Here is a 144,179-nt window from a genome sequence, read left to right as displayed (position 1 = left end):
ATTTAATTTATAACTTTTATGTTTATAACTTATGAATTCTAGCGAAATTACGATTATTCTAAATTCAAATATTATTTTTAAAAGATTTAAACTATTCAAAGAAATATATTATCATATAAATCAATATTATTATATTATTATATATATTATTATATAAATCAAAATATTTATAAATACAAGTATATTTATATCTTATAAAATAAACTTTTTTTATTGAATTTGATTAGATATTATAAGTATATATCGATCCTATCATTATCCGAGATATATTTTCATTGAATTATTCAGGGAAACTCATCATTTGTAGTTATTTCTATTCCACAAATTCAACAATGAATAACATCAGAAAATATTTTCATAACATAACGGAAACTTAAATAATAACTATAGTATTTATATAATATAATAACCTTGTAAATAATGACTATTAGTACGGATATTTTCTACCATATATGTATAATTAAATAACATAAACGAGAGCAGTAAGAAATTCCAATTATTAAGCGCTTCTGATTTATAAAGATGTCACATAAATATAATAAGAAGAAATCTGAAATTTTAATTTCAAACTAAAATATCTTTAATGATTTCTCATTATGATACTTTCGTAAAGATTTAAATCCCAATTGTGATAAAAATATTAAAATTTAAAAAATTTTCTTACCTGATTGATACTCACTGTCCAAATCTCGTGTACTTTTCGCGCTTCTCAATTGATCATCTCGATATTCTTTATATCTGATCGTCACTTTGTCATAAGGACTCCACTGCTGTTCCTTGAATTTTTCTTGTTTTTCTCTTCCTTTGCTTTTATCTCTTTTTTATTAAACAATTGCTTTACTTTGCTTATCGTACCGCTTTTCTTTGCTGCCTTTTTCTCATATTTCTTATCCGCATCTAACAGTAATTTCGTGGTGATTTTAATATATCGTTCGAATATTTATCGTATTTTTGTTTCTCGGAAGGTTTAAAATTTAATATATCGTTTCTCATGTTTGATAAATTGTTTCGTAACAAAACCTTCGTCCTCCAATTTATTCCCTTCGATCGACTTCTTGCGAGTCACGCTTGTAATCATTTTCGATCCCGGAATCAGTTAAATGATCCTTCCGATTAGAATCATTAAATTAAGTCTCGCGATGTTTGTGTTCTTGTCTGTGTATGCATTTTGATATCTTGATGTGTTTTGATTTTATTATGATAAGTTTTTGATTTTGTTGGACTTTTGTCGAATGGTTCTAATCGTCCAATAATCGTTTTCACACGTCAACTTTCTCTGACATCCGAATCGAAATAATCCAATTGATTGCGGGATTTCCATAAAGATTTCTCTGAATCTTCGTCCAATTTTCGATGTTCTTTTCTTAATGTTCGTGAGATTTCGTCGTATCGTCGTATCGAGTTTCGCAATGAATCGAATGACCATAATATCAAAATCGTATCCATTTGAATTGTAACCTCCGCAATCGGTGCATATCCTTCGACGGAAAACTATCATAATCATCATGAATCGGATACTTGCTGTTCGTATATCATTGAGTGGTGCACGTTTCTTTGTAGTATTTTGATTCTAATTGGCTACTCGTCATTTGAGATATATTGGTAATTGTCATTCTGCTCCTCGCGTAAGCTATCGAAATATCTTTTCATAAACGGTGACTGTTCTTTTTGCCTATTTATAATGGGATTATCTAAAAGAGGTCGATGCACATTTCTAGTATTTATGTAATCTACATGATTGGTTAAATTCTCCTGCGATCTACTAGTCGTATATTTACTTTTGATTCGTGAATTCTGGATGAATTTCATCCAAACGTTGCGTGGATTTACTCATATCGGATCAATTCAAAATTCTTCTTCTTAGGAAGTGGTCTCTCGGTCAAATATCTCTATCCGAAAAATCATTACTTTTAAAGAATTTTCTTTCTATCATGGTGAATTTCTTTGCTTATATTATATACTTATATTATATACTTATATAATATATATTATATAAATATATATTATATAGGCGAAGAAAGAAAATTTTCCCTGGATTCGGTTTGAAAATGATGAGTAACGGTGATTTCTTCGGATCGCAAATTATATGACTTATAAGGATTAATTAAGATTGTAGATGGATAACGATCTTCTGGACTGTTTTATTCTTGTCATTAAGAAATAGTTTGGAATTATCCGCATAATCCTGCGTTCACGTCTCAACGATATATCTGTCTCTATATTTGTCCGTTTTCATTTCGACTGTATATTTTCGCGGTTTAGTATCGATGTATCCATCCGACAGAATTTTATTGGTAATCTTTTTTTCGTATCTGTACGACCGTTGTCTTCGTGGATCTTCTTTTCAAAAATATATTTCTTTCCATTGCTGTTGGTGCGTCTTTCCGTGATGTACGTATCCATGTAACATTTAAGCAAGGCAACGCAATTAGAAATGATCGGAGATAATCGGAACAATCGATCGATAATCTTGTGCTCAGATTTCTTCGGCATGTTCGTGCTGTTCTTCGCGGCTAACATTTTGTTCGCGAACCTCAACTTGAATTTAGATTCAAAAAAATTATGTCTCACGCTTAATTCGAATATCTTATTCGATATTTCCGTTTAGGATCTGTCTTGCAGAAAATTCGTTATTATTTTGTTGTCTAGCAATTGTACTATCGACTCTGATTGTCGACCGTGACCGGAAATATCTATGAATATGTGGATGTATACTTTTCAGGTTTGTCATATAGACGCCTTATCATTTAATTCGTGGCGTGATTTCGTGTCCATGTTTCTACTCGCGTAATCTCCCATTCCAACGTAATGATTGATAAATTTATGTTTTTCATATCTAGATTTGAACGTGTTGATTTCATTATTACATCACAGTTCATTGTTACAAGAGAAATCCATTTTATATATTCCTTCTTCTCGACTATTTTCACGCGACGAATCTTTTCTTTCAAGGCCAAGTCCCTCGTCCCTATCTGAATGACTTTGCATCTTTTTCTTGTTGACCTGCATTTAAGCGTAAATCACATTAGTTTGCGGGGATGGCATACCACACATTCGTTCGATCTAATGTAAAAAAATCGTTCGATTATTATTATGATCGAACCAGATGAGACTCTTATTTTGATCAATTACGATAATGGTGACCGATTGCTGGATAATCGATGAATCATCTTATCGTTGATTCTTCGGTAGATCGTTGTTGAAAATCGTATCAGTTTATGTGCAGCATGTTATTATATCGATTTTATCTACTTCCTCGAATTTAATGTCTTTTACGATTGGTAAAGGAGTTGTCTTTTCTTTTTCCTTCTGTTCTTTCTCCTCTTCTTTACTTTTCTCGTCCATCTCCAGTTGGTTAGGTATATGTCGATTCCCTTATTTTCTCTTCTTGATGATATTGGTTTTTCGATATTCACTTTTTCTATTCGATCTTTTCTCTCGATATATTCCATCACCTTTTCGGCATTCCTCTTGTTTCCTTCTTTAATTCCGGTTTAGTTCCGGTCTATTCTCACCGTTTTCGATTTTCAAACCGAAATGAAAAGGTTCTTGATCAATATAAGGCGATGTTTCGATAATAGGGGATAATTACTTCTTCACTCGATTATTCTCCAAATGTAATCCTTCGCTCTCATTATTATTGTTGACCGCGTCATTGACGCTACGACTAACCAACCGGTTTATGTTTCCTTTGTAACTTCAGAGAGAAGAACTTGGGTGGACTTCTTAGCTTTTTTATCTTATATTGAGCGATAGGGTTCCGGTCTTTTTTTTGTTACGATACGACAATATGCTGAAACAATCTAGCAATCATCTGTTATCGTGGACAACGTAATGAAGGCTGCCCTCTTATTTAAGCACCAGCGCCGCTTCCCGGACTAGAATCCTTCTTACTCCTTGACGTTATGCTCTCTTATTAGATTGAGGTGATGATCAATGTCTTTGCCTTCTCCTACTAGAGCCATCACGCGGGATGCTCTACGTCCTGAAACAATTTAATTAATAAGTAGTTTAATCGAAGATTTGTAATAAATATAAATTAATATGGGAAAATAAATAAAGTTTTAAAATCATGAATATAGTATAGTATCCTAAACTTTGTTATGATTCTGTAGAGTTCTATAGAAAAAGAGCACAACTATATTTTCCTCAATTATTGTTTCTCTTATTTTATATGTTATCCATTAGTTCTTATTCATTAAAATTTTATTAGTATAAAATAAAGAATTTTATAAACTTAAATAAAAAAATAAAATTATTAAATGTAATTAATTAATTTTTCAATTAATTTAACAATATTTGATAATTTAATAATACTTATTATTTTACATAATTTTATATCAACTTTATTTAATTAATATTTAACTGATCAATATGAAAAAAAGAAATCTAGAAATTGTTTCGATATTAGTATTAAATAAATTTTTTAGCTAAATTTCATTTTTTCTTAATATATTAAAAAAATTTGTAGTAAAAATAAAAGTTCGAAGGTTGTTTTCAATCGAATATTATATTATTTATAATATATATGTAAGATAATTAAATAATAGAATTAGAACTAGAATTAGATATATTATATATCTAAAATAATTAAATAAAGTTCAAATAACAAAATAAACTTTCTAATCACGTCTTGTTAAATTACTAAAATAAAATTTTCATGATTCTTACAAATTTAATTTTCTTAGCATTGTGCGAATTATTAAAAGGAATGTTTTTTATAGATTATTAAAAGCGAAAAACAATAAATTAACGATAATTTAAGTAACTAAAAAATTAATGCATTCATAGTTTCCTCTGTTAATCTAATAATTTTATTAGATTATTTGATTATCTATAGGTTAATATCTATAATCATTCAAATATTAATTGTCAAAATTAAAATTCTTATAAAAATGCGTCAATAATTTTCAAATCCAAATACTGATTGTATTATGATTATGTACTATTTCGTTAACAATCAAACGAACGTTATGTTATGTTTATTCCAACATAATCAATCTATTAATAATCTATAATGAAATTTAAACAACAAGTACATTTCAAATCATTATGATTGTTTTTCCATTAATATATAATTAACATTTATTCTTGTCAATTTAAATAAATTTTATTTTTGAACAATGAGTTCGAAAATTTATAAGATAATGAAATAAACATATTTATGTAAATAATCTAAAATTTCTTTCAAAATGTTAATTAATTTAAAAGTTTAAAATTATGAAAAAATTGAATAAAATAGATTCCAAGATACTGTAATATTTTTATAAAAAATTATAAATTAGCAAAACTAACAAAATATTATATTTATTATAATTCTTAGATAATTATTAGAATACAGAAAAAAAAAATTGGAATAAAATTTCTTCACGAGTTTTGCGAACAATCCAAATCTATCATCTATCAATCTATCAATCTATTTATGTAAAAAAAATCCGTTCAAATATAGGTTAGATTAGAAAAAAAATAAAAAAAAATTTCATTATTTAGAAATTATTATAAATCATCATAATAATAATTCAAATATGATGATTAATTTTCTTTTGTGTTTTTTTTTTTTTTATTTTTTCTTTGTCTCTAATAGATAAGATTAATCTTGGAAAAATCGTAACTTAACGAAAGAACTTTAAGTCATATAATTTAATTGGATGACAACGATTGATTGAAGATATGTTCATTAATAAACGGAGAAATAAAGTGGATTCTATTGATAATAATGGATTATTACACAAAATTTATTATTAGATTTATAAATTAGTGATTTATATTAAATAGAGTAGGCTAATTATTAATAATTAATTATTAAGTTTATTTAAATGATTATTATTAAAATAAGTCGGATATAAACTTTATAATAATTCATTATTCGATAAAATATTTATTTTTTTATTTATAAACCGATCGTTAAACCAAAATAAATATTGCACTACAACAAAAATTGCAATTCTATAATATGTAAAGAGTAATGATGAACTAAATATTTTTAAATAATAATATGTTTGCTTTTAATAATCTTGTTTTTTAAAAATATAATAATAGATCTTTTTATTTATTATTTCATAATTTAAAACAAATATATAACCTATATAAAAATCATTCAATGTCATTTTAAATCAATTAAAATAAAAATTTTTTTAAAGTATTCTTCGAATACATTTATATTTTTTTTCTTATTGTTTTCCTAATCGCTAAATTAGAACATAAATCTACAAAAGTTACATAAATAATAAACATAATAACAAACATAAATAATTTTAACATTCGATTATTGGATTAGAAAATAATAAATTTTCTCCAAATTTGACATCTCTTCTATTTCTAAATAATTTGTATAAGAACATATAAAAAAAAATTGTTCTATAATACATTTAAATAAAATTTATCATATAGTATTATCCATATAGTATTGTCTGTAATGTTTTAAATCACATATCATTAATTTGAATACTTTTATTAACAGTGGACATATATTAATGAATATTTATATATTTCATATTTCATATTTAAACTATCAAGGTATTGATTATATAGAATAACAATTTAAAACAAATTATTTGAATAGCTCGCTAGATGATTTCTGATGATAAAAAAAATAGTTTTTGATGATAAAAAAAAATAAATTTTTTGATGATAAAAAGATACCTTTAAGCAATACTATATTTCGTTTTAATTTTTAATTGATTTTAAATGTTTTTCATATTTTATTTGTTTTGAAACTGCATTTTATATATATATATATAGATAAAAAACTATATCAAAGAGAATTGATTTTTATATCTTCTTCATGCTTTTTATGAAAATAATGATATTAGATTTTCCCTTTCTCTCAAAACTGCAACTTTGATTTATTCAATTTATTTTTTTTTATCATTAAAAACTATTTTTTTTTTATCATCAAAAATCATCTAGCGAGTTATTCAAATAATTTGTTTCAAATTTTTATTCTATATAATCAATCGATTATTGTAATTGCAAGTTTTAATTGATAATTGAGAATCAATTATTAAAATCTAATAATGATGTTTATTTCCTCTCGTTCATTATATATTATAATATATTATATTATAATATAATATAATACAATATAATATAATATAATATAATATAAATGTAAAGCAATAAATTGCTATTGTAAAACATTAATTTAAATAATCATTTCATTCTGAATTAATTTTTCTGTTCAGATTTATTTAATTTTTATTTCTTATTTTTCTTCTTCCCTTTTTTTCATAATTTATTTAACATTAATTATAATTCATTTCGATTATCAATTATTTATATTTTACATTTTTCTAATTTTAATATTCATTTTAATATTCCTTTAATATTAATTATTAATTTTAATGTTTCGTATTTTATTTATGCGTTCTTAATATATTTAATTTTTGTTGCATTTAATTTTTTAAATGGATCTCGATGCGTAGTCATCTCGTGGTGAGATCTGGTAATTGATACCGATTTACATAGATTACTTTTTGTAAAATTTTTCGGAAGGAAATTTCGAAGGAAATTTTTCAAAGATAAATTTTTAAAAATCGATACCAAGCTAAGAACTACGCAGTCTGCGGTCCAATCTAGAAAATTGTGCCAATTTTCCTTTGGATATTTTGGTCGGCCAGACTGGACTGCAGATATCACTTTATTAAACCTCCATCGGGGGCATCATGGGATCGTCGCTGGATCATAGTGGGATCATCATGGGATGCGTGCGTCTTAGTTTTAAATTAAGTTAAGGTTATAAGATATATAGATTAAGTTTAATAATTTCGAACGGATTTTGTAAAACATACCCTTTAACTTCGAGCAAAATATAAAATTTTTTATAAAATTTCTTAATCTATTGATTTTATATAGCTAGTATTATTTTTATTATATTTTTTATTTATTAGTATTACTTTTTATTAATTATTCTCTAAATCTAATTCGAGTCACTGTCCATCAATCGTTGCGCAACGTTGCGCAAGAATTCATCGGGCTCGTGCTCTATATCTGATAGCCAATCGAAAGTTCGCGCTTTTATCTATTAGTACTTTTGGATATCAATTGATCTGAGGTAGATTCTGATACATCGAATGCGGTCTTCTGTAAATCGACCTTGATGGTTCTAGGATGACGTTCAGTTCCTTCTAGCGTATCGTTGGAACGATGTTTTGATAATCAAGCTTCGATGGTCTTGTAACAACTTCTAGTTCATTCCTGTGATCCTCATGCATTCGACTACAATGGTCGTGTCGTAATTTTCTACTGGTCAACATGAATATCATCCGTTTGGTGAGTCAATCGATTGATATAAGCCGTGACGAAGATGGTAATGACTCAAATTTGTTTTTTTATTCTTTCTATCATATTTATTCCTTAATATTTAAGTATAATGATAATTTCATTTAACTTTTTTCGTAAATAATATTTTTAATTATAAATAAATATTGCTTTTTCTATCTCAATTTACTTTAAACGTAAAGGAAGAACAAAAATAACAATGTTAGATTCTGTCTATTTTAATTTTGTAACAAAAGGAGAAAAATGAATATTTTAATCTGATGAATGTGGAAGTCCAAGCTTTATTATTTTTTTTATTATTTTTTTTATTATTTTTTATTGTCATTATATTTAGATACACATTGTACTGAAAGTCTAAAAGTTCCTATATCTAGTAACTAAATTTCTTATTTCGTTTCATTACTTACGTTTACGTTTAAAGATGATAGAATAGAATAGTATAAAAGTATATTGATATACACTGACAGGCACATTGGATGTTCTTTCTATTAAAAAAAAACTTCTTTCTATTAAAAAAAAAAAAAAAAAATATTGAAATATTATAATTTATAACATAAAAGTCATTGATGTTAATATTTGTCTTATTCCAATAATATATATAGAGTTTAATTTTTAATTTTAGAAAAATGATTTTAGGAAAATTTACACGACATTTAAGAACACTAATGTCAAAACTTCTTTCATCAGTTTCATAACAAAACACAATGCAATGGTCGATTCTAATGAAACGAATATTGTCATTTCATTACAAATTGTGGCATTTATTAATGGCCATTGAACAAATCCGAACGATATTACTTTGGACCTTTATCTTGACTTTATCTTTTACAGAAAAAACTTGAGCAATTGTGCACATAATAAGTTTACATATGCTTCTGCTGACAATTTTCTTTTTCCTCCAGGTTCTTTAAATATTGCATTGCAGTATTTGTAGATTTTTTAGAACAGAAATTATGAAATCCATAGAAGTTCCATATTTTGGAATTTACGAGTTTCACTTAATGTAGCTTTATCTAAGTTAGAGAATAACTTCTTTAAACGTTTCTTATAAGACATAGCTAAATAATATTATTTTTAATTAATAATATAGAAAATTAAATCTGGTTATGGAACAAAATTTATTTAAAATAGATTATTATTATTATGAATGTTTATTAAACTATTAACTATTAAACTATTTAATCATAAAACCTACTATGAGTTTAAATATTTTTATTATAATTATAGAATTATTATTACAATTCTTAATTATATCGTATAATTTAAAAAGAATAATGTTTAAAATAACAAAACTAAGAAAATTAATATGGATTGAAATTATATGTGAGATTTATATTTATTTATATTCAAAAATTCTATTGTTAAAGTCGGAAAGTGATGAACAATTTTGAATATTGCACAAATGGGATGTCTAAACTGATATTACTGCTCGAAGGACCATCTACTATCGTAAGATTGTATTCGTTTATATTATGATATATATATATATATATATATATATACATATATACACATATATATTATATACAGTAGTGAACTAATGATGATACTTTGACTCTTTGCAGTTATCTGCGATGATTCTAACTGTATTTTGATATACACTATATCGTCATCGAATTCTATCTATTCTCTTCTATATCAACTTTCTATTTCAATATCAACTTTATCGCAAGACAGTCGCGACTTGGTTTTTCTTCCAATTCTTGTCTTTTGGGAAAAATGCACATAGAAAGGGGATTGGAGAGGCCAATGGTCGCGCTGGAGGGTGGCCTCGAAGGACGGGCCCTCGTGGGGTCGCGTCACGTGGGCGTCAGGATCTGGTGTCGCGCTCGCTCCCACAGTGATCCATCGCATGGTATGCAAATATGATTTGAGAAGTGGCCATTGCTGTGATACTTTTGTTTAAATTAGAGATCTGGAAAATGTTAGGAAAATCAGACCCGCTCATAAATTATTGTCAGACTATTGACGGTTCTCGAAGTATTGAAAACACAGGCCAGGTTACCCGACCACTTCATAAATCCTTAACATTTATAATATAATATTTAAAAATACAATATAAAATATAAAATATAAATAAATTTTATGCATAATTTCAAAACATTACTATGAATAAATAATACATAACATTATTTATTATAACCTATATGAAAGTTTAAAATTTGATATTAAAAAAAAATAAAAAAATAACAATCGTTTAAAATAAATAAATATTATAATAAATGTTTAGTAAAGTGTTTTAGTTTTCTTATATTATTTTTTTAATTTGAAAGTATAAAAATGTAAATAATTTAATTATTTTTCTCTTCAGTATTTTTACAAATTTATATTATAAAATTAACAATTGTTTATAGAATAAAATTTTAGAACATAAATAAATATAAATCTCACATATAGTTTCAATCCATATTAATTTTCATAGTTTTGTTTTTTTGAAGATTATTCTTTTTAAAATTATACAATATAATTAGAAGAATTATATAATAATATAATGCAGAACTATTTAAATTCATAATAATTTTTGTGTTTAAATATATTGATAAACATTCGTAATAATGATAATCCATTTTAAATATATTTTGTTCCATAATAAGATTTAATTCTCTGTATTACTAATTAAGAATAATATTATTTAATTATATTACGTGGAAATCGACAATGTATAAATATTCGAATGTGTGAAATTTATAGTGGTCTAATCTTGTTTGTGTTGTAAAAACAGATATTGTGATTTTAAAGAACTTGATGGAAAAAGAAAATTGTCAACCGAAGCAAATGTAAACTTATTACGAGCACAACTGCTCAATTTTTTTCTGTAGAAGATAAAGTCGACATAAAAATCCAAGGTAATGTCGTATGGATTTGTTCAATTGCTCAATCATTAATAATTGCCACAATTTCTAATGAAATGACAATACTCATTTCATTAAAATCCACTATATTGTATTTTATCGTGAAAGATGTTTTGATACTACTGTTCTTAAATGTCATGTAAGTTTTCATAAAATCATAAAATTAAAAATTAAACTATATATTATTGGAATAAGATAAATATTAATATCAATGACTTTTATGTTATAAATATTTCAATATTTTTTTTTTTATAAGGAAAAAATTTATCCAATGTGTCTGTCGGTGTACATCAACATATATAGGAGCCCTTAAGATGTTATGCAGAAGCACAGCCATTAACTTTAAGACTATTTTATTTTATCATATTTTATTTTATCTTTAAATGTAAATAATAAAACGAAGAAATTTGGTTATTAGATATAGGAACTTCCATAGTTTTTCAATACTTCGTGTCCTTCAGTACAATTGTATCTAAAAATATAATGACAGTAAAATATAAACCTTGGATTAAATATTCATCAGGTTAAAATATTCATTTTTCTCCTTTTGTTACAATATTAAAAGAGACAGAATCGAACATCATTATTTTTGCTCTTCTTCTACGTTTAAAGTAAGCGTTGAGAAAAAAACAATATTTATTTATAATTAAAAATATTAGTCATATGTCAAAAATTAATTTAGAAAAATATAGGAAAAATAAGAGGATAATTCAAATATAGGACAAGTTTCTCAAAATAAACCTTGTGTACATTTTTATGATTTTTATGTATTTGTGCATTTGCCAGTGATATAAAATTATCAAAAGAATTTAGTTATTATTAATTTAGATCAAAATTATATAAGCATATCATTAATATTAACAGTTACGTAATGATGAAAAAAATAGAATGATAAGCATTGGTAAGAAGATTTGTAATTTTTTATGAAATATTCATTTTACAATAAAATTTTAGATCTTGTTAGAGTCTTACTACAGATAATAGAGATATATATCTTTCAAGATGATCTTTAACAGTTGAAAGTTTAAATGGAAATAGATTAGATTTGGATTCAATGACTCAATTTAGAATTTAGAATTTTATCAAATAGTATCGTTGAAAATATTGAAGTAGAATGTGATCGTACCGTCAAATTTACCGTCCTAAAAAATCGGTTTTTATCAAAATTGTAGCTCTTAGACACGAATATCGTTGTTAGATCCAAATAATGTTTCTAAAAGGTAATTTGCAATTATATTTTAATTTATAGAAAAATTAAGAAATTTGTATGCTTTTGTTTTACAGATAAATATGTTTTTATAATATATATATATAGTAATAAATCATGATTTCATTATTATGATTTATATTTTAATATTTTGTTAAATGAATGTTATTATTGAAAAATATGTATATAGATCAATATATTTATAACATAGCATTATTTATAATTAAATAACTTTAACATCATATTATATTGTACTATATATATATGTATATTATATATTACTATATTACTATATGTATATTATATATTACTATATTATATTGTACTATATATTGTATGTATATATATATAATGTTATATTATATTATATGATTTTAAATACATTAATGGCACAACAATATTTAAATTATGTTTTACATTAATTTGTATATTTATACGAGATTTTTATTAATAAAAAAAAATAGTAAATAAATAGTAATAAAATATTTTAGAATATTCATTTTATATTTGGTTTATAATTTAAATAAATAATAAAATTAAATAAAAGTAAAGTTTTATTTTACAGAGAATTCATTTACAAAAAATTAACCAAAAACATTAATTTTTTATAATAATTTTTAAATAAATAAACATTTTGAAAAATAGTTTTCATGGTCAAATTTGTTATTAAAAAACAAATAATTTTTTGTATAACTTTATAACTTAACTTTAACTTTAACTTTAATTATATAACTTTTTTATATAAATTTGTTATTACGAAAAATTTTCAAGATATTGAGAAAAATACATTTTTCCTCAATTTCGAGGGTTTTTCTAAATATAAATAATTGATGCTGATAATAAAAAATACATTTATTTTTTTGAAAATTATATCTTGGAAAATATTTCTTATTAATTAATTATAATTTTTTCTAATTAATTATTTGGGAAATTTTATTATCATAAATTTTTTAGTTTCTACAATTATTTGTATATATTTTTTGTTATATTAATTATTGTCAACTGATGATTACAATTCTTTTAGAAATTCAAAAGTTTGTTTTTCATTAAACAGGTTAAAGATTAAAAATTATTTATAATTTATTAATTGAAGAATTATATTGAATACTATCTGTAAATGTTGGTATTAGATGATGAAAATATTTTTTAAAAATTTGTTAAAATAATTTTTGATAATCAATCTTATAAATCTTGTTAACTATAAATCTAAATTAATCTAAATTATAAACTATAAACATTCATTGAAAAATTTATTTTATTTTTAACAATTAAAGGTTATTAAATTATATTATTTATTTTATAATAAGTTAACTACATTATACTGCATTCAGTATAAAAAATAAAATAAAAATTGAATATATTTTATTCTTATTAAATTTTAATATTCAATTACATTATTATTCATTACATTACATTATTCAATAAGTCATAAAAAAAAATAAATAAAAAGTAACTTAACATAAAAGTTGATATAATTCAAATACTAGATATAATCAAAGTGAATAAATAGAATTTTATAAAAATTAATTTTTTTCATAAGAAAAAATCACTTTAATTTTATGAAAAAAAATTAAATTAAAAAATTTTTTATTAAAAAGTTAAAATCATTTAATTATAATAAAAAATCAAAATAGAAGTAAATGCATGATCATCGCAGATTGTAACAATATTTTGTCGAAAAAAATAGTAATATTATCGTTTGGAATTAGCTACTATTTGAGATAAATTTGAATATAAAATAATGTAATTAGTTATTTATTAATTTAATAATAATTTAATATTTATTTAATAATAAATATCTTTATTTTGTTCTAGTATAATCGCATTTTCATAAATTGATAGATCTGTACATATATTTGTATGGAAATATATATTTCAGGCAATATTTGAAAAATGAAATATATTATTATTTATAAATGCAACAAAAAAATACATGCTACAATAAATATTAATATTGAAACGTTATGTCTTCAAAAAGACATGTAAAGCGCAAAAGCTTATTTTAGTGGATATATCAAATCTTATTTATTATAAAAAAATTGGTCCTCTTCGCTAATATTTTTAATATCGAAATAATTCAAGATTTTCAATTTATTAAATTATAAATGAATAAATGCAATGAAGTAATTGATAAAGAATAATAAATACGTTAATCCAACGATATATTATTTTTTAGTGATATTATATTTAATATTATATGTAAATCTATCAAGAATTAATTCATCAATATTAAGAAAAGATATCCAGAAGAAATTCAATGATATGTTTCAAAACTTCAATCAAATTTTCAATGTATGCCTGACTTTATCTATTTATTTGAATTGTTTTTTTAATATAGACTACTGTAGACTATAATTTATCATTTATTTTTTATATTTTAAATATGTATTATTATTATTATTTATTAAAAAAATTTTATATTCAATTTTTTGTATCACAATTTTATATTATTCATTTTGAATGACAAATAAATTCGATTCATTTATCCTAGGAATAATAATTAATTAATTTATTCATTATTTAAATATAATATAATTCGATATAATTTTTTTCGATAAAAAAATATTTATTAAACTTTTTCCGACATATGTTGCTTAGACTTATTTAACTGGCGATATGAACACTATTGTCGTGGCCTGACTAATTTATCATAATTGATAGTATTTTTTTTTAATAATTCGTTAATAAAGCTGTAACGAAAAGAAACAGTTGCTTGAAATTATCTCAAGAATGTCAAGTTAACTGGTATTTCCATTATTTCAAATATATTATATTAAAATTCTTCTTCAAATATCAATAAAGATATATAGACATATACATATATACATATTAAATATATATTTTTTTGATATAAATATATATTTGCACTTAACAAAGTCCTAAACTATTACTAATTCTGAAGAAATATATGTATTAACTACAAATTTACATGCTCTTTTTATTAAATTAGCATTTTTTAAAATCTAAATATTACAATTATTTAAATGTACTTAAATTAAATTTATATATTTAAAATTAAATCTAAAAACATTAGAAATATTTAATGATAAATAATTAAATATATTATAATAATTATAATAATTAAATTTTAAAGATCTATTTTCATTCTTTTCTCATCAATCCTGAAGTGGCTAATCATAAAAGATAAAAAAAAGAATAGATATAACCAAAGAAAACAAAATAGATATAATACATAATATATAAACATGCAGTGATAATGATGTATATATATTTCAAAGAGATATCGTGAATAAAAAAAATGAAAAAAATTTTATATAATTTTTTTCTTGCTTTTATGAAAATAGTAGTAATAGATTATTAAGCTTTATCTGATTAAAATCCAAATATGATTCAAATTGGATTAGTTTTTGTAGTAATCGAAACAAATTAATAATCATCAATAATAACTTAATTAGTAAAAATAACATGATTTGCATTTATTTCACTTTTGATTGCAAAAATCTCAACACTTCATTATTATCATATTACTTTTATAAAGATAAAAAGATGTAATAAGATATAATTTTTTCGTCACGTGATTATTTTTATCTTTTGCTTTTAAATAATTATTTACTGCTTTTTTATCATTTTTTTAATGAGATTTAAATTAATTAAAAAAAAAATATGAACAAAAATTCAAAAACTTATTCCCAAATTTTCAAAAATTTAGATTCTCATCTGATTGAAATTCTTTCATATTTAATATATATAATATAAGTATTTCTAATATTTTGAACATCCAGCTCGTGCTAATTTATCAGCCATTTCATTACCATAAATTCCAGCATGACCGTTAACATGATTCTGAAATATTAAAATATTAGTATATAAAATAGAAATTCAATATAAAATATTAATAAAATAATTATATATTACCCAGATCACATTTAGAAATTTTAAAGCATTTTCCATTTCTAATAATTCAATTTTATTTATTACAGGTTTATTATTAAAAGTTTTCCATCCATTACGTTTCCATTTTGGCATCCAATTATTTATGCAAGAAATAAGAAATTGTGAATCTGTATTAATTTTTAAATTTTTAATACCTGCTTTTTTTGCTTGTTTAGCTGCTACAGTTACAGCTTGAATTTCTGCCATATTGTTAGTTGCTCTTCCAACAACTGCTTTTGATATATTACTAATTGAAATTTATAAAATTTTAATAAATTTATAAATATTTATAAATAAATTTTTCATATTGAATTAAGTATTGAAAATAATTAAAAAATATAACATACAGAGGATGATTATCGCCAAACCAAACACCTATACCTGCTTGTGCATTTTTACACCCATTTAAACTACATGCACCATCTGTATATACATTGACATAACCATCGTTATCAATGTTAAAATCTCCACTTATTTCCTAAATGATTAATAAAAATATTATAAAATTAATTTCAAAATTTATATTTATATTATATAGATATTATAGATATTATATTAACTATATTATTAATGAAAAAGATATAAAAATCCATTTATATCTTTTCTTTATTTTTTTTGTATTTTCATAAATAAAAATATTTACCTTATTTTCAATATGTATAATCTTTGAATGTTCTTCTAAACTTATCTGTTTTCGTTTTTTCAATGATTTTTTATTATTACTTTCTTGATTATTTTGTAATCTAAATATATTTTTAAATTAAAATACAAATGTTTATCAATAAAATAAAAGATAAAAATTAAAAGTTTTTACCTTTTCCCAAGTATAAATGATAAATTTTTATTGTTTTCTTTTTTATTTATTTTTGTATATTGTTTAATAAAATCTTCAGCTTCTTCTATTGAATGAAATTTTCTAAATATGGGTCGAGGAAATTGGTCGACTTGTTGTTTACATTCAAGCCTTAATTTAATAAGAATACAAAAATTAAAATATTTTTTAATAAATATATATATATTTATAAAATTAATATTTATATATTTATATATTTTATAAAATTAAAAAATTAATATATTAATGCATTATATTATAAAAATTTATTAAAAAAATATATAAAATATATAAGATTTTATTTATAAAATTAAATATATAATATTTTTATCTATAAAAATAAAAATTATTACCAAGTATTGTAAATACCAGATGTACGACCTCTTGCTACTGCATAATATTTGGTAGACATATTTTCTAATATATTAAAAAAAATGTCAAATCGACTTATTATTATGTACATATATTAATTTTATAAATTAATCTGAAATAAATATTAATACATTATAAGTATACAATAAAATGTTATAAAAAGACATCAAAAATTAATAAAATTTAAATTTATTCCTGTTATTCCTAACCTATTAAGGTTATTACAAGATAAAATTAAAATTTAGTTCATAGAAATTATATAATTTAAATCAATATATACTAATTATAAAATCAATAAATCAACAAATCAATATTCATTTCCAGCTGCATTTTCTTAATCACATATAATATAATTTTATTAACATAGAAACTGCTTACATATGAAAATATAACCATAAATAAATTATAGGCAGACATGACATCTTATAAGATTTTTTGTTACCATAGATAAAATATAAATAGATGTAACATATAATATGATTTTTTCCATCAGGTAATAATCTGCATCTTAATTTCAAAACAAATATTGAAATTTTTAGAACTATAGAGATTCAAATTATTTTAAATATAAATCTAAAAGTAAATTATATCTATAATCTTGAAAAATTTAATTTTGATAAATTTAGGAATTTCAATAATATTTTTCATATTATAAAATTTTATAAATCGAACAAAATAAAACATTAAAACAAGTAAAAAAAACAGATATTCAAATATTGGAGCAATAAAAAAACAAATTGATGATATACATTGATATATTATATGTATGTAAATAATATAAATTTTTTTTGTTTGCTAAATGAAATTTTTATCAATATATTTGTAAATTTTTCTGATTAAAATAAAATCAAATATGATATAATTTCGAATATATTTAACTATTTCAGCGATAAGAATTTTTTTCTGGTCTATTAAATAAATAAATATATAGTAATTAAAATATATCGTATTTGATTTTCTTTTAATTAGAAAAATTTTACAAATATATTTATGAAAATTTCATTTCAAAAAAATTAAAAATAAAAAATTACATTCCCGATCCGTAACAGGAAGAGCGGGAGAGGAGAGAGGGGAGAAATACAAGTAGCAAAATAGTACAATAATAAGTAGCAAAAGGGGATAGTCACAAACCATTTATTATATATAAAATTTAAAATTGATTTACAGAGTTTTTATGTGATTTCGTTTATGGAAATATAAAGAAAAATAAATTCAAATTTTAAGATTAAACTATTATATATTATTCTTCGATATTTTTTTCTATTTTTAAATATAGAATTTTTAAATCTATATGTTTTAAATCTATATGTTTTGAAACAATTGACAATTATGTATTTTATTATATTTTTCCATGATTTATCAATAATTTTCATTATCTATAGTAATGTGATTGATAAAGATGTTTTTTTTTCTTTTTTGATATAAAATTTTTTACCAATTTTTTCTATATAAAATTTTAAAATTTTTAATAATTCTTTGATCTAAAAATTGCAATCTTGAAGTGTTTGATGAAAAAAATTGTATTGATAGTATTGTGTGCAATTATCTATAAATAATAATATAAATAAAAAATTTTTATTTTGTTATATATTTATTGATAAATTTAAAATTAAATTAGAAATCATATATGCAATATAATTTTTTTTTATTTGCAATATAATCTAATATAATAACAATTTACAATTTACAAAACAGCATGTTTTTATACTTTTCTGAAAACAATAAAAGTTATATATATTTTTTGAATTGAATAAAGATTTAAGTTTTTTTTATATTATCTGACATTTGCTGCTAGTAAAATTGAAATTTTTTGTATCTAACTATATTTGCTCATTTTTCATTTTTAAAAATCATAGTTTTATTTATAATAAGATATTTACAGAATAATATAATTCTTTTTACATTAAATATTTTAGACTTGATAATTTGTTATTTAGTTATATAAATTTGTTTTTCATTGGTTGGAAATTTTATTATTCATATTAGCACTGCACAATTTTCAAAAGATAATGTTACATTTTTCTCAAACATCAACTTCCAAGTTATTGTTTACTTTAAAGTTATTACAATCCAGAAATTTGGCAAAAATTTCAATTGTTTATTTTAATATTGATTCTCTAATATATTTTTTCTATCATTTAAATCTACATCATTTAAACCATTTTAATAAACAATTTTCAACATTAGAAAATTTGATACATCTTTTTTTCTTATAATTTAAATTATCTTCTGAGATCTTTTTTCTATTTCTTACGACTGTTGATAAAATGCTAATGGAAATTCAAATTCATTAGCAATATCTTATTTTTTTTAATCCACTTTTTATTGCTTTAATTAATTTAATTTTATTTTGTCAATTAATGTTAAAGTTTTAATTTATGTTTCAAATTGATTTTGTGAATATAAATTGATAAAAAAGAATAAGAAATGATACAACTAATTTTTAAAATTTACTCTTTTAAGCGAATTGTCTTTATGATTAAGATGTATGCACTATTTAATTCTATAATAAAATAAACAATTAATGATCCGCAAAACCATTGATTTTATTTCATATCTACTTTCCATATACATATACTTACTTTACATATCTGCATATTTTAAGTGTACATATATATATATATATTTTCGATATATTGATAAAAAGTTTTTAATTAATGTTAAATTCTGTTTATACAAACGTAATTAATTCAATTATTTTTTTTCAGTAACAATCGTAATAGCTAGATAATAATGTAAATAGATAATTTTTTATATTTATAATTAATTCATGTGCTCCATCTTGTTAATATATATTATTGTCATACAATAAGAATCATAATTATAATATATTTATGAATCATCTAACAGTTTATCATTTAATAAATTGATTCAAATTAACGAAATGAATATGCTACAACAAATGATATGTTATTTATATTTTTTTAAACATAAATATGTAAAAAGCATATGTAAAAATATATGTAAAAAATGCAAAATAAAAAATATATTTTTGGAGTATATAAATAATGTTACAAATTTTTATCCAACTTCTATTTTTATTTTTTTTTTTTTAAATTTTCATATAAATTCATAATCTATTAATAGTCTTAACATTTATAAAACTTCTATATAAGATTAACGACATAATGTGATATTGTTCTAGTAAAATAAATCATCTAAGAAAATATATATATATATATAAAATGTTGGAACATCCATAAATTGGAGATTTCTGAAATAATTTCAAGCAATATTTTTCTTTGTAAAAACTTTCATTATAACTTTGTTAATAACTTATTAATAAAATACATGAAATGCGTAGACTAATCAAATCACAATTAATTGTTTTTTTAATTATTATCACATGTAGAAGAAGAAAGTCTGAAGTATTAATGATATTTGAATTTGAATTTCAGATTATTAAATATGAATTAAACAATTTAGATTGGTTATTATTTTTTTCTGTATAAGAATAAGAAATATTGAGTACAATAAAAATAAAGATTTGAGTAAAATAAGAATAAAGATTTATTAGTGATTTGATAACTCATATTTAATAATTTGAAATTAAAATTAAAATTAAAATTAAAATTAAAATTGATTTCAGTATCATTAGTACTTCGGATTTTCTTGTACATGTGAAAATAATTAAAAAAACAATTGTGTATATAAAACATATTTATCCTCTCTAATTCGAAATCTTAGAAGTATGTTTTTTTCGTTCTATGATAAATACGGTAGGTTTAATGAAATACAATGATTCATTTATAATTTTAAATGAAATATTATGTAATCATCATACAACATTGAATATTGTAAAATTTGCTATAATATGTCCGAGATAAGTTTCTGTTAAATAATACATTATATAAATTTCAATTTGCATAATTAAAAATGATACATTTTCTTAAATAATATATAAATATTATATTACATACATTGTATTTTATATATATAATACAAGATATTTATAGGATTGGATTAATGATATAGTTTGATGTGAAAAAAAATAATCATTAAAACAACATATTAATACTGATTTATAAAAAAAATATCTTATTTAATGTAATTTAAATAAATCTACAAATTTAAAAAATATAAAAAACATTGAAAAAAAATGAATTCTATATAGATTTAAGCAATGATAGCTGTTAATATACTTTGATAATATGAATATTGGATAATGAAGTATAAAGAAATTTTTTTATTAAAACTAATCTATTATGGATGAATTAACTCTAAAAAAAATTTTATACAAGTGCTATTCAGTTATCCAAAATATAAAAAAAGCTACATGAGATGATTGTATATAAATTTTTTCAAATGAACAAACGAAATGGATCTCAATATATAGCAAATTTAATATAGTAAATAAAACGAATAATAATGAAATAATCAAATTTTATTTTATTGTAAACAATTAGAGAAGACTCAATTACATTTATTATTCAAAATTATTTTATAATTCGATACACTTGTAAGTATAAAAGATTCTTTTTCATATTGGTCCGTATAAGATTGGTCCGTACATGATTAAAGCAAGAAAAAATTGAAATTATTTTATACAAATATGATTCACATTATATTATTAAATGCATAATTTACATAAGATTGTGGGAGAAGTACAATTCTATTTTACATTAATAAATTAATGTCGTCCGTTAAGAACATTTTTTTAAAAATATTATATATAAAAAAAATAAGTACACATATACTAAATATCGGAATCGCAAAAAATTACTAAATATCTTTGTCATCAGAATCAATTTTGATAAGGTATAAAATATGGCTTAAAGATAATATTTTACACAGAAAACTTTGATAAAAATTAATATTATTTTCTTGATGATTATGAACATATAGAAAAATCATTAATTATTTATTTTCGTTTTTCATTTAATTTAATTTAATTTTTTCATTTAATGCAAATAAATTGTTGAAAATTTTAACAATAATGATAATGTTGCAATTATAAGTGCACAAAATATATTATAATACAAAAATTGCTCAAAATTTATCATTCATTAACGTATATTCTCAATTTCTTCCAACTATAATAAAGAAATCATCTTCCATTATTAAATTAAAAATATTCATAGATTATATCAAAAATTTACTTAATAGTTGTGAGGAACGAATTCAACGAAAAATTAATGTAATGATAAAAAAAAATCCGGATTTGTATAAAATATGTGTGAAATTGTTATATAAACTTATAAAGATATTAAATGATAAAATTATGTTAAGTAATGTACCATAGATATATTATTTATGCAAATATAAATTACATTCTGTGACAATCAGAACAATATTCTTTCTCAATGTATAATAATATTAACTGACAACATATAGATAATTAATAATTATTAATTATTAATATATTTATTAATATATTAATTATATTTATTTATATATTATTAATATATATTTATTAATATATTAATTATATTTATTTATATATTATTAATATATATTTATTAATATATTAATTATTAATTATAAATATTAATAATTTATAATAAATATTAATTATTATAATTAACAATAATTAATTAAATAATTAATATTTATTATTAATTATTATAATTAACAATGATTAATTATAATAATTAATAATAATTAATTAACTGACAATAATATAGATAAAAAAGTTATTAATAATTTATCATAATGTAAAATATAGTTTTTAGTTATAAAATGTAAAATATAAATTATTATTTAATTTTTTATTATATAATTATTGTTAAAATAAATAATATATTTATATATCAATAAAGTTTTACTAAAGCATAATTAATAAGTTTATTTGGATAAAATGCGATAAATTTATATTATATATTATTTACAAATTTGTATATTACATATTTTTTGTATATATTTACTTATTATACATATATAAACATCCGCAATCTAATAAACAATTAAAAACAAAAAGTTTCAATAAAACTTATAACATTTTTCCCAAAAATCAGATAATTTGCAATTGAAAATATGTAACTGTTGTTAATAATAATTTACCGTATGAAAGCTAAGAAATACATGAATACTCTACCTTACATGCATTTATATTTTCTTGTCTTTTATATGGTATACGGTATCTTTTATATTTTATAAAATTAAATTTAATAAAATTAGAGTTAGTTTTATAAAATTAGCGTTAAAATATATTTTAAATTAAAAATGTTTTGTTATAAATAAGTATTTTTTTATAGGAAATAAAAAGTTGCATTCAGTGTAAGTTAATATAAAAATGATTTTTAGAAATTAAGTTCTTCATATAATCTCTTTATATAATATGTCCATGCAAAAAAAAAAAAAAAAATAAATTATATCAGATAATTACTACTCCTTAAAATCATTCAACTTTTATTTAAAATATTTTTTTGTATTGTTAATAATTTGATATATTTGAGTGAATTAGTTTAAATGAGACTTATCATTTTCAAGCATTTTCAAGTTAATTAGATCAAATAATTTAATCAAAAATAATTTAGAAAATTTAATTAGAAAGAATAAAAATATCTAAAATTATTGTTAATATTTCATTTCCATATTCTATACAAAAAAATCATAGAAAAACTAATAAATGAAAATTTAAAATTTCTAATTATGTTAAATAAACGGGAAAAATTTTTTTTTCTATAATTATTAGATTTTTAACTTAAAAAGTAGTTAATTTTATATTTTAGATATTACATTCCATTAATTAAATTAATAAAATGTCTAGTTATATCTTTTAAATTTATAGCGTTTCAAAAATGTGAGAACATCCATTAACTAAAGATTCTTGACCTAATTTCAAACAATATTTTCCTTTGCAAAAACTTTGTTAATAAGTTATAATAAAATATATTATAAAAAATATTGGTTAATGTGCAGTCTAAACGGTAGCATTGACTATTTATCGCTGACCGAAGGAATAAACATTAATATTCAATATACTTTCTTTGACATACGTTGCTTGGATTTATGATGCTCATATAATATACCGACTAGATTACGTACTCAGTGATTGATCAGAATTTAATAATTCGTTAACAAAGTTGTAATGAAAGTTTTTACAAAAAAAAAAAATTTGCTTGAAATTATCTTAAGTATCTTCAATTAACAGATGTTCCCACATTTTTATATACAATACAAATGTATAAGATTACATATTCGATTTTTATAAAGAATTAGATAAAAATATTAAAAATAGCATTAGCACTTTTCCATAATATAATTAAATATATTCTAAAACTACTTGAATTTTAATATAAGAAGTTTTAATATTAAAAGTATTTAATTAATTTTTAATTAGTGCAAAAAGAGCTGTATTATAAGTTTTAAATTTATTTATTTTATTTATTTATTTTAAAAAGAATATTAATAAATCAATCAAACATTATAATCAAACATTCGTTAATTAGATTTACATCGATTAATTAGGTTTACACTAAAATGTTTGATTAAATATTTGATTGAGTATCGAAAAAAATATATTTATATTTTTATATTTTATATTTTATAGAAGATTTTCAATTAAATTGTTTAATGTAATCAATACATTATATATATTAGATTTATGATATTTATTTAGATAAAAAAAATTATTTACGTATTTTTATTTTATTTTTATTACGTACAAAAATATTTACGTATTTTAAATCAAATAGATATTTATATATAATCTAAATAATTTTGATCTAGATAGTCGCCAATGCATTTTTTGATTAAATCCCATCGTAATCAAATTAAGACGCATTAGTTAATAAAAAAAGAATAAATCAATCTCAAAAATGTGAATAAAATTTAAAAAAAAAATTAAATTAAATTAAATTAAAAATTAAATTCAAATTTAATACATTACATAAAGCTATTATATATATATATGTAGAAATTTCCATTATAATGAATAGTTTATAAAAAAAAAATAATCATTTTCCAAATAAAGATTCCAAATATGGATTTATTAGGCATCTTCTATTTGTTAATGACAAAACACTAAACAGATAGTATAGAATATGTTACGTGAGAACAATATCATTTTTGAAAAAAAATTTAGAGCATCTTTGGAATTTTATATTTTTTAGAAATATTTCGGCGTAGCTAAAATATGAATATAATCTTGGAATTTGAGACGACATTTTCAAACTATATTAATCTCAATCAACATCATACTATTTGAGAAAAATTATTACAAATACTTGTGGGTCAATTTCTTCCTGAGAACAATGCATGTTTGGCATAGTTTCTTAGCTTAACTCTAAGAATTTTTTCTAAGAATTTTTATTACTACATTGATCATTTAAATTAAAACTTGTTAACAGCGAACTTATAATAAATCAATTTTATTATTATATTATTATCATAGTTTCACGAACAGATTGAAACTAACAGTTAATGTAAATATATTTGTGAATAAACTTTTGACAATTGTTATTGAGAGCGATAATCATTAATGAAAAATAATTATTAAAAAATATTTACTAAAAATAACTTTTGAGTTTTATTTACAAATATATTCGCATCTTACATCAATTTTATATGCTTTCTTCAAATTTTTATTTTTATAATTATTTTTTTATAATCATAATCATTGATACATATTAGATTTAATTATTATTATGTATTTAAAACGTAAAAGTAAGTTTTAAAAGAAAATAATTTGTGTAAAAAATGCATTTTTAGTTCCTCTCTTGCGGACTTTGATTATTCAATAAATTTCAATTTAAGTTGTTTATTCCTTATTTAATTAATTTTTGTATATGTATATGTTAAATTTATATTTGTTCAAAATTAAAAAAAACATAAATAAATAAATTTATTGAAAGTTTTGTAATTAAAAATAAAATATAGATTTAAATTCAAAAATGAATGAAAATTTAAAGAATACATATATCTTAAGAATCAAAATATAAATGTGATAAAAAGAAAATGTAACATTTATTATAATTTTTTAATTATTTCTTTAGTATTTTTACTTCTTTATTAATTTTAGCATATTTTTACACATAAAAAAATTAAACAAAATAAGATTTATTAATTTTTCAGATGTGCTTTTTCTTTCCGTCTACTATTTCATTTTGAGGCTGAATATTTATTACTTATAAAAAAACAATAATATAACTAATTTTTCTCTATTTTAATTTATAAAATTATTAATGGCATGAAAAAATATATATTGAAAAGACATTAAATTTTTTAAAGATGGAAAATTTGTCCAGGATTATTTTTTTATTTTATAATGATATTCATACATATATATTTATATTCAATTTTGAATTATTTCAAGTATAGTAATAATACGCGATTAAATTTTTTTGATATCAAAACTAAATTTCTGATAGTTTTTCAAAATGTTTTAGGAAGTTATTACTACGAATTTCTTTTTTATTACAAACAAAAACAATATTTATTAAAAATAATAACATGAATTGTTTGGTATTTTTTATTTAATGTATTATATTAATTATTATTAGATTTTCTTTATTTATCAAATTATAAAAGAGACATCACTTTTATAATTATTTTTGCAAAATTTTAATCTGATTCTGAATTTATGAAATAAATTAGTGTAGTAAAAGAGATAGTATATAAAAGATAATGTAATAAAAGAGAATAATAACAATATTATTTCATTAATTATTATTTCTTTGAATATCAAATATCAGTATCAATATTTGATATGATATTTGATTGATATATATATCAATATCAGATATCAATATTGTCAATATTTCATCGTTATTAATTATAATGTTAAAGAATTAATATAATTCTTTCTTTTTAATAAGTTTTTGAATTATTCGGAATGGATTTTTAAAAATTTTTTTATTATATTTTTTATTATATTTTTTAAATATACAACATAGTGATATTGTATTTTTCCTGGATAGTAATTTGTAGCATGTATTTGTCGAAATTTTTAAATAATTTAAAATTAAATTTTAATAAAAATTTTCCTTTAAATAATTTAAAGGAAAAGATTCTTCATATATGATAAATATTTTTCTCTTATCAATTTTTTTCAGAAAAAAATAAAATAGTTTCTAAATTAACTTAGTTAACGTAGTTAAGTTTATTTAATAGATATAATTTAATTATATTAAAAGATTCTATAATTGATTTTATTAAATTTTTCTTCTATATTATTTTTGTATTATTCTATATATTATTTCCAATTTTTTAATATGTTTATTTATATTAATATAATTTTTTATATTATATTTGGATATATTATATTGGATATATTTATATTATATATATTATATTAGGAAATATATTCAAAAAAAGTTTTTTAATATACAATAAATTTATGATATTTAACGATAAATAATAAATAATTTATTTCATAAAATGATAAGTAAAATTATTTATTAGGAAGATATTAATTTATTAATTTAAATGAATACATTAATTTATTTTTTATATTAAATATTTTATGAAATTTAAAAATAAATTTTTTTCTAAATAATCTTAAAAAACAATTTTAAAATAATTTAAAAATTTTTTAAAAATAAGTGAGATCTACTTTTTAATTAAGTAATTTTACATCAACATAAAATAACAAGGATAAAATTCAAAAAATAATAATTATAAATGTATATTCGAATTAACAATAAAATAAAATGTTTTTTTAAATGAATATAAAATCAAATATACAATATAATATTACTTTTAATCTAAATAATATTAAAAATCAAGTTCTTTGAATTTCAGGTATAGCAATTCAAAACTAAATAAAATATTTCAGAATAAATAGTAATATAAAATATATAGTATATAAAATATATTTTATTATTTATTATTTATTATTATTTTATTTTATTTATTGTTATTTATTATTTTATTATTATTATTCAAATATGCACATTATTTTAAAAATGAAACATTTTATTTGATATAGTAAATTTTTAAAATAGTATTATATTATTATATAGTTATTTATATTATTAATATATTTGAAAAATATTAAGAATATTTGTTTTTTATATTGATATTTTGATTTTATTTATTTTAATTTATTTCTTTTTTTTTTTATTTAATAAGTTTAACATCACATCAACATCATAGGTTATTAGCGATTTATAAAAATTTGAAGTTATAATTTGATGAAAATCTCGATGCTCTCGCAGAATCTCATTAGGATATCCTGGTAATAATAGATGAAATAGCTTTATTGAGACTATTACCAATGTCCAACTTCCTCTTAACTTTAAATTAAAGTAGTCAAGGATGATGTGATTTGTGATAATTCATATGTTATATTTTTCGCATATTGATTGGCTTCTGTTGAGTAGATGTAGGTGAGAGAGCTTGTTATATATGCATTATTTCTGATTCACATTATTACCAATTGCTTCAGTTGAATTTTGAATTCATTTGTAGATCAAAGAAATTTCTGATTTATGAAGCGGACTTATTTTATATGTTTTTCTATGTTGCTATCCAGGATTGTTTTAATAATATGTGTTTGTTGATGTCCGAGTATGTATTGTAAATAGGTTGATTGTATGTTCGAAGAATAACTATTATTTTTGCTTCAATATCGGTCATTGCATTTCCGTAGATATCATTATGAGATGAAACTCATGCTAGAACTATTATTTTGCTATTTTTCTGATTATTTTGTTGAATAAGTCTATGTATATTTCTATCGACTATTTAGTTTTTTGAGTATAGAAGTGTCGCAAGGAAGTCAGAAAATATGATATACTTGAAGTGATCTAAAAAATCACTATTAATAAATTTGAGGGCTATGAGGAATGTAAATATTTCAGCCGAGCGGGCACTTAAAAGTGTTCAGATTATGCTTAACTGAAATGTTTTGAGAAAAGAAAATAACTTCGATTCCATATTCTTTATTTTTGGAGCCATCAGTGTATACGGGTAAAGATAGGATATTTAAGACAAATATTTAATATTTTTCCAATCTTCATTGGATAATTTTTGTGTTAATTTTTATATGTTACCAATGTTAAATCAATAGAGGATCTTAAGTATTCAGAGAAGAATTTTATGGATTTTGTGTTTTTCTATGGCAAAAGGATTGAAGTTAATTTCTTCTAAATATTTATTATTCTTTGATAGAGTATTTCTTGATTTGGATTTCGCTTAAATTCGATTATTTGAGTAAATGTTTGAAAATATAATAAAGTTGGAAGATGTTGCTGCCTTTATTGCGTATTTTAAATTTAGTTTTCTTCTGTATTATATATATTATATGTATTATATACGGATGGCTCTCCAGCTTCAATTAGTATGCTTCCAATTAGACTTGTGTAAAAGACTCTGTTGTTATTCTTAGCCTTGTATTATGAATTGGATCTAGTTTTTTTTTTAAATTTTTTAAAATTTTAAATTAAATTTTTTTTAAATGGTTTAGCAGAATTGCATAAATGCATAATTAATTTTAGTTCGAATAATCGTTTTATAGGTTTAATAGCTTTATCAGCTCTCAGTTATTATATATTAGAGATTTGATAATATTTAATCTTCGCTTGCAATTATCAGCCAAATTGCTAATATGTTTATTCCATGTAAGTCTATAATCAAAATATACTTTAAGGATTTTAGTGGATGCAACAAATTTATGTGCATTATTTCCAAGACCTAGTATGTACTTCATAATGTAATGAAAACATTTATGCATTCAGTAGTTTTTTAGTAGAATTTAAAGTCCGTCTTCAGATATCAGTTATACACTTATTAAGCATCAATTGAACACTTTGAGAGGTGATAATGTTTTTTTCTTTATGTAGAATTGTGATATCATTAGCAAATATCTTGAGATGATGGAGATTACAGAGATTTTACACACATCATTAATAGCTATTAAAAATGTAGTACTAATTACAGATCCTTATGGTATTCCATTTTCGATTTCTGTTTTCCTTGAAAGGGTAGCATTAACACGAACATGAATGTTTCTATTATAAATAAAAGTTTTAACGAAATGCCATAAGTTTTCAACAATTTCTAGAGTTTTCTGGAGTTTGGTTAAAATATGATGTTTCCAAACCATGTCATAGGCTTTTTCGATATCGAGACTAATGGCAAGGACATGCTATTTATTGTTAAATGTTTCTTGTATATAAGTTTCTAAACTAATTAAATGAGATGTACTAGAATGACTACTTCAAAATTCAAATTGGTTGTTAGTAATAATTATGTTATATTATATCTTATATTCGAGGAACCATTTAAATAGATAGTTCACAATTTTTTCTAATATTTTGCATAGATTATATGTGACAGCAATAGGTTTATAACTTTCAGATTTGGATAGGTGCTTGGATAGGTGCTTGCCAAACTTCAATATTGTCAACTATGGCTTCATTCCATTTTTTAGAAATTATTTTATTAATTTATATGCAATTACATAAGTCGAATGATATTTTGTGTCCAATAATTGTTAATTGTTTAATTAGTTCATTCGGAATATTGCCAACTCCTGAATTGAAGTAGTATTTCTTAGTACTTCCTCGAGTTCTCTTTCTGAAATTGTTAAATGACTGAAATCATTTTCAATAAAAATGAGTTTCAGTGATTATACTTGCTAAGTTATTTCTTTATATATTATATAAAAGTATGGTACAAATGACAGCGATGAGACGGTTTTTTTTTATCTATAAAAATATTTTTCCTAACTTATTTCCATCTTTATTTCTTTCAATATTTCAATGATAAAAATATTAAGTTTTAAAATATTAAGTTTAAGGTTAAAAAAAAATTGAAAAAACCATATTATTTGTAGAATAATCCAATATTTTAAGCAAGATTAAAATATTTTATTTTATGCCAGATTTTATTAAAATAAAATATTTAATTTTAGATTATAAAAATAAAATATTTTATTTTATAGTTCAGATTATTAAAGTGGAAATATGTTATTTATCAAAATTTTAAAATATTTCTTTAAAATATTTTATTTAAGCCAAATAAAAAATATTAAAATATTAAATATTTAAAATATTTATTTCGTCAAATATTATTATGAATCAGTGATCCAATTAATTTTATATATTTCATTTAATTATCATCTATATATATCATAATATATTATATTATATATATATAAGTATAATAAAGTGTATTATTTTTGTGTGTATATANTATATATATATATATATATATATATATATATATATCCAAATTATGTTTCATTAAATGCCATTTAAATTTGACAATATTTTTTTCTATTTTTAGGAAGATATTTAGGAAGATATATATAATTTATTTTAATTTAATTGTGAATTTTTTTATATAATTATAATGTAATATATTATATTGTATATTACATTGATTTCATTCTAAACGCATCTATTTAAACTTTATTTGTAATTAAATATAAAAATGAAAAACAGCATCGATTTTTATATAATATAATATTGTTATAATTCATTACATTAATTCAGTATGTAATTCATTATAAATCACTATGTATGATTGTATGTAGAATCCTTGATTAAAACACTAGTATGATTTTAAAAAGAAATAAAATATCAAATTAAAATAAAATCAAAATACTTGAAAACAAAATAATTCGACAATTCTTAATATTAATATACTTAATAAATATTAAAGTTCTTCTAAATTATAAAAAATAGAAAGAAATATAAGTTTTTTATATTTTATATTTTTTATATTTATAGTTTTATATATTTTTTAAATTCTAAATTCAATGTTTATTCATAATAATATTTTAATATAAATAATATTTCTAAAACTAAAAATAATTTTAGTTAATTTAATTTTTATTTGTGTTCAATAATGATTAAGAAAATATAATATTTAAATATTATAAAATAATAAATATTCAATTTTAAAATACATTTTTGAGAAATTATATTTTTAATAATAAATATTAGTTTTTTATATTATATATTTTAATCATAAATGATCTTTCTATGAATAATTAATATTTCTTTATGTTAAGAATTTTATATTAGAAAGCATTATATTACAAAAAAGGATTATCATTGAAATTAATTTTGATTCATATTGATATAATTAACTTTGATTGATTAATATATATAGTATTGATTAATATATATAATTAAACATAATAATAATAATAATAATTTATTATAATAATAAACTAAAATACTTATTGTTATAAATTTTTAATGTCAGAACTTGAAGAATTAAATTATTTATTTACAAGAAAAAAAGTTAGTATTAATTATTAATGTTTGAATTAATTATATTATTTAAAATTTTAAATAATATTTTAAAGCGATAATATTACAAAATTCTTTTAAAAACTTATAGATTTTCGAATATTATATTCATATTCAAATAAAGACTAACCCTCTTTTCTTGTAACAGGCCACTCAAATGACTTGTCCGGTTCCGTGAGGAAGTTCTCTGTATGTATTCTGTCCAAGACAGTGAAAAAAAGCAGATCAACGAAACATAGAGAGAGAAAGAGTGGGGCGAGATAAAGCTGGACTGTACACATTTTTCTGTGATTAGTATGCGTTGCTTACTCGATCAGTGAACTCGTGTCTGTATCTCATAACTCCGATTATTTGACTGAATTCTCAAACGAACAGTGTATTTGAGATTTAATTAATTATATTTTTATCAATGAAGGATTTTCTAAACATTGTAATTTTTGCAAGGTAAGAGAAAATATTTTTCAAATGTATATGAATTTTTAATTGAATCTTTAGGATTTAGATTATTTATATATTTATATTAGAGATTCTTTAGATTAATTTTTGAATTAATTTAAAACAAAAAAAAAATTTCTTAATGAATTTAAATTTTTATTTTTTTTTTTTTTTTGATATCGATTATGAAAACTTTGAATTTTCAGATAGTCTTTGAACTAATTTTTGATGATTTAAAATTTTTATTTTGAAATTTATAATTTTTTAAAGTTTCAATGTTGTTTCTAATGTTGTGAATAAGTTTTTGCTTAATTTGAATAAATTTTTGCTAATTATTATGAAATTTTTAAATTCTGAAATTCTTAATTGTAAAACTTTTAAATTTTTATATTTTGATCATATTTTTAAACAATTTTTTAAATTTTTATATTTATGAAGATAAAATTTTTAACGTATGAATAAAAATATTTTGGAGAAATTTTTAATTTGTTGTTTTACTTCTTTCTTGAAATAAATTAATATATTTATTTAGATTTATTTTGTGATATAATTCAATTTAAATTCATTTATAACTTCATATATAAGGAGATATATTATGTAGAATGAGATAATAGATAGAATTTATTAAACAATTTGATAGAATTAAAATTTTACAAAATTAATAGAAAAAAATGTAAAGAAATGCAATTATAAATTAAATATATTAAATAACATTTATTTTTTTTATAAGAGTTATTATTAATTTAATAAAAAAATAAAAATCTCATTAATAATAAATAATAGAATATTGTTATATATGAATATTCAACGCATTAATTATTAGATGTACAGATTTTTAAGCAAATACATATATTTCATATTTTATATGTATTTAATTTAAACATAAATTATATTATATTTTTCTTCTGATTTTTATTTGTTGTATAAATAATTTTAAATAAAATTTTGTTCTTGATATAATATGAATAAAATTAAAAATATTGTGAATAGTCTATATATAGAATGTCCTAAAAATATCAAATCTTGATTAATTGAATTCTTAAGTTAATTTTAAGTTCAATATTTTCTTGTGTAAAAATTTTCGTTTTGTTAATGAATTATCAACAAAGAATATCAAAAAAAATTTATTGCTATAGAGTGCGTAAATTTGTCGAATTGTGAAGCTAGATATTGATTCTATACATTTCAATGACATATTCAATTAACTGATGTTTCTATGTATGAGATGTTTAGAACATGTAGAATTTATATAGAATATATTAGTATATATTACATGACATATTTATTAGAAATTAAATAGAAAATTTATTTTCAATTTTTTCATATAAATAATAGCAATTTATCAAAAAATTGAGAAAAATAAATATATAATGTTATAATTTTAAATAAAATATAAAATAAAATATAAAATAATTTTAAATATAATATAAAATTTATTAAGTAAAATGTATAAATATATTTTAAATAATTAAAATTTATAATATTATTACATTTATAAATAATTAAAATTGATTTCTGTAAAAATATAATGTAATAATTTTACCTAAATATATACAATATACAATAATTATAAATATACAATATACAATAATTATATATAATATAATGATATATTTTGAATATTTTTTAGATTCATCAAAAATAAAATCCGCAATTTACTAAACTAATTTCTAATAAATAAATTAAAAATTTTCATTGAAAATATATGATGTTTTTCAAATTCACCATTTCATTTAATATTAATCTTTACATTTTAGTATTATAAAGATATTTAATACTATAAAAACTATTAAAAAATATCTAGTAAATTTTTATTTAATTAACTTTATAAAAAATATTTTACGTTTTTTTATTTTTAAATTTAAAATATAAATTTACATTTTAAATTAAAAATTTTCATTGAAAATATATGATGTTTTTCAAATTCACCATTTCATTTGATATTAATCTTTACATTTTAGTATTATAAAGATATTTAATACTATAAAAACTATTAAAAAATATCTAGTAAATTTTTATTTAATTAACTTTATAAAAAATATTTTGTTTCTTTATTTTTAAAAAAAATAAAATATTTTTGATAACTTTATTCATTTATTTATGAATATGAAAAGATATTTTTTAAATGAAATATTGAATATATATAATTATAATTATATATATAATTATAAAATAAATATTATGTATACATATATATTAAAACATTAAAATATTTTTTTATTGAATATTTATTATTTTTATAATGAAAACAATTATAAATAATTATATTTATTTTCTATTTGTTTAATTTTTTTAATGAATATATTATAATATTATAAACAAAAATTAAAAAATATTTATTCTCACATTTTTTCAAATAATCAATTTCAAATTTATTTTAGATATTCTCCAAATGGTGCATGAACAATTCGAAAAATCATTAAAAAACAGATCGTGACATCGATGAACTCATTTGGATCAAGTTTGCTTAACAAGATCAAGGTCACGTTCGTTAAAAAATTATCGAGATATCCAATACAAGTATTTTTATAATTATTGTAAGAAGAATATAATTTTAACTATTTCGACATTGATGTTGGAAAGCTTTTATTTTGCAACAAATGATTGGAACCAATGGACAGTTTAGTTATCGGTATTTGCGTCAATCAATTTTTTATCGTTGCTGTTGACTGAATATAGAATACAGAAAATAGAAGACACGAAAGAAAGAGTTCTTGTGCCTCTAGAAGAAACTTTTATTTTGTTTATTTTGATTTACGAGATTGAATTTTATGTATTTTTTTATTAACAAATTTATAAATAAGTATGTTTTAGTTTTTAATTATTTAATGAATTTTGAACATAATCTTTTATTCCAATTTTTATTTATTCAATTTATGTTTTTTTATATTTTTGCGTTTAAATCTTTTGTATTTTACTATCTTTAAATTTATATAGAGCATTTAATTTAAAAATTTTTATATTCTTAATTATGTTAATTAATTTATAATTAATTCTTGTTATGTTAATTTGATAATTTGTATATTTATACACTTTTCTGTATTTCAATATCATTTTTTCTTTTTAAATTTACAATTTTTCAAAACTCTTTTTAAATTTTTTTTCGAATATTTTAATTGTGTAAATTATTTATATTTAATATATTCTTTTATACTTGTTTAATTTTTTGAACAATGTAAATTTTATTTTTAAATCAAACATGCATGATTTATTTTTATTACAAAAAGTTTGATATTATTATAAATTTTTAAGTATTAATAAGATAAAAAAAATTATTCAATAAATTATTAAATTTTATTAATTGGAAATATATTATTAATTACGGATAATATGAAGAAAGAAGAAAAAAATAATATTTTGCAAAGTGTTCACTGACAATAAAGTGTTTCAATTTAAAGTTATATTAAACATTAACATACTTGAGAAAAAAACGAAATAGTTGAAATTGTGATTATTTAATTTATATTATGAATTATTGTGAATATTTTAAATATTATAAATTATTGTAGAAATTTTTGTGAAATGTTTGTGAATCAAACGATGTTGATACTTGCACATACTGCGCAAATAATGGCCACATTATCTTCAAAGGCAATTTCTGGCGTTCCTGAAAATAATAATATTCAGATCAATGTAACGACAACAACTTTGTCGCCAGAAGAAGAGGAAAATGTATTTGACTTCAATGATAGTAAGTAATTAAAAATATTTTAATAACAAAAAACTGTGGATTTTTATGTAAATTTATTTTTAAATTAAAAAAATTTATTTTTATATTAATATTTAATTTTTATAATAACATGTTTAATATTAAAAAATAAAAATAGAAATTTTTTCGTTCAAATTATAAGTATCTTATTTTTACATATTTTTATATATTATTATATATATTGTATATTGTGAATTTTTTAATTTTTTATAAAAGCATAAGTATCTGCAATTTAAAAATTATATTGAATATATACAATGTAATAAAAATGTTTATATCGTTCATACTAAATAAGATTTTTTGAAAAGTTAAAGAATAAATGAAATATTTTGTTATAAAATAAATTTGTTATTAAATTCTATTATAAATGATTAAAATTAATAGAAAAATATTAGAAAATTAATTTTTTATATTAAATTCTTTTAATAACAAAAATTATTTATTGTTATTAACAATTGAAATATAAAAAATATTAAATTAGAACTTTATATTTTAATATTACTTATATTTTAATATTATATATTTTAAAATTATTAGAACTTTTTATTAAATTTATACCATAAAATATAGCAAAATTTTCATTATTTCTTATTAATAAAATTAATTAACATTCACAACTGAATTCAAATTTTTATTAAATTTGTATTATAAATTATAATAAAATTTTTATTGTACTACATAATTAATTTAAATTTTTTTATCAATGAAATATATTAATTCGATAATTTAAAATCACTATTCAATAAAAAAATATGAATAATCGAACTTTCATTAAATGTAATTAGTAAAATAATTATTAAAATAAATAAAAACTATGATTTATTTCAAAAATTATATCTATTCATGAATTCATATTTGAACTAAAATTCATATTGATAAAAAATTTCATCAATTTAATTTTATATTAATTAGTAGACATTTTATTATTCGGATATAAATTAGAGAATATATGATATCTCGATTAAAAATTTATATCTTAAGGATTAAATTAGTATTTAACTAAAAAACTATAAAATTTGTAATTGTAAATACAAATTCATAGTTTTCCAGATTAACAAAAATTTTTGCTAATATTACATTGAATCTTTATTTATTTTTATAAATATATTTATAAACAGATACATGGCAGTATCTATATATTATGGATGAAATAATATTGATATTAATTGATATTAATATTGATATTAATGAATTAATATGAATCCAATCTTTTGGATTCATGAAATGCGAAAATAAAATAATTCTTGGATAATCGAAATTATTGTTACGTGATATTAACTTTACATTTATTATTGTAACTTCGATTACTGCTTTATACTTCAATTTGGCATTTTATGGATCAAATTCTTTATAGATAGATATTAGAGATTCTTTATAGATAGATATTATAGATAGATATAAATTATATTAGCTTATTGGATAATATTTATTTATTATATATATATATTGTATATTTTAAATGCTGAACATAATATATATTAAAATAACAGTAAATAAATATAAGTGATCACATATAACGCACAGATCATAAATGCATATATATAGATAAAAATCAATGTAATAATTCAATAACTGTTAATATTTCTAGAAATATATACTTGCGGCAATCTGAATCACAACTATTATAATCTTTGAGGCATTTTTCAAACTATTATACAGTTTCTAATTCGTTGTTTTTGTTGTTTTTAATAATTAAAATCATGCCTATATTTTTGTTATTATTTGATTTTTTATAATTTATTGAATAATTTTGTTATTTTTTTGAATAATTTGCAGTTTTCAATAATTTGCAGTTTCAGTTTTCACAATAATTTCAGTAGAATATAATTATATTTTAAAATATGATTTAATTTCTTTTAATTCTTAAATATAACATACAGATCTAATGATAGAAATCTCGATTGAGATTTATTTATTAAGTTATTCATTAAGTTATAAGCAATTTAAATTCATTGAAATTAAATGAAATGAAATGAACAAATTGCTATAACAAAATTAACGGTTTTACTTTTTTTTGTCTCGCTTCTAAATTTTAATTGTTTATAATTCAATAAATAAATTTTAACCAATATTTTTATATCATTTATTACTATCTTTTATATTGTTTTGATCTTTAAAATTTTTCAAATGCATTTTATAATGCATTCTAAATATACTCTAAATATACTATATATGATACTTCATATTTTATATATAATAATATTTTATATTTTTCATAAAGAAATTATTTATATATAATTATATAATTTATATATAAAAAATATATATAAATAATTTTTTAATTCTAATATTTTGTTTAAATTATAACAATTCTCATTATTTGTTACTTTTTAATATTTGTAAGGAATATTTTAAATATAACTATAATATGATTTTTCTATATAATATATTAGAGCAAACAATAAAGTAACATATGTTCATCAGTTTGTTATACATTATTTTATATTTCTTTAAGTTTTTAACAGTCTTTTTATCTAATAAATAATTCTTTTTTTAAGTTTGCATATAATCAATATGTAATTTTTGAAAAATTTTTATTTTTCTCGTTGTCACCAAATTATTAAAATTATTGATACAATGAATGAATATAATGAATTTCTATATGTCACACAGGCTATTAAGTATTTAGTAACAATAATTAATTTAAAACATGATTATACAATTGGCGATTTATAAACTGATTATGGTCCATAATTTTTTTTTTTGATTGATTTTTTGAGAAGAAAAGTTTCTATTATATCTCTAAAAAACTTTTCTTTCAAGTGTCATTCTACCATCAATAGACTAATCACTATTACATATACACTATTAAAAACTAATAATCAAACTAAAAATAATGCATTAAAAATAGAAGCATATATATATATATATATATATATATATATATATATATATAATGGTGATTAGTCTGATTTTGATGAAAGAATCAATATAAATGTACGTCTCTTCGAAGACAAAGAGTGGTTAACCGCAAGCCAAACTTATATGGCTTGCAAAGAAGTTAAATAGTCCTGAGAGATAATTTAGCCATTTTGATGCAAAATATACTTTTACACAACTCTTTGATACTTCATTTTAAAGTTTATCGTAGCTATATTGGAAAAGCGACAGGAATTATTTTTTTAAAGGAAAATTTAGAATAAGAAATATTCTTTTAAATATGTTCTTTTTAAATCTTATTTCGAGATAAAAAGGTTTGTGTTGCGAAAGAGAGATAAATAACAATAATAAGATCTTGGGACAAAATCAGTCTAGTCGTGTTTGAAATTAGAAATTTTAATTTTATAGATCAGTTCTTATAAATAGTTCAGTTCTTATAAATTCAATATTAAGTAAAGTTGCATTTTTTTTTCCTTCAATCATAACAAACAAATTAACACCATTTCAAACATATCCATACCATTATAAAAATCCATTAGAGATCATCTTATTACAGATAGCAAATTAAGATCGCAATTCTTATCATAATAACGATTTCTAACCTAGAATTTATCAGAATCCATCCTGTCATTATATAAGCAACTTATTAGAATTAAATTCCTATCATAACAACTTTTATCACATATTAAATCAATATACAACCGATCAGAGCCCATTCTCAATAGCACTAAATTTTCTTATACAATAAATCAGAATCTTGTGATAACTAAATTCGTAATTTAGCAATTCTTTTCCATAGCAATAGATAACTTTTATAGATAATGTATTAAGTGCAATTCTAAGATGCGATGAAATCATATGCCTTTTTAATGATGCAAGTCATTAATAAATAATTTGTGATATTTTTTATGAGAGTAATTTGTAGATTTATTTAGAAATATAACTCATTCTTTGCAGTAATTAATGAGAATAGTCTATATACTTAATAATGATCTCTATTATTCGGAATGTAAAATATTGCAAAAAGAAACTAATAAGTTTTAAGTTTCTATTATTTCAAAATATCGATCAAAATGTCAATTTTAAAAAAGAAAAAAAAAAGTTGAGTAAAAAATTCAATGTTAAAATTCAATGTTTATAAAAATCTTATTATCTGAATTAAGCATCAAGAAGAAAGCAATAATTTTCTACGTGTGATTTTAAGTAATTCGCATAAATTACGCAGTTTATGAGTAATTTCATTTTCATTAAAATTGATAAACTTATTTATAATATATATATTTTGTTTCTTTATTCCATTTTAATAATTTTAGTTTTAAATGTGAGTAACATTTTACATTATGAAATAAATCTAAATATTTTTTCTTCTAATTTTTTCTTTATCATTTTTATTGATACACTCTGAAATCTCAGTAAATATTTCAGATATTTCAACATATATATTTCGCTGTTAAAAAGTAGAAATTAATCGACACAAAAAAAAAATATTTAATCATATCACTTTATTTATATTTATCATGAGAGTCATGAAAAATATCATAAATTAATTGCACATGGACACATGTCTTAAATTTAATTGATATGCAGCAGTTATAAAAGAAATATAAAATAAATTAATCTTAGTTATAAGATTTTTTTTTCTGAATTTATTTCTTATTATAATCACTCTTTTTAAAAAAAAAACAATGATATATTACAATAAATATTACAATTATAAAACTGTAAAAAAATAATTTTATATAATTTCTCCAATTTTTTATTTATTATAATTATTATAATAATAAGTAAAACATTATAAATGGATTATAATTATAAATGAAATTGCAAAAAATTATTTCCTTTCTGATTTTGATAATTTTTAAATATGTTATAGAGAATAAGATTCAAAACAACTTTTTTCTACAATATATAATCATTTGATTTTAGTTCTTAAAATATTTGCAAGAAAAAATTATTATTATTATATAGAATATTGCCTATACATTTATATAGAATATGCCTATACATTTGTAACAGATCATGCATCATGTAATTGTCACTTTTCAATTATTATTTATGTAAACACATTATAGCGGCTGGTATTCAATCGCATGTATAGTTTACAATTATTATAAATTTCATTTTCGTATAATATTTAAAAATTGAAATACATAGTTTTTCTATATTTTTACTAAATTATTATTAATAAAATAGTTTTCCAGTGAAAGTTTATGTATTCATATATATTATATAAAATGCTATATAGAATGCTTCGTATACAATGGAAATTAATTCATGAAATTAATTCATGAAATTTTTGAAACATTGATTTAAAAAAATATAAAAATTTATATAAAAATATCGATTAAGTTTTATTAAATTATATTATATTAAATAGATATATTAAATTATAAACAATTTACAAGATTGCATTAGATCTAATTAATTTTTTTGTAGACCAAATAGAAATAATATGAAGATTTCAAATTCTATTTTTTATGTAGAATCATTATGTACTTATATAATTGATACAGTTTGTCGTTTGTTTTCAAAAAAAGTATTAAACTATTTACGTCGAAAAATTATTAAATACTATATTAATATAAAAATACTATATTATATATAATATAGTATTTTAATCATATCTTAAAGTTTATAAAACTTATTGCTTGAAAAACTCGCAATAATCGAATATTGTATTCCTTGATTTTTATATTGTTAAGTAAATTTTTAACATAATAACATATATTCTAAATTAATTTTTTCAATATAAACAAATTAATATTTTTTATAAAAAATGGATCAATTAACAAAACGGATTGATTACTGTATTTAATTTTATTAATTACATTATATAATTTCATTTAACAATATGTATATCATTTCACATGATCTTTATTTGGTCATTTTTGTACAAAAAAATTAATTTATTATTTTGTGATCTTTTTGAAATGAATAAATTTTTGATCGAACCATTTTTTTTATACAATAAGAATAGTTTTTCAACAATTTTCATGTTTTTTTTTATATCGGATATCTTGTACATAAAAAAAAACAATGTTATAAATATACAGAATGTCTCAAAAGTGGGAACATTCATTAAATGAATCGGCATATAATCAACGCTAATATTATCATTTAGTGATTGTGATTAGTGATTCGCCAATGTTTTTTGTTAATAACTAAAAAATATATTTTTGGCACATGTATATATATATTCTATTTATTTAATTATCTGTCGATATAGGAAAAAAATATTTTTATTTTAAGTAAGAAAAATTTTATATTTATAGTTATTTTATATAAGAAAAATTAAAAAGATTATATTTCTAATTAATAATATTGAAAAGATTAACTATAAATGATATAAATGATATAAGAGCTATAAATGTATGTGGTATTATTCATTCTTTTATATTTTTTTTAAAAATTTTATTTGTTCTTTTCAAATTGATTGAATATTCAAAGCAATATTGACAATAGGAAAGATGAAAAAAGATATTCCTTTGATAATCATTTATTGTATATCTTTTATAAATTTGACAATAAATTGAAAATCTAATGAATAATTAATATTAAACGAAAAATTTCCGATAATTCATGTTATTGTTCTTGAATAAATACTTGTTCAAATAATAAAAAAGAAACTAGTTTCTAATAATATCACCTTTCAAAATGTGAAAAACTAAAATTTTATTTTTGATATTAAAAAAATTCAATCACTTCCATCATTTATGATAATGACTTAAAACTGCAAAAGCATGAATGTCAACAAACTAAAAAAAAAATTATGAAGATTTTTCATTTTCAAAAAACTTTTTTTAATATATTTGTATATATATCTTTTATATATATTTTTTATATCATTTTTTCCCTATCATTATTAAACAAATAGTTTCTCTAAATATCGATATATATGAAATTTCTGAATATATTTTTATCATGACTAATTAAAGATTTACAATTAAAATTATAGTTATATTTTTATAGTTGTAGAAATAGAAGATCGCAAAATTTTATTAAAATCAGTGACTTGAAATATATTTTTACTATAAAATCGTTATTTGTTAAACGTAAATGATATTACAAATTAACAATCCAAGGAATAAAAATTATATTGCTAATTATAATTCTTTGAAAAATTTCTTGCTATAATTTATTTAATTTTATCTATGTTTAGAATAAATATTCAATCAATTGAATAATCAATATTCAAATGCAAAATAAATAAAAAATTTTGATGCAAAATAAATAAGCATCAATAATAATAATAAACATATTTATTTTTTTAATTAATTTTATTTTGATTTAATGTGATATTATTATTTGACTTATCTAACTCAAACATTTATATTATTATGTTAGCAAAATATAGCAAAATATAGCAAAATACTGAAATATAATTCATTATATGTAATTTATTTATATATATAATATAATTCATTTCAAAAATAATGACATGATTTGAAATCAATCAAATTATAGTTAATAAATTAATAGAAAATATATTAAAAAGTTTTATAAAAGTCATAAACAATTGTACATATCAAAATTCATACTAGTCCTATATTATTTAAAATTTTAATTGTTATATATTTATTATCAACATACTTTCTGCACATAACTAGTACAAATTTGTTGTTTTGAAGTTAATAAAAATCTTTTAGATATAATTTAAACTTAAATATATATTTATTTATGTAATATTAAACATTATTAATTATTTATATGATTTATTTCACTCTTATTTTCAATTTAAATGTTTATACTTTGTTTTAAGTTTATCAACATATTTTTCATAATAAGTATAAAACGTATAAATGATCATTACAAAATATTTAGAATAAAATTTCTTTCTTTCTTATAAAGAAAATATCGTTATACGATTGCAATCATATTAATAAAAAAATATTAATCTATAAATAGATTATTATAAATCTGATTTTTCATTCACTTCATATATAATTATGTAAAATATTAAATAAATTTAGAATAATGATGTAATATTTTTGCAAAATGATTTCATGCAGGATAGATGTTTTAATATTTATTGACAAAAATATACTTATGTTAATTGATGTTAATAGATGTTAGAAATTGATAATTAAATACAGTTCTGATTCTCAGCTGTTTAGTGAATTTCTATATTTAAATACATATACATGTATATAGTAGATTTCTTATCTCTTCTCGCTTCAATCGATTTTCATTTTAACCGGTTAACGATTGAAATAAATAGTAATTTTTTATAGCCATAATGACAACATAAGATAATCAATAATTATTACATATCAATTTCATTAATCATATCGTGAATTAACTCAATAATGCAACGTTTTTCATCCGTTCTTGTTAATGAACATATTAATATAATTTTAGTTTTAATTATTTATTTCAAATTTATCTTTATGCCAAAGTTATTTTTATTATTTTTATATTTATTACAGTTAATTTCTATGACATTTTAATTTATGACATATTAAATATACATTATGTTAAATATTAAAATGAATACGAATAAATGTTGAAATGAATTCAAAAGTTTTAAAATCTTTAGATAATAGAAAATTTGTAAAAATAATATTGAATAATATTGAATGTCGAAAAAAATACAGTGAACAATTGGCAAAATAATCGGAAATTTTTTCAAGATCTTTCAATATATAAAATTTAGAAATGTCTCAAATAAATACATGATAAAAAAATCGTTAAAATAAAATAGTTAATGATGCATTATGGATATAAAGAAAGAATGAAAAAGAATATTTCTTAATTATTCATTTTTGATGAATTCAATTGTATAAACAAAATATAAAAGAAACAAATTTTTAACTAATAAAAAATTAGTTTTATTTTATCATTCGCGATGAAAGAAACGTTAGAGAATTCAAGTTATTTCAAGTATTTTTTTTTTCAAATGAAGAAAAATTAATAGCAAACGAATTTTTTAAAAAGTTTTTAAATATCATAAATGAAGAAGATATTATAAATTTGTAATTGATAAATCAATAAATTTATAATTTAAATAAAATAGATATAAATTTAAAATTTCTTCAAATAGGATGCTCACTACAAACAACATAATTATAAATCGATAATAATAAACTTAAAAAAACAATATGTAAAAAATTTCTTTCATAAATATTTAAATATATAATAAGAAAACGAGATTTAAGAAAATTCTTAAAGAAATTAATATCAAGAACATATATTTATATATATATTTCTTATATATTTCTTTTTGTTTTCGTTTTTGAAGAAATGTCATTCTCAACATTTTGTAAGTCATGACGAAAATTTGATATTGATAATTAACTATTCAGATCAATTTAAAGAATACTAATATATATAACTATATATTGAGGATTTAACAAGTTATATTAGTGTCATATTAATTGAATGATTTTATGCTTATCTAAATTTAAAGACGGGGAAATACATGATATAAATGACTAGTAAATGACAATATTTTAGAAAATTAATAGACAATGAAATAATCGAAACAAGAAAAACTTACAGAAAATGAAAAACAAAAGTCAAGATGTATATATGTATACTATGTGCAATGTATATATATAACAATAATAACAAAATAAATCACTCAGAACAATGTATTTGAAACCGCTGTAAGATACAAAATTAAACAAAATAATTTATTAACTATTTGTGTATTATTTATATAAAAATGTAATAATAATAAATTTATAATAAAATTATAATAAAAAAAAAATAATAAAAATAGCATGATTTTGTTTCAACAAAAGAATTATAATCAAAGAAACAGATAAAAATTATTGATTTTTTAAAATAAGTAATAAATATTACATTTTTATATTATATGATATTATATATCTAGATTTTACATAAAAAAATAATTATTTATGTATAAAAATTAAGTAATAATTATCTTATGCATATAATCATTGATTATGTTATATACTATATTCTTAGCCCCAACCCGTTCTTAAAGCTATGATAATAATAAAATTGATTTATTATAAAGTTCGCTGTTAATAAAGTTCTATTCTGAAACAATCAAGAGCAAAGTTCATATGATAATGAAGGTTTATCACTGAATTCACTAAAGTTTTATTCGTTCAAAGTTACAAAGTTTGAGAGTTCAGAAAATTCTGAGATGTAAAGATTTGATATTTGAAAATCATCGGAAATTAAAAAAATTCTGAGGTTAAGTTCTGATTTTGAAAAGATTCTATCAATACTAAAATATAACTTTAACTTTCTCTAAAATTCCTTCCACGCTCATCTCGCGACATCGCGAGTCTTCGATGAAGCATACAAACATCAATAATACTATGGACCAATCTGATCAAGCGACACTCCAAACCAAAAATTCGTAGAATTAGACTGAGAGGCTAGCCACCCATAGAATTCCTGTTTCTAGAAAACTGATCTGTCAGTAATTGTAATAATTCCTCTCAGGATGATACAAACACCGCACAGTGGAATATTTGTCTCTCAAAAATCTTTTTTTAAATACTCTCAAAATAAAAAAATTTTTATACAGATAATTAATTGAACATTTGGTTACAGTATAGTATGATTTTTTTTCATATTTTTTAATTGTTAACATAGTTGCATGGCTTTAAAGTATTCAATTTCCAAATTGAAAAAAAATTATTATTTACAATTTTTCTATTTCTTTAATTTCATTAATTTTTGATTGGAATAAGTATACTAGTATATTAAGTATAAGTATACATACTTAATATAGTATATTAAGTATGTATTTATATTATAATATCAAATTTATATTATAATATCAAATTTCATTTTGATATTGTTGATATTTTTGGAATTATATATTCTTTAATTTTTTTTTCAATCTTAATTTTAAAAAAGAGTCTAGTAGAGTTCAATGTTTTTTTTATCATTATAAAAAGCAAAATCTTAGCTTTAAAATAAAAAAAAAAAAAAATTAGCTATTACTAATTACTACTGAAGTAGCTATAATAATTTTTATTATTATTATTAATTATCAATCTAGAAAAGATTGATCAGAATTTTTGTGTAAAATTATTGTGATTTAATATATTAATTTTTTTGAAAAAATAAATTTTCAAAATTCATTTCTTTATAAGTGCTTTTTAAGTCATTTTAAATATCTGGAAAAAGTTTAGTTTTCTAAAGTATACAAAATGAAATGGCTGCTCGCGTTTAATCGGTTTGCAAACTTTTATATACAATGACAGTAAGAAATTTTAAAAATCCGTATCGATAAAGGTAATAACATTTGAAGATATAAAACCTTTTAAAGTTACTTTTTTTATATAAATAAATACATATTCGAGTCAGCCAACATATGTGAACAAAAAATTCGCTAGTCATTAGTTATTAGACAAATTGATTGCAAGTTTTATCTTCAAATTGTGAAAATTAATTTAATCATTATAGATTATTATAGTATAGCAATAATATAATAATAATAATAATAATAATAATAATAATAATAATAATAATAATAATAATAATAATAATAATAATAATAATAATAATAATAATATAATGTAAATACAATGTGAATATAATAATATAATATTTATAATAGTTATAATTAATATTTAATTTATATTAACTTTAAGAATTAATAATTAGAATTACTTATTTTGTGAAATTTTATGAAACTTTGTGAAATAAATCGATTAATGATGGAATTAAATGAACCAGATAAATAATTAAATTATAAAATTATGATATTACAATTAGTGTTATATATTTTATTGAATGTCTACTTTCTTTTCATATTTCATTTTAAAAATTTGTTTATAAATGTCAGGTCCATCAGATATCAAAATTATGATGATGATCATGCAGTTATATCAAATTATATAACAGCATGAAAATAGAACATTTGATAAAAAATTTAATTTTTTGGAAAGTACACGATTAAATAACTGTATTTTATAATTATTTGTATTGAATATATTATTACGATTAAAAAGTATTTTGATTATATATATTATCATATTTTTGATAATTTATTTATAAATAATCTTAAAAAATAATTTTTATTAATTATTTTATATTCATAAGATTATAAATATAATATCTAACAATATAAAAAAAAATTAAGAATACAAATATATGATTTCAATAAAAAAATAATTTTTTCCACTTTTGAGAGATAAATATCTTGTGCCGTTAAGATTAGAAAATATCTCAAGATCATGTTCACACTTCAATATCCACACGCCAATGTTTCTAACAAATATACAATTTCAAGGATCCTCTAATTTTTTTCTCGAAAATGGCATTCTCGCAATATCATTTTGTACCATTTGTTCAATGTTTAACACACACGCACACACACACAGAGACACACATTTCTTATTTATTTAAAATCTACATATAAATAACTTATTCATTTATATTTATATTATATATATATTAAATTTGTTTATCTAGAAATCCGGTTCCATACTAATTAAGAAAAATCTATGCATATATTTATATAAAGAAATGTTATTGTATATATTATTGTATATATGTATTATATATGTATATATATATACTGAAAATATAATTTTTGATATTCTTCTGACATTAGATCAAATGAATCAAAATTGTTAAATAATAAATTTATATTAACAAAATAATTTTGGCAAGAAACTGTAATAATTGTAAATTTTAATCTAAAATAATGTAAAATTATGAATTCCTTAACTTGTCCAATTATAACAATAAACTTTTATAAAAAATTTTGTTTTTTAATTATTGAAAAATATTAATATAGAATGATTTAATAATTTTATCCATTTTGAATATCTCTATTATTTATAATAATATGAAAAAACTTTATATTTTCTGATATATGATAATATGACATATTAATTATTTTTAATATGAATGGATGTATTGAGGATATTTTGAATAATTTATAAAATTATTTATATTTTTTTGATTAAAATGCTATAATTTTTTTATATCCGTAATAATCAGTTTTAAAATCAATTCAAACAACTATTATCAAGGACATTTAAAGTCATCTTCATATCTGTTTATAAAAATAATTTTACTTAAGAAAATATTTGAAGTTTTGACCATTTGCGATGATGCAAAATTGTAACCTTGAATCATTGAATCATATGCACATTTCATTATCTTTGACAATGAGTTTATTTCAGTATATTATTTCAGTATATGTAGTAATTCATTTTTTCATGTTTTTCAATATAGTTGACATTTTTTGTTAAATAATATGTTTTTTAAAGTTTCCCAGAAAAATCCAATAAGGTTAAATTATGAAAATTGAATCGGCTATAAAAATTCTCTTTGATTTATTCATTGATTTGGATAAAATTTATTTAAAACATTTTTTACTTCGAACATAATATGCTGGACATTCATCTTGTTATAATGTCAGTCATAATGTTTGACAATTATTTAATGATATATTTTCTAATAAACTAATTAATATATTCCTTATAAAATAATTATAACGCTTTCCAATAAATATTCTTGGAATAAAATAGGAACCGATCATATTATTATGAAAAATTCTTTTTGAGATACATAGATGCACATATTGATTGCTTGTTAATTAATCGCAATTTAATATATTATTAACAAATCAGTAGTATATATTACGTAAATTTAAAATTTTAAATAATTAATAAGTATAGCTTTATCGGTCAATAAAATTAAAAAAAAAATATTTCATATTGTTGTATTTTATGTTTATATGATTTGTGGTTATATATTTTATTTTTAGATTGACAATTATAAAATCCTGTAACTTTGGAGATTAATATGTGTGAAACTGTTTAATATACAAAGTTTTGCTCTTATTGAATTTTGTTACGTTTTTCTAAAAAAAAAAAAAAACATTATTATATAAAATATTGATATAAAATATTGATATAAAATATTTATATAAAATACTTATATAAAATACTGATTTCGAATAATTAATTGTTAATATATATAAAATGTATATATAATATATAACATCATAAAATAATCATGATATCATTTTATATATTTGATCTTAAATGCTGTTAATAAAAACTCCTTGAATTGATCTCAATATCAACTATCAAAAAAATTATATAGCATATATACAGCATCCTGGTCAAAAAAATGATTTCAAAGCGTTCATTTATATAAAAATTATTTATGACATATTATTATTATATATGAATGTTCTTTTTTCATTTTAAACAAAATATAATTTTTTCATTACAAGTAGAAGATATATTTAAAGTGAATAAAATTATTATATAAAATCTTTTTGTATAACATCAAAATTATAAAATAAAAAACACCAATAAAATGAATATATCATATATCATATAAATGCGAAAAACTAGAATTATTAAAAAATACAATTAAAATATTATACATTTCATGTAATAAGAAACTAGTATAATTAGTATAATTTTTGAAATAAATATTTATTTAAAGAATTATTCAAAAAAAATTTTTTATATAAATTATTTTAATATTTAATATTTTGTTTTATTTAATATTTAGATATTTATTATTTATATAATATATAATTATACATATAATAATAATACATATAATAATATAATTACAAAAATACAAAATTGTTTTTCTGTGATGGAATAGCATTTATATGTGAATTTCTACAAAATTATTTTCCTAATATATTTACTCAAATTAATATTCAAACATCATGGTTCGAAAAATATATATAATATTAATATACATATATGTAATTAAATTGAATTATTATTGAAGAATGAATTAAATAAAATTAAAATAAATAAATTCAAATAAATTCAAATAAAATAAAAATAAAATAAGAATAAAACATGAATAAAACATATTATTAACGAAAGATAATTTTTAAAATATTAAACTATTAACTATTAAACTATATTAAACTATAAAATACTATAATTAACTTTTATAAAAAATTGTTAATTAATTTCTTTTTTATTTTAATTTATAAAAAATTTTTTTGATGTTAAATTTCGCTATTATTTAAAAACTATTAGTGTATTAAATAAATAAAATTTATTTAATTTTTATTATTTAATCTATTAGTTTCTATTAATTAACAAATATTTTGATATACTAAAAGATAACCAATTTAATTAATTATAAATAAATATATAGAACATTAATATTGAAAATGATATGCGAATATTATTTTGAATAATTATAAGATTAAATAAATATATTTCTTTTTGTTGTTTCTTACATATGTTTCTTTTTAATTTTTATTCTCCTTGACTTGAATATTTATATTTCTTATAATATAATTCAAAGAGAAGATATTTATTATACATTATATATTATTATATACACATAGACTTTTATTATTTGTTTTTTTATTATTATCTTTTATTTCTTATTATTATTTTAAATAATTAAACATTTAAAACACTTGAAAATAATTAATTTTTTAAATAATATTTTATTTTTATTTCAAATAAAAAATATTTAATATTTTTTTTATTTTTATATTTAAAATGCTAGAAATTATTATATATTTACCATTTATTATTTTTATATATATATTTATTTTATATTATTTTTATTTATATTATATTATTATTTTATNTATATATTTATTATATATATATATTTATTATATTTTTATATATATATATATTATATATCTCGTTGAACAATTTCTGTCATATAATAGTTTTATTTTTATAATATTCTATCAATATTTTTTAAACATTGTTTGAATTTTTAAAAAATAACATTTTCTTTATTTTTATATTATGAACATTTAAAAAAACGTTGTATTAAAAGACATATTAAAAATGTTTAAATATTTAAAATTTCTAAATAAAATAAACTTATATTTTGTGCGAACGTTTGCCGTCAGATGTTATAAATCAAATCACTTTTACTTACTAACTCATATTAAATTCATGTAAAATAAAGTATAAATTTAATATCTTTAAAGTAAATTATATATATTTGGAAAATATATAAAAATCTTACAAATATTTAGAATATTTATTATTTTTTAAATTTTACAAATATTATTTGTAAAATTAGAAAACATCCAGTAAAAATGCAGTTATATTATTTATTATTATTTTTTTCTCTTACAATAAAAAAAATCTAAAATAAAATAAAATTGACGTAACATTACTGTATCAGTAAACACTTACAGTATTATTAGACAGTGCAATATATTTTTCAGAAAAGAAATATTTATATGGAATATAGAATAAATTAAATAAAAATTTATTTTAATACAAATATATAGACTACATAGAATTATATATATATAATATTAATGCATATTACATATCCTTTATAATAATTTTATAAATATCCGCTCTGTGATTCTTCTAATAAGAAGAGATCTTTAATCCAGAAATTTAAAAAATTATGAAATCTTGGAAATATGTAATGCTTATGTAGTTTTATATTGTGTTATATTACGTAATTTTTTTTATTGCTCAAAATCACTTTATAGAGATGAAATCAATCTTTGAAAATTCGATTATTTTTCGATTTTATTAGTTATAATAAGAAAATCGCAAACTATAAGAAATATAAGAAATATAAAAAAAATTTCAAATAGAAACTATCATTTTGTAAAAGATTTAATTGTTTATACAATTAAAAAAAATATAAAATAAGATTATAAATAAAAAAATTAATAATTATTTTTAAATTTATTTTTCAACAAATTATTTTTCAATAAAATTTTAATCAATAATATAACTATAACTGTTACTATAACTGTATACTATAACTGTGTGGTGATATAAAAAAACAAAATTTAAATACTTTTTGTCTTTAATAATAATAGTTTTATTGTGTTGCTGATTTTCATTACTGAATTTTCAAAAATAGAAATTTATATTATAGACTTTTATCTTTTATTAAACATTGTATCAATGTATCAAATAAGAATAGAGAAAAAAAATAAATTTATACATATAACTATTTTATCTTTTATTATATTATCTTTTATTATAGATCTTTTTATTTTTAATCTTGCCAAAATTTTTTAATTTTTTTATATATAAGATAATAAAAGAATTCAATAGAATGAATAAATAAGAATCTTTCCTTGTAAGCTATAATTGAGACAAAACTTTTATTTATATTTATTTCATCTGCAGATATTTAAATATTAAATATTTTTATAGTATTTAAACATTAAAATTTCAATTGAAATATATTATTTTCAATTATATATAAATAAATATCAAAAATTTTTTTTTTTCCTTAGCCAACTATAAACATTGTTGACAATTTATTTGTTTTTAAATTTCCTATAATAACAAATATACAATATACAAACAAATTATATCTTATAATAAAACAAATTATAATTATTTGTTTTTCCAATATTTATTAATTCAAGCATAATTATAAATATATAATTATATAAAATAAATAAAAATTATTTAAAAATTTTTTTTAATTAAATGAGAATTTTAATTTTATTATTAATATTTTATTTATTACTGAATTTCTAAAATTATTTTCATTTTGTAAATAAATAAACCTCTAATTCCTTTTCTTTCAAAATTTATAGGAAACAAAATATTTTTTTAAAAAATAGATGTCTTTTTTTATCATGAATTTCGTTTTCGTTACATATATTTTTGCTTTAATTCTTATTAAAATTTCAATTATGAAAATGTATAACAAATATTACTTATTATTATTTTACTTACTTATTTATTATTATTTTACTTATTATATTATTAAATAATATACTTAGTTTTTAAATATTTTTAGTTTTATTATTTGTATTTTAATTAAATTGCACGTGAATTTTTTAGTTCATTGAATTTTCAATAATTTTTTAGTTCATTGAATTTCAATAATTTAGATTTGTTAAATATTATTTTTTTCTTTCCTTTTTCTTTTGTTATCTTCTTCAATTTTTTATTGAAATTTATTTATTTATTTACTTTTGTTTGTTCTAATTTTTTAAATCAGTTTCGCAATAGCAATGACAATAACTACTTTCAACAATATTGCAGGAATATTATTTTGCAAAATGATAATTAATATATTCTTCTTTATGCTAATTGTGATCTTAATTGTAATGATTCTTACTTTTTAAAAATGATTTCCAAATTATTATATTTAACATAGTCATTGAAAATCATATTGATATCAAACCTTTTTTATATAAAGAAATTTACTGTTCTATAAAAATATTCAGATATTTTTCATAAATTATAAATTTCTTATTATTTCCTATTAGTTTTAATAACTGAAATTAATGCTATTTTCTTATTAAATAAATGTAAATACATAATAAATAAATTAATTATTATAAAAATTATATATAATTATAAAAATTAATGAATAAATTATATTATTGAAATTTTAAGATTTTTTCTACGAAAATGGTTGACTTGAGCAATCCTGCTTCTTTTAAGACATTTTTTTTTAAGACTTTTTATTTTTATGAATAAAATACGATATAATAAAAAAAATTTTATTTTGAATTAAAATCAAAATTACTTTTATACAAATCTTTATTTATAAATCTTTACTTTTATTTTTATTTACTGATCAGAAAATAATGCTTTTAGAATAATATCGTTATTTTTTATATATTTTGTTTTTATATATTATATTATTAATTTGCTAACAATTATTGATAATTATTATTTTCGATATTTCATTTTGGTATTATACAGAAGACAAATATATATAAAGAGATTAGAGACGGTTATATATATTTTTTAAATATATATTTAAAATATATTTTTTAAATATATATTTTAAATATATATTTAAAAAAAAATTATATAAAAGAAATTAAATAATACTATAATAATCTTTTTGCATATTTACGTTCAACATTTTATTCTTTATCAAAAACAAATATTTAAATAAAAAAATATTTAAAAATGTTTTTTTGTAAATATTTGTAGACTGATACATAATTATGGGAAATATTAGATGTAAAAATAAAACTATTTATTTATTTATATAAATTTCATAATGAAACATTTTTATTAGAATGCTTATATTAATATTAAAATTATAATGTAACAATATAACAAAAATCATAATTAAAATTTTTTGAAGTTAGTAAATATTTTGCAATTAATTTTTCTTTTTTATAAATATTTGTGAAATTTAGATAAAAAATTATATTTTTATTATTTTTATATTTATTATATACCTAAATATGTTATTTAATGTTATTTTAATATTTTATTATATTTATTTTAATGTTTTTATACTTTTAATGTTATTTTATTGATTTTGTATTTTTTAGCCATTGTTCTTATTTTCATTAATAACTTGCAATACAGCATTTTCTGTATATACAATATATTCTGTATTTTCTGTAATATATCATCAGGTGAGTTTATTTAATAACTCTTAGATTTAAACTCTTAGATTTAATAACTCTTAGATTTATCTATTAAAATGTACAAATTTTCATTATAATTTGTTAAGGAGAATATCTATTACAGATTAATTATATAAATATTAATTATAATTATATAAATAAGATTAAATTATTTTATGGAAATATAATAATATATATATATATTTATATCAAATTTTTCTTAATTGCATATTTTATATCGTCTCATAGAATTTGAAAACAATAATTCTTATATTATTTAATTTTAAACAGCAATGAGAATTGACATATATATAATATCGAGTATGTTTTCATGTAAAATTAATAATATTTTATAAAAATCAATATAGTGATAAATATCATATAAATAAAACAACAACTTACACTTTTTTAGCACCAAAATGTACTTTTTTAAATAGTAATAAGTAAAATAGTTTTAAATAAAATAGATTAATAAATTTGCTTAAAACAGTTTAATGTGATACAAGGTATTCTATATTGAAGCGTATATTTTTCTTTTATTTTTTAACATGGGAAATATAAAAATGTATTAAATGTAAAAATGTATTCTCTATGTATTAATTTTCTCTAATTTATTTTATATATACAAGATGGGGCTATGTTCATCTTGAATATTGCCGTTATTTGTAATAACATGAGAAAATGTTGTATACAAAACTTACACTATAGAGGCGGGCTTGTATTGTGATACAAATATTTTTGGTGTGAGTAAAGGCATAGAAGAGATTTTAAAGTTATCTCTATTTTTTTTTTTTTTATTGTGATGTAATAGCTGATGTTGAAAAGATTTCAGTAAGCATCAATTATTGAAGGTTCCACACTATAACTTATCATTGTCATTGGTACTTTTATAATTTTTTAATATTCTTATAACTATTATATTATATTTAATATTTTTATAACTATTATATTATATTTAATATTTTTATAATTATTTATTATATTTAATATTTTTATAACTATTATATTATATTTAATATTCTTATAAATATTATAACTTATATTAATCAATATGGATTATCGATACTCTGGTAATGCATATTATGCAAATTGAGATTTCCATGATTGGTAAAATGAGCTTCATCGGTGAATAGTATTGAAGAAAAAATTATTTCATTTATTTATATTTCATGTAGAACCCACTAACAAAATACAATACGATTCATAAAATCCATACCATATAACTCTTGATGGAGAGTTTCATTTTCCCATTTGGTGGGTAAATTATAAATTCCATCCTCAAAAAAATGACGGCTGCTTGCTGGTTATGAAATCATCAATACATTTTCAGATATCTTTTTTCGAGTTGACGTACTTCTTTGACAATTGATGTTGCAGATTCCCAAAAAGATAATAGTCTAAGAGAGAGCATGCCGTATATGGCAGGACTTTCCATTCCAATACATAAATTGTACTCTGCATTCCTTTTGCAACATATGATCGAACATTGTGCTGCAAAATCACGTGTCTTGTTCCTTGTCTAGTAAATGTTTCTGTTTTAACTGATCGTTATTATAAATTCATTAATTGATTTTAATAAAATTCAACAATTATTGTTCTTTCAGATGGAAGCAATTCATAATGGATGATTCGTCGGAAATCTTACCATATAGACAGTAAAATTTTTTTACAATGCAAATTCAGTTTTGTCATTGAAGTCAATAATTCACCCGAATTAATCCATGATTTCCATCATTTGAGATTGTCATAAAAGACTCATTTTTCATCGCCAGTAACAATTTTGTGCAGAAAACTTTTCCTTTTATGCCGTGAAAGCAAGATAGCAGAAATCTCGAATCTTTTTTTTACTCATTTTACTTAATTCATGTGGGATTCTAACTTAAATCTTCTATTCAATTATTTCAGTCAGATAGATACTGCTTATCTGACTCCTAATCTTTCTGCCAATTCTTCTTGCGTCTGAGTTTTTGTTAAACAATTCCTCTGACTGTCATCAAATTTTTTCAGAGCACTTGAACAATTGTCATCTTCCAAATTAAAATTTCCGACTTTTAAATTTTTGATATTACTTTTTGCATGTTCTGTAAGATAAAACGTTCTCTTCCAGTGCCGCACAAACCATTTCTGTAGCTTTAACTGTAGCTGATTTTCTGAAATGCAAAAAGTAAGCAGTGACGCAAATAATATTTTTCGCACATTATATTGTTTGAAATTGTTGTATAGAGCTGGAAATTTTTAGATCACAAAGCTCATCACAAGTGCTCTTTTTAAAAACAAAAGAACACTGTTTCAGATGTAACTATAAACGGGAAATAATTCAAATTCAGTCAAAAGTTATAATCGTAGAAAAAAAGGGGAAGGAAACTTATTTGCACATTTAATATAATATTAATAATTATTGTATTATATAAGACAAAATAACTTTACATATTTTATAATTTTCAATTTAAATAAGATATGATTTTTTCTTTTATAGAATGGTACATGTGGCGATGTTACGAACCATATGGTTGCTTTTATATTGGTTCACCATGGTCCGGAGAACATAGACCAGTATCAACATTTCCAAATCGTCCGGACTCTATAAATCCCCGTTATTTACTTTATATTCGTGAAATCATAGAACAACCGCAGGAACTGAAGATAGATAAAAACGAAACTATTCATAATTCAGTTTTTAAAAAACAGAATAATCTTTATCTTATCGTTCATGGATTTCTTGATAATGGTGACAAAACGTGGGTTATGGTAAGTACATCAATATATTTATTTCTAATCAAAAAGATAGCATGTGTATTATTTTGATTCTATGATTCGATGCTATGAGTAATAAGTAAAATTTGATAATATAGTCGATAAATTTCGAGACTTGCATATGCAAATCATAAAAAACAAGCACATTTTTTATGTTACAATAAAGAAATAACAAGAACGAAATGATATACTTATAAAGTCATAAATTCATATTTAATTTAATATTAACTTATATTTAATAAGTATTGTAAATTTTTGTGTAAATACGTAAATATGTAAATAAATATGTATTTCATATTACATTGAATACTTTACATATTTTATTTAACATAAATGAATATATTATATATTTATTTTTTGATAATAATTTTATTTGCATAATTATATTCTAATTATTACATATAGAATGAGGTATCTAATTAAGTTACTTTGAATATCTTGGCTGGTATTGATGATAAAAAGAAATATGTCAAACTTGCATTTTGAGATACAATTAAATTACTTTCTTTATTGATGGATATAATCTAATAAAAATATAAACTAAATTTTTGCTGTAAATCTTATAATAAGTAATTAAATCTTATAAAGAGGCTAATCTTTTAATGTGTTTTGAGATGGTTAGGAAGAAAAAATGATACCTAAGATTTTTTTAAATGAGAATTAAATGAGATTAATCTTTTGAATCAAAATAATCAAAATAAAAAATCAAAATAAAAAACATTTAAATCAATTAGTTTATCATGTATATAGTTATTATATATATAGTTACAAATTTATATTATATATATTTTTCTATATATAAAAATATAATAACAATATAATAATATAATATAAATAAAAAATTTATTTCGAAAAGAAATTTCGAAATAAAAAAAAAAGAAGAAATGAAAAAAATATTAGAATGATATTATTTCATAACATGTTTAAAATAATATCCTTCGAAGCACTAATCAAATCATTTACAAGTAAATTTTCTCGAATATTTAATAATATTAAAGAATAAAAATATGTATTGCTCTATATATTAATTACTCTTTTAAGAAAATATTAATTATTGATTAATTTAGATTTTGCATATTTATAGATTTTTATTAAATTATATATTTATAAATTTATATAAATGTTTATAGATTTTCTCTAATTTAAATTTTGAATTTTATTTTTAGATTTTTTCAATATATATTTTTATATTTGATTATATTGTGTTTTTATTATAATATCACAAGAGAAATTTAATTAGGATTACTGATTTAATTATTTAAATATTTCTTTGAATCATAAAATCTTTTTTTATTTTTTTTTTCCAAATTTTATTCTTATCAATTTTCAAATGATTTTCTTTATTCTTTTTATATGTTAATGCAGTTTTTTTTATTATGCTTTTTAACTTATATGAGTATACAAATGAAATACGGATTATACATGATATTTTTTAAACTTTATGTGACATATTCTAATACAAATGATCCTAATGGTTGATTGAATGAAAAATGATAAATATTATTTGAATAAAATGTGAATATATGAAATATATAAAAATACTAATTATATAAATATATTTTATATAAATATAAAATCTCACTTTTGGCAATTCATATCGAAAATTATAAATATATATATATATATATATATATATAAGATGTTCATAATGCTATTAAGTTAACAATTTTCTTATAAATATTTTTCTAAATAACCGTATCATTATATCAATTATATTATAATATTCAATATAAAATGTTAGCCAAAATATAATTTAACAAAAACAGATTATATCTAGATGGAATGTAAAATATTAACAAAATCTAGATTTAATAAAGATAATGTAATTATATAAGCATAGATATATGTCGATGAGATATAATAAAAACTATGAGCAAAATCTTAATCTTTCAAATGTGGTAACATATAAACAGACCAGAAATGAATTTCAATAAACATATTAATAATTGATTGAAAGTTTTTAACTTTTTAACGATACCAATTATTCTTGGAAATTCGAAATTTTAAACTTGACTTTCATCCAATTATAGTCGCAAATTATTTAAATTATTGATATTAATCTGATATGACATAACAAATATAAATTTTTTTTTAATACTTTTCAAGAAATGAAACAAATCTTGAATATTTTTAATAGAATGTTTAATAGAATATACTTTTTATCATATATGAATTGATATATCATATATTTATATCATATAAGAATTTATTTATCAATTTACAATTTACATTATTTTATACATTTATCAAATCAATTTGAATGAATTGAATTTATTCTGATTTTGATTTTTTATTGATTTCTGAATATTTATTATCAATTTGATATGTTGTTTTTCCGATTTTTAATTAATCTATTAATTAATTACAAACATTCTTTTTGACTAATGTGATTCATTTCATATTATAGTTATATAAATATCTGAAAATTCAATATTATTCTCAATGCTAATGATAATAATATTAAAAATAGAACATTTGTGAAATATTAATATAAATATTAATATAAAATATAACATGTTGATAAAAAACATGGATCCAGAAATCAATTGCACTATCAAATTTCATTAATCTCATTAATAACAATTTTAATTGAACCCTAAAGAGTTTTTATTTCTTTATTCCTATTTCTACTTCAATATAGTTTTTGTTCTATTATTATTTTTTGGTTTTTATTTCTTTTCTGCAATATTCTTCTACAAAGTTCCATTTGAGTCTGATTGACAATTACTAATCAGATGTAAATAAATCTCTTCACTTTTTTTATGATCTTTTTCTACCGATTTCAATTTTATATTTATTTTTCTTCTCTTCTCAATATGTTAAGGACAAGGCTTGTGAAGCGGTCGGATAATCTGGTCTATGTTTTCAATAGTTCGAGTACCATCAGTAGCTTGACAATAATTTATGAGCAGGCATGGTTTTCCTAATGTTTTCCAGATCTCGATCATAAATTTAAACAAAGGTCTCTAATTTAAATACAGGAACGGCTATTTCACGAATCACATTTGCATGTGATGGACCATCGTGAGAGCGAGCGCGAAGATTCTGATCCTCACGCTGCAACCTCGCAAGAGCCCTTGGAGGCTGTTCTGCAGCGCGACTATTGGTCCCTCCAACATTCTCTATGTTGTAATTATTTTCCCAAAAGGCAAAGATTGGAGAAAAACCAAGAGTCGCGACAGTCTTGCGATAGAGTTGATATAGAAATAGAAACGAGAACAAATAGAATTCGATGATACAGTGTACATCAAAATATAATTAGAATCATCACAGTTAGCCACAAAGAGTCAAAATATCATCATTTGTTCACTACAAGCTCATAATATAAACGAATATACAGTTCTACGAAAGTAGGTGGTCCTTCGAACAATAATATCAGTTTAGGCATCTCATTTGTGCGATATTTAATCGTTCATCACTTTTCAACTTTAACACAATACATTTTCTCTTTTTTTATTTTTACTTTTATTTTTTTCGATGTTTTTAAAAACTTCCATTTTCTTTCGCATGAACAGTCAATATTAATTTGTCGACATTAAGTAACGTTATTAAATCAAAGTCCATGTAAAATAAGCATTAAAATTTTCACTATCATTATTAATATAATTAGTATTATTATTATTAAATATATTTATTTAATTGTGGATATTTTCATTATTCTTTATAATGATATATCTAATATAAATTATTATAATTAATTATTAATTATATATGAATAATTAAATTATTCGTTATATTATAATTTCGATGTCAATTTTCGATAGGTGTTTCTTATATATTTTAATCTATTAAATATATAATTTGTAAATATATTTATATAGCCATATTTTTTTAAAAAAATCAATTTTTAAAAAATGACAATTTGTCAATTTTGTTCTATATATTTTTGTATAATAATAGTTATTTAGTTGATTGATATTTGGATTTTTTTTAAATAAAATAATATAAATAGTAATTAAATTATGAAATATATTAATATATCTAAATATATTTAAATATTTCATATCTAAATATATTAACATATCTAAATATGTCACCATAAAAATTAACAGTATATCTATATTTATTTTTGCTAATATTTTTCAATTTATTAAAAAACTAAAGATTTAAAAGAAAATGCAACCACATAAAATAAAACAGCTTTTCTGCTGAAAAAATTAAAAAAAAAAGATAAAATTATATTTGTTTCTAATATAAAAGCAAAATAGTTTGTCAGAATGAGCAGCAATAATATTAATAACATTCAATGATATCGCGATTCCAATACTGTGCAACATATTGAATAGTGGACGACCTCATTGAGTAATACACATACATATAGTTACTGCATGTTTTATCAAATAATTTTTTTATTTTTATTACCTTTGTTTATTTTTTATTTATTAAGTTATATTAGCTATATTATCTTATATTATATATGTATAAGTTTATGTATATAATATATTATGTATTATATAATATTATATTATAATATTTAATAATATATATAAATATAATATATATAAATAAATATGTATAAATAAATATATAATTATATAATATTATAATATTATATTATAATATATATTTATCTATAACTATTAATATGTTATAATATATATTATATATATGTATATATATAATATATATACATAAAATACACAAAAAATAATATAATATATAATATATAATATATTATATATTATATATTATTATAATATTATCATATTATGTTAGCTTTCCGATGATTAATCTCGTAGATTTTTCAGAATTGGTTGATAGTCATAGGAGTTATGCTATGACTAAATTTTTATAATATTAGTATAAAGAACTATTTTATGTTTATAAATTAGCAGAGAAAATAAAAATTATGTTCCAAGATTATAATTGTGTGCAATATCTATAGACTTTGAATTTTTTCTAAATATTCTTGTTTGATGTTTGAATTCTAGTTTTTTTAAATTTCAATGAGAATAGGAATAATTTCATTAATTCATTTAAAAAAAGATATAAGATTAGTTGATATCATGATTTATTTCATGTATTACAAAATGATAAGAAAGGTGATCAAGTCTAGTTTATTGATATAAATAATGAAAAATGACCAGATCCAAATCGTATTACTAGTTTCAAATAGTAATTTTAATTCCTGAAAAAGATTAATTAAAAAATTTGCGTATCTCCCAAAATGATTCTAGGCGACAATTAGTTTAATAAGCACTTGAAATCTGACGAACATGTAACAAATTTCAAAAGTTAAAAAGGATATTTTAAGAAGTCAGATACTAAAAATTATAAATCTTTGAAATAAAATACTAAAAAAAAAAATTAAAATTAAAAAAGAAAGTATATGGATTGATAGCTTCATAAATTTATTACTGTTACAGGTCATAAAAACTAACCGAAAAAATCAGCTATTGGTCTAAATTATATATATATATATATATATATGTATTTTTACATACATATATATATAATATATAATACATTTAATTGAATAAAATATATATTATTTTATTAGATTATATTAGCTTCTATTAAAAACAAAAATGATTTTATATTGTCTCTTGATGCTTTTCTTAACAAAAGAATTTGTTCTATCGTATAATATAATTAGATTTTTTTCTAGATTTTTAGTTTTTGAAATAAATTAAAAAATATTAAAAATGTGTATTTTGGTATCTTTTTATTATTTAAATATATTTAAATATAATAATTATTTATATCATTTTGTAGAAAAAGTTTAGAATCATTTCATGCCAAAAAAAATTGAATATTAATTATTCTAATTGAATATTAATTATTCTAAAAGTTTAAAACATTTCCAAATTTAAAAAATTGCATTTTTTATTCTAGAAAATACATTTGCAAATAATATTGCAAATAATATTAAATATATTAAAATCTATAAAAAATATCTATTGAAGATTACAAAATTAAATATGTAATATTAATCAAGTCATTTCTTGTTATTAATATATATTTATTTCCCTATATATTAAATGCTGAATAATATCGATATATGTTGAAATTCACGATTTGCAAAGTAACAATATTCCGTCAGATGTAAAACAATTTACATCATTATTCAGAATGAAGCATTAGTATAATACTTACTCAAATATCATATTTGACATCAATATATTAAAAAAAAAAAATTTGTATACATGGATCAACGTTTTGATCATTGCATTTAGTTGACTTAAATTGATTAATTTTTTTAGATTTTTTAAAAAAAAAGTATATATGGAATTCTTTATTTTAATAGAATTGTTCTTATTTCAATACATAATATAACGAAGAGAAATTATTTAAATATAATAAATTATATAATAATATAATAAAATATGGTAAATATGATAAAATATATAATGAAAAATGTAAAAAAATGAATGAGAAAATATTTAAAAAACAATAGTGTTAGTATTAGCATTATGTATTGCAAACATTCGACAAAAAAGTGCATATTTCGAAAACTATTTTTTATGATTTTTTTATAAAATTATTTTATCTTATGATTTTCTTAATATCATCCAAAATAGTTTCAATTGATGCTCAAAAAATAAAAGTTTAAAAAGAAATATAACTGCACATTATAACCACATATACACATTATTGATACACAAATTTTAAAAAAATTATAAAAATCTATAAAAAGTCACATGATACAATGATTAAATTTATTAAATAATATAAAATTTTATATAATTTTTTTTATCTGTGTTCGCGAGTACTTATTGCTCGCGAGATTTATAAATAACTTATTCGGAGAAATTTCTCATAGAAATCCTTTTCTGTTATTACTGTTCACAGATCTTTATTAAGTCTAAACAAAGAATGATGTTATCTGAGAAGACTGTTATTTTTGAGAATTTAATCGCCACTTATAATTGATAATATTTTTGACACACTTCAGTCTGTCAGACTGGAACAGAGTCCAATCCCAAGAGTAACATACTTCAGATACAAACAGCTAATTCATCGGCAATCAACATCATTCTAGTTCGAATTTTTTTCTAATTAGAAATTTTTCTTGAGAGTATCACGAATCAGACACTAATCGCGATATTATTTAATGTGTTCCACCAGAAAACTGAAATCCTTCCAATTGAATTAGAAAGGGATTTTCTAAGAGCTTCACTAGTGAAGAGAGTCTCATGTGAATAGGTCGTAGTCTGGATACGACAATTAGATAGTTTGTGAACACATCATGCTCTAATCGTCAGATACGATTGTTTATTATTACTTGTAAAGAAACTTTCATTGTGAACCTTCAATTTTCATGTCATAATCTGATTACCAGATACGACAAATAGATAGTTTTGTTCTAACATCACATCGTGTTCTGATCGTCGAATATTGATGTCACATTGTGAGAGACTCCACTTTTTTATAGACATATGCTTCGAACATGTAACCGCATTATTACAGTTCATTTATTTTTAAGAAAAACATTAACAATCACCAATACCAGCTTCTTCACATACACATATACGTCAGTCAAAAGAATATTTGATACATGTATACATACATTTAATAATCCATTATAATATTATTACTGCAGGCGCAAACAATCTGTAATACAAACAAACTTATAATTCAGTTTATTCATTAAACTTATATACATAGTGAATGTCCAAAAAATGTGAGAATATCTTTAAATTGGAGATTCCTAAGATAATAATTTAAAGATTTGATGGTTTAAAAGCTTCTATGATTTAAAAAGTTTAAAAAGTTTAATGGTTTAAAAAGTTCTAATTTTTCTTAAATTTTATCAAATACTTATATCCTTTATGCTTATCTCACAAATCTTCGATAAAATATACAAACGGCCATCCACAAATGATATTGTGGATTAAATTCTTGCTTGAACAATACTATTAATCTAAGAAAAATTTCTAGAATTAGGTTGAAGGATTATGGACACTTCGCTGTTTCCAGAAAACTGATTCGTGAGTTGTAATAATTTTTCCCAAGATAATACTGTTGAGATTTGTGTAGCTAGAAAATATCTCAAATCTCAAAATCATATTTATGCTCTATTCCGAAATGTATTTTTTAGTGTTTCTAAAAAATATACAATTCTAAAAATTTTCTAAATGCTTTTTTCAAAAACGGCACTATTCTTACGCAATATCATCCTATATCACTCTATATTATCTGTTCAATGTCTTAATATTTACTTTTTTTGTTATATGAATATAAATAATTTGAAATTATCTTATTGAAAAGAAAATAAATGATTTTTCTAAATTTTCTTTTAATTTTCACTATGAATCAAATTTTTTTTCTTCAAAATATTAAGTCACTCATAATATCACTTTATATTTAATTATTCAATACAAGAATCCATTGTTACTTAGTTTTTTCAAAATTTTTTTTTTTCATTAGAATTAAAAATAAATTCTAATCATCTTTGTTTATTAATTTGTCTTATAAAAGATTTTCATTTCACTATATGATTGTTATACTCTGTGTACTTTTTTTTATTATATTTTATACTGTTTCAAGTATTACTTGTTCTTTATAATTTCTATTGATGTTAATTTTATAGCATTTGTTTCCAAATCATATCTGTTTTTAAAATGACATGCTTATATGATATGATTCTAATTTTTAGTTAATATATTTTAATATTCGCTATCGATTTTGGTTTGATTTTGGTTTTCAATTTCATTCATCTTTGACATTATATCCTTGACAAATATATTATACAATAGAAGATAATTTATTGTGCAATTTTTCTTAACATTGTATTTTCTCTTCTAATTAATTGTCTAATTGCAATAAGAATTTCCATTTTTATTAAAATTTTCACAATATGATTTTTTCTATCTATTATATATATATATATATATATATATATGATCTTTTATATCTATTATATATTTTCTATCTATTATATACATTATATTATATTACACTAAAATTCATTTGAAATAATCAATTAAATTATTTTTAATTTTTGTTTCAATCTTATTTGTAAACATTTTATAGAATTCTTAGAACTAATTGAATTTTTTTGCAATCTTTATGCAATTTTTATGCAAATCTTTTTAATTATTTTTGTTATGTTTTTTTTATATTTAATATTTAATTTTTATTTTTTATATTTAACAAATAATTGTATATTTTTTCTTTTTCATTAATAATAATTATATTTTTATATATAATAATATAAAAATTAATTTTTAATCTTTTTCTTGGTAAATTTAATAAATTCTAGTGCTGCATACAAAAATTTTTTTAATTGATTTAATTTTTAATTTATTTAATTTAATTGATTTAATTTTTTTAATTTTTTAATTGTATATATTAGTTTATGAAACAAATTATGATTTTTCAAATTTTTATTATAAGTATTTTTGACACATGAAATCATCAAATTTCATTCTTAATTTTCATTTTTCTCAGTAAGAGTTGTTTTTTTATTAATTTTCTTATTCATAATTTTTTTCGTTATTATTCATTATAATTTTAATTTGCATTTAATTTTACTATTATTAAAAAATTATTTTTTACAGAGAACTATGAAAGAATTACTAGTAAAAGAAGATTGCAACGTAGTAATAGTGAATTGGATTGCTGGTGCAGGTCCGCCATACACTCAAGCTGTGGCCAATACAAGATTAATCGGTGCAATGACAGCTCGTTTAGTTTATCAATTGATTGAAATTGGAGGAATAAATCCTTTGAAAATGCATTGCATTGGACATAGTCTTGGTGCACATACTTGTGGCTACATTGGATACACTTTGAGGAAAAGATACAAATATAATCTTGGAAGAATTACTGGTAAGTCAAAAAATTACTGTAGAATTTGTTATAAGCAAATTGAATAATTTGAATATATCATGAAAATGTTCATTAATACTTAATTAAATAAATTCATATATATTTAACTATCAATTATTAATATATTATTAATATATTATTAATATATTATAATTAAATTTTAAATATATATGTTAATTGAATATATATTCTATCAATATATATTCAATTAACATATATATTTAAAATTATTATACATACAAATGATTAAATCTATTTATTTGAACAGAAATTCTAGTTATTTAAACGAAAAGTTAAAAGTACATATAAAGATAAACTTGGTAAACTCTTATTATATGAATTTATTCAATTACAAATTACATCGCGATAAAATGATAGCACATCATTACAATTTTCGTTATTTATTGAAACTAATATACTTATATAAAATTTCCTTTATTGATAATATAGAAAAAGATAAATAGTAGTTTAAAATTTAATCTACAAATTTCATTTGTTTATACAAAAATAATTAATAAAATAATGATGACATATAATTAATAAAATGATAATGACATAGATAAAATACATTAACAGAATATTATTATTTGATAATAGAGAGGTTCTTATGTCTTTCCTTTCATTTTCGTGTGCTAAATTTGAATTTGTTCATAAATATTATTTGTCATGTTAGATTTAGAAAATAAATAAATATTGATTTTTGTTATATTTATGAAAATATTTCAAAAAAGTAATTATTTTCAAATTTTTATTAAAAATTATTGACTAATACCATTAATTTATTATGGAGCCATTATGAAGCTGAATTTGACTTATGATCATAACATTCTTTTTTAGTAAAATATATCTTTTTTAAAAGTTATTGTATTTTTAATTTTATGAACAAAAGTTTATTGAAAAATATTTTTCTTTTTTTTAATTTTCAAAAAACTATATTCATGAATATTTTCTTATTCTATTAGATTTTTATTTGAAAAAAATAAACTCAAATTTTCAAAAAAAATTTCATTTTTATTGTTAATAAATTCATTTATTGTTAATAAATACATATTATACATATTTTATTTATATTTATTATATTTATTATATATTATATATATATATATATATCAAATATTCTATTGTACAAATGTACTGGAATAGAGCAATAGTTTTTTTTTACTTTTTATATATGTACACACATTCAACTTTACTAATCTGAAATGTTATAGGAATTTTGATTTGCTCTTATGGATTTCGGTAAATAAGCAGATTGAGTGTCATACAAAAATTCAACTATGGATTTAAGTAATATGTTTGTATCATAAAATAATTTATTTATAATTTATTTATTTATAAAGTGATGTATATGTTAATATTTACTAAAACTTAATCTGAAATTTACTAAAACTTATTCGAGCTAAGTTTTTGTTAAATAAGGAATTACTTACGTACATTATATTATATTACACTAAAATTCATTTGAAATAATCAATTATATATAAAAAAAAGTATCAGTATATTTACTTTTATTCCGCTAGACAAGCGACATTGCAATACGCCGTATCGCAATATGCCGTACACTTAAACGAACGTTCTCGCTCTTCCACCATTTCGCTCTATCTAATATAAATTTAAAATGCTTATAACTTAATTAAACCTTATCGGATATATGTGTATATGATCTTTTTTATCGTTTTAATATCTAGAATCCATCTTTTAAAAGTGTCCTACATTTTTATAAATACTTTAGGACAATATATATTAGTATGTGATTGTTTATTTGTTTTTATAAATATATCATGGTAACAACATACAAATCTGCGAAATGTGACATATAATAAAATATAAAATTCTTGGACAACTAAAATTACATATGATCGTTACAAGAATAGATAAATAATAAGAATAAATCATTAATTGAATATTTTTATTTGATTAAAATTGCTAAAACTAAGACTAAAATTTGCAATTTAAATCAATCATTTCTTTTTTTCATTCAAGTGTTAAACATTTTTAATATTTTTAATACTTAAAATTTAGAGATTAATTCTAATTGATGAAAAAATCAATAATTTTTACTATTATTACTATGCATAAAATATTAATAAATAATAAATAATAATACATTACAGAGATAATTGGCAAAAATGTAATAAAACAATTTTATTGGAAATTTTATTGTTTTACTTACAATTTATGACTTTTTTCGAATAAATCTATTCTAATTTTTTTTTTCGAAGTATTCATTATTTGTGAGTGCAGAGAAAAGAAAAAATACTGCTACTATTATTGTATAGAATCTTCTTTTTCAATGTTGCCTAACGCATTATTCAGTATCTTATACTAAAACTGAACAATTTTCAATGAAATAAATAAATTAATAATAAATCTAAAAATAANATTTTCAAAAACAAATCGAAAAATATTTTTTTAATTTCATTGAATCTTAAAAAATTTTTTTTAATAATATTAGAATTAGGATCTGATAATAATTATCTGATAATAATTATCAGAAATAGGAGAATCTTCACCGATTTTAATGATTTTTGAATATTATTATAATATTAAGAATATGTATTGTAAAGAATAAGATTTTCAATAATTTTTCTTTTATTACCGTCTCTCGATTTTAATTATAAAAATCGAAATATTTACAAAACAAAATTGCTATTTTTTAGAATTTTTTTTCAATATATACGTCCATGATTGTGTGTGCATAAACTTGCGATTATTATTTATCTATTGTTCCTATAATGTGTACATTTCAAAATGTATAAAGGGTAGATTGCTTAAAAATTTACTTATTTATGGATTATCCTTCATATACGCAGTGCAAAAATAAAATATAAAACATTATATAAAATTTTCGAAGAAAAATTATAATTGTAATTATAATTATCTTTTTTTTTAAATTATTCGTATATTTAAATAATAAAAATAAATTAACAAATATTTTTGATCATATTTTATTGTTATTTTTTAATAATTAATTTTTAAATCATATTTTTTATATTGTAATATTTTTATATTATTTTTAAATATCAAAAGTTTTTTAAAAAAATCATCGGATATTTAATAGGTAATGCCTATTAACATATATTTATATATATTTATATATATTTATATTATTATATTTATATATATATAAATTATATTATTATATAAATATATATAATAATATAATAAATATATAATAATATAATATATAATAATTATATAAATATATTTTTATATATTATATATTATTATATTTAATATATTATTATATATTATTATATTTTATATTTTATATATTATTATATATATATTTATATATGTATGTATATTTTTTTAATTACTTACACGAACTGCTTATGTTAAACTTGTTATGTGACCAATGAGATCAAACATCAATACCGTGATCCATCCTATTAAGTTTGTATACAAATTGATCATATAAATTTGATAAAACAAATATTGCCTTATGAAAGAATTCTTATCTTTATTTTTATGAATATTGGCATTTTGTATTATGTTGTTGATAATACTGTTTGTTTTTCTAAAATTTTATCATATATTATCATGTTAGCAATTGAAAAATATAAAAACAATGTAAAACATTTATTATTTTCTTCTATATTAGTGTAGTAATAGATTGTATTTTCGCTTTTTATTAATTCTCAATATTTTCTTCCGAATCTATGCTATCAAAAAAAAAAAAAAAAGAAAAACTGTATAATTTATGCGAATACACAAGTTATTTTCTTTTAACAATAGTATAATTATTATCATTTTTCGAAATTTTAACTTAATTTCAATTTGCGATTTTATTACTATTATTAAACATTATTATAATAATAAATTGTTGCAAGCTGGATAGATAAAGTGTGGTGGTATTTATTTACTCATTATACCGTATTTATACAAATAATTATATATATAATATATATATAATATATATATAATATAATATATGTTATATATATATATGTTATATAATAATATATATATAGTCGCACGTGATACTATATATATGCAGATGAAATTCAATAGCCAAAAAATTTTTACAAATAATTCGGAAAAATTGATTATTGTGTCAATATATAAAATAGAAAAAATTGCTTATATATATAAAAGAAAATGATATTCTTTGATTATTTTTTATCCCTATGGTAAATAAAATACAATGCAATAATAAAAAAAATTTGATTTTGAAATATAAAAACAATTTAACGGGAATTTTTTTCAGTAGATTTTGACTGATTCAAAAAAATAAAGTATGCTTATAACAATTAAGATAAAATATTTTTTTTAATCTATATTATTAAATCTATTTTTTTAACTTAATAAATAACTTAATAAATAATTTAATTATTTTTTTAACTTAATATGCTTAATACATTTAAAACATTTAAGAAGTACATATAGTATTTGTATAATAAATCGAAATATTTTAGAAATAAATATTTTAAAACATGATACAAAAATTAAATAATTCAATATTTTGAGATAAATAAATTTGAGATATTTCTTAAAATAATTTATTTTTTCGGAAAATTATAAACATTATAAAAATTATAAATTCATTTTTGCTTTTAATTGTAATTACTTTTTTTTCATAATTTTTTTTTTGTTTTTTAAATTTAGTTCATATTAACAAATACGATCATAGTACGATCAGATGTTAACTCAAGCACTAGTTAATATATATATAATACAATGAGAAAATTCACAGCCAGTTCAGCTAAGTAAAATAAAAATTAATTTACTATAAATGGAATTGATTTGCTAGCAGTTTAAATAATTTATATGTACACAAATTTTCAGTAAAATCAAACTTTTCAAAATATATGAATTTTCTTATAAGACAAAATAAGTATAAAAACTTTCATTTTAGAAATAACTAAAGTATTGATTATGTGTAAAGAAAAAAATTGCTTAAAATGCTCTTAACATATTTCAAATTGATTAAAGTCGATGAAAAAGAAACAAAATATTTTCAACACAAAATAAATTTTATTTAAAGCACTTTTCAAAGAAACGAATAATTTGGAAAATAATTACGTCTTTAAAAGTTTAAATGGAATATTATATCTTAAAATATTATTTTAAAATTATTAAAATGATTATTCTGCCAATGTATTTATAAATGTTTTTTCAAAAAACTTTTAGATAGCGAATTTTTTATAATTAAACTCTACTCTTGATCACTTAATCACAATAGATAAAGTTCATCAAAGTTTATTCTTTCCTGCTTTTCTTTTTTTTATGCCAATATATTAATTCTAGAAAATACTAAAAGAACTTTCGTCCTAATCTTATACTAAACCTTATTCAAATTCTCAGAATTATACAAATAAATCGTATTATTTTCTTGAAAGTTGTATTTAGAATTGTAATTTAAACTTTCAAAATATATATTCTATTAGATGTTAAATTGATATTTACATTCTTTTTCCGAAAACAACAAAATTATAATACAATAAAGCAGTAAACAAAAGTACAAAGCAAATAAACAAAATGAAAATTATTTGGCAATATTCAATGAAATTTCTTATGTTTTATTTTATATCTCTGTTTGAAGGCCTTGATCCTGCTGAACCGCATTTCAGCAATACATCCACAATGGTGCGACTTGATCCAACGGATGCCACTTTTGTTACGGCTATTCACACCGATTGCAATCCTTTTATCAACTTAGGACTCGGTATTACTCATCCTGTCGCTCATATCGATTTTTTTCCAAATGGAGGTCGCAATCAGCCCGGTTGCAATGAGGGTGTATTGAATTCTATCACCTTAGAACGTGGAAGCTTCTTTCGAGGTCAGTTTTTTTTATTTTCCTTTTTTATTTTTATATTTTTTCTTTTTTTTTTGTTCTATGATTAACTACTTGTTTTGATATATTGTAAATATTGTAAATATATCTTATTTATATACATATGTATAATATTAATAATTATTTTAAAAAAAGTACATTTTTGATTTGATGATCTTGAAATATATTGTCAAAAACAATATTTTAAATATTACTTTTCCCATACATATAACCACCGTCTATAATGTGATATCAGCCTCATATTTAATATTATTATATATGTTATATTATTTATTATATATTCTTATTTTTTTATGTTATAAAAAAATTTTAAAGAAGTTCTGTTAAAAAATAAAATAGTAGATTTTTGCTAAAACAAAGCCGTTTACATAATCAACATGTTTATATTTAGTTAATAAATAGCACAATTGTTATATATTGCTATATATATCACGAACGCATCACGTATTAAGCAGAATTCAATATAGTAAAAACTCTTTTAAAATAATTCGAAAACTAAGATCGATTATTGATTAGGTATAAAAGAAAAAATTATATTTTATGGTCATTGAAATCGGTGAAGTTCATTGATAAATTGATCTAATTGATAATTATTATTCAATAATATTAGTATATAATAATATAGAAGGAAAAAATAATCGTTTATACATTTTTGCAATAATTTGACTTGTTTTTACTTTTTATTTTTAAAATAAGATTAGTAAAATTAGCAAAATTTGTGTCCTTTAATTCACTATCTCTTTTCTTTCTTATTTTAATTTTTCTACTTTAATATATTTTCTATAATGCTAATAATACTGATATTAAAAAAATTAAATATAATATTTTTAAAAATATTAACAATAGTATCATATGTATTAACAATAATACCATATTAGAATATTGTTAAAATCTAAACTGAATGATTTTGAATATTGCGTAAAATCTGAGGGATGCCTGAATTGATGATATTACTCGAAGAATCATTTAGAACAATCGTATTATGAACTTGAAATGAACGAATGATAGTTTACTTTAACTATTTGCCACTGATTGATCATTGAATGTAATGCTATTTTGATTCTACTCTAATATGAACTGAATTCTATCTGCTTTATCTGCTGAATTCTATTTTATTTTATTGATTGATTTGATCTAGAAGACTGTCGTAGGCCTCGGTTTTTCAATCAATCAAATATTTTCTGAAAATTCCAAGAGGGATTTAAGGAAATCAATTGCACTAAAGGATAGTTTCAAAAGATGAGCCGTCGCGTCGCAGTGCAGGTTTGCGATCGTTCCATCTCAAGGTACCTATGCGCGTAAATATAATTTGTGTCATTTCCATTTTGATTGCTATGAAAATCTAGAAAGCGTTAGAGAACTGTATTCGATTGTAAATTATTGCTAGATTATTGAAAATTTTCGAACCGTTAAAAATAAAATCCAAGCTATCTGACCGGTTCAAAAATGTTGATTCTGTACTTAATAGATATAAAAATATTTTTACATAATCATGAGATCATTTTCATACATTATTGTACATATATATTTTATTATCACTTTACATAAAGTATGCGATTTTATTAATTATTAATATATATATCAAAATATAATAAAAGCTTAATAATAACTTGAAACTAAAAAGCAAATGCCAGATTATATTAACAAAATATTATCAATAGAGTAATAATTTAAATAACAAACAAATTTTCAATTTCAATGATCTTTAAACATATTACAAAAATATTTAAAGATCAATATTTAAATTATTTAAACAACTTTACTAACATTAAATAATTTTATTAAACATGCGCGCGCGCGCGCACACACACACACACACACACACACACATACACATACATACAATCGCTTGTATTATTACAATGAATTCTGCCTATACGTATGCACTTATGACATAAATTATTTTACAGTGTTATTGGTTATTTTACAGTGACCGGATAAAATAGGTCACCCAAATCCAATTCTTATCTTTTGTTTATAGTTTATATAAACTGAGGTTGGATGAACTTACTATTAATCCAATGAGGTGCAATAGATATAAACAAGTGCACGTGATCGATGTATGGACAAGACAGGACCGACTCACAAATTCCAGATTCCTACGAATTAAGAAATAAGAAGGTATCTTTGTGAATAATAATTTGTTCACTTCCAATATAATCTGAAATTGTTCATATTGATATAAACTCAATGAAGAAAATAAGTTTCGAATCAATATTTAATAAAAAATTATAAACTATTATAATTTTGTAGAAAAAAATCGTATAATAATCAATTTAAATTTATTTTAAAATATTAAATTCTTATTTTCAACAATCTTGAATTTGTTTTTTTTTAAGATCGTTTTTATATCATTAGGAAATAGGAAAGTAAGAATACTTTTCTTCTTAAAAATTTAAAAGATTTAATCGGTTGTAAAAACTCTGAAATCTTTTTTGTAGTTGAATTCATAATAGATTTGCAAAATTGAAATTTTTTTTTTAAAGATCTCTCAAAATTTGTTTTGAGATTTCTTTTCGCCAAATTATTGAACTTTGGATATACTTAAAAATAGAGAAAATTTAATATTTTTTTAATTTGTCATCTGATTTTGAAAATATTTAAAGTTCAATAATTAGATAAAAGAAATTATATAGCAACTTTTAGGAAGTCATGAAGGAAAAATTTTAAAATTAACATGAACGAACATGATATTTTACTGTTTCTATCATTAAAAATAGTTTAATTTTTCTATGACATATTTCTGCAGGAGGATCATCATTTGCCAGTAGTGGCAATGGGAATAATATAATGGAATGTATTCTCTTATGGAAATTCATAGAAGAGGAATTGAAACACTTTTAATAATAAAAGAGATTTATTGTGTTTTTTTATTATATTTTAAATATTGTGGATTCAATTATAAAAAAAATTTTTTAATATCTTGATTTAATTTTTAAAAATTAAAGAAAAAAATATCTTTATCTTTTTATTTGTTGATATATAATTAAAAAAAAAAAAAAATTCAGAATTGTGAAAATAGAGGTTTAAAATAAAATTGATTGTTGATTTTTTTTTTTACAAAAGTTATAATAATTACAAATATCGATAATTTTTCATTGAGTATTGAATCATTTATGTTTTTTACTATATACTTAAATAATAAAATAAATGAAATTACAAAATAAATTATAAACAATTAATATTTTTTATTCTGAATTCAATCAATATCAAAATTCAAATAAGAAAATATCAAATTCAAACTTTCAAATTTCAAAAGTTTTGATTATACTTTGAATAATAAAATTTAATTAAAAAATTTATTTTCAATTTTAATAATTACAATGAATATATCTTTTTCTTTTCTTCGCTGTATTTGCTTTATAGAACAAATTTTTTATAACTTGAAACTTTAATGTTACAATGTTATTATTAGAGTCGTTTATTTTGAAAGTGGCCTATGTCTATTTATTTTAAAATTGAAATATTGAAAAGTTTTTAATAAACCTTTTAATAAATTTAAAAATATTAGTATTTGATAACATGATTATATAATACTTTTGTGTTTCTATATAATTTATCAACTCAATTAGCATAATAAACATTATTTAAAAAATAATACTTTATTGATTATTAAATAGACTTAAAATTATTTTTAAAATTACTAATATTTCTACTTATTAATAAAACATATAATTAATAAAGTCTATGAAAAAAAATAAATTTTCTTTGAAATAAAAAAAAATATATATAGTTTTATATTAAAAAATTAAAAAATATCCAATATTTATTCAATATTTAATATTTTATTCACTATTATCAATTATTAAAGAAATATTACATTAAAATTAATAATATTTTGCAATTTATAATTCATTCCTCTCCAATTTGCATATACAGGAGGCATTTAAAGTATATATAATATACATAATAATAATAATAATAATAGTGATAATAATGATAATAATAATGATAATAGTCATAATGATAATAATGATAATAGTGACAATAGTGATAATAATGATAATAACAATAATAATAATAGTAATGATAATAATGATAATAATGATAACAATGATAATAATGATAACAATGATAACAATGATAATAATGAAAATGATAGTGATAATGATAATGATAGCGATAACGATAGCGATAGTGATAGTGATAATATGATAATAATGATAATAATATATGTAATAGATGCATTAAATCATTATAATTTAATGTTGCAGTTGGTTTTGCATTTTTGTACATTAGTGTCACTTCAATATTATTAAAGTTTCTTGATCCAATGAGGTAGTAAATCTAGAGTTTTAAATAGTATATTCTTATTCATTGATTTTTTTATAAAACATTTTATATGATTCAGTGCTTAAAAATCTTATTCAATAATATTTTTCATCAATTTAATCTTTTTCCGTTACTATTTTTTAATTGCCTTCTAAAAATCGTGTTTTCTAAAGGAGGTTTTCACGTTTAGTAGAAATGAAATCCTTTTGTTTTATTTTATTTAGAATGAAATAACTTTTTTCAATACTTTTTTTATGACTTATAATAATTATAATAATATTTCTGAGATAATAAATTGTAAATAATAAATTGTAAATAATAAACTTCATTTCTACAATTCTGAAGTTTCTATTATTCGGTATATAGAATAATATAAGAATAGAATATATAAGAATAGCCTGATGGAATGAACAGGATCTTATGGTCAATGATAATTATTTGGCAAATTGAACAATTTTTATTTATATATTTTACCATGTCAAAACTAGTTTTATATTTCTCTTTATTTATATATTTTACCATGTCAAAACTAATTTTATATTTCTCTTTATTTATATATTTTACCATATCAAAACTAGTTTTATATTTCTCTTTTGTCCGGAACACATATCGCTGTAAACTATAACTTGTTTTTCATTTCTAAGATTTTTTAGATGTTTCAGAATACAAGATCCTATCTAAGAATCTCCAGATGCAACAGTTTCATCTTAAAGATACATCTAAACACAATTATATACAATAAACATTATTGTTATGGAAATTGTGAAAATATTTAAAATATGCAAACTCAGATTTAAAATATACAAACTATACTTTCAACACGCAATTGAAGTAATTAATTTTGGATAAGACAAGTACTTTTTTTCGAAAGAAAAAAACGAAATAGTGATCAGGATTATATAATGCCAAATCTTAAGTATTATTTTAGATAAGTATTATTTTAGATTTTCTTGCCAATTTTGCTTATCTTAAAAAAAGCTTCATGTTCTTCTATAAGGTTTATGTCTTCTTCATCATTATTTGATGCCTTAATTTTATTGTTTAAATGATCACATTTTTGGCAAATATGTTTCCGTAGCTGATGGAAATATAAATTAAAATTTTTTTTAAAGATTTTATAAGTTTAGTCATTAACAGCTATTACTAACTAACAGTATTACTTTCTTTATATTTAAGCAGATATAGATTAAACATTTTTATATTTAGATCAGGCTATAAGAATTTTTTGTTAGAATTGTAGGATCTATGAGATTTAATGAGATTTAAATTGAGAAAAACTTTGAATTGTGAATAGATTTTTTTTCTTTGTGATTTAAATTTTTGTGAATAATCCATATTATTTTTTGTATTTTCAGATTTTAAAGTACATTTTAACCTTCACTTTATAACTTTTTAATCTTCACTTATATTCTTACTTATATTAAACATATTCAAAAATAATTTTTTATAAATGGGGAATTTTCTATGAGCAGTAGTTAAAAAATAGATTCTTTTACTATTTCTTAACCAACCGTCTTCTTTTGACAGTAATGCGTTTAATAGCTTTTTAAAATAATATATTTTACTTATTAAAATATATTAAAATCATTCTATTAAAAATTTTTTTTCTTTTTTCTGCATGGAAATATTTTATACAACTCTTTGAACAATCTTTGTTTTGAAATATTCTTGCATAATTTTTTCATTTTAATATTTTTCCATTTCCATTATAATATTTTTTTCCTGCATTCCGTTTGATTTTTTATATTTTTTGAATATGTATTATTATTCGTTTTTCTTGATATATTTTTTTTTTTTGTGGAATCATTTGAGATTAATTTTACTCTCTGTTGATAAATATGTTTCTATGATTTTTTTTTCCATTATTTCCAAAATTACAATTTAATATTTTAAATCATCTTTTTTGATTCTAAAAAAAATTTTTCATATTAATTTACATGAGTAGAATTTCTGTACATAACAAAAAAAAATCAAAATTTTATTAAAATTTTTAATAACAATTATATGAACACATGTAACTAAATTTTTTTTTTTTTTACTTACCTACTGTTTGAGATGATTTAAAGTTGAACAATTTCAAACATATTGAAACATATTCAAACATATATGAAATTTATATTAAAAACAAAGCAAAAGTTAAGCAACCCAAATTTAACGAAACTTTAAAAATAAGCAAAAGTTCTTAGTCTGTGAAACAATAATGTTTATCACTTAGTTTTTCAAAGCAGACTGCAAAAGAATAATGTATTCTTTTCTACGTAAGTTAGTTACGTAATTACAAAACATATCATAGCTATATTACCGTTAGATAAATTATCAAATTACCAAGAAATTTTAGAAAAGAATAAATTATGCATTCAGTTATCATTATCAATTTTTATCATATTGAGGACCTTTCTTAGTAGCTTGTATTAATATATTATATTAAAATTATATATTAAATGAAATTATTATTATTTAAAAAATTATTATCTAAGCTAATCGAACAATAATAGTTTTATAATAAATTATTATTATTTCTTAAAATCATTTCTTAAAATTTTGCTGCAAAAATTCTATATCTGTTTGAAATTCTTAAAATAGAATTTAAACATTCAAAATAAAAATTTTAACATTCTATTAATCAATTAATTTTTTTTTTACAAAATTTTAATGATTTTAAATATTAATTATAAATTGCTTCAAAATGGAAACATAACGATAGAAATGTAAATATTAAAATAATTAATTTTTTGGAAAACAGACTTAGGCCACTTTCAAAATAAATAGCTCATATTTTAACATAATTTTTTATTTGATCATATTGATTCAATAGAATATTATTTATAGTAATATCATGGAAGGCTAAAGATTAAAAAGCTAAAGATGTAATAATATTTTTTATTTTTGTTATTTCATCCACTGCATTCAATTTCTTTTACTATGCAATCCAATTTTTATCATTAAGCAAATTGCTATATTTTTAATAATATCAGTTTCTTATTAATATTTTTTTTTTGATTGTTGTTAATATTTTTTCAATTTTTAATTTTTAAATTTATCTATAAATTATGAAAACTATTTCTCAAACAATCTTAATTCATTTTCTCATAAATGTTTTTATTATAGTATTTTAAAATTCAAAAATGCATAAAGCATTATTGTATTTATCAAAACTCTTATCATAAGTATATGTAATAATTAATTATTTTTCCTTATGAGAGAAATTTTTAATTATGCTGAAAATTTATTTAAAAATACTGCTCCAAAATTCAAATTCTTTGATATTTTATCCTTACTTTATCCTTTGTATGGTTAATAATAATTCAAGTTTAATCCAAATAGTATATATTTCTTCGACATATTATATTATAATATTCATCATTTAAGAAGAAGATATGTTCTCTTATGTTTTATTACATAAATTTAAAAATAATATCTTTTAATAATTTATATAAAAAACTTATAAAAAAGTTTGATAATATGTAATTAACATTAATTCTGGGAAAATTGAAATGATAAAAAAAATTGATATATTAGATGACTACTATAATTTATGATTTTGCATTTCTATTAAAATTGTCCATTTGTTTATTAATCTTTTGGCAAAATCTTATTCTTTTTAAAGATGATATTTCTTTTCCAATTATTTTTTAAATAAATTTTCCAATTTTTTTTTAAACATTTAAATATTTTTCCCACTTACATTAATATATATTTTTTTTATATATCTTTTTATTTGATAATTTTATTACATTTTTCGTTCAAAATCAGAATCTTTTGCAATTTTTATATATATCCTCAATTATAATATAATTATAGTAATATAATAATAATAATATATAATAATAATATATAATAATAATAATAATAATAATAATAATAATAATATAATTATAATAATATAATTATATACATTTTTGTGATTTTCAGTATTTCGCAAAATTAATAATAATATATATTAAATTTTATATGCAGATTCATATAATAAAATATACTTTTTTTAATAATATAAAAATCAAGCATTTAATATTTTTTTTTCTAAGAACTATTTTTATTGTATTTTTATTGTATTATATTTTTATTATAACTATTATTATATATTTATATACATAAATGATGATACAAAAAACAAATCAACAAAATTTTTAAATTTTATAAAAAGAATTTTTATTATATTATATTTGTATATTAAATATGAATTTCGTTATAAAAATTGTCTATTGTTTAGTTTAAAAGATAAATGTAAGAATTAAAAAATAAGAAAAATAAGAATTATTGATTTTTATTATATTTGAAAAAATATATCAAAAAAAGCAATTTGTTTTTAAATTTTCAAAGAAGGAAGAGATACTTTAAATGTGTAATATATAATATGTAAAATTTAGAAAAATTCTCAAAGAAAAATCTCAAGAAATACTGAAATGAATTATGTCATTAATTATTATTTTGATTAGAATTACAGTTTATTTATTAAAAAGAACTATAGAAAATAGAATAATTGTATTCTTAAAATCGATGAATAATCAATTAGCTAACAATTTCAAGTGCAATAATTAATCACATGAATATTTTGCTTGTATCTACTACTCTGTTTCATTGTATATCTTCTAGAAAATAAATAATATAATTATCATATTCTTTTTTCCCATTAATATAATAGATGAAATCAAACTCGCCAAATAATTTAACAAAAAGATTATGGCAATGAGTAATATTTGTTTATTCTTGGTTACCTGAGAAAAAAGTCAAAAATATTTTTAAATATATTTATAATATCGATTCGATCTGACATTTTATATTTTTTCTTTTTTTGTTTTAATATTCAAAATATTTAAAAATAAAACAAGCATTAGAGATTTTGAGTATCTTAAATCAACAGAATTAGCCTTTGTTTGCTTTTTAATGAATCATTTTTAAATTTGATAATTTCTTGTTTTTATGTAAATTGAGGATTCATTTTAAAACAAAATTAAATTTAATAAATTTATAATAATAAATTTAATAAATAGAGAGATTACTTGCCAAACATTTATAAAGGATGGAATGAACAATAAATATTATGATAACTGCAATGAATATAAGTTGTCCTTTCGTTAATAGCAAGTTTTTGCCAAAAGAAACAATATAAACTTCTCTGATCCAGCACATGATAATATTCTAAATTTTTTAAAGAAATATTTTAACAAAATTTTTTAAAGAAATATTTTAGCAAAAGTCATGGCATATTGAATTTTTAATGCTAATTGTTAATCACTAAATAAATTAACAATTTTTTTTATTTCACAAAAAGATAAAATAATTATTTGTTTTCTAAAATATAATTTCTAATTAAAACTTCTTATTTGAAATATGTTTAAATTTAAGATTAATAATAATTGTTGAAAATATTATAATAGCGCAATATATTATAATAGTGCAATATTATAACAGCAATCTATATTAATTACATATTACTGTAAATGAAATGTTATAAATGAAAATTAATCATCAGAAATGTCATCTTTATTTGTCAAAGATATATTAATAAATGAAAATTAATATCGGTAGATTTAATAATAAATAATTGAATATAGTAATATTATTTACATATTTCCCAAACTAAAATATTTAATTTTTTTTACTAACTACTAACTCTTTAGTTAGAATATTATTTAAGCATTTCTTTTTTTTTCATCTCAGAAGTATTATAATCTATTTAAGTCATTTATTTGTCTATTTATTTGAAATTAATTCATAGTGTTAGATTATGAAATTTAATCCTTTAAAAAAATTATTTTTAAAACATTTAATCACAAAGTCAATAATATTAAATACAGAGATATCTTTAAATACAGAAGTTAAATTCTTATAAATATTAAAAACAATAATATAGATAAATCTCTAACAGGATTGGAAATTGAAATTTTTAACATTATCAAAACATTTAATTCTTTCAAAATTTAAACAACAAGCTATATCGTTATACATAAACTTCTTGATATTGAGATTAAGAATAACAAATTAGTAATCAAATCAGATTACATTATTGGTAACGTATAAAATAATTATAACTCAGATTTTTAGTAAATAGATAAAATGAATTAGAGAAAATAATAATATTATATTTATAATATAAATTATAATTTTTTTGATTCCATCAATCAAACATGCATTATTATTTAATGCATTTTGTGATGAATAGATTTGAAGAATCATGATTAAATTTTAGAGGATCAATTTTAAATCTTAATAGTAAAAATAATCAAGAAATTTTACAACTTTTAAATAATAAATATCAAAAATTACATCGATATTAAATTTTTAAATAAACAAATTGAAAAAAAATTAAATGTAAACTTTTACATGATTATATAATTAACATAGCTTTATATAATATATAAACAATATATAAGAATTATACTTTACTTCTATTCTTTATATTTTTAATTATAATTTTTTATTATTTTATTATTTGTTAATATATTTATTAATATTAAAATAATAATAAAATATTGTAATAATAAAAAATTAATTTAATAATANATATCAAAGATTGTTTTGTTATATCTTCGATTTTTTATATTTTCGATTTGAAAGATTTGCGGAATGTCCACTCATAACTTCATATATTATATATATGTATATATATATACATATCTACATACATCTTGAGAATAAGGTTTAAAATATAATTAATAATTAAATGAGCTTTTTTGAAATGAAATTCGGTCGCAATATGATTCAGATTCTACTATAACTTTCAGATATTTCGATCCCTTTTCGTTTTAGATCATTTTAAATTATAAAGAGCAAGATAATGAAGTTCTTTAAAACCATAATTTTTCTTCTTTTTTATTTTCAATATTGTGATTTGTAAATTAAAGTATTATTATATGTATATTATATGTATATAATTTCTTTAAAAATTTTTTATATAATTATTTTAGAAAAGTTCGTTTGATCATTTAATATTACAATGATAAATATTAAGCCAATATTTAATTGCTTAATATCAAAGATTGTTTTGTTATATCTTCGATTTTTTATATTTTCGATTTGAAAGATTTGCGGAATGTCCACTCATAACTTCATATATTATAAAATATCCAAGTTTATTATAACATGATACCGAAATAAAAATTTTAAATTTTTTTTTAATTTTGCATATGCAGTTATATAAGAGATTTTAGTGAAAACTAAAATATATGATACAGAAATAAAGAAATTGAAACTAATAGATATAAATAAATTAGCAACAAATAAAGTATCAGAGATTTGTAGTAAAAATAGATGTAAATAAAATTCAATGTAATGTCTCTAATTTTTGAAGCTTAGGGATAATAATTATCATTATTATTTTATATATTAAAATTTTATTTCATTTTTCTAATAAAAAAGTTTTCTAAACAGAAAACATTTAAAGATTTTTTTTATTATATAGTTTTGTTGTTTTTTGAATTATCTTATTCACAAAACTATCTTCTTCACAAAAATTCATAAACTATTTAATGAAAAGATTCATATAACGTATTAAAGTATTTTTGATTAGGGATTATTTTCGATTAACATTTTTGTTTACTCTTAAATTCTTTTAATAATTATTTCATTTTTATTACTATCATTTTATTATTATCATTAGTTAAAATATTATTTCTCTTATGTATTGCTTTTACGAAGGGATTATTGAGCTACAGCAAAAATGACATTATCATCATATACAAATTTTAAACATTCATATCATACATTTGATAACGATCTTGAACAAAATATGTATGCTAATAAGAATATTTTTAAGTACTTTAGATTAAAACTTTTATGAATGAAAATATTATAAAATAGTATTGATAATTAATTACTGATAATTAATTTAATTGATAAAAATTATGCATTTATTTAACATATTTAACATCTTTTCTCAATTTTGATTATTTCACTACAATGAAATTTTATCATTAAAATAAGAAAAATACTCAATCAGAAAAAATGAAAAAAATGATATATTTTTTAAATGCTATATTTTAAAATAATTTATTTTTTATCATTTAAAAAAGAAAATAAAATTGTTACATAATATTTCTATATATATGCGTATAATAGATGTTAAGTATGAGGCTGATGTTACTGTTATTATAATTTCAATTATTAATATAATTTTAATTGTCGAAACCTTTCTATAGATAAATACTAAATGTGCGATGATTTCTACTAAACATGATAATATAAGATAAATGATGATCATGTGCAAGCATATATATGTATGTATGTATATATATATATATATATATATATATATAGAGAGAGAGAGAGAGAGAGAGAGAGAGAAAATATTTTATGAAATAGTTTTTTTTTTAAAAAGTGCATTACTTTTTCAATATTTTTATCAATTTTTTATTTTAATGATAAGAGCTAATTAAAATTGTAATGAAATAATCAAAATTTATACCAAATTTAGACAATCTGCTAAAGTAAATAATTATTAAATATTATTGCAAGAAATATATTTTATCAAAATAATTAATATTATCAAAATCGTTAATTTCAGGAATAAAAAGATTTGTTGGTTGCAATCATATTCGCAGCTATGAATATTTTATAGAAAGTATCAATACAAAGTGTTCATTTTTGGGAGTTCCTTGCCCATCTTGGGAAAAGTTTCAAAACGGAAATTGCTTTGATTGCGTGAATCAATATTGCCCTAAACTTGGATTAGATGCTCAGCCAGGAAATTATCATGCATCTGTTTATCTGATGACAGGTTCGACCAAACCATTTTGTAGTAAGTATTTTTTTAAATTTATATATTTTCATTAATTATTTCATGTTTATAAAATTAAAAAACATATTAGATACAACTCGATATCTTCGACCATTCGACGATTCAATGTATGTTTTGTAATGATATCATGGAAATTTTCTCATAAATTCGATAAACGAAATATACAATTAGTGAACAAGATAAAATTCATTCCAGAAAGCGCCATCCATCTTTCCTTTCTTTGCATTAGAATTTATATATATTTAAGGCCGAAATTGATATAGCACCTTTCTTTATTTTAAAATTATATAAAAAAGAAATCGGAGAGTTAAATAATTGTCAAGTCTTGATATATATTTTTTTATGAATTTTTTTAATCATTTAATCACTTTTAATTATTATTAAATAATTCATTATAATCATTATCATTTAATAATCATTTTATAATCATATTTAATAATCATATTATATAATCCACACATTAAATATATTATATATATATTTTTAAATTTGTTATTGTTAATATATTAATTTTTATAATATGTTAATTTTTTTCATCCGGATTTTAATAAAAAAATGAAATTAATTTAATTATTTAATTATGATGATAGTGAAACGAAAAAAAATTCGAACATAATTATTATAATTATTATTATATTAATTATATTATAAATAATTATATTATATATATAAAGTATATCATTATTATTGTTATTTATATATGATATAAAGAATAATTGATATAGATAATTAGAAAAGATAATAAGATAAAAAGATAATAAGATAATAATTAGAAAAGATTATATCAAAAAATAAATCGAAAATATTGATTAAAATTTTTTCGTATAAAATATAAGGTTTTATTTCTTAGAAAATCTTTAAATATTCGCTGAATATATGTACACTTAATTATATCTTGATTTCACTGTAGTTTACTTTCTTGATTTAGATTTGTGTTTATGTATTGGATAATCAAAAATATATGTAAAAATAGAACATCAATAATAAATTTTATTATTATAGAAATCTTAAAAATATTGATTCAGTATAATGAACATAAATCTGTAAGAGAGTAACAATAAAATAGATCAGAATATAGTTAAGTGTGAATATAGTCGGCGAATATTTAAATTGTTTGGATTTAAAATAATATAAATTATATATAATATAATCCATTAAAAATATTACTAAATCAATATTTCATTTTAATATAATATAATAAAAAAATATTTTATATATAATAAAATAATTTATAAAATATAATAATTTATGAAATATAATAAAAAATATTTTAATAATATGAATTTTGTTTTCAAAATTGCTGTGAAATTTGATAGCAATTATTATATTTATAATTTTATATATAATATTTCTATTATAAAATTTTTATTATAATAATTATTATATATAATATTTTTTAAAAATTATGTATTCATTATGTATATTTATCATAATTATCACAATTATTATCATAATTAATTAATTTGTTTTTAAATATTTTCTTAAATATATTTACATATTATTTTGTTTTATATTATTAATTTAATAATAATTAAAAGAATATAATAAAAATAATAAATAAGTTTATCTAAACACATTTATTGTAAATTCTATTATATATTGTAAGTCATTGCAAAATAAATGCTAAGATAAATTATCAATTTTCATTATTAAATTATATTATTTGATAAATATATATATAATAATTACACAATTAAGATATTAATAATAAATATAAAGCTTCCCTCTCCAAAAAACAATATAAAACAAAATACTAAATTTATAGAAAAATTTTAATAAAAATAATTCTTTTAAAAATTTTTTATTGAACTTAGATTTTTAAATAATAATTTAATTTTCATATAATGAAACTAATCAGATGAAATTAATATATTAATAAAAAAAGAAAAAATAAATACTAATAGAATAATGTTATATGATATATAAAGTTAAGTGATAGAATATTTTAATATATTTTGTAACATATTTTTCAAATTAATAACTGATTATAATTTTTGAATATGCAAATATCTACATTTTTTCTTTGAGATTTTGTTATTTTTGATATATTATTATTTCAAATAATTAATTAGTATTCTTAAATATTTCAGTTTTCAATTTGTTTTAAGTAATTCTAAAAAAAATTATCAATATAAAAATTTCTTTTTCTATAATCAATTCAAAAATCTGTAATAAACTAAATTTTTATGCAATATAAGTATATTTATGTTTCCAAATTTCCATTCTTTCCAAATTTCTTTCAATTTTCTTATCCAAATTTTATTGCTTATGTTAATTAGAAAATAATTAGTTTCTAAGATTTTTTAATTTTTTCCCATAATATTTTATTTGGGTAATATGTATACTTGAACGTTACTTCACTTTGTATCATTTACAAATTCAAAAAAATAAATATATATATATTTGTTTTTTGCAATCAAAGTGTAAAATTACAAAATTAATGAAAAATATTCTAATCGAATACAATTAATAATATGTACATATTTTAAAAAATTGTAAATTAGAAATTATAGAAATTTATAAATTTAAAATTATAGAAATACAATTTTTTTTTCTTGATTCAAAAGAATTTAAAGCCTAAGAGTGCAGAGATAAAATGTTATGTTTATTCTTATATGCATTCAACAGAATCCACAAATTTGTAGATTTTATGATTCAATAATATATGATTTTATGAAAAAATTATATTATTTTGAAAACTAATTAATTTTTAATTCAATTACATAATTTTTTTATATAGAGAATGAAAAAATATATCAATTTTTGTAAAAAATATATAGTTATATATAAAAAAAAATTATTGGCTTTTAAATTTATGAAATTTTTTTATTTTTGTAAAATTTATATATTAGATAAAGCATTAAAAATTGTTTGTTTTATTGAAATTTCTTTCTATTTTTTTTATTTTAGCATTATCAGTCCAGTTGCAACTCTATAAAATATAATAAATATTAGCTAACCCATAGCTAACCATAATTACCTATATACCTATACTACCTCTATAATAATTCTCAAAATAAAAATATTTTATTTTATTTTTTATAAATTTTTTTATAATTTAAAATTTCCAAATAATTTTCTAATCATAAGTTTTTCTTCATAATAATAATAATAATAATAATAATAATAATAATAATAATAATAATAATAATAATAATAATAATAATAATGATGATGATGATGATGATGATGATGATGATGATGATGATGATGATGATGATGATGATGATGATGATGATATGTTAAAATAATTAGCAATCAAAGAAAATTTTAATTAATTTTCAGAAGACCATTATAAAATCACCATTAATATTTCAAGAACAAATGAAAGCCTGAATCACGGTGGCGAAGTTGGTACCTTTGCAATTAAAATATTTGGTGAAGGCGGAAAAAAAACAGAAGAGATGTTTCTTAGTTCTCATTCAAAGTATTATGAACCAGGAAGCATTCATACTATAGTATTACCAGGCAATGTGGTGGGTAAACCGGAAGCAGTTGAAATTATGTGGGAGTATCAAGCTTCTTTTTTCAATCCACTCACATGGAGGCTCTTACATACGCCTTGTGTATATATTGATTCATTGAGAATCGATAGTTTGGCGGCCGCTTATGGGTATGTATATAATATTTGAATAATTTAAACAATATATTTTTTATTTTATATTCATGATTATTCAAAATTTACATTACCTAAATTATTTGAAATTTTTGACTTATATTTATTAGATTATAACTAGTTCATAAAACAAATTATATAATCAAAAATATGATGAGATGATGAGAAAAAATTCTTTTTTGTGATTTCACATAAAATGGATAAACTTATATGCATTATTATTTTAAGTTTATTATAATATATACAATAATATATTATAATAATATATAATAATTGTATATATATAAATATATATACAATAATATATTATAATAATATATTCATTTAATATATTTTTTTATATTTTTTTAAAATTTATAGAAATATGTTGAAATTGATAAAAATTATTTAGACACTTGTTAGAATAAATCTTAGTATAATATAATAATAAAAAAAATAATTTATATAGAATAATATATTAAATAATAATAATAATTCTATTATATTCATTTTATTTATCAACTTTATTCATTTTGTTTCTAAGTTTTTGTGACGATCATAAATTATTGAATTTATTACAACTATCATATGATGATAAAAATATTTAATTTTATTTAAAAAATTTGAATGTTCTTGAAATCTCGGAAAATAAAACCATTCTTGCTGAATCTATAAATTAAGCATTCCTGATTTCAATGATTTTTAAATATATTATAAAATATATTATATGTATTATATAATATATTATATATTTTAAATATATTATAAAAATCGACATTTTCCTTTTATGAAAAAGTTAGATTCTCTTAATTTGCAAAAACTATTATTACTATTATAAATTCCATTATAAATAAATACTATTATAAATATCATTATAAATAATACTATTATAAATAAATTTTGATTATACATATGCATCCATGACAGCATATAACTAATATGTATTTGTATAAACATTTAATTTATATAAATATTCTTATATAAAAATATCACGAAACCGAGTCAAAAAGTGTGTAATGAGTTTAAATATGAGCAATGCGAAATAAAATATAAAACAATTTTAATTAACAATCGAAGTTAATGATAGATTTACATATAATTTTGTTTATTATAATTTTAATTGTCTAAAAGTTTTGTACATTATTTTTACATTCCGCAGATTACAAAGAAGTTCAAAAAATTTATAAAATGAATAAGAATTTTTTCAAACATTCAATTTTTTTTTATATACATATATTCATACATTCAGTATTCATATGATATGCAATATTTTGAATTTCGTTCTTTTTTTTCGCTGGTTTACAACTATTTTTTATACTTATCAAAAAATTGATATTCACTAAAATCTTTGAGTTTTATCCGAATTAAATAAATTAAATAAAGCGAGATATTTAAAATGTTCAAATTAAATGAAATTACTCTCTGTATATTTTAAATATTCAATTTTTGTATATGTAATAATAATATAATAAAATATAAATTCTTAAGAATATAATATACAATAACATTAATAAAAATAAATAAATGTGATTCGTAATTCACGATATAAATGAAATAACGGAAATTTTATGATTTAAAATAACCTTATAAGCTTTATTTATTTATTTATTTATTATTAATAATAATTTATTTAATTTTTAATTATTAAATTTTATTAATTTCATTAAAAATAATTAAATCAAAATTTTTTAAATATAAGAGAAAATAACTAAATAACCAATTTCAGATTGGAATGAAATAATCATTAGATGATTATTCTATAGTAAAAATAAACAAAAAATATAAAATGAAATTTTATCATTTAAGTTTTAATTTTTGAAAATCAAGATTGAATAAATATAATTAAAAAGTTTTATAATTTAATCTATGAATTTTCAAATTTACTCTTCAAAAATCTATTTTAAAATGAAAAAAATATATTCTTAATAATTTTCTATCAAAAAACATTTTATATTCTTTTCCATTTATAATAATATACTACCAACAATTCATTCATATGTTATAGAAAATTAGCTAATTTATATTTGAAAAGTTTTCAAATTTGATTTACTCGAAAATTTCTCATAATTATATTACTCTTCCATCTTATCGAACCATATAATCTTTTCACATTTTATGAACGATTTTTTAATAATACTATAATATTAAAAATAATAACAATATAATAATAAATAAATATAATTTATTTATAATATAATATAAAAATAAATATAATTTTATTACAAAATATTGTATTGTATAGTGTATTGTATAATGTTATTGTATAGTGTTATTGTATAATATACAAGTTTTTCCTTATTTTTATTAATCACAAAATATCGATGCACAACAATTTTTCTTGTACGTTATATATAACGTACGTTGTATATAATATTTGCACATAAATATAACATAAACATAATTGTATATATTATATGTATATATGTTCTTTATTGCATATATATATATATATATATATATATATGTTCTTTATTACATATACATATATAAAAAATACGTGTAAGAGATCGTAAATGTCATAATGAGTTATAAATTTTCATTTTTCATTGTAATAAAAATCACTTTTTTATTTTAAAAAATAAGATTTTAAATTATTAAATATATAAAATATAAAATACATGTAATGTATATAAATATATAAATAATTTTTGATAAATTTATATATATATAAATAAATAATATATATATTAATAAATACTGTTTTGATAATTAAAAAATTATTTAAAATCTATAAAATTTATATATAAAAATTTTTATATATAAAATCCTTTTTATATTTAATGTCTTCAATTATTCAATTTTAAATTTTTTAATAAAAATTATAATATCTCAATTTTCATGAATTTACATAATTGTTCAACATATTTCTAATCATTAATATTATAATTAATTACTATATAGTGTTATTGTATAATTATTAAATGTAGTATATTGAATAATTATCTAATTATTTCATAACTATTTACTAATAATTATATATTAATTATTAATTTTTTTATGTTAAATATAGCATTACTGTGTGTCCAGATAAAACGAAAACTTTGATCGCCAACGAACCGAAGATTTTAACAATCGAAAACTGTCAAATTGTTGATTTAAACATGATCTCTACAAAACATCCAAATTCATAAAATAAAACATGACATGTATGTAACATTAAAAATTAAAATTAAAATAATTAGATAATGTTAAATGTGATATAGATAAATATATTGACAGAAAAATATATTTTGAAATATTAGCAATCCTGACGATATAACAGATAAAAAAGTTAACATAAAATATTATAATCATATTATTACTTTTATTACTAATGTAAAAATAAATTTCATTTTTAAATAATGTAAATAATCCATTTGGCTTGTTCAATGGAAACTAGTATTAAGATATCATTTATTCAATTATTTTAATGAATGAATTATAAATGATTATTTTTAATTATTAATTATAAAAAGAATTCTGTTTTGATTCTTTCAATTTTACAATAATTATATAACATTTTCAATTTCATTTAAGAGATATTAATCACTCCTTTACATTATATCAAATTTAAATTTTCAAAAATTCACTACTTTCTTTGAATATAAATTTAAATGAATACTATGAATAAAATAATTAACTGATGAAATATTGTAAATAACAAGAAATTTTTTGAAGAAATGTCTGATAAGTTGATTTCGATAGAGTAATATTAATGAAAATAATTAGATATGACTGAAACTAATATATATTCAAATAAAATCATATATGTTTACTGCATTATTAAACAAAATTCACTTTACTGTTTTTGTGTTGTTGCATAAGAATTCTTATTAATCACAAACAATATTTTAATTAAAGTTCTAGAACATAGATTATTAAAATTTCTTTTAAATTTTGACTCGAAAAAAAATTACATTGAAACATCGATGAACGTGAAAGAGAAATTATAGAAAATAATTATATGAAATATTTTTAAATAAATAAAATAATAATTAAAAATTTATTTTATACAATATTTGTAGATTACATTTCAGTTAATAATTGAAATAATAATATTTTGTAATGATTTAAAATATTATTGTATGAAAATTGTAATTTTTTATGCATTTAATTTATATTAATAATTTGAGTAATTAAAATTTGAAAAATAATTAAAATATGAAACATATGAAAATAAAAGATTTATTTGAAAATAATTAAAATTTTCAAATAATAAAATTGAGTAAATGATTTTTTCAAAAACTATAAAATATAAAAAGCAAATTAAAAAAATATACTGAGATATATATATATATATATATATATACATGAGCTACTTTGTGATTAAATTTATTATTATTAAATAAATTTAATAATATTATTAAATAATTTTCAATAATATAAACATATACTATTATTTCAGAAAAAGATATTTAATATATAATTAAGAAAATCAAAATAATAAACAATATTTTTATTTAATTATTTCAAATAATATTTTTTATACAAAATTGCATTAAAATCATTCAAGTTATTTTTTCTATTTATTTTATCAATGTTTTAGTTATTATATAAATGAAAGAATATGAATAATATTTCAAAGAATATTTTGATTTTTGAAAGCTATACATATATCAAAAAATTGGAATTTGAAGATTTGAAGAAGATTAATAATTACTAAATAAATTACATCTATTTAAAAACAAATTATTTTTATATTAATTATATTTATATAATTAAACATTTAAGTAAAAATTTATTTCATCCTCCAGATAATGAATAGTTTAGATATTTTTTATTTTTGTATAACGTTGGACATTTTTTAGACATTTATTAGTTTTTGATTTGAGAAAGACAGTTTAAAAATTCAATATATTAATTGAAACAAGCAATTATAAATAAATTAATATAATAAAATATTATTATGTTTTCAATTGAATACAATATTGAAAATCTATTTTTCCTAGAACAAAATATTTTTTCAAAAATTCAGAATCTATCATTTATTATGTAACAGCATAAGATTTTTTGGATTTGAACTTAATTCTGTATTGAATTAATTATTGACCCAATTATAAGTGAAATAAAGCACAATAAGAAATGAAAGAAAAAATTTACTCTTTGTTTATTGTTCAATTTTTTTTAAAATAAATATATATCTTTTTATGATAATTTGTACATTTGTTTTTTATAATAATATACTTATATAATTATATATATATTAATAATATAATAACTTATGTAATAAACTCTTATATAATAACTTTTTCATATAAAAATAATACAAATTTTTCATACCCGAGATAATATCCGATATATTATCGTTTGAAAGCAATGAGAAATTTCAAATAAAATCATTAAAAATCATATATTGTATTTATTTATCATAATTTAAGTTTGTTGAATAATAAAATATAGTAAAATAAAAATGATAACAAAGCATTAAATAGTTATATTTAAATAAATAATTTTTACGAATATTTTTTTTTTTATTCAGTAGATAGACAAATCTCTAAATAAATTTCTGTCTATTAATTTTTTTGTTAAGTATGTCTCTATCTAATATATATAATATTATATAATATAATATTATATTATATTATATTATAATATTGTTAATATCAATAAAAATTTATTATAAGCGATTATTATAAAAGATTATAAAAGATTCTTTATTTTATACAAAAATATAATTGCTTCTATATTTTGGAATAAAATAGAAAATAATAAAATATAAAATTTTATTATTTTTTTTTTTTTAAGAAGAAATGAAGATTAAGTAGATATATTAAAATAAAAAATTTTGTAAAAGAAATTAGTATAGTTACAATATTTTTTTCATTTTATAATTTTCAATTTCATTGTTTTTATTGTTATTTTCTTAAATTATTTCTTAACTATTTAGTTTATTATTTTCATATCTGGTTCATATCTATTGAATAATTTATAGAATAGGATTTTTGCGGATATCTCTAACAAATAGTCATAACTTCTTTTTTTAATAAGCATTTTTTTCTTAATATCTGTTTTTTTAGAATATTATTTTATCATTGAATTCTCAAGATCCAATTTATTATTATTATTATCCAATTTATTATTATTATTATATTTATCAAATTTGAAATGCTGTTTAAATTAATTACCTGCTATAACTTTTTTGTTACATTTGCCATGCAGATTTTTTGTGTGATTATTTAAGAGTATGATCTGAGAGTAATGACTTGTCACATTTTGCATTTTTTTTTTTCAATAGAATAGATTCGACCACATCTTTTTTGTAATATTGTAATACAAATTGTTCAATCCATGTATCTCATTCTCATTACGCAAGTCATCGGATTCAAATTCAAGTAGTGAATAAAACTAGCATATTTTTAATTGTAAGTATATTTTTAATGTTATAATTTAAAAAATTATAATTTTGTTTTATTCTTTTCAATTTTATTTAAGTATTTATTAATTTTTTTTCTATTTTAAGTTATATTATTTTCCTATATATTTGTATATTTGTATATTTATATATTGATTACTTGTATTTTTTTTATTTTATATTAATTAAGTGCAATTAAATATTTATATTAATTAATTATTAATTAATTAAATATTTTTATATATTTAGTTATATTATTGTTATATATATTTTTAATAAAATAATAAATTATAATAAAACTCAATATTGTTTTCTAAAAATTAAATCTCCATATAAACTCTATAAATTCAAAATCAGAAAAAAATAATTTTGTCCAGTTTCTATCCTTCGAACCATTGTGAATCGCGTCGGTTAGGACGCTTCTATAGTGATCTGTCACAAGATATAGAAGTATGACTTGTAAAGTGGCCATTGCTATATCTCCGTTTAAATTGAAAATCTGGAAAGCGTTAAAGAACTATATCCACTCATAAATTATTGTCAGACTATTGAAGATTCTCGAATTGTTGAAAATAAAATCTGAACTGTTTAATCGTTTCTTATGCTTAACATCTTTATCTTTAATATTTTTTCATTTCATTTTAACAGTCCGTCTTGAAATCATTGGCGATTTCATTGTAATATATTTCATTGACATATTAATTACGCAAAATGTTTTTATAATATCTGCGCCTCCTTATTATCTAGGTGAGTTGATTTGTACTGATTCGCTTCTTATCATTTGGATCCAAAGATGATTCGCTGTTTTTTTGTTTGCGTAGATTTTGGGCAAAATGTACAACTTCACTTGGTCTCTTGATCATGCCGCTAGTGACTTTTACGTACTTTTACGGTGACTATATGCAGGATATCCCAAGATGAAGTTGTATCACACTACTTATGCATCATTGTAGAGGGGGAAAGTTTTCTTCTTGTATTATTACTATCATTTTAATGCAAAGTACTTATTAATCTGTGTCATTTGTTCCTTTGCTGTAATTGCTGTAATTCTTTATTCTAACGTTACTAAAAATGCTGGAACATGTATTGAATTAACTGATATTGGCCGAGGCGATTCACTTTTATTTTTCGCAAGTCATTCTTTAGTATTGCAGTGAATGCATTACCTATTAGGAAATCTGGAATCAAAGGATACAGATCATTGAGATCAGATAACAGAGTAATGGATCGGAAGTTCCAAGATTCTATTTAAGTTAACAGAGTATATAACTTTTCGAATATCAATCTCTGTTTATCAACGACATAATGACAGATGATATTTGGTAGATTTTATTCTTCCATAATCCTATTAAAATATGACGTGTGCAGAAGATTCAGGCGTCATTCCATATTGTATTTTCCTAATGCACTTGATATTTTTGTATTATGCTATTTATTTTTCAAAAATTTAATTCATTTCGCGAGCCTTTGTTCTATTATCTGAGAATTGTTCTACATAATCCTCTGCGAGCTGTGAATCTACGCAAACAATTTAAAAATACCTCAATGGAGAGGTTCGTGATTAATTTTAGATATATTGCTTTCGTGGTAAACTATACATATAATGCATAAATAGCATTATGCTCATGCTACAGGTTCTCTCACGCGTTAGAAATAGACCACAGAAAACGGCGTCAATATTCAATTCAATATTCATAATGTTGCAGATAGCATTACGCATTTTCTATTGATAGCTTTGTAGATTATGGGCTAATATCACCATAATGATGCTATTGACATATAACAATCTAATATGTTCGTTTTTTATTATTATTTGTAAACGGTGCTTGGAGAGTATAGGATGATATAGGATGCCTTTTCTGAAATTATATGGACATATTTCGCAATCTGCCACCAAGTCTTATAATTCCATTTGTCTAAAAATACAATGAAAATAATTTACTAGATTTTGGTAACGGCTTATCTAGCTAATTTTCTCTCAAACAAATACAATCGCTTTTCCGTCTATTCACGCGAATCATCTAGTTGAAGTATATTATTTCGAAATGGTATACTAATTATGTAATGCCCGTTTGTCGTTTGTTATATGTTTCCGAAATGAATTTCATAATAATTTTTTTTTTTTGCGCGAATTTCATGGATATCTTCTTTATTTCCCAAAATTTGGTAAATTGTTTATCTAAATTACTATTTCTAACTAAGTGATATCTGACGCGTATCGGATTCTGTTAATTACGCTATGTGAAAATGCCGTTAAGCATCGAGTTGGATCTTTTATGAACCACAATAAACGAGAATCTGCTCGATGCTAATCTGCACACAAACCTACCCAAAATGTGCCTATCTCAATTAGCATATCTATTTTCCTACATTGAGTAAATTAAGGATCGGTTAATGCATGGCTAATGTTTGACAGTATTTCTAAATTTACTTTCTCTAGTGAAAGTAAATTTATAGTGATTTTATCTATAGCCAAACAAGAGATTTTTATATTTGGATAAAATAATTTCTCCTGTTATCGAATTAACTAAATCTCTAATATCTGAAATATTCAATTTCATTTTATATTTTATTCGTAGTCTTTTACATAACTTCTGGGTAATAAAATTAAATTAAGAATCTGAATCTAATAGAATTCGGTATTTCTGTTCATTTGGCTATCCTTCACAAAAAACGACTGCGATTGACAATATATATTCCTGCAGGATGAGGCTGATAAGGGATTTTTTGCCAAACCTTTTCTGATTTAAAACTTTTCGTTGAAAAAATCTTGAATTTTTTATTTCAGTATTGTCTCAATATAATAACCTGTGATGTTTGCGCCTATACATCTTACAAACCCGGAATATGCATATCTTCATGCGATGTCCAAATTGTAAACAATTGAAGCAAAGTTTCGCCTGTTATACGGTTTTTGTTTTTTCGTTCAAATTTAAAAAAACTTAATCTTAAACTTAAACTTAACTCTTTAAACCTTTTACATTGTGATAAAGAGTGGTAGCCTGGATAAACTGAATATGCTGGACTAATGGATAACTGAATATGGAGGAAATATTATAATCACGGCCGTCATTCCTTCTGATCGGCGCGTTGGAAGATTCATCGGAATCGTTGTTGCTGATCTATTATGCGTTGTTATTGATTATCAGAAAAATTCTCCAAATACATAGCTCGCTCTTCTAATTCGTGGAAATTTTTAAACGTAGATTTACGTGCTTAAAGGCAATATTCGCTCTCGCCATTCGCCTAATGTTATCACGTCTAATTTTCTTATAAGAATTATGGTATTCAATGAGGGTTCACTTAATCTCTGTTAAAATTGTCTCTGTTTAAATTGATCTGGAAAATGTTAGGAAATTATACCTGTTCATAAATTATTATTAGTTTATTGATAGTACTTGAGTTGTTGAAAATAAAAATCAAGCCGTTTGATTGCTTTATAAATCTTGGGTTTCTCCCTAAAATTAACTTTTATTTATTTATATATATATTTATATACTTTTATTTATATTTATATTAATTATTGATAAATAATTTTGATAAAAAATTTGATAAAAAATTGATAAAAAATTTATATACTTTTATTTATATTTATATTAATTATTGATAAATGCATAAAAGTCTCTATGTTATTCTAAATTATTACCATAAAATAAATTGTAAGCAATTGGAAATTATATACTTGCAAGATATACATTTTATCATGAAATGCTCAAATATTCAATATTGCATTTTAATATTTTAAACCTATTATAATCTATAAGAAAGTAGATGTTTTACTAATTTATTCGTTATTGTTATCCTAATTGTTTATATTCATGTAGTCACGGGCATATAAGAAAAATTCTATGTAATAATAATTTTTTTTTGTAAATATCTCGAAAATTAAGATCAAGCGGCGATAACATGCAAAATTATTTAAAATGTTGATTTCTTTATATTTATATATTATTATATATATTATTTATATATATTCAAAAGTTATCAAAATCAGACAAATTTCCTATTCTAAATAATTATTAAAATTTTTTCAAATGCTATTAAAAGTTCATCTAAATAATAACAAATAATAAAAAATTAATATATTATTGCATTTAAAAAAATGAATATGGCATTTCTTTTACACTTACAGATTAATTTTCAAAGTTTTCATAGTCAAATATTATAAATATACAAAGAGATTATTTAAAATGTTAAACATATTTTAAAATCAAATCGCTCGAACAATTGTATACAATAGATGGACGCGTGTTTCGCTATTATAATGGATATTAACTAAAAGTTTTCCTTTACAAAAACTTTTATTAACTTTTATTAACTTTGTTAACGAATTATTAATAAAAATCACAGATTAATCATATAGAATATATCTAGTGGCTATATACCGAACACGAACAAATCCAAACAACAAATATTGAAAAAAATGTGTTAATTTAGATATCGAAACAATAAAAATGAATGATAATTTAAAAAAAATCAATTGCAATTATTAAAACTTTAATAAAACAAGATATTATCACTTAACTGATAATAATATAATAAACTGATTGTTGAGATGGAATCAAAGTTTTTAATAGAAAATTTTCAACAAAATTAAAAAATGTAAAACAGAAAATAATAACTCAAACTTAGCAATAGAAATAAGAATAAAATTATTAAACAGAAATCAAAACCAAAAGTAAAATTATTAGAAGATATTCAAATAGAAAACAGATATTAAATATTTGGTTTTATAAATAAAAAACGAATAAAAAAACCTGTAATTTTTAGATCAAAATCATTATCAATCTATATAATTCTCTACTTGAAATTATATTGGAATTAGTAAATATGAATTTCAATTAATTACGAATTAATTACAAATTTGTTATTAAAGAATGAAATTAATAATCAAGTAAAATGATAAATGACTAATCTAGATAAAAACAGAAAAATTTGGAACAAAAATTAACAAAATTTGAATACTATAAAAAAATATTATATGTTCGTTTCCGCAATAGTAGTATTGTACTTTTTTTTAATAGATATAAAAATAATAGATATAAGTTAATGACTGTTAAATGCCCTTCGACTAATCATAACTTCTCTAAAATATACTTTTTAGTTATGGACTGTATATAAATTACTCGTGCGGAGTGTTTATCTATTAGAAAGCAGGGTCTCTCACAATGTCGAGCACGTAATCGTATTTGACGATCAAAACACAATATGTTCACATTATATATATATGTTCACAAACTAATTGTAATATCCAACGGTTAGATTACGTGATCATGAGAATCTATTTGGAAGTGATGATAGGTAATCGTATCCAATACGGAAAAAACTCCTTCCTAATTCAATTAGGAGAATCACAGTTTTCTGGAACACGCCAATAGTGTCTGATTCGCGACATTCTCAAACTGGAGGAAAATTCTTCACTTAAGTGGTGATCTGTATACAAAAATTCTAAGATAAGCAAGAGCAGTTCAGCGCATTTCTCTCACAGGCCTCCTCGAACCAAAACAATGCCATCTATCGTTGAGCCAACCGTGTCTGGAACACATGATGCTAAAATCGACTCAATCAAGCCTAAATATGACAGAAATATGCAATCACACAACAAAAAGTTTTATATAATATGTTTGTCATTGAAACATCATATTGAAAAATTCAGAATAAAGATGTTAATCTAACTAAGTATAATTTTGAACATTGCATAAAAGAAAATGAACTGAATGTTATCATTCAAAAGATCATCTATGGATTAGAATTATTATACAACTATTTGTATTGTGAATCTTGAATGAACTAATGACTGACTATTATTTGCAGTTAACTGACGAATTCTATATTCTAACTCTGATCTGCATTATATTTAAATTCTAATTGTGATTGGAGCTTTATCTCAGTTCTAATTGATTTGATCTAAACTTCTTCTTATCTATCTGATCTGTATTGAATTTGAACTGAGTTTTAAGTATGATTTTAGAAATCTGTCACAAATCTTGATTCTTGCTCTAATCATTATTTTTCACGAAAATGCAAACTTAACAGGAGATTAAAAAGAACTAATAATCGCATTGAAGGGCAATCAAGAATAAACTTTCGAGATTGTTACAACGCGTGGAAATCATGATTCTTATGATTACTTCTGTAGTGATTCATCACAAGATATTTGGCGTACAAATGACTTATGAAATGTCATTGTTATATCTTAATCTTGATTGCTATTGAAAAAATCGATTTGTAAATTATCACTAAAATCTAAATTGAAAGTGCTGAAGTTATTGAAAAATTCAAGCTATCTGACTTCACAAATCAATTCTAGTTTTTGTCTTTAACAAAATGAATATTCCATAATATTTATCAAATGCACAGATATACAAGAAATTATTAATAGAAGATTAATAGAAAATTTACATGTTTAAAATGTACACAACAGCATTTCATAGAATTTGTAGATATGATTTCATAATTGAAAAAATCTTAACAAAATTATTGCTACTTAAAACTATTAAATACATCACAATTTTGTATAATTTCTAGATTATTCTATTTTCCTAAAATGGAAATGTGTGGAACTAATTTTTCTATATATAAATTTTGAAGAAATTCGTAATCTTTTTTCTCTTGGAAATTACTAGGAAAACTTTACAACATTATCATAATTTCATATTTAATAAACTATAAATATATTATTGCATTATATATATTATTAAACAGTATATGCTATGTATTAAATTCTAATTAATTTGTATTAAACTCTTACTGATTTTAAATATTGCACAAATGGGCTGCTTGAATTAAATACTACTATTACACACTGAAAGATTATCTATGGTTGTAAGAGTATATAATTGTTTTTATTATAAGTTTGGAATAAACAAATGATGATTTACTTTAACTATTTATAATTGATTGACAGCTGACTAAAATGTTATCTGATTTCTAACTTTTCTCTGATGTGAACTATCTGTATTCTATCATCAGTGAATTCTATCAGATCTAGAAGATTGTTTTTTTTTCCTCCAATCATTATTTTCTATGAAAATATAAACTAAATATAAACTAAATATGAGAGAAGGAATCAATGATTGTGTTAGAGGAAAGTTTTCTCTAACATAGAAAAATGGGCCTTCGCAACATTTTCATTATGGAAAAAAAAAAAAATGGAAACGAAGATATAACAGCGATAGTCAATAACAAATCACACTTGTGCATCTAATGCTTTGCATCGACGCTTCTATAATAGTTCAAAAGATCTATTGAAACTGTTTGAAAGCTTCACAAGTCAATCCTGGTTTTGATCTTAAAAGCATATATTATAAAGAAACAATTTTCATTATAAGATTATATATATATAATGATTGTAAAGGATAGCTATTTTTTAGGTTTAATGAAATATTAATCTCGTGATTAATATCCGTTTTTTTTTTAAATTAAGGATAACTGAGGATTAATATAACAATTTTTCAATATTTAAAAAAGAGCCACTTATTATATTAAATACCACATATAATAGCATTAGATATCAAACTTTTGATCTGGTGGAAATATCGTAATTATGAAAAATTTGAAATTTTACAATGATTTTAATTATTGTTCTGAGATAAAATATATTTAAGATACACGGGAAAATGATCACGATATGAAAATCGTAATTGGCAAATTGCTTTTTCATTTGTATTTTTAAAAAAATACGAGAATTATTTCGCACACTCAATAAATTCAATTATTAATAGTTTATTAAACATCAAGAATAATCTATTATAAAAAATTTTCGCAAGAATTCAACAAAAATCACCATCAATATAATTCATCCAAAATACAATCTAGGATTAATGTAATAAAGTAGCTATTTTTTGACTTCAATTTAATATTATTTAAATTGAAGATATTATAGTTACGATTTAGCTATAATACAGATAGAGAAAGAATCGATTTTGAAGTTCAGTTCTATGAGAGATTAAAAAACACATTATTTTAACAATTTTGAATCAATCTTCAAAAGATTAATAAAAAAAACACTCTTTCACATAAATTTGTGAAATTTGTGAAATAAATAATTACACATAAAATAATAAAAACTAAATAAATACTAATCTAAAAAAATCATGAAATGATAAAATTAATTTATATATAATTTATAATTGTTTTATCATATATTTTTTAATTGCAAATATGAATAAAGAAATAATAAAAAGAAAATTTCAAATCATTAAAATCATATTTTTGTATAGTATATTATTTAATATACTAATATTTAAGAAAAATAAAAAGATATTTAAATTAAAATTAATCATTTTTCGTTTTTTTTTTAAATTTTACATAAACTGCAATATGCATTCTTCAATCAAACGAATTAAACAAACGAAATTTTAAGGACTTAAAGAAGAAAATTTTGAATATATATTTTTATTTTGGATTAACTTCATTAATTTCTGAAATATAAATAAAAAATTTTTGATACGATGCATTTAATTTTACTTATATATGCATATCTTTGCCAACATAATGTGACCACTTATCAATTATTTATATATATATATACATATATTGTAACGGTTAATGTTCAATAAAAAGTGTAAAATAAATAAAATAATCAATAACTAAGTCAAAAATGTATTTTTTTATGGATTAAGATGGATTTAAAATATCTCAAATATAATACTTTCGGATCTGAATATAAAAATAAAATATAAAATAATTCTTGGAAATTAAATAATGGAAATAACAATATCAACATCCTCCGAAATCTATCATTATAATTATAATAATTTCCATTCGTCATCTATTTTGATGTCTATAGAAATAATAAATAGATGTAAGTATTAATAAATAATGCTAATGTATACTTTATTAAATGCGTATAGACAGAATTCAATATATTATAGCAAAATTTTTTTATTAATATCTCAGAAAGTAATAAAAAATAATAATACAAAATTCAATGCATTATATTAAAAAATTTTTATTAATATTTTGAAAAATAAAAACTTAAAGCTGAAATTTTATATTTGGGACTGAAATTTTAATTCATTTGATCAATTCATACATCTAAGTTTTTTAAAATACTACCAAGTTGTTTCAAATTTGTATTTGTTTTCAATTTTTCTATACATTAAGCATACAAAAATGTAATTTATTTTCAACCAGATTTAAATCATGTTTTGAAAAATATATTTATTATCAGATATAATAATCAGATATTCAAATGAAATTATAAAAAAGCTATTTTAATTTCAACTTTAATGATTGACAATAAGCTAAATATTAATATAAAACTAATTGTCATCATTATAATTGAATTTTATCATATATTGAATTTTGTTTATCATATATGAATACATTTCTAATACAATTGTCTTCGTTTTAAAAGTCATTCTCAAATATTTTAATTGATGTCGATATTTAAGTAAAATCCATGTAGAATCTTTCCATAAAAAATCGTAAATATTGAGAATTTCCCACTTTAAATTCCAATCTAATCCAATATTCATTAAAGGATTCAAAAATAGAGATAATTTTAAACAATTCAAAAATAATATAAGTATAATTATCAAAATAATAGTGATTATTATCCAAGTGCTTTTATTGTTGCAATTCTATTCTCATTGTAAAACGTCTTGACATTTAATAAATAAAATATATTTAATTTTTTGAGAATAATTGAAATTTTTGATAGATGGAATGCTCATTACTATTATTATTAGATACTAAGTTCAATATAGCTAAACATTATCAACAATGATTACTCTTGAAGAATTTATATTAATAAAATTTAGATAATTAACATTCAATAGATTAATATATAATGTTTGTATATGCAGCTTTTAAAATACATATCATAATTTTTTATTAATATTTCAAAAATCGAAAATAAACAATCAAAGCTAGAATTTTAAATTTAATAATAAAATCTGTTTTCTTTCCTCAAATATACTCGATTGATAAATGAACAATAGCTATACTAAATTGATAACAAATGAAAACTTTAAACAAAATTTTTACACCTTAAGTCACAGATATTCTCATTATTTGCTAAATCTATCATATGTGTAAATAAACCATATAATAAAAAAATCATTGAAATAGAAGGAAATAAAAAAGTTACGATTCCAACAAATTATGGACTCATCTAGCAAAATATCTGTTTCAATTCTGTCATTGAATCTTTAAGATAAAGACGAGAAGAAAAGAAAATAGAAGAAAAGAAAAAAATTCTTTTAACGTTATACATTAAGAGTTACTTTTATATAACAGAGGCAATCAAACTTTTAAATTTTTTTGTTATGCATTTAATAATTTCGAATTATCTTGATGATTGATATCATCGTGATAAGGAATTTTGTTCATATATTTATACAACATAATTTATTAATAATATATTTAACAAAAAAATAGTAATTTGAAAAATGAATTACAATTTATACAAAATGTCTATAAAAAAATTTAATTTACATTGCGATTTCATATATGCTCCATATATGAAATTTTTATTTTTATGTATGATCTCTCTAGATGAATCTCTTTAAAAGAGGTTAGATGGAATTAAAAACCTAATCTTATTTTTGTGCTGTTTAATAGATACACTTATGATAACTTAGAATGCAAAGAATATATAAATGTATATATATGATATTTCAATGAATAACGAAATGATATTATGTGAGATAGTAACATCAAAGGAGTTATTTAATAAATATTTCATTAATATATTCAAGATAGTATGATATTAATATAAAATTTTTTTTTTTTAATATCATATTTAAAAACTAATATTAATATATAAAATTTCTTTAATTATATTATTTTACTTAATATATAATTTAAAAATAAATGAAAACAAATTTTATTAAATACATCATAATCTTATATTAAATATATTATTGTCTATTTTTCATATAAGACGTGTATATCTTACATAAATTAGTATTAAGAAACTTAATAGCTTAAAATTCAATAAAATGGAAAATGTAAAATAGAAAATTTTAAAACATATGCATAAATAAAAATAAATGATATTATATTAATATAATAAAATAATTTACAAATTCATTTATAAAATTTATAATTAAAAATTTTATTAACTATAGCATTTATTATATATTATACATTAATATCTATATAATTTATAGAAGATATTTCTAGTATTTACATTATTCTGTTTTTCTTATAAATGACTGATTTAAAAAAAAAATGTAAAAATAAAAGTTTAATTGTTTTTAAAAAAAATTTTTAATTTATAAAGATAATTTTGACATCTCATAATTTTTTGACTATATTTTCGAAAAGTATATTTACATTAACGAAATTTGGATGGATAAGAAAGTATAGAGAAATATAGATTCTAAATCTAAAAATAGGCAAAATATATTATATTAAAAGTTCTTTATTAATATTTGAATAACTATTCAAAATGAAAATTTTAGATTTAATTTATTCGTTTTTCTTTTTAATCTCTCCAAATTTTACTCAATCGAAAGTATATATTTTTTTAAAAAAATATCTGATTTCTTTTAAAATTAATATTAATATTTCTTCTTTTTTTTATATTTTATGATAGTGATTGTGAGAAATAAAATAATTTAACGAGTTATTACATCATAAGATTTAATAAATAAAAAACAATTATGTCTGTATGCAATAAAATATAGTAGTAAATATAATGATGATATAAAAAATAGGATAATATTTAATATATAAATAATATAATTTAAAAACTAATATTAATATATAAAATTTCTTTAATTATATTATTTTACTTAATATATAATTTAAAAATAAATGAAAACAAATTTTATTAAATACATCATAATCTTATATTAAATATATTATTGTCTATTTTTCATATAAGACGTGTATATCTTACATAAATTAGTATTAAGAAACTTAATAATATATTTTAAATAATGTATTTCATATAAAAAAAAGAAACAATATTACATAAAATATTATAAATTTTATATTTTCTGGTGTTGATTATAATATTTCAATTTAATAAGAAAAATTGTTTTCTAAAAAATTCGTTTATTGTAATGTTGTTCATTACATTCCATAGTATCAAATTTTTTTCGTTTACATTTTTTCTTATTATTTTCTTCTTTGAAATGCTAATCTCTACCAAAGAAAATATTAACATAATAAAAATATTAATCGAAATTATTATTTATTTTTAATATATAATGTATAATAATAAATAGAGAAAAAAAAGTTATATGGAATTATTATGATTAATTAGAATTTTTAATAAAATGAATATTCAAGTAAAATCTGTGAAACGAAATATAATTATAGTAGGAAAAAACAATTAATATGAAATTAGAAGAATTATTTAAAATGTATTTAGTTTTCTATAACAATTTAATATTTTCGCAAAACTAAGATTTTTTTCTTAACCTCACTTTTTTTTCATTTTTAGATTTTATTGAAAGTCTAAAAAGAAACTTTATTATAAATATACTTATAGTTATATAATGTATAATATATAATAGATATAGTTATAATTATATATTATATATTATATTATATAATATTATATATTATATATATAATATATAATAGATATAGTTATAAAATGATTTGATTAAAATAAAGAATTTAAAAAAAATATATTTAATAAAGGAAATAAGAATAAACTATGTTATATAGATGTTAAAGTCGAAAGTGAACGATTTTGGACATTGCACAAATTTGGAGTGCCTAAACTGATGCTACTGCTCGAAGGACCACTTACTACCATATAACTGTATATTGTATATATATTTAGATTATGAGCTTTGAATAAACGAATGGTGGTATTTTAACGGTTCTAATAATTCTAATAATTCTAACTGTACTTTGATGTACATTGTATTGTCGAATTCTATCTCTAGTTTTCTATTTCTATTCAATTGCAAGATTGTCGCGAGCCTTAGTTTTTCCTCTTGCTTTTTGGGAAAAATGTTAAAAGGGGTTTGGAGGGATCAAGAGTCGCGTTGAAGAACAAAAAAGGTTTCGAAAAAAGGGCCCCTCGTGGGATCGCATCATAGCGCGTGGGGGTTAAGACCTTTGCGTTCGCTCCTAGGGTCCATTGCATGGCGTATAAATGTGATCGTGAAGTTACCATTGCTATGATATCTTTGTTTAAATTAAAGATCTGGAAAACGTTTGGAAAACCATGCTCACCCATAAATTATCAGGCCATTGGAGATACTCGAACTTGAAAATAAAAGCCATCCAACTGCTCCACAAGTCCTGTTCTAGATATACAATAGATGTGGATCGTATCGATGCTTTCATTATATTACACTGCGCTTATTATATCGCATCGCATGGCAGTTCAAAAAAGAGAACAGAAAACATTATCGAAACAGAGATCGCGTCCAACTCAATTCATATATAAATATACAAGATATGAATCGCATCTTTATATATATAATCTCAACACTCTCTCTCGATGAATATATTTATAAAATTATACATTCATGTCGGACAAATAATACTATTCTTTTAATACTATTCTGAGATAACAAATTCTGAAATTTTTTTCTTCGGTAATGCTTTCGTAAACATCGGCTAATTGTTTATCAGTTTTAACATATTTAACATTTATTTCTCCTATTCTATATTTTTTGTAAAATGTGATTTATATGTTTAAACTTTTTACATTATTCTGGATTTTTTTCTAAAATAATTACAGTTTGATTATCACAACAAATCGGCGTTGACAAAGTTTGAAATAATTTAATTCAGCTTTTTTCATTATCAAAAGCTATAAATTTTGCTTCAGTTGCTAAGATAGCAATTGTTAATTGTTTACATCAATCAATTATTGATAATCATGTTACAGGCTACTGATCAAATAACAAATCTGAGTGTTTTTTCTAATATCTATATCACCTGGCCAATATGCAATTAAGAATCGCAATATCCAATTAAAATTAAATTTTTTGACGTTTGACTAAATTAAATCATAATTTATCGTCCTTTTAAATATTTAAATATTCATTTGATTCCATTCCAGTAATTTCTTATTAATTTTTCTGCAAATTGATTTAATACGTTTATAATGAACACCAGATCAGATCTTATAATCATCATTAAAAACATTAATGAATCGATAGCTTCTCTATAAGAGAATAATTCATTATTCTTTTCATATATACATGATCATCTAGTTCGAAGCCAATTGATTATTCCATGTAAATAGTCTATTCTAAATCACCATACAGAAATGTAGTCTTCATGTGAAATTGTATCAATTTCAGATTCATTATAACAGCGATCGATAATATTAATCTAAAAGTATCATATTTTACGATCGGAAAGAACGTTTTTTTGTAATCACAATGCCATCTTTTTGTGCACTGTCTTATTACAAGTCTATATTTATTATTATTTTATATTTATTATAGAAATTGTCCTATTCGTTTTATATTTTCTTTTGAAAATCCATCGATTTGAAATAATATTAACATTGATTAGTTTTGGAATTAGAATCCATGTTTTATTTTTTTCAAGACATTCAACTTCGTCATTGATTGCTTTTATCTATTTATTCAAATCTTTTGCTTCTAATGTCTTTTGAACTATTTGATTCATAAGCAGCAAAGAATGTTTCAGCCATTTCAAAATAAGCTTCTATTAACATTGAATATTTTCCACGAAACAGATAAGTATCTTGTTGAATAGATTGTCGAAGATTTTTTTGTTTTCTTTAATAGCGATATCGATTCATCTTTATCGATTATTATCCGCTTCCACATTTACCTTATTATCAAGCTCTAGGTTTTTCGTTAAAAAAACATCTCTACGAATATAACATTTCTTCGCAACAAGTTTGAATAACCGATAAGCTTTGTTTTCTTGGCTGTAATGTTTATTATCAAATATTTACCTTTCTTTTACTCCTTTGATCTTTTGGTATATGAACATAACAATCACTTCCAAAAATTCCTAAGTGCATTATAAATTTCGCTATATCATTTTTCATACGGCGTTGATTCTTCTAAAATTATCGTAGTTGTCTGATTTTTAAAATGAATGTAATCGTCGCTTCAATCCATAAATATATTTGTAACTTTTTTGTATGCAATATAGACTTCATTGATTCAACAATTGTTCTCGATAATTTTGTCTCTCCGTTTTGCTCCGATGCACACGGTTATTGTTTCATGTTTAATGTTTTTTGAATAAATAATTTTGACCGTTCTGTTATAAAATTCTTTACTATAGTAGTCTCAGTTCTCAATCTTTTTTTACATTATGTTTGTCCGTTTGTTGATATAAAATATAAAGTATTCAAATAATCAAATACTTCTGTTTTCTTTTACAAAAAATAAACATAGCAATACTTTGAATAATCGTTCTTTAATAATAAGAAATAATACGATTCTCCAATAGATAGTTGGCTCATATCTACACATAAATTGGTATGAAACTTCTTCTACTTGTAGATTATCCTTTAGAAAAAGATGTTCGATGTTGTTTGGCATATATACATCCTTCACAAAAGATATCACCATCTTCAAGTCTTACACACTTGAATTGTTACATGTGACGCAATGTTTTAAAATTTACGTATGTTAATCATTTATTTTTCTGGTATAACATTCGCTTCTGCACATTTGCTTCTGTCACAAATACCGGTCATAAAATGAAATTTAGTTTATATAAGTGGTTATTGTAGTTTATTTTCCTTAACAACTATTTTTGTAGAAATATAATATTCATCGTCTTCGAAAATAATTTATTTCTATTTCAAAAACACATCCGACTGACAAATTTTTTTTTAATTGTGATACATATTATATATACATATACATATTATACATATTATATTATAGTATTTTATTGATTGTATGACGTGTATATACGTTTTGTCAGTATTTATTACTTCTATATCAATGTCTCTTTTGTCTTTAACATACAATATATTGTCATCGCCACATGAATTATGTATATATTTTCTCGTACATTTCATGTTTTTAAACTATTTTCTGAAAGACATATGTTCCACCGCATCCGAATTAAACCATATATTCATCTTTCATTTGTGTGTAAACTCTCGTGTTTTTTCCATGCTCATCTCGCGAGATCATGAGAGTTCGGCAGTACTGATCCACAAGTATTTGTAATAATTTTTTTCAAATAGGATGGTGCTAATCGTTGTTGAAAATGACTGGAAAATGTCATTCCAAAATCATCCAGCCACACTGAATTGTTTGAAAAAATATATTCCAAAAGTTTTCTAAATTCTTTTCTCAAAAACAACAGCCCTCATATGTACATATAATATTATCTTGTACCATCTATTCAGTGTTTTAATAAATAAATAAATAATTAATAAATAATTTAATAAATAAAATTTAATAAATAAAAAGAAAATTTGAAAATCATTCGGAATTATAGACAAGATGAGAAACATCATCATATTAATTTTTTTAAAAAACAATATTTATATATACATATTTTATATTTTATATACATATATGTCATAATAATTTATTTTAATTATAATTAGATTATTTATATTATAATTATATTATGTAATATATTAAATTTATTGAAATTATTTATTATTATTATTTATTGAAATAATTATTAAATTTTATTATTAAATTAATTATATTATAATTAATTATGTAATATAATAAATTTTATATTATATTATTTATAATTACATTTAAATGTACTTTTTTATATTAATTTTCTAGTGTTTTTTTTAATATATATAGTGTATATATCGTTTTTTAAAATTTTTAATATAATTTAATATACTAATAATAATACTAATATACAAACTGTAATAAACAATAGTATATTTTAATAATTCATGTAGTATTATTTAAGTTAAAATTTATTATTAAAGTATAAACATATTTTTCAATTATGGAATCTTTTGAAGCAAATGTAAATATGATCATTTAATTATTTTTTCTTATTAATTTTTTCATTTATTGAAAAACTACTCTACATATACTACTCTACTATACATTTAAAAGTTTAATGCCAAAATTTTTTTAGTAAAAAATTAAATTTTAATTTTGATTCTTTATATAGGTCTATCAAAAATATATATATATACTATTGCAAAAAAATATATTTATATTTTATATATATTTTTCAATATTCTTTTTGTTCCTTTTAATTAAATCATTAATTATATTATTTTCTAAATGACCAGATATTTTTACAAAATTCAACTTTTGTTATAACGATATTGCCAATAAGAATTACATTTTAAAAAAATTAATTATATACTGTTTGCGAGCACTTATTATTCGCGAAATTTATACAGTTTATTCATTATATAATTCATATTATATAATATATATATAAATTTATTATATAAATTTCATATTATATAATAATATAATAAATAAAACTCTTTTTGTTCTTACCGCGCCCGAACTTCTATTAAGCCTATAAAAAAGGGCGAGAACTTTGTTATTTGAGAAGACTGCCTTTGAGAATTTAGCTGATACTTACAATTATATATTTCTGGTGTGCTTTAGACCAGCTAAATCGATCCCAACGGTGATATATTCCAGACACGACTGATTCAAAGATTAATAATAACGTTCTAGTTCGAGGAATCTATAAGGGAGATGCATCGATCTCTTCCTGTTTATCGTAAGATCTTTGTATACAGATCACCACCCAAGCGAGAAATTTCCTTGAATTTGGTAGGTGTCGCGAATCGGACACCGCTTGCGATTATTGCTTATTGGCGTACTCCATCTTGGAAACTGTGACTCTTCCAATTGAACCAAAAAGGAATTTTTCTGAGAGCACGAGTTTCACTTGCAAATAGAGTTTCATGATAATAGTTTCATAGTTTGATCGCCAGATGCAACAATTAGATAGTTTGTGAACACGTGCTTTGATCGTCAGATGCGATTATTTGCTCAGACATTGTGAGAGATCCTCATTAATAGACACGCGCTTCGTACGAGTACTTTACAGTCCACTCATCTTTCAGAAGTATACCATTTGTTGCGAATCTGTCAAAAGCATTCGATAAGCACCCAGCTATTAGCTTACATTCATCAAAACCAATACAATACTATTATTGTGGGTATGAACATATACATAATATAATAAATTTAATAAAATCCACCCAAAATAAGATTATAAAAAAATAGAATAAGATTATAAATATAGGACATAAAAAAATATAAGATTTTATAATTGTATATAAATTGATGTTAACAATAGTTGATAGTAAAATATGTAATTATGAATATTTTATCTACGAAAATGTTATAGTTAAGGAAAAACATCAAAAAATTTTAACAACTTAATGAAAATAATGAACATATAAATAAATCCGAATTCGATTTGTTTATTTTATGTGTATGAATTATTTGAAAGTATACTCCATTTATTTTATAAAAAATTCATTAAAAAATGAATGACAAAGACAAAAATTAAAGAAAAGAAATTATTAAAGCAAAGTCGAAATTCAAAAAAAATTCAGAAATAAAATGGATTGATATCCTAAAAATTTTTGGTCAATTCTAATTTATCTGTTGAAATTACAGCATTGGACCAAAATTTTATATATATTGTTTAGGAGTGATTTTGAAATCAATATCGAGTGTTCAAAATAAATATAAAAAAAATTCGAAAAATATACATTATATACTATATATACATATACATTATTACTACAACTTATTATATATAGATTTGTATAGTTGATATTCAATGACACCGTACAAAATTTTATTACATGATTCTATAATGATTGTATATAAATGAACATGGTCTAATTCCTATTGGTCAAGTATCAAAAAAAGTACCTGAAGCTTGCAATAAACATTTTCGATTCTGTTGGTAAAATTATTCAAGAAAATTTTGCAAAGAAAAATGTAATTTATATGATTAATAGATTACTTTTAACATCACATTCCCTTATAAGTGACGTGAATTGAAAGTCGAAAAAAAAAACCATTTTCAAAACGAATTATAGAAATGGTAAAGTAATCGGATAGCCTGGCTCTTATTTTCAATAGCTTGAGTATTTTTAATAGCCTAACAATAATTTATGAGCAGGTATAATTTGCTAATTAGACTTCAAAATTTTCAATTTAAACAGAGATATAGCAGCAACGGCCACTTCACAAGTCGTATTTGTATATATCTTGCGATGAGTCAGTATGGAAGCAAGCTCAAAGATTCTGACTTCCACGCAACCTGCGAGAGTCCATTCGAAACCGCTCTTCAACGCGATTAGTTATTCTAAGTTCTCTCTCAGTGTGCATTTTCATGAAAAGTAATGATTGGAAGAAAAGCCAAGTCCCGTTAATAGGTTTTTAGATGAGGTTTTTAGATGAGATCAATTAAAATAGAAATAAAATACACATCAGATAGAATTTAACAATGATACAGTTCACATCAAAGTACAGATAGAATTATTACAGTCTTTCGCCGCAAACAATTAAAGGTACCATTTTTTTCACTCAAAATTTATAATATAAACGATTTTAATCTTCCATGAGAGTCTTATCAGTAACTAATCCTTTGAGCAATAGTATTAGTTCAAACAGTATTAGTTCAAACCATATTTGCAATATAATATTCAAAGTCATTCATCTTTCAATTTTATCAGAAAAGTTCTATTATCAAAAAATTCTTGTGATGCTAATAAAGAAGAAGAATTATCTGATTCGGAAGAATTTTCAGATGAAGATTCGTTAAATATCATTTCGAATTCTAATTTAAGAATTGAAAATGTAAATATTTTTTGTAAATATTTTCTTTTAATTAGTTTTTATTATTAAATTTAATAATTTATTAACTTTTATTTAAAAAATACTTTTAGGTTTATTTTATTATTATTTGAAAAATAAAATATCTATGTATTTTTAATTCACCAGTATTATTGAGATAATATTATCAGAATATATCTAGAAATGTATTATTTTTTATATATTATATACTGTATTATTATATATCATGTAATATTAATTTATTATATATTATTATCATATTTTATCGAAAAGAATCAATATGAAATATTTCTTATTAATTTATTTTATTAATTTTGGCCAACTAAATCAATCATTTGCATCATTGTACATTATCGCGCTGTTTTCCTTTCATCTAAGAATTTTTTCGTGTTATTCTCTATATACAAATAAATAATAAATTAATGCTAAAAATTATAAATATTGATTTATATTTTAAATACCTATGTAGATGCTTTATATTTTGTTTCTAGTTACAAAAACGATTTTAATCTTCCATGAGAGTCTTATCAGTATTATTTGGATATTATTTGGATATTAATATATGTTTAAAATTAGCGGTCTATATTTTTATTAATTATACAAATGAATGCAAATTTTTTTTGATAATTTAATTTGTATTTTATAAATGTGAACTTATATAATAAAATAATATTTATAATAATAGTATAATAAAATGATATAAAAGTTAAATGAAATCATAACTAATAAATATATTTTTCAAATTGTAAATATTATTATATATAATATTATAATATTCGAACATTTTAAAAAGTAATTCGGATACTTTAAAAATTTATAATTAAATTTATAATTTATAAAAGTAAAATAATAATTTTTTATTAACAATTTTTTTTTTAATTAAATATTGATTTTGATATTTTCTATAATATTATTATAAAATATTTAAGGAATTGAAAGTATTAAAAATTATTTTTTTTAAACAATATATTTTATATTTCTTTCTTTTCAAACGAATTTATCATTTTTCTTTAGTATGTATTAAAAATTAAATCGATAGTCTTTTATTTTGTTTATCAGAAGATGTTGATACAATTATCTAAGTTTAATTAATTTAAGTTTGATAATTTAAATTTGTAATATGTGTGATTATATTATAAGTTAAAAATGTGTTTTTTTCGGTTTATCTTATATGTTCTTTTAATGTTTTCTCTTAATTTTCTTAATTCTCAGAAAGAAATAATTTCACAAGAATTTCCACATCAGCAGATAAAACGAACCAAAAAATACAAATTGAAAAAATAAAAAAAAATACAAAATAACTCCAGCCTATATATTGACATCAATCAAATTCAAATAGCTGGAAACATTAAATGATTGTGAAATGTTCGAAACTTCTACATTTAAAAACTCCATTACTATCACTAATATTTCTAAAGGATATATTAAATATAGAAATTATGACGAAGGCACTGGAATAATAAATATATCGTTAATAAAAATAAACATATCAAAAGAAAACAATAACAAAGTAAAAATTCTTCTTAAAAATGCAAAGGCACACAAAAAAATTGTCAAATATCTGAAAATGCTAAAAATTTCACAGATACTAACTCAAAGGAAAAGGCATATTATATACAATACATCATTCTTAATTTAGAACTAAGAAGAACTTAATTTAGAACTGAAAGAAAAATTATTAACATTAGCATATAAGATAATAAATATATTTAACATCAAACGTAAGCCAGAAGTCATTGTCACTATTCTTTATTGATTTAAAATAAGATATATAATAATAAAGAAATATATCAAATTAAAATATTAATGAATTACATTATTCAAATCAAGTCCTACAAAAGAAATAGGAAATAGTACAACGCAAAAAATATCAATAATAATGGACATATAACGATACTGCGATCCTCAGACTTTATTTCCAGATTGCACGAAATCAGCCAATATATTAGCAATGAGCGCGCCATATGAAAATGACTATGCCAACTATAGAGACTGTCCAGTCTATTAGTTTCAACAACATAAATTTTCAAAATCAAGGCTCAAAAATATAATCTAGTCCAACAATATGAACATAAATAACGAACGATACAAATAGTAATCCCATCATCTATGCAGAAACAGTTAAACGGTATTTCAGGAAATATACTATCTACAAAGATAAATACAATAAAAATAAATACAAGAATAATAATCTCAACATCTTCATACAAATCATAGAAAAATTCTTCAATAAATTAGAACAAATTCTAGAGAGACAAAGAAGTGTGAAGATAAAACAAATCAATCATTTGCTAATCTTATTGATAGCAAATTCTGACTTATAAAACTATATATCATTCTATGAAATACAAATAGATTCATGTGTCATAAGGATGAATTAAGAGCTTTCATCATTAATAAAAATACAAATTATTGTCAAAATATCATTGAAAAAAATTACTTCAAGATAAAAAAATATGATGGGTATACAATGCAACAGTGATAGAATACATGGTAATATTGCCATAATAATACAATCTAGTTAAAAAACTATAATATACTCCTAATTGATAATCACGATTAACTGCAATCAAAAAACATAATATTACAGATTGGCATAGCTCTATTATTATATCTCTATATACTGTTCACTTAAATATAAATATAAAGACGATTTTAATATTTTCTTCATAAGTCTGGGTAATAAGTTCTTAGCAAGAGACGATTTCAATGCAAAAAACGATTTCTAGAATTCGAAAATCATAAATTCAAGAAATAGAACATTCCTACAAAGTTTATGAACAAATAAATTAAAACACATAAGTATCAGAAAACTCATTTACTGATCGACTAACATGAATAAAATATCAGATCTACTCGATTTTTATATTGCCAAAAGTTTTTCGATATATACAAATATTCTAATAATAATCTCTTCTCCGATTACTCACTAGTTGCGGTTTTAAATAGTTGAAATCAATAGTTGAAATCAATAACTGAAATACGATTATTACAGATCTTTAACAGTAAATATATAGACATTCTTCTGCTAAATCATTAATGTCTCAATTGCTAGTCATCTTTCATCAAAAACAGAGAATAATTTAGAAGAACAGTGTAATATCTTACATACATATATATCATAGATATACATACATATATCATAGAAATAATTAACGGCGCAAGTTCTGCAAGAGTTCATTATATTATATCAACTATCCAAAATTCATTAAGAAGCATATCGCTAAAAAGAAAAAATTAAGAAAAACACGGCAAAATACTAGATCTCCCAATAATAAAAATAACAAAAGATTATTGAATAGAATAACCAAGCAAAAAATTCATTCGATTATATATCAGCATATAAAAATGAATTTTTTAGCGAATATTTAAACTTGACATTAATTAAATACCGATTATTCCTTCTGGAAGACAATCAAAAGGATTATAAAATCATAAATAAAGATCTTGTTCATTTGAAACCAGCAGAAATGCTAGGAATTCTCAGAAAAAGATAGATGCAAAGACAGATATTTAATATCTTTTTTATTAAAATATTTAAGACTTTTCCCACGAGCAACTTCTCCACGAGAATCTGAAATTCAGTATTTGCAAGCTTTCTATAATTTTCTTTACCTGTCGAATTATTCACATTTTAAAAAATCAAATTAATGATAATACAAAAATAAATCCTAAAAAAGTTTATAATCATAATCTCAAAGAGTTTTTCAAGAAAAAGAAAACATTATTAACCTCGATATTCAATGCCGCACAATGCATCGAATTTTTTAACTATTGAAAAATTTTATATATCATAGTAATTAACAAATCTAATAAACTCTTGCATAAAATGTCATTATGTTGTCCTATCAATCTTTTATTAATTCTTTTATTACTAAAGCTTTTCAAGAAATTGCTAGTAAAATATATAGAAGCTATTCCAATAGAATCAAATACCAGAACACTAATTCGGCTTTAGAGGACAACATTCAATTCTCCAACAAGTTTATAGTTTATATTTAATCATATAAGAAAAGATTTAGAATACAAATGATATTCTACCGTCTTTTCAAATATTAAACAGACATTTGACAAAATGCAAACTAGTATCTTAAAAAAATTCTTCGTTGTAACACATTGTAATCATATTTAACTAATAAAAAATTCAAAAAATTCAATCAATGTTCGATGTCAATCATACAATGACATTAATCACATAACTAGTTTTAGTCAGTTTATCTAATTAATTCTACAATTTCGCAGAAAAGTGTACTAAACCTATCCTATATCTATCAGAATTTCAGATTCTGTTGCTCGTGGAAGAGGTGTTAAATATTTTAATAAAAAAGATGTTGAATATCTTGCATTTATATCTATATATTAGATGCAGATACTGCAGATTTCTAATTTCTTCAAAAACATCACAACCACATATTTTGCAGATTGCACACAATGTAATTCTTGTCTTACACGATAACTTTTTTGAAGCTTTTAAAAATGGTTTAAAAATTAGAACATAGTAAATAAAAATAAATTGGTTCATGTCACTTTTATCTTACGCAAAACATATGAACTAAAATTAAATATTATAATAATTTCATAAAAGAAAACAGTTAAATATCTTGGTATAATTTTAAAGAGAAGATTATGGAAAAAACATATTCAAACAAAAAAATTTAAAATGACAAACTGTACTAGCTACTAGAAGAACTAAATTAATTCTAAATTAAAATTAAATAATAAATTACTAATATATAAGATTATTCTAAAACCTATCTAGATTTGTGGAATTCAATTATAGGGTATGGCATGCAATTCCAATATCGAAGTTTTACAAAGATTTCAACCAAAAACATTTCGTAATATGTACTCCTTAATACATTTCTAAAAATACAATACACAATAATTTTGCAATATCTATTGTTAAACAAAAAATATCAAACTATAGCAAACGTCACATACTACACAGCATTTATCACAACATAAAAATTCATTAGCTATAGAATTAGTTCATATTGATATTAGTGATTAAAGATTAAAAAAATATATTCCCTTAAATCTTGTCTTACATTAATTAAAAAATTAATATTATCGCAATAATTATAACGGTCACTTATCTACAAATTTATATAAATTTATATAAATATATAAAAATTTATATAAAAATTTATATAAATATAACAATATAGTGTAACTATTATGAATTACTTTACACGTACAATGTCACAAATTTATTTATAATTCCATAAAATTAATTATTATTAATTAATTAATTAATTATTTCTATTAATTCTAAATACTTTAAGTCATTAAAAAAATAAAAATATTTTTTTATTATGGAAAGATTGGTGAGATGTCTTTTCTGTATATATTATATATTTATATATAATTTATGTATATATTTATTGTTCATTTTAATGATGAATCTGAAAGTAATCTTACATTTAAAATTCTAATCGATATAAATACAATTCTTTATTTTTCATGTCTCATATGGTTTTAATCATTATTTAAATTTATTCTTATTTAATAATTTAATATGTAGTGTTAGTTATATTGCTATGGTTTCAATATAATCATTATTTTTTAATTTTTAATTTATTCTTATTTAATAATTTAATATATAGTGCTAGCTTCAACCTGTTCATGGAGCTTTAGTAATAAAGTTGATTTATTAAAAAATTCGTTGTTAATAAAGTTCTATTTTAAAACAATCAAAATTCATATGCTAATGAAGATTTATGAAATGAATTCTCAAAGTTCTAAAAATTCTAAAATTCAATTCAACTTACAAAATTCAATAGTTCACGAAGTTTTGAGTTTGTAAAAGACTCTGATGTTTAAAAGTTTTATAATTCGAAAAGTTTGATGATTTAAAAAATTTTAAAAGTTCAAAATGTTCGAGTTTAAAAATTCTGAAATGTAAAAGGTTCTGATTTCATTGAATTTTACCAAAACGCTCGTGTTTTTCAAAATCATTATCTCGTGAGATTGCGGATCTTCGGTAGGACACACAGCAGCTAATGACACTATGAACATTCTCCAACGATCTCCAACCTAAGGAAAATTTTTAGAATTAGGTTGAAGAATTTATCACCTACAAAGTCTACTGTTTCTAGGGAATTGATTCGCAAATATTTATAATAATTTTTCTCAAGTAAAATGATACCATTGATTACTATTGAGATTAATATGGCTGAAAAATATCTCAAATCTCAAAATTTATTACATTCACACTCCAACTATGCCGAAATGTTTTTAAAAAATATAAAATTCAAAAATCCAAAAATCAAAAAATCCTAAATTTTTCTGATAAAAACAGCATTGTTCTCACGCATCATCTTATACTATCTGTTCAATATTTTAATATATAGAATGTTTGCTTTTTTAGACATAATAGAATATTTTAGGAAAGATTAAAAATATAAAAGAATATTCATAGTTGTTTAATATATGTTTTATATTATTATAAAGAACATTAATATATTTGTATGAAGTATCTTTCAAAAGTCAATTCTAAAAGCTGTAACAAACATAAAAGTTAATATATAAAATTATCGATTATTATACCATATAGCTTATTACAATTTATTATAGGCTTATTTATTAAGTTATAATTGTAGTTCATATTAAACAAAATGAAACTAGAATAAACTATAGAGAAACTGAGAAACTTAAAAATATTCTTAAATAATATTCTTAAATATATTGTATTATCTTTTTTTTCTTTTTTATCAAAAAAAAAGTTTTATTTTTATTTTTCAAAATAGTTAAAAAAAATAGAGATTTATTTAACATATAATTTATGCAAAAGATACCACTTCGAATCATAGAAAAACATTACAGGCAAGATACAAGAATAAATTAATTATTTTCTGAATTTTCATGCCTCAAATTTAATTATCATAATATATTAGAAATTTCATATTAAGTTTAATAACTAAATTAACTAATATTAATTCATACTAAATTAACTAATATTAATTTCTCTGCTGATAAATGATTTCAATAAAATAGTTATCAAAATATTATTAATAACTAAATTAAATAATATATACTTATGTGCCATTTCAGAGACAAATACTATTCGATGTTAACAAACGATTTTTGTTAAGTATTAAAAATGAAATTATTGCGCAGACTTGTAATGATAAAAACTGATTATTAAATAGAATAAATTTTATTACTTAGAATCATTTTTTTGACATCATATTTTTATAACTTTACAAATAAATAAATATTCACGAAAAAAACAAAAACTTTTTTATTTTTTTTAAAATATTTATTTTAATTTTTTTAAAAATAACATATATACATAATTTTCTATATATATATATATAACTTGATTTAATTTAATAAATTTAATAAATAAATTTAATTAATTTAATAAATAAATTTAATAATATAAAAAGTGAAAAATATTTTATATTATATATTTTAAATTATATTTTAAAAAATTCCTTTACAAAATTAATCATGTTATTATCATATATATCATATCATATATTTATAATTTAATCATTCATTTTAATATTTATTGAATTAAATGACAATTTAAATATTAAATACTTAATAATACATATCATTTGATATATTTTATTATTTGATAGAAGATCATTTAGAATAATTTTAAAAAAATTGAAGTGAATTTTCATAAGAAAAATTTTATTAATTTTTTTTTATTAATATATTATTAATATATAAAAATTAAATATAATTGTTTAACAAATATAATATTATAAAATAATATAATTCAAAAATAAATTTATCATTTGTTTTTATTGCTGATTTTAGTTTACTTTAAACCATATCTATAAATATCAATAAATATATTATTATTAAAAAACATTAAATTTTTTTTATTTTAATTCTATTATCATTATATAAATATATATACTTATATATATACAGAGTGTTTCAGAAATGACCTACCAAATGAAGACTGCCTTCCAATGCAATTGTTGGTTCTTTTTAAACTTCATTTAGATTATATTTTCGATAAGAATTCTTGAATCCAATATTTGATACATTGCTTGTTTTAAACTTTAATGGAATAATTGTAATAACCCTGGCAATCTAGTCGTCAGAATTTAGAAAGCTTGCAGCCATTTTAACAAGGATAAAAAATGAAAGTCATAAATGGTGAAAGTCGAAGTTGTAACAGTCACATTATAGTAACATAACAAAGAATTTCGAGTATTGATTACTACCATTGCATATAGACAAGTACTTCAACGGAGGTGAATCATTTACGCAATGTGTAGTCATAAGAATTTTGACGATAGAAAAAGATGCATTAAGCATTAAAATAACTAAATAATTAAAAAAATAAAAAACAAGCATTGAAATAATAAATAATAATAATTAAATAATATTTGTCTAATCTGTAAGTTTTATTACATTATAATGTAATTAATTATCAATTAATTTTAAAAATATTTCTTTAATAATAAATGCAATTTTATTCTAATGTTTCTCAAAAAAATGCAGAAGCTGCAAAGAATGGATACATGAAATTTTATGGAGAATGGATATGAATCCTCTAATATACCGGAGCGAGCAATGATCTACATTGTTAATGTTTCCTCCACGTGTCCAGCTTGTTCGAGCAACCATTTTTTGTCACAATACAAAGGATTTAAAGAGTTAAGTATAGATGAAAGAAAAAATTTATAGCAGGCGAAATTTTGTTTCAATTGTTTATAATTTAGACATCGCGTGAAAGCGTATGTGCGCCGAGTTTGTAAAATATGCAGGCGCATCACATGTTATTACATCGAGACAACATTAAAGTAGAGAAACTCAAGCCTTCTTCAACGGAAAGTCTCGAGCCAAAAAAAGTTCAATAAGGGATATATCAGTCTCATTCTGCGTCACAAATATTGCGATCCATTCCTCTTCTAAGGTATTGTCAATCGCGATCGTTTTTGTCAAGAATAATCAAGAAAAAAACAGAAAAACCAAGTTCTATTAGATTTAAGTTCTCAATGTAATTTTATTATTTATTTAACCCAGAAGTTATATAAGAATAAAATGTAAACGAACGAAATTGAATATTTCAAATATCGGAGATTTAGTTAATTCGGTATCAGAAGAAACGGTTTAATATTTTTTAACAACATTTTTTTTCCGATTTTAGTACCAGCATCTCTTGTCTGGCCATAAATAAAATCACTATCGGATCATTTGGCTATAATGATTTAGCTAAATTTTGGGAAATAAAGAAAATATCTGCGAAATTTGTGTAAGGAAAAAATTATTATGAAACCCATTTCTCGGAAAACATGCAATAGATGACAGATGAGCATTATATAATTAGTATATAGTTTGGAAATAACATACTTCAATTAGATGATTCATGCGAAGAATCTGAAAAACAATTGTATTCATTTGAGAGAAAATTATCCAGGCAACAGGAATTGCAAGCGCAATATTAGGATTTTATGAAAAATTATATGACTTGATCAATTGTCTTTCAACATGAAGGAGACCATTTATATTATTTGCTCCACCATGCCGTCTCTAAGATTAACAATATGACGACGAAAGTTCGTGTCGTATTCGATCGATCGGCGAAATCATCGGGCTTATCGGTAAATGATACTCAAATAATAAGACCAACTATTCAGGACGATTTATTTTCTATTTTACTTTGATTTCACAATACAAATATGTTATGTTAGCGGATAAAGAAAAGATGTATCGTTAAATATTGATTAGACCCGAAAATCGCAAATTCCAACGCATTTTGTGGAGATCGAATTATAATGCGCCAATTAGCATATATAAATCAAATATAATCATTTACGGTATCGCATTTGTATCATTTCTAGCTACGAGTATTATGAGAAATAGGAATCCGATACGCCAAAACTTTTCCAAAGAACATCCGAATTATAATGAAAAACTTTTATATCGATGATCTACTAACGAGAGCGCACAATATTTTGAAACTCGACAGAGACGGCAGAAGATTTTGAATATTTTAGCAAAAGCTAGATTTGTTCTGTAAAAATAGGCTTCTAATTGTTCAATAGTCATATCTGATTCCAACAATATTGTTTCTTAAATAGAAATAGCGATCGAAAAGGATCTTAAAAAACTGGATTTATTATTTTTATTTATTATGGTTGACCATCGATGATGCGCTTCGATTTTTTGTCACTTTGATCATATTCGTAAGTGATCAAACAAACGATACTATCCCAAATAGCACAGTTTTAGAACCCGTTAGAATTAGTAGAACCCATAATTATCCAAGCAAAGATTTTGATGCAAAGTTTGTGAAAAGCCCAATTAGAATGAAATGAATCAGTCCCTCGGGAAATCTATTCTGATTGAATGTTGTTTCGATCAAATTTAGAGCAATTAGCAATTGTCAAAATATCACACCGCGTATTAGCGAAGGACATAGAAAATACAGAATTGTACGATTTTTCTGATGCCTCCGAGAAAACTTATAGAGCATGCGTTTACCTGCGTCAATAAGAATAAATAAATGGGAGGCACGGTTAATTCACAAGTGGCTTCTCTCAAATCAGTTTTTTTTCCGCGATTAGAATTTTGTGGTGCATTGTTACTATCTCAATTTTATATCATATTTGATGTCATAGGTTAAAGTTGCATTCACTTTAGACACTGTTTGAGAATATTATTGGTCAAATTCCACCATCATGCTTGTGTAGATAAGTGATTCACTCAGATTCGGAAGACATTCGTAACTAATAAAGTTGCAAAAATACAAGACACATGCGATCATCGGGCATGGTGTCATATAACGTCTCTCGATAATCCGGCTGAGCTTATATCTCACGGTGACCTGTTTCAGTGAATAAATCGACAACTGATATACCAGAGGAAAGAGTGGTAAAAATTGCCTTGACAAGTTGTAGAAGGAAAATGATTTATTGCATTTTGACTACACGCTGTTTCACACTACAGCTTATTACATTAGATTTATTAGAAATTCGCGAATAAAGACGCACAATAAACATTCGAAAAATCAATGAGAACTTGAAAATTTGATCACTGCCGAGTTAATATAAGCTCACAAGACTTTAGAACGTCTCACTCAAGAAGAAGCTCTCTTTTCATCTGAGTTACTATGCTTGTACTAAAAACAGACAAGCCACTACCAAAATCCAGCAAATTACTTCCATTGTATGTATTTTTAGATGAGGATGAAATTATAAAAATAAGTAGCAGATTATGAAATGTACCCATACACTTCCGGAAAAAACATCCTGTAGTATTATCCTCTAAACATCCGTTTACAGAAATCATAATAAGGAAAAAGCATAGATTATTACATGAGTGATGCCAAACAATAGTATCATTGCGAAAGCGATATTGGTTCATAGCTTCTTCGGTAAGGAAAATCGTACGAAAATGCATAAAGTGTTTTAAGGCAAGGCCATGGATCTTAAAATGCGTAATATCAAGTGAGTCAATTGAGTCAATCATCTGTGATCAAGTAACACCAGCCCGACCATTTTCCATTTGCGATCTTGACTATGCAGATCCATTTCCAACACGTGAGAGAATCCGTAGCAAGACTATAGTGAAATCCTCCTATTTATACATTTTCGTCACGAGAGCCATCTAAGAATTAACGATGGTTCCACTGAGGTATTTTTAAATTATTTGCATAGATTCATAGCTCGCAAAGAATTATGTAGGACAACATTCTCAGATAATAAAATAAATTTTATAGACTCATGAAATGAATTAAGCTCTTGAAAAGTACAAAACATAATACAAAAGTATTAGACGCATTAGAAAGATACAGTATAGAATGGCGTCTGAATCTTCTACACGCGCCACATTTTGTTGATGGGTTTTGGAGAATGTGGTAAAGGCCACCAAATATCATCTGCAGAGTGTCATTGATAAATAGAAATTGACATTCGAAAAACTATACATTCTATTAACACAAATAGAATCTTGTCTAAATTTCCGATCTATCACTCCTTTGTTCGATCCTGATAATCTGTATCTAGGTCATTTCTTGATATGCCGCAATACCGGAGAATGATTTGCGAAAAGTCAAAATGAATCGCCTTACCCAATATCAGCTAATTCAATGTTCCAGCATTTTTAGCAGAGCTGGAACAAGAAATATTTACAGCAGTTACAGTAGAGGAAAAAATGGCACAAGTCGATAGATACCCTACCAAAAAATGAATAATAATACAAGAGGAAAATTTTTTTCTTCTACAATAGCGCATAAGTAAAATGATGCAGCTTCACCTTAAGACAGACAGTATTCCACACGTGGCCATCGTAAAAAAAAAAAAAATCATCAGCGGCATCATCAAACGGCCAACGGCGAAGTTGTGCATCCTATGCTAATATATGATGACAGCGAATCATCATCAGATTCAAGAAACAATTAAGAAAAAATGAATTAGGATATTTCGTCTCATCTGGATGACAGAAAGGCATGGGTGTTATAGAAAGATTTTGCAATGTTTATATCAATGTTATTAAGATATATTACAGTTGAAATTGTCAATGATTTCAAAGCGGACGATATGTTAAGGACAAGACTTGTGAAGCAATCTGTCTTCAGTAGTTTGAGTCCTTCTAATCCTAACAATAATTTATAAGTAGTCATAGTTTTTCTAATGTTTTCTAGATCTTTAATTTAAACAAAAATACTACAGAAACTCCTGTCCCTACATGTTGTGAAGCGATCGCACAAGAGCCCATCCTTCGAAGCCGTTCTTCAACGCGACGATTAGTTCCTCTAATCCCCTCTCAGTGAGCAATTTTCCTAAAAAGCAAGAATTGGAAAAAAATCAAGGCTCGTGAAGTCAAGCTCTTGTAATTGAGTTAGAATAGAAATAGAAAACTAGACAGATAGAATTCAGTGATGGTTTACATCAAAATATAATTAGAATCATTATAGTTAGCCGCAAAGAATTAAAAAAACTACCATTCACTCAGAGCTCATACTATATACGATTATACGAATCTTACGGTAGTAAGTGATCCTTCGAACAGTAGCATCAATTTAGGCATCCTATTTGTTGAATATCCAAAGTTCATCTTTCGAGTTTAGTATAATTATATATTTTTCTTCAACTTATAACTATATAAATATATAATAGTTATGTATATACATATTTGTATATATATACAAATTATCAATCAATTATCAATTAGTTTTATATTTTAGATTTTATCAATTAGTTTATGAATTTTAATTTTGTAACTCAACTTTTTTAAAGAAATTTTTATTTTAAATAACAATCTTTTTTTGGAATTTTAACTTTTTAATTTCCTTTCAAATTAAAATTATTCTTCTAAGACTGAGATTTATAAATCAATAAATTCCATTTATAAAAAACTTATTCCATTTCGAAAGAAAAATATTCGAAAGGAAAGAGAAAATATTATTTATTATTTCCTGAAATTTTTGATGCGTTTGATTTTTGAAATTTTTAATCAAATTTTTTTAATATTTTTAATTTCATATATATTCAATATTGTGAAAAAGTACAATTTTAATTTTTCGTTTTAAAATTTTTGTATGTAAAAAATAAATTAGGATTTCATTATAAGAATTCATCATTTAATGTCAACTAAATATCAAATTCAAATTTTGCATCCATGTAGATCTTTCGAAATTGATACATCTTAATCTTTAATTTTTTCTATAAACAAATAGAAACTTTATTTAAGGGTTTATTGCAAGATTAATATACTTCTGTAATAAGAATATCTTTCAAATTTTGATTTTAAATCCTTATTAAACATTGCAAATTTATAATAATTGTCGGATTGACTGTTTATAATTTATATTCATTATAAGCGAATTATATTCATTCAAGCGAACGAAATCATAATATTCTCAAAGAACCAATAAAAACCTATTAGAATAATTTTTTTAATATTTATTTATAATTTTAAATTCTTAAATAAACAAATATTTACAAAAATGATATGAAAATATTTATTTTAACGTTTTTCAAAAATCACGTATTTACATATATAAAAATACATATATAAAAAATAAATTACATATATAAAAAATAATGAAAAATTTTTTTATGATTAAATAATATCGACAATTAATTTTAAAATAAAAGTTTTCTCTTTATAATGATTTATATTATATTATAATGATTATTCCAAAGTTTTGATTTTAAATAATTTCTATGATTTTTAATAAACTATAATTTTTAATAATAATATTATAATTACTTTCAAATAAAGTTTTTCATATAAATATGATTGAACTTCATTACCATAAAATAGATATTTAAATATGTATCATAGAAAGTGGAATTAAATATAAAATTAAAATTTAAATATAGAATAACATAATTTATCATAAATTTACTTTATTTCATTTATGTTCAATAAATTTATTAATTGATAATTTTAACTTTAATTTTTATTTAATTTTTCACATTTAATTTTTGTTTTGAATATGTAAAGCGATATTTTGCTGTTCATATTTTCTTTATCTTTCATATGATAAATTTTACAAATTTCCACTTAAAACATTGATAATTATTTAGAAAAATTCCTTTAAGATTTCTATAGCCTAAAAAAATTGTTCAGAATCATATGTCGATAATATATTCCAAGGTTATTAAAATTGAAGAAGAGAATTCTTTTAATTAAGTAAATTATATTATATAAATTTTAATAAATAAATAAAGTAAATAATTATTAATATTTAAATTTTTATATAAATATTATATTATATATATTATATATTATATTATATTTATAATATAATAAAAATTATATTATGAAATTTTCAAAAATTCAAAAAATTAAAGTTGTGTCAATATATAAAAAAATTATTAAATATATAATATATACTGCATAATGTATCTCTCTATAAATAACTTAAATAACTTAAATAAAATATCGTTTTTATGTTAATTTTATTATTTTATATCTTTTATGACAATATTAATTGATTTATTAATTGATATTTAGAAAATCAAATGAAATTTTAAATCAAAATTAATTATTAATGAATAATTTTGGATCTTTAGCAAATTTTTTCAAAACTTATATTTTAAATATGTATTTGTTTTTAAAAATTAATTTTCTATTGTTTTAATTGTCTATTCTGTGAATTTTCGATTTTGTATTTTCGATTATTGTACAACTAACAAATATTTTTAAAAATTTTGATAACTCATAGAAAAATAAATTTTATAAGATTTTATTTATTGAGAGATTGATATGATATGATATATACTTTGATCAAAAAATTTTAAAAATTATAATAATTGTTTAAATTACCAGATTAAATTTATAGTTTCTAAGATATTAACAAAAGTTATTCTATATTGAATTTTGAATATCCATTCATAATAGCATGTGCGTTAATATGTGATATATGCTTATGTATATTATATAAATATATCATAATGGCACTATATTCAAAATATATAACGAGTGTTCGCTATACTTAATTTTAAATTTGAATATGTGAAATATATAAATACTTCAATTAACTTCAATTATTGTATTCAAAAATTATCTTATGCTTTATCTTCGTTTTTTATAATTTATAAATATTAACTTACTTTTATATATTGATATATATATATATATATATATCATATATCATATATCATATATATATATACAGTAATCATAGATGCATATATGAACGTCGTCAATTTCTGACTATGATTTTTCAAAATAAACTGAATACTTGAATACTTGAAAAATAAAAATATTGCAACTAATTTGCAAATAAAAAAGTTATAGTTCACTATTCAATTCATGGAGTCAAGAAAGACAAAAGATTCGAAATACGATAAATTAATCAATTCCGCACATAAACCACATGTCATAGATTCAAACACGCGAAACATTCCTATCTATTACCATGAAATCTCAATTAGCTACCAGTTTTGATGAATTAACGCATTCATTTGAATTAAAAAAAATTTTGCCGCGTAATCCAGAACAAGAATCCGCGAACTATATGCAAGAATTCCAATTTATTTGAGAAAACACATGTTAGGTCACATCACAGAAATATCATTAACATTAAAAGTCACCGTGAATGTCGAGTTCAATTGGCGCGTGTTCTCAAAGTATTCAATTCCAAGTAGTATTCGAAAGCTTCATGAAACGTAACAGAATATTATTGATTGATGTACAATGCGATCGAATTATCCAAAATAATCTTTTGTCGATCTTTCTTCATGATCGATCATCTAACATCGTTTTACACGCTGACATAAATATTATATATCAGTACTTTGTAAAATCATTTTCTCTTCAGCACAGAGAAAATCTCTTGTGGAAAGAGGATACTGAATATTTCATAAAATCATGTAAATCGTATACGACACCATTTCAATTTCATTCGAATGTCTCGACAGATTTAGCATAGTTGCGAATGAGAATCCGCGAAATCATTGATGTTATATGAAGATTATATTTTCATCATACAAAAACACGTCGCGTTGAATCACATGACCGTGAACATATTTTTGAAATTGGAAACTATCATTTCTATCCGTATCGGACCTTGACCAATAGTCAAGGAATGAGCATCATTATCAAAACTCAGGCAATGTCTTGAATTGGCTTCATTTTTGACCATACGGATGTTCCAACAAAACCTTTCAATATTAAAAACGCTACCGATTTCAAATCTCTAAATGGGGACACCTCAGAATAGACGATAAATTCAGGGCGAATATATTCGCGAGGCTGAAGGATCAACGCGTAAATATTAACACATAGAAATATCGCTCAAACCATCGTACATAGAAATATACAATCTAATTATATAGAACATAAGGATATGGGTGAACCTGTCACTAAATTTTTCTTTTCAGCACAAGTATTCATTATAGGTATACATTCATTATATGACAGACCGTCTGTCACAAATCCGCAGCAAATTTATAGTAAAACCTGACTTGAGTATGTTTGATTGTATAATTTCAAAGTTTCAACTCAAGATAACCATGAATTTCCTTGAGATTACATTTTTAAATGTACGAGTTTTATAATTATCGATAAGTTATTCATTCCGTTATGTTTCATACTAGGGATTATGAAAGGACACGGTAGATTTGATAATCCAGCCTTTATTGCGAATTATCGATGAGTCTTATTACATTTGCAAAGAGTTGCTCACTATTCTAACGGTTCGGTTAAAATTGAAATTCGACCACTGAATTCCATATGAACTCTCGAGCACTATCCATTCTACCCGTTTCCATAAAACCACCGTATTCCATTGTATTCTTCGCGTTTCTTAACAGAAATTTTTAAATTATCCTCATCTGTTCTAATTTGTCAAGAAAAATGGTTTGAATAAATTTCAGTTACTCAAATTGAAACAGAAAAAAGATTGGCAGCACGATTACTCCCATCAACTTCAATAATTTCAGAACAAAAGATTATGTATCGCTTCTGCAAGATTTAGTATGGGCTTATAGAAGCATGATTTATGAGAAAATTTTTGAGTCCCTACCGTGAAAGCGAAGTTGCATCACGAAACGGCATCACGAAACAGCATCACGAAGAAACCAACACGACACAAGAAATGTCATTTGATGGTAATTCATTGATCAAGCCATCATGAATTGGCATCCTATCAGAAAGCATGAGTCCACCTTCCAGAAGAGCAAAATATTCATTATGTATCCTTTAAGGACTTAAGTCTAGTATATTGCGTAAATTGATCATGTGTCAATTATCACATAGCAAGATTGATTCGGTTATTTAGTTTTACTGACAGTATCATACTACATAGTGAAATTTGTGATTGTAGATTTATGTTGATTATTATGATTTTGAACGATTTTGAGCTATTCAAGGTGCACCATATTTACGATTAGAAAACAATTTAATAATCGAAAATATACTAAATAATTTAATTTTATAATATCTTATATGTATTTTTCAAATTTTATAAATAAATATTGTGAAAATTTCTTTACAATATATTAGAAAAGAATAAAATATATTAGAAAAGAAAGGAAAATATGCAAGTGTTTACGAACACTTATTGTTCGCGAGATTTATAAACAGTTTATTCGCAGAAATTCATAGAAATTTTTTTCTGTCACAATTATCGCTCACAAACCTGTATTAAACCTAAACAAAGAATGAATGAAAGAATGAAAAACTGTCGTTTTTGAAAGTTTAATCGATACTTATAATTCTATATTTTTGACATGTTTCAATCTATTGAACCCATCCTAATGATGACATATTCCAAATATAATTGATTTAAAAATAAATAACATTGTTCTAGTTCGAGAAATTTATAACAAAAATGCGCCGATTTGTTCCTGTTTATCATGAGATTTTTATATATAGATTATCAGCCAAGCAAAGAATTTCTTCGAATTTGAATCGCGAACCGGACACTGGTCACAATATTATTGGTTATTAGTCATCGAAAAATTATGATTCTTCCAATTGAACCAAGAAGAGATTTTTCTGAGGACACGAACTTCATTTGCAAATAGAGCTTCATTTGCAAATGTCTCTATGATCACATTGTAATCTGATCGCTGGATAATTAGATAGTTTGTGAACACATCATAATGTGACTATCGGATACGATTATCTATATTATGTCGTTGCTTGCTAAGAAGGACTCATTGTGAACACGTCATAGTGCGACCGCCGAATATGACAATTATATTAATTTATTCTGTCATCATATTGTGCTCTGACTGTCGGACACGATTATCTGCTATGACATTGAGAGATTCTGCTGTCTAATAAATATGCGCTCCACACGTGTCCGTTTATTTACACAGTTTATTCATTTTTAAAAAATATATCACTTGTTACGATATCTATCGAAAAGCTATTAGCTTATATCCATCAAATCATCAAAGTAATATTGTTGGGGGCCTAAAAATATTCATTGGAATTATAATATTATATGTTTCCATAATATGTCGCCTAAATAAAGTAAGTTGTAAGTTGATAACATAAAATACTCAAATTCGGATTTATATGAACAATCAAAATACATGAACAATCAAAATATATTTATATTCATTCTAAAATATTTGATTCACTCATCTATGTTCAGATCTATATATTCACAAAAACAGATTGTTTTTCTACAAATAATAGACTACAGCTACATTCATTTTTTTATTCTTTTTGTTCTAATTTTGCTATTGCAGCATGCACGGATGTGCAGAAAGATTTTCTATCATAAACTTTATAATAATATATAAAGTTTTTCGAATTATATTCGATTTTATTAAAGATTTGCATAATTATATTTATATGTGTCTGTCAATACGAAAAAAGTCGTAAAGTTTTTTCATATTGATTAATTTAATTATTAATACTAAAATTATTATTATTATTAATTATTACTAAAATTATTTCTTTTGTTAATTTTATTTTAGATATAAATTAATAATTAGGAAACAATTTAATAATCGAAAACACACTAAATATTTAATTTTATAATATCTTACATGTATTTTTCAAATTTTATAAATAAGAATTGTGAAAATTTCTTTACAATATATTAGAAAAGAAAAGAAAATATGCATAACACAAAATATCAAAATAAAAAAATCGATAGCATTAATCACAATGCACTTTAACAATTTTTAAATGTGTATAATTTTATTCATTTATATAATATAAAATAATTGTATAAAATGACTGTATAAAATGACTGTATAAAATGACTTCAAATTATTAAGTTTTTGAAAATTTCATATTTTTAAAAAATTTTTTAAGAAACGATATTATTATATATGATCTAACAAATATATTAAAGCACATGTTAAAATTGATATACAGAATTTTTCTTATAATATACTCAATTATAAAATTATATATATTCAATTATAATTTTAATAAAATTGATAAAAATTATAAAATTGATAAGATAGGGAAAAATTTTATGAAAAAAAAAAAAAAATTTTTAATACTGCATAGTATATGGTAGTACATAAATCTTTTCTCAAAAAAATTTAAAATGTATTTTATAGTTGTAATTAAATTGTTTTTTATATATTAAATTGATGCATTTTTCATTTTATAAAAAAATATTATATTTAAATCAAAAATTAATTAATCCTTAAAATATCTTTCTTTTTCTTGAATTATAAAATACGTCCAAATAAATCACTATTATATTTTCTATTTCTCTCTTAATCCATCATACATAATTTTTAATTTCTTTATTATTATTAAGTAAATATAAGTAATTTTTATTTTTTCAAGTTATTTTAGATATTTTGAATTTGATAATCTTTAACATTTTAATATTTTATATAGAATACAAATATACTTAATCTTTTAATGATTCTCATAAAAAAATTTAAGTATTAAATTAAAATAAATGTGATGCTCATTTTATTTGTATATCGATCCATTAATTAGAATATTTTCCATCTAAATATTGTTATACAATGTAAAAATTTAATGTTTTTCGATTAGTCTATCTATCTATATTTTATTCATCTAATCTTAATATTCAAAATTTAATAACTTAGTGAAAAAAACGTACAAGTTTAGAGAATAATTATAAAGAAGAAATTTTCATTTTTGAAATCTATCGCATTTTCAATTGTGAAAAAAAATTTTTAGTGTTTTTACAATTGATTTTTCAAAGTTTTAAAAAAAAATTATTTTTATTTTCTTATTTGCTACATAATATAAAAATTTTTAAAAAAATTAAAAAGAAATTATAAAACTAAAAATTTTATACACTAAAATGAATTTAAATAGATTAGTTTACAACTTTTTTTTTTAAGTTATAATCATTTAAAATATCAATAATTTTTTATTATAGTGTATATATATGATCATAGTATATAAGTATATAATTATAATATATAATATATAAGTATTTAGTTTATTTCGGTTAATTCTATGCTCTTTAAATGAATTAAAATAACTAAAAAGTTCAATCCTATAAGATCATTTAAAAGAATCTACTATTAATAATTATAAAAAATTACATTTTATATCATATTAATTTAAATTTCTGAGGAGAAATATATGTAATAATTAAAAATGAATAATAAAAAAAAGAAAGAATTGTAAATTAGAATCATAAATTAAAAAAAATTATAAAATATGAGGAAGAATATCTAGCTAACACATATAATTTTTATATCACTTTCTAAAAGGTCAATGATCTCCAAAGTAAAGTAGATTTACTTGCATGAAAGTGATTGCCAAGGTAAAAGAAACACACATGCATAATGACAGTGAAAGGATGCACGATTCCATACCATTTTATTCTTGACTGAAATTAACTAGTTATTATTTCACTTGAAAACGAAGATAGATTGCGGAAAAAAGATTTGCGACATCACATAAAATCACATTTTCCTGTTTGAAAATATCACTTGCATACACGTTTTTTGACACAGTTCTAGTTGTCTTTAAATGCTTGTTTTTTATTCATAACTAAATAACCTTGAATTTCATAACGTGAAATTGATATTACTTTAGGCTAAGAAATTTGCGTTTATTATGATGACATTATGATCATGAAATGATATCATGAAAATTCCAATAAAGAATTATATTATATTATATTGTCTATATTCTTATCTTAAGATTTTGTTCTTTAATTTTTTTTCTATAAAATTCTATTTTCTTTCTTTTATTCGTGAAACAAAAAATTTATTATATAGATTTTCAATTTAATATTTTTATAAAAATAAGCAATAATGAATACATTATAAGATTATTTAATAAGATAATAAAAAATTCAAATATTTGATTCTTTTAGAAAATCTTTTTAATACTTTTTTACTTTAATTCAAAGATATATTTTTATAATAATATAGTTAATTTATCCATCAATTTTATTAACTTTAGGGAAATTCATTTATTTTTTAAAAATAACAAAAACAATTAAAATATCAAAATTAATAATTTTTATATAGTTTTCTTAAAATTAAACTTTCCATGAAAATTGATTAAAATAATATTCAATGTTTCTTTTTCGAATATCTTTTCCTAATATCTATGTTTTTTTTTTTAAATTAACTCTGTCATAGATAGTTTCTAATAATACAATCATCTTTTTTTTTTTTTTTTTGCTTTTTCTAAATGAGATTCATCATTTAGATATTATTTTCATGTAATATCCATTAAGTAATAAAGTAATATATAACTTTCGATTTATATATTTTATGTATATTAAATATATTATAAACAAAAACAATGTTTATAATAAATAAAATTATTCTGGAAAAATACTCTGGATAAAATATATTAACCAATATAAAAATATAAATAATTCAAAATATATATGAAATAATTAATATAATTATGTGNTAATATATAATTATATATATATATATATAATTTAATACATAATATATAGTATAAATATAAATATACATATAAATAAGATTTTCAAGAGAATTAAAATTAAATAATAATTCTTAAATATTTTTAAATAAATTAAATAAGTTATAAAGAAATTATAAAGAAATTAAAATGTTAATCAGTAATAGATATATAATCAAAAATATGTAAAATTATTATCTATATATTATCTATATAAAATAAAGTACAAGATATTCCATATAATTGCATTTTTTTAAGTACTTTCGATGTTTAAATAAAAAAAGTTTTAAACAAAAATTAGTTAATTTTTGCAACTGTTAATTACAATATTAAAAATTGCATTAATTATTTGCAATAATATTATTTTTCTAATAGTTTTTAATCTAAATGACACATTTTTTGCTTCATGATATTATAACCAATCAAGATGAATAATAATTTATACTTCAATCTTAATATTTTTTTACATTCAAAAATTAGTAAAAATAAACATATTTGTAAAAAATTATTTTATTTTGTGAATATATTCTTTATGAAAAAAAATTCGTCTTTCTGAATTATACTTTAGTTAGAAAAAATTTTGTATAATAAAAATAATTAATTAAAATAGTTTTTTTTCTCTTTTCCTTATTTTTTTACTTTCTTTCTTCCCCCTTCCTCTTTTTGATCTTTTATTAATATGAAACATTTTTAATTTATTTTTGTAATTTTTGTGATATATCTAAAATATTTAATAAAAAATCTATGTGATTTTATTATCAATTGAATAAATATTGTTTGTGAGGATTAATTGTGAATATCGTTCAAATGAAAAAGTCAATGTACAATTCATAGATAAAATAGATACAAATCTATTATAATAGAATACTCGCTTATGATACTCACTAAAACATTTATGATATATAACAAGTAATATGTAAATTATTAACAATATGACAAATTATTTTAAAATCAATATGAAAATCATATTAATATTATTATCAATAGTTGAAAATAAAAAGTAATTCTAATTACAGATTTTAATACAAAATTTTTAGTTTGAAACAATATTCAATCTCAATAGATGAGAGACGATATATAACTATATGATAAAAAATTATTACAATTAGGGATACTATAAAAAAAAGGGATAAAATAAGCAAAGACTAAAGTGGAATTTAATTATAAAAAATATAAAAATATTATAAATATAAAAAATATAAATATAAATTATAAAAATATATAAAAAATCCGAATCACAGCTGTTTAGAAATAAAATAAATAAAAACATCATAAACTAAACTGAAAAAATTAATTGAATTAATAAAAGTATAAATTAATAACATAACATAACATAATAACATAACAAAATATTATTGAGAAAATCATATACAAAGAAACTATTAAAGAAATATAAAAAAAACTATCATCATGTAAATAATTAAAAATAGAAATAAGATAGGAAGAATCTGATATAGATATAGATTATCATTTTCTGAAAAAGGATATATATAAATGAATAAGGAAAGTACAAAAATTAGATTATGTATATATTTAAAACTATTAGAAAAAAATATATATATATATATATATATTATTTCACCAAAGAAAATTAGAAAGGTCAGAATATAATCAATTACTAACAATAAAATATTATAAAAAGTAATTAAACAATAAGAGATTTAATAATTTTGAGAAAGAAAACCATTATAAGTATAAGCAGTTTGATTTTCATGAGAAATATAACACTATATAGCAAATAAGAATAGTTAATACAAGTTAATAAGAATAGTTAATGACGTTAATACAAACTAGAACTAGTAACTATCATGTTATTATTGCATATTGAAAAGGCATTTAAATTTCAATAAATGGTCTTTTATGTATATAAATTCATTGAATCCATATAAAAAAAAAATCTAATCAAAAATATTTAATCATATCATTAAATTTAATTATTAACTTTATATTATTATTATATCAATTTATATAGAACATATATATTATATATAATAGTAATAGATATCTAGTAATTTAAATTAAAATTTAAATTAAATTTTATAAAATCCACAAAAAGAAAGATCGAAGTATTATATATTGTAGGGCTCTGTACTTTATATTTCCATATTAAAATTAAAAATCTTCAAAATGTTTGTATTAATAACATATCAATATTTGTAAAAATGTTTATTTGCTAATGATATAACGATATATATTCAGTCACATAATGCAATAATACTTATCAAATAGATTAAAAATAATATAGATAGAAAATAAACTTTAATGCAACAAATTATATTACTGTTGAAAATTATACTATTTCCAAAGAAATGCAAAAAATAAAATTTTTTAATTCATAATTATATAGATAAAACAATACGAGTAAAAACAATCAAGCATTTGAAACTATATTTAAATTCAAATCATTTATAGATATTATATCAAGAAAAGTATTTAAAAAGTTCATGCGGTTTTATATAAATTACTCATTAATGATAAATGATCATTATAATAGTTAAAAAAAAGAACAAAAGATTGTACAAAGTAAAAATCAGGCCAAATCGTAATATGTAATACTTATCTAGTGTAGATAATAGAATTGAGATTCACATTATCAATTAATAAGTACACAAGATTAATTAAAATAATAAATCAACAAAATAAATAAATAAAATAAATTAAATAAATCAATAAAATAATAATAAAACTATAAAAATACAATTTATTAGGAAATGTAATTTGATAGACATCAAATGTTTTAATTATTACTTAATTTTAATTATTAATTTTTTGTAGAAGATATTGATTATTAATTAAATAAAGCTTATAATGTAATAATATAAAGTTATGTAAAATGATAATCTAAATTTCTAACAATATAATAATTTATGTATCTAAAATTTATTAACGTAATAAACAATAAAATTATAACATGAAACTTCTTTTTTAAATAATTTTAATATTAATTTAATTTTTAATTATTTTATAAATAATTATTTTATAAATATCTCATATTATTTCATATTATTAACAATTTAGAATAGGTTATTCATCATAGAACATAGAACGGAAAAGAAATATTTTTAACAATGTGAATATTTTATAAATATAAATGTATTAGATGAATATTTTACTTTTTTTATAAACTGTTCCATCTAATATTAGTTTTTTTAATGTCAAAAATATCATTTTGCTATAAAAATGATATAGATAAGGATTAGGAAATGTATTTTTATTGTATTTTTTCTGTTTAAAAAATTATGATTGGTTATAATGATAGAATTTTATAAAAATTTTTTTATTTATAAAAAAAAAAACTATCACATGGAATATAATGAGGAGAAATAATTTTTAAAATAGGAGGAATAGTTTTTTCATCATTAATAAAATAAATTAATGAAATAGATAAACTATACTTTTCTTGATATATCTATAAATGAATTGAATTTAAATAGTTTCAAATGCTTGACTGTTATTAATTTTTACTGTATTAATTTAAAAATTAAATTTTACTGTATTAATACTTACTAATATTGTTTTGCCCATATAGTTGTTAAAATAATCAAAATAAAAATTAATTTTTTTAACAATTTATTCTACAAAATTGATAAAATGATATTTTGTTATATTACCAAATTTTGATAATGATGATTACTCTTTATAATGATCTTTATTTATATTAGTTAATTGTTATAAAATGTTTATATATTTTTTATATACAGTATCTAAAATCTTTTTTTATTTTCTATATATAAAGAAATATTTGCAATAATATCATTCTTAGTTAAAATATATAGTATTATATATGATTTTATGATAATCATTGAGATCTTTGATTCAGAACACTTAAGTTAGGAGATTATAGTATTGAATCATTTTATCTAATTTATCTTTCATTAAAAGTCTTATTTAAATATCAAATGAATTGATATTATGTATAAGCAACAGTTTCAATTTTTCATTAAGAGTTGATTGAGTGTAATTGAGTAATTGACATATTGAGTGTAATAATAATTTAAAAATTTATTTTTTAAAAAATTAAAGTAAGATATAAATAAGATAAGCTATTAACATAAAATAATCCTAAAAATTGATGACTATAATTATTCAAAGAAAACTGTTATAAAAATTTATTTCAATATATAAAAATTTATTTCAATATTGTGGCGATTTTTTTTTACACATAATTATTATACAAATTTGTAATATCATTTCTTGTAAATATAACTGTTAATAAACGCGAAATTGTACAAATTGTACATGAAACCATTGTGAAAATTCTATTCTGGATAATTTGAAGGATTAAAAGTATTAAAAGGATTGCAGTAAATAAAAGTTTATTGTATATATTGTATATAATATATTGTATATAATAATATAAGTTTATTATTTATTGTATAATACAAATATAATGATCGAAGGTGTGAAGAGTTATGAAAAAATTTTCAATATAAGAGGTTGATAGATTCTAATTAGTATCAAAATTTCTCTACTATTTATTCCTAATATTTTTTTAATTGTTTTTAAAATTGCAAAATTAACAAAATTTTTTAGCAACAATTGAAATAGATGTAGTTCTTCTTTTATTTTGTATATTCAAAATAAATCGATTTGATAAAAATATTGATAGAATTTCTTACATAACATAATATGAGATAATATTTTTCGATTCGAATAATTATCTGCATAAAGTTTTTGTGCAACATTTTATATATTATTATTAGAAACTCCATAAAAGTAATATGTTTCTATCATTTCTTAATTGAAATAATATCTCATTCTCAAGATGATCTCATTCTTAAGTCTTGTTTAAACTAAAAGAGATTGTAAACAATATACATATATTTAGCATCATCAATTATTCGCGAATGTATAATGTATGTAAACTATTTGTAGATAATAATTTTGTATTTAATAATATTCATATCTAATATTGTATTTATATCTGATATAGTATTTTTAAGCATATCTCTGAATCATATTTTATAGAATATATTTATTTTTCAATTTACATAAAAAAAAAGACAAAACATTATTAGGGGATTGTAGAGACATAAATTCTTAGTCAAGGCATATCTT

At 20.2% G+C, this 144,179-nt stretch overlaps 2 protein-coding genes and 1 pseudogene across 4 annotated transcripts; 1 reads left to right on the top strand and 2 right to left on the bottom strand.

The window, feature by feature from the left end:
- Nucleotides 1-3,965, bottom strand: part of LOC122714424 — a 7,969-nt pseudogene extending 4,004 nt beyond the window's left edge.
- An 11,984-nt stretch (nt 3,966-15,949) lies between these two features.
- LOC122714494 (ribonuclease H1) lies at nt 15,950-17,801 on the bottom strand. The gene is made up of 7 exons (XM_043935863.1): nt 17,647-17,801; nt 17,419-17,549; nt 17,048-17,197; nt 16,877-16,976; nt 16,581-16,711; nt 16,216-16,480; nt 15,950-16,143 (listed from the first exon to the last, which is right to left on the bottom strand). The coding sequence occupies exons 2-7, from the start codon at nt 17,526-17,528 to the stop codon at nt 16,063-16,065; spliced, it is 837 nt and encodes a 278-aa protein (XP_043791798.1). The 5' UTR covers nt 17,529-17,549; nt 17,647-17,801; the 3' UTR covers nt 15,950-16,062.
- Nucleotides 17,802-32,899: 15,098 nt separating this feature from the next.
- LOC122714434 (pancreatic triacylglycerol lipase-like) lies at nt 32,900-94,229 on the top strand. Of its 3 annotated transcripts, none has more exons than XM_043935753.1 (9): nt 32,900-33,027; nt 35,400-35,821; nt 36,528-36,709; nt 58,354-58,625; nt 68,135-68,405; nt 73,951-74,190; nt 86,981-87,214; nt 90,500-90,827; nt 93,820-94,229. In XM_043935753.1, the coding sequence occupies exons 2-9, from the start codon at nt 35,790-35,792 to the stop codon at nt 93,938-93,940; spliced, it is 1,680 nt and encodes a 559-aa protein (XP_043791688.1). In that variant the 5' UTR covers nt 32,900-33,027; nt 35,400-35,789; the 3' UTR covers nt 93,941-94,229. The 3 variants fall into 3 exon arrangements, with proteins under 3 accessions (XP_043791688.1, XP_043791689.1, XP_043791690.1); XM_043935754.1 differs by having other exon boundaries at nt 35,400-35,538; nt 93,820-94,226; XM_043935755.1 differs by lacking the exons at nt 35,400-35,821; nt 36,528-36,709 and having other exon boundaries at nt 32,905-33,027; nt 93,820-94,226.
- Nucleotides 94,230-144,179: the final 49,950 nt, after the last annotated feature.

Source organism: Apis laboriosa, unplaced genomic scaffold (assembly GCF_014066325.1).
Source record: "Apis laboriosa isolate Shangri-la unplaced genomic scaffold, ASM1406632v1 scaffold30_cov140, whole genome shotgun sequence".
NCBI classification, from domain to species: domain Eukaryota; kingdom Metazoa; phylum Arthropoda; class Insecta; order Hymenoptera; family Apidae; genus Apis; species Apis laboriosa.
This window is presented reverse-complemented; position numbering and strand designations above follow the sequence as displayed.

Excerpts from the sequence above, each read along its gene's own strand:
- LOC122714434 (XM_043935753.1), top strand. The coding sequence starts at position 35,790 with ATGTATTTTTTTATTAACAAATTTATAAATAA. Across the intron at positions 68,406-73,950 it reads TAATCTTGGAAGAATTACTG|GCCTTGATCCTGCTGAACCG; the intron begins GTAAGTCAAAAA and ends CTCTGTTTGAAG. Across the intron at positions 87,215-90,499 it reads TTCGACCAAACCATTTTGTA|AAGACCATTATAAAATCACC; the intron begins GTAAGTATTTTT and ends ATTAATTTTCAG.
- LOC122714494 (XM_043935863.1), bottom strand. The coding sequence starts at position 17,528 with ATGTACATAATAATAAGTCGATTTGACATTTTTTTTAATATATTAGAA. Across the intron at positions 16,712-16,876 it reads TTATACATATTGAAAATAAG|GAAATAAGTGGAGATTTTAA; the intron begins GTAAATATTTTT and ends TTAATCATTTAG. Across the intron at positions 16,144-16,215 it reads AATTTCTAAATGTGATCTGG|AATCATGTTAACGGTCATGC; the intron begins GTAATATATAAT and ends TTAATATTTCAG.